We start from the raw sequence: 144179 nt of genomic DNA on the forward strand, positions 1-144179 counted from the left end.
GTCATCTTCTTCTTCCTGGTGCATGTGAGTGCTGATCTTGCGACAAAATTAGTTTTTTAAATTCTGCGGTTTTTCCGAATCCGTTGGGTTGTCTGACGGCCACACCCCCCGATTTCTGTTGCGTGCAAGCCGATGCGCCACAATCCGATCGCGTGCGCCAAAAACACGGTCCAATTCGGTGCAAAACGGAAATATTCGCGAAACCCGTAGAAAGTGATGCGTTCAGACCCATAGTAAATGAGCCCCATTGTTTGGAATTAAAACAAAGAAAAACCTAATTAAAATATAAAAGGGAATATGTATCACATTTTAAATACTCTTTCAGCTACACTCTGGCTGTTTCTGTGATTGCTGCTGGATTGGGCACAGCAGTGGGCAATATGTCAGCTGCTCGGAGTGTTGTGGTGACCATTTACTCCCATATTTGGCACTTACTTTTCAAAAATTCACCATTCATAGTAATGTAACAATCAACAAAACACAACTGTGTTTGACAAGTCTAAAAATAGCTACAAAGATAAGTAAATAATGCATTTCCACAAACGTACACAGTGTGACATCATAATTTACCAAGCATGAAGAATGGTAAACAACTACATACACTTTCTTTCTGCAAATACTTATACTTTGTTTATTATGTCGTAAATATTATATGTGGTGTGCAATGTTTATTTAATTTGTATATGTTGTAAAAATTAAGAAATTATCATTTAGGTATTTCAGAAAAAGATCAAAGAAATCTCCCTTAAGTTTATATTTGAATTTGACTAAACTATTGGTTTCGACTTGATTCTAAAGAAGAGATATGTATCTGCAGCAAACAAAGGGGATTGCTCTCTTTCTTTCTAAAATATACAATAGTATAAAACTTCATTAATTGTAGGGTACAAAAGTGCAGTAGGTGTAGAAATTGTGTATTTTTGTCAAAATCTTATGTTATTGGGTTTGAGGAAAATTAAGTATGTGCATCAAAAGAGCAGAGATACTGGTTCACATTTGCTAACAATAGTGCACACTGCACTACATGCAGTTTGCCTGTGTTTATCGCAGGATGCGCCAGATTCAGGATTACTGGCGCACATTCTTTATGAATCTGGTGCCCCCTGCTCTGCTCCGACAGAGTGCACCACAATTCTGTTGGACTTTGCATGTTAAAGGGCACCTACCACCCGATTCTACCTATAAAGGTAGATCGGGTGGTAGGTGGAGGAATGGGATGCGGGGATAGCCCTTGTTTGGGCTAATCCTCCCGTCCCGGCTATCTTTTAGAAAACTTTAATGCTCGCATATGTAAATTTTTTTATGCAGCCATTGGGGCGTGGAGTAGCCAGACATGAGGCTACCGTCGCGGCTACTCCACGCCCCAGTAGTCTCGTTCCTCCGCCTACCATTTAATCTTCAGTGCGCAGCTACGAGGAGCCCTCGTCCTAGTCCCCGGCGTTCTGCGCATGCAGTAGCCGCATAAAAAAATTTACATATGCGAGCATTAAAGTTTTCTAAAAGATAGCCGGGACGTGAGGATTAGCCCAAAAAAGGGCTATCCTCAAGTCCCATTCATCCACCTACCACCCGATCTACCTTTATAGGTAGAATCGGAGTGGTAGGTTCCCTTTAAATCTGGTGCACATTCCAACTGAGCACCGGAATAACTGCTTATTTGTGTTACATGATGTCTAGTGCAGCCGCGCCACAAAAGGGTCACATGCAACATAGATGTGGTGCTGTTACTTCTTAAATACCTGTGCAAGCAGTTTGCACTAAAAGAATGTGCAAAGTCCTACAGAAAACCAGGGCAACGGCCTTAGTAAATGTGCCGCACTATTTAGCATCCATTTATAGGAATTGGATGAGGTCTTGTAGTAGGGCATAATGGAGCGTTCTGGTGCAAAGTTGGACCATGCACCAGTTGGTGCACACTTCCTGAGCAGTGCAGGTGCTCCATATGAATGAAGACCGTGCACCACTGTTGATTATGCACTCTCCACACTCCACAGGCAAACTGCACCTAGTGCAGTTTGCCCAACTTTTGATAAATGTAGCCCAAAGTCACACATTTTTGTCCAAATCTGCAGTTGGAGAATGCTTTTTGTATGCCAAATGGACTTCTGTGTGTTGGGATGCCTGCAGTACCTCCTTCCAACCAAAGTAATGACTGAAACAACTGATCATCATAGCCTCCCGACATGTTTTGCTTACACAGCTTTTTGAGAGGAAAGAGGCCAAACAATATCATGCTACATGTTGCGCATATTACTCTAAGAAGCCTTCATGGCCTTAATGTTCTACTGTGGCCAGCAGCATCTTCATATTTATCTCCCATTAAGCACAGTTGGGACCTCATTTTTCGCAATTGCAAAGGGAGTTGCTAGTTGGAGATCTTAAAGTTTAGTGTGCTCATTAATAACCTCATGATGCATTACCATTATTACCAAGGAATAGATCTCAACGTTTATAATAATTTGTTTGTATTTTTTCATTTTCATATCTATAAACATTTCTATTAAGCCAATTAGTCAACAAATTTTCCTTCTTGGTGTTGCAATCTCAATGTTGAGGACTGTATAATTACTTTAATTGTGCCATATAACTCTGGTCCCCTATGAACTGTATCTTTCCTACTTTTTCAGTACCTTGATCTTTGAAAAAGGGGAAAAAGTTAAATGTTTATGGTACAGAAAAGAGATACTAAGTTTCAGATCTGAATGACAATAGACCTAAATAAAAGACTTTAAAACAAACCCTAAGTTTACCCTAAGTATAACTTGAAAACACACCAGGTTGGGTCCTCAGCACCAAAAGCAAGTACTGGTTTTTTTGCTGACAGTAGTGGCGGATTAAGTACCCCATGGGCACCAGGGTGTTGACACCACTTGGGCCCCCCAGCGTCCAAACCAACATGTACCCTATGTTAGGACTATGTTAAGTAACTGGGATAATGTTCTCAAAGACAAAAGCCCCCCCCCCCCCCCCAAAAAAAAATGGGAATTTTTCTCATATATTCTGAAAAAGTCCTGTGAGAAACACATACCTTATGGGAAAAAGCATAAGAGGAACAAGAAACAGCCAATGTGGCTAACTAGTCTTCTAAGGAAAGCAATAAGCGAGAAAGATAAGGCGTTTAAGGTGCTAAAACGTGAAGGTAGCGATGAGGCATTACAGGATTATAGAGAGAAAAATAAATCCTGTAAAAAGCAGATAAAGGCTGCAAAAATAGAGACTGGGAGAAAAATTGTCAGAGAGAGCAAAAATAATCCCAAATTATTTTTCAAGTATATAAATGATAAGAAACTAAAAACAGAGAGTGTAGGCCCCCTTAGAAATAACATGGGGGTCATGGTGGAAGGGGATGAGGAAAGGGCCAGTCTATTGAATGTCGCCTTCTCAACTGTCTTTACCCAAGAAAATCCCCTGGTGGAAGACACAATGAGGAATAATGTAAATTCTTTTTGGAATGTCAACAGATTAACCCAGGAAGAGGTACGGCGCCGCCTCGCAACCACTAAGATAGATAAATCACCGGGGCCAGATGGCATACACCCCCGGGTTCTGCATGAACTATGTACCGTGATAGACAGACCGTTATTTTTAATATTTGAAGATTCACTGAGGACTGGTTATGTTCCACAGGACTGGCGCATAGCAAATGTGGTACCAATATCCAAAAAAGGATCAAATAACGATCCTGGAAACTACAGACTCGTGAGTCTAACTTCTGTGGTGAGGAAAATATTTGAGGGGTTTGTTAGAGATGCTATCCTGGAGTATCTCACTGTGCACAACCTTATAACCCAGCGTCAGCATGGGTTTATGAGAGATCGGTCCTGTCAGACTAATCTGATTGGTTTCTACGAGGAGGTAAGTTCAAGACTGGATCTGGGGGACGCTGTGGATGTTGTATATCTGGACTTTTCAAAGGCATTTGACACCGTGCCACATATAAGGTTGGTATATAAAATGAGACTGCTGGGAATAGGAGAAAATCTATGTATTTGGGTAAGTAATGGCTTAGTGATAGAAAACAGAGGGTCGTCATTAATGGCACATTCTCAGATTGGGTTGAGGTTAATAGTGGAGTGCCACAGGGGTCAGTATTGGGGCCACTTTTTTTTAATGTTTTTTATTAATGACCTTGTAGTGGGTTTACACAGTCAAGTTTCAATATTTGCAGATGATACTAAGCTGTGTAAAGTAATAAATACTGAGGTCGATAGTTTAGCACTACAGAGGGATTTGTGGAAGCTTGAGGAGTGGGCAGAGAAATGGTTGATGAGATTTAATGTAGATAAATGTAAAGTTATGCACTTGGGCCATGGAAACAAAAAGTATAATTATGTTCTAAACGGTCAATTACTTGGTAAAACTGGAGCTGAAAAGGACTTGGGGGTATTGGTGGATGGTAAACTTAATTTTAGTGGCGGCTGCTGCTAAAGCAAATAAAATTATGGGATGTATCAAGAGAGGAATAGATTCTCATGATAAAGACATAGTTTTGCCCTTATACAAATCGCTGGTCAGACCACACATGGAATATTGTGTACAGTTTTGGGCACCAGTGTATAAAAAGGATATAGTAGAGCTGGAACGGGTGCAGAGGAGAGCAACCAGGATTATTATGGGAATGGGGGGATTAGAATACACTGATTTGGAATAATTTGGAATTATTCAGTTTCGAAAAAAGACAACTGAGGGGAGAGACCTCATTACAATGTACAAATACCTGAACGGACAGTACAAGGATCTCTCCAAAGATCTTTTTATACCTAGGCCTGTGACCAGGACAAGGGGGCATCCTCTACGCCTAGAGGAGAGGCGATTTTACCATCAACATAGACAAAGGTTCTTTACTGTAAGAGCAGTGAGACTATGGAACTCTCTGCCGCAGGAGGTTGTTATGGCGGACTCTATGTACATGTTCAAGAGAGGCCTGGATGCCTTTCTGGAGAGCTAAAATCTCACGGGTTATGGGGATAAAACATTTATTTAATTCTTAAAGGTTGGACTTGATGGACTTGCGTCTTTTTCCAGCCTTATATACTATGATACTATGATACTAAGTACTACTCTATATCCTCCAGATACTCAATCTCCTCTATATAATCTATATCCTTAATCCTGTACTGTTCATAAAAGTAATTAAATGAACTTTAAACTTTAAACATGCTCTTATTACCCATCTATTTAGGAAAGCCAATCACCAATTGCATGAAATCCTCCACCCCGACTACCGTCCAGATCAGATCTCCCAGACAGTGTAAGAGATGTGGACTACTACCCCTGGCTGCTCCTGGCCTGTGTGTGCTCTGCTGCTGAACTCCCCCTCATACTGTAAATACTTGTTTATAAGCCAAGGCTCCTAATGTTACCACAAAAAAAACAGGAAAAGTTATTGACTTGAGTATAAGCCCTAGGGTAAGAAATGCAGCCGCTGCTCTAATAAAATATCTAGCAGCCACACCTCATTAATAAAATGTCCACAGCACCACAGCCGAGCCCCTTTTAATGAAATGTCTACAGCAGATGCCCTCTTTAATGAAATGTCAGCAGCAGAGCTCCCCTTTAATGAAATGTCAACAGTAGAGCTCCCCTTTAATAAAATCACCACAGCAGTGGCCCCCTTTAATGAAATGTCCACAGAAGAGTCCCCATTTAATGTAATGTCCACTGCTGTGCTCCCTTTAATTAAATGTCCACAACAGAGCCCTTTTTAATGTAATGTCCACAGCAGAGCCCCCTTTAATATTATGCCCTCAGCGGAGCCCCCTTTAATGAAATACCAACAGCAGAGCTCCCCTTTAATGTAATGTCCATAGCAGTGCCCTCTTTACAGAAATGTCCACAACAGAGCCCCCTTTAAAAAAATGTCTACCGCAGAGCTCCCCTTTAATGTAATGTCCACAGCAGAGCCCCTCTTTACAGAAATGTTCACAGCTGAAGGTGAGTATAGATCTTTTTAGATGCATGGCTCATCTTCATATAGGACCCCAGGTGCCCGTCCATACCGCCTATATGAGGATCCGCCATTAGCTGGCAGCCATGTTCACTAGCCTAAAAAGAGAGAATGTAAACTTTATTAATAGCTTTGAATAAGAATATTAGGTGATCTGAAAAACAAGAGCAAGGGTTTTTTATGAATATGCATGTTTCTGTCAGGTTAATATTTAGATTAAAACACAATATAAGGATTTGCAGGACACAGGTTATTAGAGGTCTCATTTTGGAACTATATACTAATCGTATACTATGGAAAATAACAGAAGCCTCACTACCAGTGATAGACAGGTGGAAGTCCTGTATACCCATTCTGGATGAGGAATCCATTCCCAGCTACTTTCCTCTCATCTGAAAGTGTTACGGTCTGTTAACAATAGACTGATAAAATTGTGTTACATCAGGCTTATCAGACGCATGTCCGTCTCTATAGAATGGGATAGCTCCTGTTGTGGTAAGCAAGGAGTAGACTTCCTATCCTCCTTATTGTCTCTTCCTGTACCTCTCACCCCTAAAATATGATTTGTGGGCCTTCTTTCTGAAGAATTTTTACATTTGCGCCAGGGTCTTTTGCAGTTTGTACTGTCAAGGTGAGAAGATGCTGAATTCCATCTTTGCTGGGCTGCTGGCTCTCTCTAATCCTTACTCTAAACCTTCATAGCTCTGCAACCCTCGCCTGGAACATAAGTCACACCATAAATACTCTGTGTGTGCCATCCTCCATTGCTGGTCAAAGTTTGTCTTGCTAGCTTTCTTGTCTGCACCTTGCTAGCTATTCATTCTTAGTTCTGTTTTTCTATATTTGACTTACACTCCTGATTACTCTTCTTTGTATATGATTCTGTACTCTATAAGCCTTTTCAGTTGTGACCCAGATTGTCGATCTCAACTGTTTGTTTTTTGTTTGTCTTGTTATGTGTCCACACTTTGGGAGGAACTGTTTTTGTGGTTGCGCTCTATTGCCAAGCATACAAAAAAGCAAGCAGGTAGGGCTGTTGGGGGGCTGGAGTTTTAGGGTTTACTGTTTTTCTGTTGTCCCCATTACAAAGGTGCTTTTATCCTTGTTTATGTTAAAATGAGTTTCTCTCTGAAACCTCAGATTACTTCCATCATTGAAAGCTTTTGTCCACATGACAGACAGCAGAAGCTCACTGAGGTTTCAGATCACATATCAGCTCAATGAAGAGGGGAGAGCAGAGCAGTGAGTCTCAATATCTACCAACTCTGAAAGGACTGCAAATTACAGATAGATACCACAGAGAGGAAAACAGCTGGAAAACATATACTAGAACATACATACATACATATATGCAAAAACTCATAGAATGTTCAGAAACAGTGTTTTCCTCACACATTTGACTAATGATTTATTCAAACTTTGTTTTAAGGTAAAAGATGATACTCTTCTGGAGACCATCATAGACTACCATGGTATCTTCTTTCATAATTAAAGGGAACCTGTCACCACATTTTCACACATACAGCTATTGATAGGTTTCCAAAGAGCCATGGCAACTGAATTCCACCATTGTTTTAGCTAAAATTTGTTTTCCTCACATTGTCTAATGTCGGTGACCCACTCGATACTGTCCCACTCCTGTCAAAGCACATATTATGGATTAGGGGGATCGTGTTGCGGCAATGCCTGCAGATTGTGAACACTGATAAGTAAAGGAGCATGCATGAAGGCTCAGAAAGGAATACAAGGAAGGAACAGAAACAACTGAATTGTGTAGGTGAAATATCCGAGGTCAGAGATATAGATGATAAGCATCAGGGTAAGAGAGATACTGTCCATGGGGGGGGGGGGGGATTTATTTCTCATTCATGTAGATTAATACATTAATACATTGACTGCAGAGGAGTATTAATTCCTATAGAAAACATGCATTACTAATTGGGTCATTCAGACCTTGCGGTTTTTCAGTCATTAGGATACATATCAATCTGGCCTCTCGTTGAAGTAAACAGCGATCCAGGTCACCTCCTCTTGCATGAGGAGTCACTATTTCTAACCCTGATGCTGGAGAGAGCTCCATCATGTTTCTTCCACCCATGTCGGGCAATGGTGGTGTCATTGCCATTTTTGATATCTCTGACATGTTCCCTGATACGTACATGGAATTCCCTAGATGTTTTCCCCACATATTGCACCCCACATTGACAAGTCAGCAGGTAGATGACCCCAGAGCTCCTGCAGTTAATAAACTGATGGTTTTTAAAGAGACTATGCGTCACAGAGCTGGTCACAGATCTGCCTGTTGTGATAAAGCTACATGCTTTGCAGGACCCGCATTTATGCGTCCCAAGTGGGGGCTTAGGGAACCATGTTTCATGTCTGATGGGCGTTAGATGACTATGCACCAATTTGTCCCGGATGTTCTGACCTCTTCTGTATGTGATCTGTGGAATGTCCCCAATCTGGTGACCCACATCTGGATCTAACTTCAAAATTTATTTACTACTGCTTTCTTTAATTTAGTTTGAATTGAAAAGGGGATGGCAGGCGTTCTTGCTGGCGATCTGAACACTGACGGGTGGCTGGTTGATGCGAAGGAAGTGTTTTCTGGGAAGGATTTAATAGCACAGCTTCTGAATCTTAGCATTACATCTACTTTCAAGAGTTTGACCAATACTTACAAAGATCACATTAGAGGATGGTGGGAGGTACAATCCCTTGAGACATACCTAAAAAATAAAATCATTTCTAGAGGCCTCAGGATCAACCTGCTTCCTTCAGCCAGGATCAACTGACCTAATCAAGAAGTGGGAAAAGGAGTCGATTGAGTCCTCCTTTAGATTTATGAATCTCCTACTAGAGGAGGAAAAGACAAGGTTGGAGGTGACCTCCAATAAACTGAAGGAAAGTATTGAGGCAGCAAGGAAATTTGCTAGTAATACTGACTTTGAAAAAAAGGAATTGACACTACAACGGACTATTGAAAGATTTACAGCTCGGCTCAAAGAGCATAAACACTTTCAATTTTGCCGAGACACTCAGGGTTTCAAGGAAGGGAATTTTTTTAACTTCAATCATCCCAATGGTGTGGAGGCTGAATCAGAAATAGAGACCTCCTCCTCTGAATGTGAGAACTCAGAGAAGAACCCTACTGCCCTCTGGTAAACAATATAGCCATCAGGCGAGGGGGGGTACTTAATATACCTCCTCAAGGGGGGGCCAGAGGGGAAGAGGCTACACCCCCAAAAGAACAGGGGCAAGGGGTTTATTTTTGGCCAGAGACCCCCGATCTCAGATTACATGGTCAGACGCAAACCTCCAAAACAATAACTAACACATCAATAAGGTCAAACCACCCACATCAAGTGAGTGACAAGTTACAGATTATCAATCTCTCTAAGAGGGAACTCACAGAGATGGAGAACAGGGTTCTAGGGTTAGGTTTGTCCTTTGTACCAACACCTACGTTTGATATGTTCAACTGGACCAAGGATGTACAGTTATTCATTAGAAAGCTTAAATGGAAGAAATTTTTTGCTCAGCACGATAGGGGGCAATGTCAGGAACTAGGGCTTGAAGAAAGTGATCTAGAATGTCTGCACACTATGAGGGCCTTAGTTGCTGAAAATGAACGAGGTGTGGGAGAAGGCCCTTTCACTAACCTTAAAAAATCCTCCAAAAAATTTCCCCCAGTTACCAATGATTCATCTCTGGCTTCCTTCTTAAAACTGGTAATCGATGAGCTTAGAATTCTGGATCAGGAGAATAGGGGAGCTCACAGGAACATCAGTTATGAAGAACATACTAGTATCCGGGGCTTGATGAACGATGAATCAATCGTCATCAAACCATCAGATAAAGGGGGGAATGTGGTCATTCTCGATCGCACGCAATACATCAACATGTGCAAAAGCATCCTAAAGGACAGGGAATGTTATAGAACACTGGACACTAATCCCATGAAGACCTTTAAGGATGCTCTGATTAATATCTTGGAGAAAGGTAGAACATTAAATTTGATCAGTGAGGCCGAGATGGACCTTGAACCTTGAAACCGAACCACCCTAAAATAGCCACATTTTATGGACTCCCAAATATTCACAAGGGGGTCAATCCCCTTAAGGGTCGCCCCATTGTATCAGGCATGGATAGCCTGACCCAAAATGTGAGCTTATATGTCGACCAAATGTTGAGGCCTTTCGTGTCAGCATTGCCCTTCTACATGGGAGAGACACGATGGATGTTCTCAAACGGATTGAAGGGATACATGTGGATAGCGATACATATCTAGCGAGTCTAGATGTTGAAGCTTTATACAACTCCATACCACATGAAGCTGGATACCATGCGGTGGGTACCTTTCTAAGATCAAGGGGAAACCAATATATGGACCATAACAAATTTACCCTAGAACTCCTCAAATTCGTACTTGAGCACAATTTCATTACTTTTGATGGCAGGTTCTACCACCAGCTCAGGGGGGTTGCTATGGGGAGCCCTTGTGCTCCCACATTCACTAAAGTCTTCCTAGGCTGGTGGGAGAAGGAACATGTCTTTAAGGAGGACTTGGAGGCCTTTACATCCCACATCCTACTATGGATAAGATTTCTAGATGATATCCTGATCTTGTGGAAAGGAACCCAGGAGTCATTTAGGGAATTTGTGACGACTCTCAACTCCAACCGGATAGGTCTCTTTTTAACATCTGAGATTCATCAAGAGACCATCTCGTTCTTGGACCTGTGGATCAGCAAGTCTACATCTGTGAGTCTGGTCACCAAGATATTCAAGAAAACCACAGCCACTAATTCCTTATTGTTATGGAACAGTTGGCATCCTAAGCCATTGAAGAAAGGTATACCTAAGGGACAATAGCTCCATGCCAGGAGGAATTGCTCTGATATGGCAGAATACCTTTCGGCTGCTTCAGACTTAAGATCTAGATTCCATGCAAGAGGATATCCAGATGCAGTACTTAAAGAGGTGCATCACCATGCAATAATGAGCAATAGGGATACCCTCTTGAGTCCAAAAAACAAACAGGAATCAGATTCCACTATACGGATCATAGGGACCTATGATTCGCACCATCAACAAATAAGGGACATCTTGGCAACCCACTGGAAAATTTTGAAGTTATATCCAGATGTGGGTCACCAGATTGGGGACGTTCCACAGATCACATACAGAAGAGGTCAGAACATCCGGGACAAATTGGTGCATAGTCATCTAACGCCCATCAGACATGAAACATGGCTCCCTAAGCCCCCACTTGGGACGCATAAATGCGGGTCCTGCAAAGCATGTAGCTTTATCACAACAGGCAGATCTGTGACCAGCTCCGTGACGCATATTCTCTTTAAAAACCGGCAGTTTATTAACTGCAGGAGCTCTGGGTTCATCTACCTGCTGACTTGTCAATGTGGGGTGCAATATGTGGGGAAAACATCTAGGGAATTCCATGTACGCATCAGGGAACATGTCAGAGATATCAAAAATGGCAATGACACCACCATTGCCCGACATGTGGGAGAACCATGATGGAGCTCTCTCCAGCATCAGATTCCAAGGGGAATTAGTGACTCCTCATGCAAGAAGAGGTGACCTGGATCGCCTTTTACTTCAGCGAGAGGCCAGATGTATATGTATCCTAATGACTGAAAAACTGCAAGGTCTGAATGACCCAATTAATTATGCATGTTTTCTATAGGAATTAATGCTCCTCTGCAGTCCATGTATTAATGTATTAATCTACATGAATGAGAAAAAAATTACCCCCCCCCCCCCAAACCCCGTGGACAGTATCTCTCTTACCCTGATGCTTACCATCTATATCTCTGATCTCGGATACACAATTCAGTTTTTTCTGTTCCTTCCTTGTATTCCTTTCTGAGCCTTCATGCATGCTCCTTTACTTATCAGTGTTCACAATCTGCAGGCATGGCTGGGAACATTAGAGATGCTGTGTCCAGCTCTCCTTCACTCTGATTGGTTCAGGGTGAAGCCTGATACAGCTTGATAGGCTGCTCAGGCACGAGCTCTCTTTATCTTAGGGAATGCCCTGGCCCTCCCATTGGTATCTGGCGCAGAATCTCCGCCCCTACCCGCCCTGGGGGGAGTGGCTTCTCTTATATAGAGCAGGTGTGCACGCCCGCGCACGGCCCAGTATTGCTGAGACTATGCCGGCGGCTGCACCAATATAAATTGTGTGGTGTGCAGTCGCAACACTATGTATACCTGGAATTAACCCTTTGCCTCTGATGACACAGCACCCACTGACTGGGGCTGCAGAAAGGCATGGGATACATAGAGAGACTAGGATAGCTGATCGCTACTATCTGCAGCATCCATGTAAAAATCAGTATTCGACAGAACTCTGTGATCCACAATTGGATAGGAGTACACAACAGCTATGCGAATATAGCTACAGCTTAGTTCAGCAGTGGAGGAGGAGATACTAAGAGACTGAGACTGTGGACACATCCATACCCTGTGTCACTATCCCCACACTGTTGAAAGCCTGAATAAAATTGATAGTTCAGTGGCTGAAGAGTGGCCCAATTTTAAAGGTTTTCATTAATTTGAAGTTTTAAGTGTTCTTCTTTTCAGGCAGAATTTCTATTCTTCCCCATACCTTATGGCTCCTTACTATTCAGCATTTCATGTCATATGACCAGGATGATGTAATCTAAGGTCCTTTTCCCCTAAAATCTGCCATATCTACCCCATGTATGTATCTAATCACACAAAATCACAGCATGCCTTCATGGACTTCTAGTTATGTCCATCCTCCATGGAGACATGCTGTGATTTCATGTGATCAGATACATGGGGTAAATATAGAAAATGTTAGGAGGAAAAGGACTTTAGATTACATAACCCTGATCACATGACATGAATTTAACACCAGACTTTGTGTAAAAAATGTGACACAATGGGGGTCATTTACTAAGGGCCCGATTCGCGTTTTCCCGACGTGTTACCCGAATATTTCCGATTTGCGCCGATTGTACCTGAATTGCCCCGGGATTTTGGTGCACGCGATCGGATTGTGGCGCATCGGCGCTGGCATGCACGCGACGGAAATTCGGGGGGTGTGGCCGAACGCAAACCCGACGTATTCGGAAAAACCGCCGCATTTAATAACCGAAAATGTGTCGCTTGGGAAGCGCTTACCTTCACCTGGTCCAGCTCGGTGTATTCCGGCGCGTTCAGATGATTTTCAGCGCAGCTGCACCACCTGGTGGACGGCGGAGGAACTACCTTCATAAATCCCGTCCGGACCCGAATCCTGTTCAGAGAACGCGCCGCTGGATCGCCAAAGGGCCGGGTAAGTAAATCTGCCCCAATATTTCATGTCCTAGCAGTGAGACCTGTCAATCAGAAACAAAGAGGCAGAGCAGTGCCTGAGATTTGAAGAGTCATAATAAGAGGGCATGGTTTACTGGCAGCCTGGGGAAAAAAAGAGTCATCTTGAATAAATAAGTCAAGTATAATAATTTGCATATCAGAAAAAGGGTTGGGATTAGGGTACAGTGCCTCACTGGCAGCTAATTTTCATTGACATGGGGAGTACTTTACCAGCAGGCATTGTTGGTTTGGGAGGTAAAATTCTGGTGACAGGTCCTTTTTTTAAAAAAAAAAAAACATTCTGGATATTTTTCTATTATCATTACTGTATGAAGTGCTCAGTTTGTTTGTGGAACAAGCTGCAGTTTTTCAAAGCATAATTTTATATGTATTAACATTTAACATTATACTACATTACCATTGTAAAAACACCTTTTGCTTTAATTGGGATACATATGACTTTTTGTGTATCTTTTATGTAATTTTGTAAGTAATTAATTTAAGTGTTCATTGTGCAGGGTAAATATGACAGTTGTATAACTCATGTCTTAAGATATGTAGTAACACCAACTATGTGCCAGGTTTTTATTTTTTTTTTATTGACAAAACCTTTTAGGGGAGGGAAATTGTGTTTATCTTTTTTACTTTTGTTTACATCTGGATATACTGATGGCAGACCGGGGGCATTCATCGAGCCTCCATCTACCATAAAATGACCGGAGGAACCCCTAATCGGGACTCTAGAAGTACAGATGCTTGACAGGACCTCTTAAACCACATACATGGCACAGTATCTATTGGGCTTAAAGGGAACTTGTCATCAAGAACAGGTTCTCTTACTCAATCTCCCACTGTGTCTTTGTTCAAAAGTGTAGCACAGGTGTCGCAGCTTAAATCTACCTCCAACCAGTAAAATCCTTCCCTAAACTTTTTCTGGCTTTGTGCTGGCTCGGACCACCGCTGCCTGGCTCTGCCCATCGTGGGGTGCATGAAATTGTGACAAGATCTGCAGGTTCCCACACAGTGCTCACTGCTAAATTCATCATGCAAGTGAGAGGGACATCATTCTGATAAGGACAGGAAGTGGACAGGGAGAGGGCCTCTTTTCTGCTCAGGCTGAGATTTGAAGAAACAATGAGCTGTCAATGAAAAGAAGGAGGTGGGATTCACTGGCAACCCGGAGAAAACATGACTCTTCTATTCAGAAATTGACTCTTCTATACTTATGTGCATATCAGAAAAACTGCTGAAATTAAGGTACAGTGCCTCAGTATCAGATTATTTTAGGTGATATAGGGAGGACTTTAGGAAGATCCCTTCACCAGCAAGTGTTTCTGGTGTGAGGGGTAAAATTCTGGTGACAGGTCTTCTTTAACTGCAAATGGGGTTTCAATTTTCATGTCATCTACAGTGTATATAGATGGCCTGAGATGGACACTGGTGCATATGTCATAAAAACAAGTATGTACAAATGTATCATTACAAATATTGAACTATGCGGTTTTATTTAGTTATATATGGAGAAAAAAAATCACACAAAATGTTAATGGTATATATTAATGTTATCAATTAATGTTAGGGTTTACCTTGTCAAAAAATATAAACAATCCACACAGCTAACAATTAAATATGTAATGCTTGCATGACAAATGTATGTATGCTTTTTTTTACATAAAAAGATTTTGATCCACTCTGATTGAGGATGTTTCTGATTGTATTGACGGATAGGGCTGTGTGAGAAGCAATGGCATCAAAGGTAGTGCACACGTATGCAACATCTAGTGCAATGTTGTAGCTTGTATGGTAATTTATCAAAAGCCAAAAAGTGGAGTCATGTGGAAGTACTTATATTGTCATTTTCTAGAAAGGATATGGGTTGATGGCTCTACCACTCTGCAAAGTACTGAATTTCATTGTAAAAAGTTCAGTATGAGAAAGAACACTTGGAAACTGTAGTATTAATCTTTTAGGAGTATTCATTTAGTTATTGTTCTTCTAATATACCATATCTATGCTTGGATCCCATTGATTTATAATGTTTCTCGGGCATCATTGTTTTGTTCATAGAGATCTCAGCTTTGATATGAGAGATAGATGTCAAACAGAAATGCCAAGAAGTGGGTTTAGATGTGCCGTAGGAGACTAAAAAACCTATAAGACAATACAGGCAGTCCCCGGGTTACATACAAGATAGGGTCTGTAGGTTTGTTCTTAAGTTGAATTTGTATGTAAGTCGGAACTGTATATTTTATCATTGTAATCCCAGAACTTTTTTGGTCTCTGTGACAATTGGATTTAAAAAAAAAAAGAGGTGGGTTGTCATAAGAATCAGGATTAACACTAAAGCTTCATTACAGACAACTATGATAACTGTTACAGCTGATTATTGTAGCCTAGGACTAAAGTACAATAAATTACCAATATCCAGTGGTCCGTTTGTAACTAGGGGTCGTATGTAAGTCGAGTGTTCTTAAGTAGGGGACCGCCTGTATAGAGATCTTTTGATCTCCTATATAATCCACAAGAGAGAACTGACAATAAGATGTTACCCAATAAGACTTTTGTTTTGTTGATCTGACTCCTAAAAGGTTTGGTAAAATATTACCAAAATAGGAAGTTGTAGAAAAATTCCTAGTGAGGTGAAATTGACAATAAATTTCTATTTCTTATATACCCTTATTATTGTTTTCATTATTCAATTTCTGAGAATTTCCCATTTTATTCTGTTTGTTAATGAGGAAGTTGGTGCACCTATGTTGTGACATTAAAGGGAACCTGCCATGCAAATTAGACCATCCAAAATAAATACTTCATTAAAACATTTTGTGTTTTGTTTTTTTGCAACTTTTTTTTATACTTTATTGTTTTTTTAAACAATATATTTATTTATTGTTTACATTTTTTAAATTACATTGTCCCACAAGGGGCAACTCACTTTAGATCTTTCGATCTCCTATATAATGCACATTACACATTTTACTGTCCCTGACAACTATCTAATAGAACAGGTTAATAACCCCTGGCTGTCATGCACCACCATTGGCACCTCACGATCCATGTTTCTGGGTGCTGATGCGTGACATTGACTCCCTTGCATTTTCTAAGACACTGTGGTCCATGTTTGACTGCCATTTCTAAGGAGTTAAACACCCGCGATTGGAGCTTTTCCGATCCCAGGTGTTAGTGCAGGGGCTGGGCTGTGACAACTAGTTGGACCCAATGTCCTGCAGTCTTCTTCTGATGCAGTGCTGTATGGTGGTCATAAGGGGGTAAAAGAAATATAAAAAAAGATGAAAGAAATAAAAAATGATACAAGATGATAAGCCAGGGACACTTATTAACCCATTGCCGCTCCGCGTTACCAGATGACAGACCCCCGAGCATGTCGGGATCGAGAGGGGACATCCCCCCTCTGACATCACAGGACCGATCTGATTGGTCTTGTGATGTGGATCGCTGTGATTGGCCCCTTCTGTACAGAGTGGTCAGTTACAGAAATCAGATTCCCTTTCCCCCCAAACGGTACATTTAGATGTGAATCGTGTGGAGTAGGCGTTCTGTGGAGGAGGAGGCATTCTGTGGAGGAGTAGTGGTTCTGTGTAGGAGGAATGGTTCTGTGGAGGAGGCGTTCTGTGGAGGAGTAGTGGTTCTGTGGAGGAGGAGGCATTCGGTGGAGGAGTAGTGGTTCTGTGGAGGCGTATTGGTTCTGTGGAAGAGGAGGCGTTCTGTGGAGGAGTATTGATTCTGTGGAGGAGAAGGTGTTTGGTGAAGAAGTAGTGGTTCTGTGGAGGAGGAGGCGTTTTGTGGAGGAGTAGGCGTTCTGTGGAAGAGTAGTTGTTCTGTTGTCGTTCTGTGTTGCTTTGCAGAGGAGTATGTGTTTGTTCTGTGTAGTTCTCTGTTGTTCTGCGGAGGAGTAAGTATTGTTCTGTGTAGGTTGTATACTATTCCCCCATCATGTCCCAGAAGACATATACTGATTTGGAGGTGTATAATTATATGGTCTCTGATACGGAGTCAGCTAGTGGGGACGAGTGTCCGTTTTATTTGTCTACCTCGTCCACCCAAAACGACTCTGGGGAACCCCCGAGAAGTCGCTTTTGTAGTAGTGCCGAAGTGCTTGGTACTTCTGCTAGAGTGCCCGGGACTTTTGCCGGAGTGCCTGGGGCATCTGCTGGAGTGCCCGGGACTTCTGACCCCACATGGGTGACCCCCTGATTTTATGGCCAGTCCTGGGATACAAAGAGACACGGCAGGACTCGGACCAGTGGATTTTTTAACCCCTTAACGCTGAAGCCACTTTCACCTTCCTGACATGGCCCATTTTTTCAAATCTGCCCTGTGTCCCTACAAGTGGTTATAACTTCGGAACGCTTTAACATATACAAGTGGTTTTAAAACTGTTTTCTCGTGACACTATGTACTTCATGTTAGTTGAAACATTTTGGTGGTATGTTTTGCATTTATTTATGAGAAAATCAGATATTTGGTGAAAATGTGGAAAAATTCTTGATTTTCGAACTTCAAAATGTTCTACTTTTTCCATACATAGTCATAACCACAAAAAAACATAATAACTAACATTCACTTAATGTCTAATTTATGTGGACATGGATTTTTATGCATACTCTTATTTTTGTAGGATGTTATGGGGCTTTGAACGTTAGGTGCGATTTTTCACATTTTCATAAAAAACGCAAAATCCTGCTATTGAGGGACCTGCTCAGGTTTCAAATCACTTTGAGAGGCCTAAATAAAAGTAAAACCCCATAAATTACCCCATTATAGAAACTACAGCCCTCAACGTACATGAAACAACTTTTATGAAGTTTGTTAACCCTTTAATTGTTTTACAGGGGTTAAAACAGGATGCAATTTTGAAAGTAAAATTATTTTGGCTAAATGAATGTGTTTTTCAAAAAATGTTCAAATTCTCAGTAGATAAAATACCAAAACGCTCCACAAGATTTGATATCCAATCCCTCCCGCATATAACAATACCCCAAATGTGGTGGTAACCTGCTGTATGGGCGCACGCCAGGGCATCGAAAGGGAGCTGCGCCATTCAGAGCAGATTATGCATTGTTACTTTTTATTGGCTATACAATCTTTATTTTTTTGGCAATTTGGACATATAAGGGCTTATTTTTTGTGACATGAGATGCAATTTACAAATACTTCATTTTAGTGAGTCATTAGCTTATTGATGAGATTTTATTAACTCTTGAATGTATGGGTGAAAAGAAAATTGTCAATTTTGGTTTACTTTCTTTTCGTATTTTTTGGGGGTTGTACATCGTTCACTAAAAATACTATATTATCTTTATTCTACAGATCACTACGATTACGGTGATACCTCATTTATATAGTTTTTCATTTATTTTTACAATTTTACTGGATAAAAACTAATATAGAGGAAATCTCATTTGTTTTTGCATCGCCATCTTTTCGGAGACGTAACTTTAATATTTTTTTGTTGACAGAGCTATTTTGGGGCTTATTTTTTACGTGTTGAGTTGTTCTTTTCAGTGGTACCATTTTGGCACACATAACTTTTTTTATCACTATTTAGAACATTTTTGTGTAGAGATTTTATGAAAAATGTACATTTTTGGCGTGTTTTTTGGGTTTTGTTTTTACGGCATTCACCGAGCGGGTCCAATAATGTTTCTGAGTTATTGTACGGATTGTTACGGATGCGGCGATATCAAATATGTGGGGTTTTTTGGCGATTTTGTGTTTTTTTCACTTTATTGCATGTGTATAGGGAATATTTGTGTTTAGGGGACTTTAACTTTATTTAATTCTTTTTATTAAAAAATGATTTTATGTAATGTTTTTAACATTTTTTATTAACTTTTACAGGTTAGCTTGAACAGGTGATCCACTGATCACTTGTTCAAGCTCTTCTTCACATTACACAGTGTAATACAGATGTATTACACTGTGTAATGTAGCACAGTGAGCTCAGTGTGTTACAGCCGGGTCCTGCCAGAAGGCAGGAACCTGGCACACAGGAGAGGATTGTGCAGCCCCGGGCACCGGCATTCCCGGGGCTGCGATCGAAGCAGCGGACCCCCCCGGTAAGCGCTGCGGGGGGGGGGGGGGGGGGGTTATGATTCTTCTCAAATGCCCCTTGCACGCCGCGGTCAGCTATAATGTATAGCTGACACTCGCAGCTTCTGGCGCCGGCTCCGTTTAGGAGCCGGTGCCAGAAGCATGACGTAATAGTACTGCATTTTGCGGGAACGCACCTCCCGCGATGCAGTACTATTACGTCAAATGTCGGGAAGGGGTTAAAGTTCTTTTTTAGTGAGGACCTAGTTGGTCTCATGGTATCCCAGACTAATCTCTACGCTGCACAATATATTTCCCGAAACCCCACTTCTTTTTATGCACAACCCCACAGGTGGACCCCTGTCAGTGCAGTAGTGATGGAGAAGTATTGGGTTATAGTACTTCTTATACGACTGGTCAAAAAGCCCGCTATTAGGGACAATTGGAGCACATACTCTACCACACCCCGATGCTCTGCATGGCGATGCGTTTTGAAGCCATCCATAGGTTTTTGCATTTTGCTGACAATGCACAGTGCCCACCCAGTGAAGACCCCAGTTATGAAAGTCTAATATGGACTTTATACAACCTATCTGAGTGCCCGATTTATGGAAGTGTATACTCCAAAGAGGCACATATCAGTGGATAAGTTCCTGGTACATTTCAAAGGGAGACTTCAGTTCCGCCAGTACCTGCCCTATAAGAGGGCAAGGTATGACGTGAAGATGTATAAGCTGTGTGAGAGTGAATCAGGGTACACTTTTAGGTTCAGGGTATATGAAAGGAAGGACTCTAGAATAGTGCCCCCTGAATGCCTCCCCCCCTTTCCTGGGAATTGCTAGAAAGATAGTTTGGGATTTGGTGCACCCACTATTGGACAAGGGCTACCACCTCTACCTGGATAATTTTTAAACGAGTATTACCCTGTTCAAGTGCCTCGCTTGCAGACAAACTGCGGCATGCATCCCTGTTAGAAGGAATCAGAGAGGCCTTCCTAAGCCTCTGCCAGGGGAAAAGCTCAGAAGGCACGAGAGCCAAGCAGTAAGCAGCGACACAGTATTGTGTGTTAGGTACAAGGACCAGAGGGATGTTCTTGTACTAACAACAATACATGGGCACGGCACCACACCTGCCCCTGTACGAGGTACCAGTGCAGAAACCCCTGTGGGAGATTTGGCCCAGTAGAGACCGTGGTAGCGGGGTGCTGTGATGCAGTTCAAGACAGTGACACCAAGGTTTAGTCCAAAACAGGTCTCGCCTGCGTTTATTGTAGCAGCAAAATAAAACAGCCTTTACACTCAGGCATTAAATAAACAAAAATCCTACCCGTCAGGGTGCTAACTATACAGGTGTTCACTAACTCACCACTATACAAAATCACTTGGCTGCTCCAGGCACAGAGGTCAGGGCTGTGTGCTCTCCAGCCTCCTTCTAGAGAGAGAAAAACACACTCAACTCTGCTGAGTGATTTTATGCAGGCTGTCCCTGTGGGGACAAACACTTTTGGCCATCAGACAGTGGGTACGAGACAGGGCATCGGCATTCCCATGCAGCTTTCCTGCTCGATGTTCCACCGTGAATTTAAAATTCTGGAGCATTAGGAACCACCTTGTGACCCTGGCGTTCCTCTCTTTGGCCTGACTCATCCAGGTGAGGGGAGAGTGATCAGTCACTAGTGTAAATGGCCGCCCTACCAAATAATACCTCAGGGATTCCAGAGCCCATTTTATCGTCAAGCACTCCCTCTCAACTATACTATAGTTCTTTTCAGGAGGTGTGAGCTTGCGGCTCAGGAATGTTACAGGATGTTCCTCACCCTCCACCACTTGGGACAGGACAGCCCCTAACCCCACGTCAGAAGCATCAGTCTGCACAATAAAGGTCTTGGTGAAGTTAGGGGTGATCAGTATCGGTCCCTCACACAAAACCGTCTTAAGTCGCTGAAACGCCCCCTCAGCCTCTTCACTCCACTTTACCATCACTGTCCTGCTACCTTTGGTCAGGTCAGTCAGGGGTGCCGCTATTGTCGCAAAATCGGGGATAAATCGGCGATAATAGCCCACTATGCCCAGAAAAACCCTCACTTGCTTCTTGCTCAAAGGTCGTGGCCACTGCTGGATCGCCTCTACTTTATTTACTTGGGGTTTGATGACCCCTCGCCCAATACGGTACCCCAGGTAACGGGCCTCTTCCAGACCCAGTGCACATTTTGGGGGTTCGCTGTCAGCCCTGCCGCCCTCAGGGAGTCTACCACTGCTTGTACTTTGGCTAGATGACTCTCCCAGTCGTTACTATAGACTATGATGTCATCCAAGTAGGCCGAGGCATAACTCCGGTGAGGTTTTAGCACGAGATCCATTAACCTCTGGAATGTGGCGGGAGCCCCATGTAGCCCAAAGGGGAGTACCACGTACTGAAAAAGCCCATCAGGGGTAACAAAAGCGGTCTTCTCTTTAGCCCTGTCAGTCAGGGGTACCTGCCAATACCCTTTCGTCAGGTCAAGGGTGGAGAAGAACCTAGCCTGTCCAAGTCGTTCTATCAACTCGTCAACCCTGGGCATGGGATAGGAATCAAATTTGGACACCTCGTTCAACTTCCTAAAGTCATTGCAGAACCGTAGGGAACCATCAGGTTTGGGAATCAACACAATAGGACTCGACCAGTCACTTTTAGACTCCTCGATAACCCCCAGGTCTAACATCTGCCTGACTTCTTTGGATATGGCAAGCCGGCGCGCTTCAGGGACCCGGTAGGGTTTTTGGTGTACCCGGATGTGGGGTTCGGTTATGATATCATGCTTGATGACTGAAGTACGTCCCGGTAACTTAGAGAACACATCCACATTTCGGAGCACAAACTCCTTCGCTTCCTGAATCTGGGCCCTGGAGAGGGACTCCGAGATCCGTACTTCAGGCACCTTGGCATCGGGTACACCTACCTCCGGTGTCCCCTTCTTGGGGACAGACGCTTTTTCTACTCCCACGGCCATCAGGGACTCTCTTTCCCTCCATGGCTTTAGGAGGTTCACGTGGTATATCTGTTCGGGTTTCCTCCTCCCCGGCTGAGATACCTTGTAGGTTACCTCCCCCACTTTCTCCATGACCTCATATGGTCCTTGCCATTTTGCCAAGAACTTGCTCTCAACGGTGGGCACCAGAACTAGCACTCTGTCGCCTGGGTTAAAGGTCCTGAGTCTGGCTGACCTATTGTAGACCCTAGACTGGGCCTCTTGTGCCCTTGTCATGTGCTCCTTTACAAGGGGCATTACCGCCGCTATGCGGTCCTGCATAAGGGAGACGTGTTCTATCACACTACGGTGGGGGGTCCTCTCCTGTTCCCAGGTCTCCTTGGCTATATCCAAAAGCCCACGTGGGGAACGGCCATATAACAGCTCAAAGGGTGAGAAACCCGTGGAGGACTGGGGAACTTCACGTATGGCAAACATCAAATAGGGCAACAAACAATCCCAGTCCTTCCCATCCTTGCTGACCACCCTCTTTAGCCCTCAAGGTCTTGTTAAACCTCTCGACTAGGCCATCTGTCTGAGGATGATACACAGAGGTGCGGAGCTGTTTAACCTGCAGTAACTTACACATCTCCTTCATTACCCTAGACATGAATGGGGTACCCTGGTCAGTCAAGATTTCCTTGGGGAGGCCTGTGCGTGAGAATACCTGGAACAGCTCCCTAGCAATATTTTTGGAGGAGGTGTTCCTTAATGGAATCGCCTCGGGATACCGCGTAGCGTAGTCCAGGATAACCAGGATGTATTGGTGCCCCCTTGAGGATTTGACTATGGGGCCAACCAGATCCATTGCAATCCGTTCAAATGGCACCTCTATGATTGGTAGCGGGACCAAAGGACTCCTGAAGTGGGACACCGGGGCAGTAAGTTGACATTCAGGGCAGGAGCTACAATACCGGTTTACCTCCTCCCACACCCCGGGCCAGAAAAATCTCTGCAGGATCCTCTCCCGGGTCTTCTCAGCACCTAAGTGCCCTCCCAGCACATGTTTGTGTGCCAACTCTAGCACCAGCCTACGGTGAGATTGGGGTACTACAAGTTGCTCAACCTCCTCACCCCGTATCTGGTCGACCCTGTACAACAGCTCCCCAACAATCACCATTCGGGGGTATATTTTGTCAGCCCCTGGTATTTGGAGTACCCCATTTATCACCTTAACATTCTCCCGTGCTTTAAACAAGGTAGGGTCCTGTAGCTGTGCAGCCCCAAAATTCTCACGGGAAAACTCAAGGTCCGGCATGTCGGCCACCTCCTCCTGGCCCTCGACCTCACCAGCTAGGACCTCTAGGGGAGAGAATTCATCACATGGGGTCACCCCTACTGCTGGTGTGGGTACATCGGCCTCAAAGGGTTCAGGGGCCAAGGCCGGACATACCTGACGTCCATTATCTGCAACAGCACCTGAGGTGGGTCTTCGTCTCCAGAGGTCGCAAAACACCGGTAAGTCTCTGCCGATAATAGCCTCATGAAACAGGGTCCCCACCACCCCCACTTCATGGGTCATAGTACCACAAGGGGTATGTAGGTTGATGACAGCAGTGGGATATTCGCGAGTGTCCCCATGTATACATAACACTCCCACTTTACGCCCACTGTACAGTCCAGGATCAACCAAAGTTCCCCGCACCAGGGTAACCAGACTCCCTGAGTCTAGAAAGGCTTCCACCGTGTGACCACCGATTGTGACCATACACACTTGGGGTTCTGCATCCGTGACTGACTCGGCTGCCAGAACCGGCTGGGCAAACAGTGACATTCGCCGGGTCTGGTTGCAGTCCATTGGCTCCACTGACAGGGGACAGTTGGCAGCAATATGGCCCATTTCATGGCATCGCCAGCACTGGATACGGCTATGACCTCTGTCATGAGCCTCACTGGGTTTCTGTGTATCCAAGCCCCTCAGTGTACCCCCTCCCAACCTGACCTGTTTCCCTTTTTCTGCAGTAGCAGTCTTACCAGATGGTTTAATGGCCTTGTCACTGGCACTGCTTCGTGTGGGAGGGATAAGTAGAAGATCCTCCGTAGCCCGATATCTCTCTACTAGGGACACGAGTTCCTCAGCATTTGTGGGACCGGCCTGTCCAACCCACCGCTGGAGCCGAGAGGGCAGAGAACGAGTGAACTTGTCAAGAACCACTCTCTCGACCATCTGTGCTGGGGTGCAGTCCTCGGGTTGTAGCCACTTCCGGACAAGATGGATCAGGTCATGCATTTGGGAGCGCGGGGGTAGTTTTTCAGAGTATGCCCACTGGTGGACCCGGCTGGAACGAACTTGAACGGTGACCCCAAGACGAGCCAGAATCTCCGCCTTTAGCTGGGGGTACTCACGGGCCTCCGTTTCACTCAGGTCGTAGTAGGCCTTCTGCGATTCGCCTGTCAGGAACGGCGCCAGGACATCTGCCCACTGCTCAGCCGGTAACTCCTCTCGCTCAGCTACTCGCTCGAACACAGTGAGATACGCCTCCACGTCGTCGGTCGCCGTCATCTTTTGTAAAGCCTTCTGCACTGCAGCCCGTGCGGAATGCTGGACAACCGGGTACCCTTGCAAACCAGTATGGGACCCTTGAGTAGTCGTCGCTTGCGGTGCTGCCATAACGCCAGAAAACTTTTCCATCATCAGCTGGAACATGGCTCGGGACTCTTCCTGCTGTTGCTGGAGCATGGCTTGCTGCTGGCGGGACCTCTCCTCCTGCTGCTGGAACATGGCTTGCTGCTGACGGGACCTCTCCTCCTGCTGCTGGCGGGACCTCTTCTCCTGCTGCTGGAGCATGGCTTGCTGCAGCTGTCGATTAGCCTGGGACTCTTCCTGCTGCTGGCGGAACCTCTCCTCCTGCTGCTGGAGCATGGCTTGCTGCAGCTGTCGATTAGCCTGGGATTCTTCCTGCTGCTGGCGGGACCTCTCCTCCTGCTGCTGGAGCATGGCCTGCTGCTGCTGCCGATTAGCTCTGGCCTCCTCTTGCAGGTATTTAATAAAGTCCTCCATCTTGGCTTTATCCTGCAATTTTCCTGCTGCTTTCACCCAGGCCATGCAATGTTGCAGGATGTAGCGAGCCTTTCAGGTGTGTGTCTTTTGAACTGCCCGCAATCCGAAGCACCATATGTGGGAGATTTGGCCCAGTAGAGACCGTGGTAGCGGGGTGCTGTGATGCAGTTCAAGACAGTGACACCAAGGTTTAGTCCAAAACAGGTCTCGCCTGCGTTTTTTGTAGCAGCAAAATAAAACAGCCTTTACACTCAGGCATTAAATAAACAAAAATCCTACCCGTCAGGGTGCTAACTATACAGGTGTTCACTAACTCACCACTATGCAAAATCACTTGGCTGCTCCAGGCACAGAGGTCAGGGCTGTGTGCTCTCCAGCCTCCTTCCAGAGAGAGAAAAACACACTCAACTCTGCTGAGTGATTTTATGCAGGCTCATTAGTCTGCACCCATCACCTGTGTCCAAGGTGCTGGACAAACCCACCTCAGCACTAAGGCCTTGCATAGAAGCAAAACCTAGGGGAAACATACCGCCCATCCACAGTTAACCCCTTCAGTGTCTCACACCCCCAAGCCGGACTGTATTTTGGATTATAACAAGAACATGGGAGGGGTGGATTTTTCAGACCAGGTACTTCAGCCATATAACGCCATGTGGAAGTCCAGGGTGTGGTACAAGAAGCTGGCCATGCACATCATGCAGATGACACTGTATAATGCTTACATGTTACATCGATGTGCAGGCCAGAGGGGAACTTTCCTGGAATTTCAAGAGGTGGTAGCCAAGCAGTTGATTTTTAGAGACCAGGAAGGGGGGTTGCTAGTACGTCTGGAAGCGAGGCCACGTCACACATTTTACCAGGGCAGCACTTTCCAGGAGAAATTCCCCAAACTGCCAGCAAGGGAAGGAATCAAAAAAGGTGCATGGTGTGCTCCAAAAGGGGCAAAAGGAGGGAATCTGTATACCAGTGTGATACATGCCCCGACAAACATGCATGAAGGAGTGTTTACGGATTTACCACATGTCCCTGGATATATAATTGTACCCTGATGTACTCTCACACAGCTTATACATCATGCCCCATGCCGCACCTTCCCTTCTGAGCTCTACCATGTGCCCAGCCTGTGGATTATTGCCGTACCCAGGAGAACCCGCATCATGATTTTTGGGCTGTTTATCTCCTGTGGCAGGAGCTGAGCACAAGATGACATAATGGATATTTTGTACTATGCACTATCCATTATGCATCATCCGTGGGGTCCACCTGTGGGGTTAAAATGCTCACTACACCCCTAGATTTATTCATGGAGGGGTGTAGTTTCTAAAAACTTTAAGTTTTTAGGGGTTTCTACTGTACTGATCCCTAAGGGCATCTACAAATGTTTTAAATGCCAAAAAAAAAGAGTCTGTGCTCCAAATGCCATTCCCTTCCGCGCCCTACTGTGTCTCCATCTAGCCTATTGCCACACATGGGGTATTACCATACCCGTAATAACCCACAGAATGATTTTTTGGGTTTTTATCCACAGTGGCATGAGTTGGTCTGATTTCATTTGTCACTACAACAATACCATTTTTACAGTGCTCCATTCACTTTGTATTACATTTGGGCCAGCATCTCAGAGGTTAAAATTCTCATACAACCCTAGATCAATTCTTTGAGGTGTTCCCTTTCCTGAAACGGGGTTACAACTCGGGGGTGGGGGGTTATTGCACTGGTACCTCAGGGGCACCCCAACATCAGTCTAGTGAAAAGGGTGCTCCAAAAGCTAAATTTTGCTTGTCCCTTCTCTGCTCTGCCGTGTCCCCAGCCTGTAGACTATTGCCATACATGGGGTATTTCCATACCTGTTATAACCCGCAGAATGATTTTTGGGTTGTTTATCCACAGTGGCATGAGTTGGGCTGATTTCATTTGTCACTAAAATAACACATTTGAGAAAACAATCAATACTTTGAGGGGTGCTCTTTCCTAAAAGGGGGTCACTGCTTGGGGGTTGCACTGGTACCTCAGGGGCACCCCAACGTAATTCTAGTGAAAAGGGTGCTCCAAAAGCAAAATTTCACCCCTTCTCTTCCCAGCCTGTCAATTATTGGCACATGTGTGGTATTGCTGTACTCGGGACAACCCGCAGAATGATTTTTGCGGTGTTTGTCTAAAGTGGCTTGGGTTGGGCACAGTATATTAGGCACTAAAATGACATTTGTGATATAAAAACACATTTTTCACTCTGCACCATTTACTTTACAAAAGATTTTGACCAGCAGGTTGGTGGTTAAAATGCTCACCACAACCCCAGATAAATTCTTTGAGGGGTCTAGTTTCCGAAATGGTATAATTTCTCGGGGGTTTCTATTGCACTGGTACCTCACGGGCCCTGCCAACATGACATGGCACTCCAAATCCAAACATGTGAAAAGGGTGCTCCAAAAGCAAAATTTCACTCCTTCTCTTCTCAGCCCTGCCGTGTGCCCAGCCTCTCAATTATTGGCACATGTGTGGTATTGCCGTGCTTGGGACAACCCGCAGAATGATTTTTGGGGTGTTTGTCTAAAGTGGCTTGGGCACAATATATTAGGCACTAAAATGACATTTTTGAGATAAAAATGCATTTTTTACTCAGCACCATTTACTTTGTATTAGATTTTGCCCAGCATGTTGGGGGGTTAAACTGACAGTCCTTGTCAGAGCCAGTCCTTTAGCCAGAGTATTACAGAAGCAGTATTACATGCCTGTGTTGCAGTATCAGTGTTCTAGATCAGGAAGCAGAGGTGTCTCACCTTAGCCAGTCCCAGATCCTCCATCAACACTGGGGCAGATTTACTTACCCGGCCCTTTCGCGATCTAGCGGCGCTTTCTCTGCGCTGGATTCGGTTCCGGCCGGGATTCATTAAGGCAGTTCCTCCGACGTCCACCAGGTGGCGCTGGTGCGCTGAAGTTCCCCAGAATGCACTGGAATACACCGAGCCGGGCTGAGTGAAGGTAAGTGCAAGCTCCGCGACAGATTTTGTTTTTAAAATGCGCCGGTTTTTCCGAATCCGTCGGGTTTTCTTTCGGCCACGCCCCCCGATTTCCGTTGCGTGCATGCCAGCGCCGATGCGCCACAATCCGATCGCGTGCACCAAAATCCCGGGGCAATTCAGGGGAAATCGACGCAAATCGGAAATATTCGGGTAACATGTCAGGAAACTGCGAATCGGGCCCTTAGTAAATGACCTCCACTGTCTCATCTTTACCAGCACAGCCTGAAGCCATTATCCAGGCTGTGAGCAAATCCCTTCCTGTGGACCTGCACTCCGACCAGCTCTCTGGTATTCCAGGCCCCGCCTCCATCCAGAGCACAAAAAAAGGTGGGGCATGTTGCATATTTATTTTACTCAAAATTACATTTTTCAAGCACAGCTCTTCCTCATATGATTTCTGGCATGTTAAAGAGGACATGTCACCAGTTTTGGCGACCCTAAACCAAATGTAGGCCCATATGGACCCATGGTTTAGGGTCCAAAACAGCCTTTATGAGCTCTCAGAGTGGGGCATTGTAAAATAATAAACATGTACAGTAAAGACGAAATGTTTGGACACATCTTCTCATTCTAAGAGTTTTCTGTATTTTCATGACTATAGTCATGACTAGATTCACACTGAAGGCATCAAAACTATGAGTTAATACATGTGGAATTATATACTTAACAAAAAAATGTGAAACAACTGAAAATATGTCTTATATTCTAGGTTCTTCAAAGTAGCACCTTTTGCTTTGATTACTTGGTATTCTCTTGATGAGCTTCAAGAGGTAGTTACCTAAAATGGTCTTCTAACAGTCTTGAAGGAGTTCCCAGAGATGCTTAGCACTTGTTGGCCCTTTTGCCTTCACTCTGCGGTCCAGCTCCCCCCAAACCATCAGGTCTCGTGCCTGTACAGGGCAGGACATCTGGCAAAGCACCCCATCACTCTCCTTATTGGTCAAATAGCCCTTACACAGTCTAGGAGTGTGTTTGGGATCTTTGTCCTGTTGAAAAATAAATGGTCCAAGATGACGCTGCAAGATGCGGTTGTAACCATGCTTGGTCAGTACACCAAGACAATTTTAAATAAATCAGCAGTGTCACCAGCAAAGCACCCAAACACCATCACACGTTTTTTCTCCATGCTTCATGGTGGGAACCAGGCATGTAGAGTAAATTTGTTAACCTTTTCTGTGTCGCACAAAGACACGGTGGTTGGAACCAAAGATCTCAAATTTGGACTCATCAGACCAAAGCACAGATTTCCACTGGTCTAATGTCCTTTCATTGTGTTCTTTAGCCCAAACAAGTCTCTTCTGATTGTTGCCTGTCCTTAGCAGTGGTTTCCTAGTAGCTATTTTACCATGAAGGCTGCTGCACACAGTCTCCTCTTAACAGTTGTTGTAGAGATGTGTCTGCTGCTAGAACTCTGTGTGGCATTGACCTGGTCTGTAATCTGAGCTGCTGTCTGAGGCTGGTGACCTTATGATTCTTGGTCTTCCTCAGATAATTCCTCAGATGATTCTTGGTCTTCCTTTCCTGGGGCGGTCCTCATTTAAGCCAGTTTCTTTGATGGTTTTTGCAACTGCACTTGGGGGACACTTTCAAAGTTTTCCCAATTTTTTGGACTGACAGACCTTCATTTCTTAAAGTAATGATGGCCACTCGTTTTTACAAAGCAGTAATCAAAGCAAAAGGTGGCTACTTTGAAGAAACTAAAATTTAAGACATATTTTCAGTTGTTTCACAATTTTTTGTTACGTATATAATTCCACATTTGTTAATTCATAGTGTTGGTGTGAATCTCTAATTTTATAGTCATTAAAATACAGAAAACTCTTTGAATAAGAAGGTTTTCCAAACTTTTGGTCTGTACTGTATACTAACCTAGATGCGAGTCCGATGAGGCACACATCTGCAGTTCTCACTGATGTGCTTCTCCTCTCACAATGCATGATGGCCAGGGAATGGCCCTGGTTTTCATTTGCATGCAATGTTCCCAAGTTGAAGCCAGGGTGTACATCTCTGTCTTCATTGCCACACCGCACTGGCCCCCGAGAGCAATGTTTTTTTTTGACTGCCCCCACCTTGGAACTCATACAGGGCGATTCAGTAAACTAAACCACAGTTCCATAAGGACCTGTGAGTGTTTTAGTATCCCAAATTGCCCAGACAGCTTCCCTTTAAGGCTATCTGCAGATATAGCATATTTATTGTGCAGTAAATTGACAGCACAATACATTCATGAAAATCCCATACACATATTAGACACCATATAATTAAATTATTGCGTATCACAGTATGTGAATCAACTTTTACAATGCAATGCAAAGCTCTACCACGCTTGCCGTGGCAACATTGCAGCAATTTTGGCTGGTTTCTACCTCGGGTACATTCTGCAGCCATTCCTCTGCGTGTGCAGATAGCCTCTTTTCTGTATTGCGTGTGATTCAGACGCAGCGCCAATTTACATGCTGTATTTTTTTAAGTTAAATAATTTAGAGAGTGAAACCTTTTGCTTTTTAGGTGTGGACACCAGACAAGTAGCTACAATTTATGGATGCACATATTTGTTATATGAAGATGAGCTTTTTATTTTTGCATCATTTAGCTGGATGTCCTGATCAAGTTTTACAAGTAAGTAAGGTGGTGTTCAGTAACTGTCTGTAACTGGAAAAATAGTAGTGGACCTATAATAGTAAATTGATTGGCAGATGGTTATAAGCGCTAGAAATGTTTACCTTCAGATGGAGATAAGAACCTTGAACATTCAGTTGAGACATAATTTGATGTTATACAGATCCGCATATCACATCAGATAAGCAGTCAAACTAAGAGGAAGAACTTTTAAATGGACAGACCATTTCAAGTATCTTGGATCATATGTCACTGATAAGAATAAGGCCGGAACCGAGATCAAACAACACCTTGTAGTAAAAAAAGTGCTACAATGCTTTTCTTAACATGGTAAAATCAAGCAGATTAGCTTGAAAGTCCAAACTGTAACGCTATAAAAATGGTAACGATAACATGATAACTCATATAAAGTAGAGTCATAGGCAAACAGGTCTTTCTATGCTTAAATATTATCATTATTTATAATTTACACATACAAATTGGTGGATTATAAATTATTCAGAACTTGTTTACAAATTATGAATATCAGTAAATTGTGTTTAGATTCCACCTATAAAAGGTGAAGGGTTTCAAGAGGTACATGTAGCATTGGGTGAGATGAAGCATCCATTCCTTGTCCTAGTCTATTTTAGAGCTGATATGGTAAAAGTTGATGATAGTGTTCAAATGACACCCTTTCTGATCTGATCTTTCTGATCTTAGCAGTTTGGTGTGAAAAGATGAGTATTGCTGAAAACCTGGATTACTGAATGTTAAAAATGTTTAAAACTGTTGCTGCTAGGTGTCCCTTTTAACTTGTTTTGCACCAACTGTTTAATCAAGGCATTAGGGTTAGGGTCATTAATTCATTTTTTTTCGAACACAACGATGAAATCTCTGGACAATATTGCACAGCACACTTTCGGCAACAATACTGACTTCTGCAAGAAAACAGTTGAAAAAACTGCTACAGATTCTATTGACTTGCAGCAGATTCTAAACTCGTGCAAGTTCTTTTCCATAGGACAATGATATAATTTGCTGAAATTCCATGCACCATGCTGCTAATGTTAACTGCCATGGGTTAGCAAAAGGCAATTTTGTTGTGACTAACCTACAGCAATTATGCCTTGAGTGTTTGTGGCCTTAAAGGGAGTCTACCAGCAATTTTGACCATACAAAGCTGCAGATAGAGTTCCATTGGAGTGTATGATATATGTGTCTTTATGTGTGTAGCAACAGACCCATTAAAAATATATTTATATTCCAGGATCATAGTTGGACTTTGAGCACTCTATTGCACTGGGCCTTCTCCATACCCTGTATGAGGGGAGGACTAGGGAGCTGTTTGATTGTAGAGATATAAGATGACAGCAGTTTGAGGAGACTCTCTTAGTGTCCCAAGTCCTACACTTCTGAAATATTAATTTAACTATCACAGTCTTTTACTGCTGCTAATAACAAACACAAATGTATAGTTACAGGACTTTCTAGCGCTGCTACCTAACACCGTCCAATACATAAAGATTAATGTAAAAAAAAAATCTAAAAGCTATAGTACTAAAATATAATTTATAGTAGGTTTTGTCTAATCTAAGTGAATAGCGAATACAAGCAAAAGACTGCATTATGAACTGTAAAACAAAAACTTTTTCAAGAAATATATTTATTGTAGTGGAATTTCTTTCAATACATACACACAACGCTGTTGAAGTTGTGTCCCTTCATCCTCCATGCTGATTGATAAGCAGATTATAAAATAACAATAAGCTTTTCCAGAAGATAACATAACTGGAATAATGTACAATGTTTCCATGACATATTGCTTTTTTCTGCATTTCTCAATGCCTCTGCCCCATACAACCAAACTCTGCACTGCTGAAAATGTCAGCAGTGTTTGGAGGACCCTCCCAGCAAATGAAGGATTAAAGGTCTTGGTCAGTAGATGTTTTTTTTTAACATGCAGACAGATGCATGATAGATATAGCAGTAAAATAAAAGCAAAGGATAGAATATGCTGCCCGGCAAATGAAGCAATTATGTCTGGGACATTGCGTCCATCTGGATACCATTCTGATGTTCAATACATTAAACAATGTATTTCTAGCAAAGCGCAATAATATTCCCTCCAAGAAATTCTTCCAACATTGCACAAAAACAACCACTACAGACTTTTATGCCAACAGCTCCCCTGAAATGTATGAGCATATCATATTTCTTTTGATTTGTTCACCATACAAGGATAGTAGGCAGGGCCAAGTGTTATTTTTGGACTTTTTTTCATATGTCCATAGAATAAAAAAATAAAGCCTGTTCTTGTTCATATATATCCATATAGTAAATCTAAATAACACACCTACACATATTGACCTTTGACTACTGGTATCTGATTATCTTTCAAACCACCAAAGATGCATCCTTGACTGAATTTACTATGCCATGTTTTATACTATTTATAAATTGTACTGGGTATCCAGTTATCATGGTTGCTCTTTTTCTGTCTAACATCAGATACAAGTTGACCAATGAGACCATTAAACTGCTTCATTGACTGAGGCCTAGCAAACAATCATTTACAAATAAGTACCCGGGATAGTATTAGGTCAGCGGTCAAATATGTGAATGCTAATAAATTAAAGAAAAATGTCTAACCATTTTACAAAAACAGCAGCTTTTCTTTGAGATTAGTGTTGCAGTTTGTTTCTATAGTTAGCCACATAAGTAACATTATCCTCCTGCACAATATCATTGGTTATTTAATGTAAGGCAATGTCTACAATAGACACTTATAAAGCTCGGTACATACTTTGTACCTAAACTAAATTGAGAAGTTTGAGACATTCCAATTATACAGGCAGTAAGGGGTGAGGTAACCATCATATTACTGGCTATGGAATGCCATGCGTACCACTGGTAATTGCATTATTTTATGATTTAACCACAGAAATGTGTTAGAGAAAACAATGCTGTACACATCAGTATATAATTAGCCTATAATTCTTAAAAAACTGTGAAAAATACTTTACAAAATAGGGGAAATGTTGCTATTAACAATTATATAGAATAAAGTCTTATTTTCTTTAACAGATGAGCTCGAGCATACAATTTCTATGTGTCCACAGAGCATTTCCAGCAATTCTGCTTTCTGTCTTTATATTCCATCGTTGCATTTCCATAGAAAAAAAGCACAAGGCTTGAAACGTTACATAGGCCTTGGCTGCATGAGAACTATCCAATCCATCTAGAGTCTTCGACACTTGGGGATGTGATCAATATAGCAGCACAAGAAATCCATCACATTAGCGCAAGGCCTTTCATGTCCTATAGGAGCTTGAGAAAACTTTGGCTGCATCTTCTGCAGGTTTTATCTCTTAGGCCCTAATATCTCTTCGCTTTCCTTCTCCACGCTGAGCCTTCTCCTGCTTTTTCTGCCTTTGTTTTCTTGGCACATCTCCTTCTTTTTTTCTCTGTTTATTCTTTTTTACTTCGTCTTTGCCTTTTACCCTGAAATTACAAATTAGAATTTAGTAAATTCACAAAAAAGGCAAAATATGGATGAATATAGTGAAATCAGTGATTATTACAAGAAAAGAAATATTCTGTTATAAACCCTAATGGAACCAAAAAAAGGAAGGATTAATATGCAAGGTTGCTGTACGGCCTCAGAAGAGAAGTGACTATAATACTTATTTTAGAGTCATCCCTTTCCGAATCTTTCAGCATTTCTAACACATAGATATCGTTACTTATTTAAAAAGGTAAGTGACTATGCTACTGCAGCTCAACACAACAAAAAAACTAACCTTACCCACAGGTTATTTTTCAAGAACATTCAATTCAATGGGACTACCAGGTTGCCCTTCAGCGAACCCATAAAGGTTGGGGAGGTGGTAGCACCAGATTTAGATACAATAGACCACTGTTGAGAGCCCCAAGGATGGGGCCCTCATAGATCAAATTATTGTAAACATGCTTAGCTTATTAGCTTAGCACAATATTGTCCAATTTGTTGGGTAAAATTCTAGAATACTTAAAGGAAACCTACCAGTTTAAATGGTCGGTGTAAGCTGTAAATACCGAGCACCAGCTCAGGGTGAGCTGGTGCCGGAGCTTACTTTCTTTAGTGTTATAAACCGCTGCATTCCGGTTCAAAGCTGTAGCTGCTTTGGCACTGAGCGCGACCGTGCGCGCTTGACGTCTCCAGCATTTCCTATTTCCATGGTCGTGCGCACCAAGCGCCGAAGCAGCTACAGCTATAAACATTAAAAAGTGTTTAAAACGGGATGCAGCGGTTTATAACACTAACGAAAGTAAGCTCCGGCACCAGCTCACCCTGAGCTGGTGCTCGGTATTTACAGCTCACACCTACCATTTGAACTGGAAGGTTTCCTTTAATAGGAAGTGTTTGACTTTTCTTCAAAGTTAGTTCATTGAAACAGTGTGACCAGAAACAGACCTGTGGAGTACATACGTTAAATGTATAAGGTCTTAGACTACATTGCTCGAGCAAGCATAACACATTTTAAAGCTTGCTGATATGTTATTATTTTTTATATGGAACTCGTCCAGATATTGAGTGTTTGACATTATCCCCCACAAATGCTAACCTAACGTCTTACAGCTGTTAGCAGCTCTTATCCAAGGCTTGTAATATTGCAACATTTGAAAAATGCATATATTTCCACTCAGTACAAAGTAGTTTAGTTGAATAATAAGGCATATTTCTTATATAAGTATGCGTGCATGAGGAACTGCTTAATCATTTCTATGCAAAGTAGAATATTCCATTCAGCTTATATGGAGATGACATAACTAAGCTATTACACAAACTATGCAAGCAGCATATATGTAAAAATGTAGCTTCACAGTTGAAAGTTATTCTCTTAAAGATGTCAGCTGCTTTTTCCCCAAAATTAGTACACCTGCCCGTGGTTTGAGTTGGTATTGCCACTCAACTGTATAGTAATGAAAGGAGTTTAGTAGAAAATGTGGAAGAAATTAACTTTGTGTTTCAAGCCCCAGACAACTGCTTTAAGCCTCAGGACACACTGGGGCACATTTACTAAGGGCTTTGTGCCGCAATTCTTTTAGGACTTTGCACGTTCTTGTACGCTAAAACGGCTTGCACAGGTATTAAGGAAGTGTCTGCACTGGCTTCCATGCAACACATATTAGGGGGCATGCCGGCGGTCTGTCCGCTTGATTCGGACCGAGCGACGTATTCAACCTGCAAATTGTGTTGCACGTCCTATGTTTAAGGTGCTTCACAAAAAAGTTGCTGAACTCTGCTGGGCCAGTGCAGGGAAGCGACAGATTCATAATTTCTTTCACACTTGTTAATTAATTGGTCACACCCAGCATTATAAATGAAAAAGAGCACTTTTAGTGAAGGTTCCGACTTTCTAAGTAAATGTGCCCCACTCAGTATTGATGCTAACCAGTGAATAGGATTTGATGACATCCCATCCACATGCTGCATAAAAGATCGTCAACTTGTCAAATATTTCAGAATTTACCCATGAATTTCTACCTTTGTAATGCAAAGACTGAAATCTGTAGGATGCCGTTTCTCCTATGATCTATGATACAGTGAACCCCTGCTTCCTCACAAACGGCAGCACTGATACTTTACTTGGGGAGGCAGGGATGCATTGTATCATAGATCGATATGATGAAAAGATTCCTCTTCCTGCAGTGTGGTCTTCCTGTGACAAAGGACTTGTTGATCACGTTTTGTGTGAAATGGTCCTACGCAACAGGAAAAACCACCTGAATTCAAAACTGAAAAATCAACTGAGCTTGTATCATAGGAAATATTCATGTTGAAGGAGATATATCATACATCTTATTAAGAATTAAATCCCCAGGGCAACCACATTGGTTCATTCATTTTTAATGAAGCATAATTGGATCTTATCAATGGCTGTAACCGATAGCTTCATAGTTTTTTAAGAAAGTGAATCCTAATAATTCTCACTTAGAAGCACCATGCCCCTCCCTCAATTCAAAATACATGCACTCTTGGCCAAGGATAGCTTGCAGGGGATTTGGAAACAATAATTTCCTCCTGTCAAGTCCTTAAGCACAAAAGATTTAAAATAAAAACAACAACCTTCAATATATGAGATCCAAAGGCAATGGTCGCATTGCACTTATCAGTCTGATGTTTAAAGACTAGCCGATAAACAACATGACTGTGTGCAGATTACCATATGGAGAAGACAATACAGTATGTCTTTCTTAAGTCACCTTTACATGAAGAGCTCATGTGTGCTTTAACATCATACTTTCTCTACTTGAAATATTACAATCTTGTTTCCACACTGTAAAATCTACAGCAAGTCCCCTCACCACAGTGTCAGATAGTCCCCTGATGAGCTAGTCTATGATTTATCTAATAACTACTAATACTGATTAATTCTGCAGCATACTTTTTCCTGTTAGGACTCTCCCAGGACTTAATTCTAACCCTACTTTTCTCTGTACACAGTTGCTATGAGAGAAACTGACTGGCTCAGCTTAATTTGGGCTACCTTGTTAATTTTTTTCTATAAATATTGGTCACCCCTAAATTCTCATAGGCTTTGTGTAACTAATTATATCTCTAAGCAGCGCCTATTATTTTTTGTTATCTTTATGGGGTCACCTGCCGAAGCCATAGGCATGACAGTTTTCATGCTCTTCCCTTTATTTCTTGGAAATAAGCTATTTTGTCTGAAGCACTAAATACTCAGAAAATCACTGATACAAGTTTCTCATAGTCTGCCAAGAAGCAGTAAGAGTCACGTCCTTGAATTAAAGTGGCCGAAAGCAAATAAAAATTCTGCCATTGCTAAATCTCGAAACATGGTTTTGACATTGACTGAAATTGTAATCAATCAACAGTCAGTTATCAATGTACTAAAAGTCATCACAAGAAATATCTTATCAGTTGATGTAGTGGTACATTTAAAAGGATTTTGCCTGACTATCACTCCATTTACTTCAATGATACTTGTTTCACAGTCCCAGAATTGAATGGAGCTCCATTGGAGCATGCACACCAGCCCTTTATTAATATGAAGCATTCAGTGGTACTACACCTCTATTTTTATGATTGGTATGGTTCCAGAGCATTGATACCCCAAGTGGACAAACATCCTTTATCCTATGGGTATTGGAATAATGAGAATAATGGGGATTCCCTTTAATAACAGTTTTTTTAAATAAAATATATGAATAAAGTAAGGGTGTCCTTTTATAAATTCCAATGATGGAACCTTATATGTGGAAAGAAAATGGATGTATGGCTACTATAATAGAGTTTTGTTTCCACACAAAGCTGGACTCTTGGGTCTAATATTGCTTAATCTTTAGTGGCAGAAAATCATCAGTGACTATGAGTTAAAATAAAGCACTATGCTTTTGTTTAGCTACGCCTGGCAAAGAATAGGTTATAAACATCTGTCATCTGCCATTCATTAATATTAATTGTAAATGACTACTGAGCAATGAATTCCAAGACTAGCAGCTGTGATCTTTCTAAATCTGACCTCTTCTGAAAATGTGCAAGAAATGTTATGGTCTATTCTCCGAATCTAAGGATTACATTAAGAAAATGTAACAGCCTAAGATTACTTAGATTAAATATGAAATGATACATGTCTTATGGAAATGTTTCTGTATTATGCTGCCAGTATGCCACAGATAATACAGGACAATACATTTATTTATATTCATGGGTAGAAATATAAAAAATCTTCTTTTTTCAGTTAAATGTATATTAAAATGTTAAATGCGTCATAGATTATCCATGCTATAAAGCAGGGGTCTCAAACTCAATTTACCTGGGGGCCGCTGGAGGTAGATTCTGGGTAAGGCTGGGCCGCATCAAGTTTTCCACACAAAATGCGCTTACAAAATATCATTATTCAGATTCAAATGTCATGGCGTCTCCCAGCGCAAGGAAAGCCCCGAGCGGGGAGACGTGTTTTCTCTATGAACGCGTCCTGTGCACCGAGGGGTCCCAAGCTCCTACCGCACTGAGCCCAGTCAGGGACACTCCATCCCCCCCCGGTACTTGCCTCCCCGTGTCCCTCCCATCGAAGAAGATGAAGTCGCCGCTCTGACTTGCACCAAGTGCGTTCAGAGCGGCGACTTCATCTTTTTCAAGTACCGGAGGGAAGGGGATTAACCGGTTACGGGCCCTTTCCTGTTTTTTCATGTCCATTTTTCACTCCCCACCTTCAAAAATCTATAACTTTTTTATTTTTACACGTAAAGAGCTGTGTGACGGCTTGTTTTCTGCGTAACAAATTGCACTTCATAGTGATGGTATTAAATATTCCATGCCATGTACTCGGAAGCAGGAAAAAAATTCCAAATGCAATGAAAATGCATTTGCGCCATTTTCTTGTGGGCTTGGATATTACGTCTTTCACTGAGCGCCCCAAATGACATGTCTACTTTATTCTTTGGGTCGGTACGATTAAGGGGATACCAAATTTGTATAGGTTTTATAATGTTTTCATACATTTACAAAAATTAAAACCTGTACAAAAATTATTTTTTTGATTTTGCCAACTTCTGGCGCTAATAACTTTTTTATACTTTGGTGTACGGAGCTGTGGGTGGTGTCATTTTTTGCGAAATATGACAATATTTTCAATTATATCATTTTTAGGACTGTACGACCTTTTGATCACTTTTTATAGATTTTTTTATATTTTTCAAAATGGCAAAAAAGTGCCATTTTCGACTTTGGGCGCTATTTTCCGTAACGGGGTTAAACGCATTGTAAAAAACGTTATCATATTTTGATAGATCGGGCATTTTCGGACGCGTCGATACCTGATGTGTTTATGATTTTTACTGTTTATTTATATTTATGTCAGTTCTAGGGAAAGGGGGGTGATTTGAAATTTAATGTTTTTTTATTATAATTTTTTTTTAAAAAACTTTTTTTTATTTTTATTTATACTATTTTTCAGACTCCCTAGGGTACTTTAACCCTAGGTTGTCTGATCGATCCTATCATATATTGCCATACTACAGTATGGCAGTATATGGGGATTTTCCTCCTCATTCATTACAATGTGCTATCAGCACATTGTAATGAAGGGGTTAAAACGAAATAGCCTCGGGTCTACGGAAGACCCGAGGCTACCATGGAGACGGATCGCTGCCCCCGGGGGAGCGGCGATCCCAGGTAAGATGGCGGCGCCCATGCGCCGCTATCTTTTTGAGGCTGCCGGCAGCTTTGCCGGCAGCCATCGCTGTGAAAGCACCCGCGATCGGTGCTAGCACCGATCGCGGGTGTTACCGGTAAGCCTTTGCTGCAATATGCAGCAAAGACTTACCGGCTATGGAGAGGGCTCAGCCCGTGAGGGGCCTTTTCCAGGTGGGGGCCGCAAAATGTTGTCCCGCGGGCCGCAGTTGGCCCGCGGGCCGCGAGTTTGAGACCCCTGCTATAAAGCTTTAGAAAGGACATCATTAGTTGGGGGCAATGTGAGTTAAATTGACACTGAAAAGCCTCTGAGCTTATTGCATGTAGAATTCAAAAGGGTGAAAAAAAACTATTGTTATAAAGTCATTAAAATTATAACTATCACTTTTGGTATTGATAACTCCTTATGACTAATGACCAGACACTTTACAGGTGTATTAACCCATGTTATTAGTACTGGCTTATCATTTTATTTTACAAGGGATTGTCTTCACTATTCCCCAATGATAAAAATATCAAGCAGATTTCTGCTGCTTATCCTTCTGTTGTTACAGAGATAAACTGCTGCCAAAAGCATCAAGTTTTATCAGGTGCTACTTCAATATTCTATAGCAGAATAAACATACCGTATTTTTCGGACTATAAGGCGCACCGGAGTATAAGGCGCACCATCAATAAATGCCTGCTAAAACGGTTGCCTGCTATCTAGGTTCATATATAAGGAGTATAAGGCGCACCTGATTATAAGGTTGAATGACCAGCAGGTGGCCGACCTGTGCACAGTTCAAGGCAGCTGTTGTCTGTAAGTACGGTTCATATATAAGGCGCACCGGACTATAAGGCGCACCTTTGATTTCTGAGAAAAATACGATAATTATGAAATTATGGAAGCACAAGATCTGGGATAAGTGGAGAAAGCCTCTACCAGACCAATGCAGTACTGGTTTTTCATGTAAAAAGATTGGGCCTGTTTATTCCAGACTGTTCTTTTCTTTCCCCCTAGAAAAATTGCCATCAAAGGAAGTATAAGTATTACTAGCTTCACTTCTGATTAAGTAATATAATTCTACCAATTTGAATTAGGGCTCAGATCAGTTTTGTCTCTGTTTTCACTTCCGTTTTGACTTTGTGTCTTGAAAAAACTGAAGGTTTAACATTGCTTTGGATAAGTGAAAATACAAGACAGTGTGAAAACACCCATATAAATCAATGGCTTTGTGAGGCATCCGTGGAAATCACCGAACCATGGATGTGAAAAACATATATGCAATTCTGGATACATAATTTGAAAACAATTTGCACAGAATTTAGTTTTCAGCTCACCTCCCTCCAAAGCTATAAAAGAATTGCCCATGCATGGATTACTGTGTGGGGCAGATATTGGGGGTCATTTACTAAGGGCCCGATTCGCGGTTTCCCGACGTGTTACCCGAATATTTCCGATTTGCGCCGATTTTCCCTGTATTGCCCCGGGATTTTGGCGCACGCGATCAGATTGTGGCGCATCGGCGCCGGCATGCACGCAACGGAAATCGGGGGGGGGGGTGAAAACCCGACGGATTCTGAAAAACTGCCGCATTTAAAACAATAAAAGTGTCGCTTGGGACACGCTTACCTTCACTTGGTCTGGCTCAGTGAATTTCAGGGCATTCGGATGCTTTGCAGCGCAGCACCGCCTCCTGGTGGACGGTGGAGGAACTACCTTGATGAATCCCGGCCAGACCTGAATCCAGCGCAGAGAACGCGCCGCTGGATCGCAAACGGACCGGGTAAGTAAATCTGCCCCATTGTGTCCAGCATCCAGGAATATAACTGGTAAAATACACTTTTATTTCATGTAAATAAAAAAACACTAAAAAATGGACACATTTCATACGAAGCATGGTCCTAAGTCGCTTCGAATAAGGACAATGTTACTAGTAAAGTGTCAGTTGAGAGTTGCATTATTATAATTAAGCAATTGTGTTGTGAGAACTTTTGGAAAGAGTCTAGTGTAACCAAGAGTCTAATGTAATCCATTGTTGGCGGCAAGAATTTTACTTTTTCAGAGATTCATTAAGTCTTTATATATAGTGTTATTTCTTGTGAAATGTCTCTCCATGGGATAGCTACACGGTTTAGTTACACCAGACAGGCATAACTTGCACTTTAGCAATCCTTCAAGTAAGATATGTAGCTCTGAAGCATCAAAGAGGAAATGAGTGTTTTTCATAGGTTACATGGATTAAAGGATGTGAAATCCATGTCTTCCAGGATCTGCAGTGGTCATGTAGATAAAACACAGCTACATTCCAAAGATATCAAGTCTAAAAAATTCTTGTTCCCTAAACAGAAAGTTGATGACTAATGGGTAAGGGGTATATCAGAGGGCATGCTTGGGGGACAGATATAATCTAAATAGCAGTTAACTGCTACTGTTCTTTGCTACTGCCTGATATTTTGTGAATTTGTGGAAATGGCAGATGGTAAAGAGCAGCCTTCCTTTGCTGTAAACATGTTTTCAATGTAGCCACAAAGATTTGTTACTTTACATTGTATTGGCAAACTCGATGCAGATGGAAATTCTTTTTTGCACTTATTTGCTCAAATGCACAACTTCAAATAGACAAAGGAAGAAGACGCCTATGCAAAATGAAAGAGGATTCCGTGGTTTTCAAATTGGGGTGTTTCTGAATATTAAAAAGTTACATCAAACGTTTTGGCCAATAATTTGCACATTACCTTGATGTGGGTTGGCAATAACACATGTACTGTGCCATTTAATTTTGTAATAATTAATTACTTACGTTTACAGCTATGCAGGACTGACATTATACTGTTCAAGAGAGTATAAGACAAAAGACAGATTTGGAAGTCATTAAAACTAGAATCCTAGAAATGCTAGAACATTGAAAAAAGACATAGACCTTATTGAGACAGCAAGCAATTATAGCTACTAGTAAAGACATTGGGGCATATTTATTAATATGTCTACAACACAAATTTTGTAATTTTCTCTAAAGACAGACTTTAATGATTTGTGCCACATATGTCAAGAAGTTTAGACTATTTTTAACTCATTTTTGACTATTTTTTTTTATATCTTTCACAATCGGGGGCATGGCCTAACTTTTGGTGCATTTTTTCTGGCACAAACTAAGCCAACAAATAGGAGAAGCAAAGTTAGATAATGAATTTTATACACGTCCGTTCCTAGATTTTGCCATACTTCAATACCCCAAGTCCTGCTACAATCCTGAAATTTAAATGCATCAACACACACAAAGCTATGATTATACAGATCTCCAGGGCTGCTATCTAATACTGTCTTCCATAAAAAATTCAAGAGGGAAAAGCTTGGTTGTTGCTTGCATTGAGTTTTGAAATACTTCCATATTTTTATAGAAAGAGTGCTCTTTGAATATTAGATCAATACATGAATGGATGGGTGATTAAAGGAAGCGGGAGGCTTAGAAGGGTAAGTATACTACACTTTATTTGTTTTCCTCACACCTGTTGCCCTTGGAGTTTTCTAGAATTCCTGGAAAAACCATTAAAGCTAAAATTTTCTACCATGCTTTCCTCATTTACAAATGACTTAGATACTTTCATTAAAATATTAATATTATTTGCATGAAATTCATTCTCAAACAGCACTGTTTCAAAATGTTATAACATTTTTATGTCTTCACATGGTAATACCATATTATATAGGAAATCTCACATTCCAGCTTGATAATTCCAGATATTTCTGTATGTTTGATACTTTTGTAAATATTATAAGATAACCCTCCCATGTCTGTAACTCATCTAGTGAGAAACAGCTTGTTGAACATCTTACATTGTAAAAGTTTTGATTGCAACACCACCTAGAAATTGAATGCCAAAAGTCACACATAATAGTAAATATACTTAAGGTATACCTAATTTTTTAAAGAATTGTAGTGATGATAATATTACCCTTTTTTAATGTAACGTTTTGTACAATCCCTTTATCCCCCGCCTCTCTTCTTGGTATTAGCTATGCTGCTAAATCAACTTTCTATTTCATATTCAAATAGACAGGTGATATTTAAGAAACTGACAACTTTTCTAATGACTCGGTGCCTTATCTCCTTACACAACTTAATAATCAAGTGAAATATTTTCAAAGTAGTTTCAATTTTAGTCCCTATCTATCTTCTGTGTAGGGACTTGAGAATACTTTTAGAAACATTGCTTGCTATAGGAGAAGGAATAGCACAAATAAAGAGGAGACACTTTAATAAAGTATGCTGCAAAGTTAATATGCACCTGCACTACTCATTTCTGAAATAAAAAATTGCTCACAAATTTAGTTATGCTTTAGTTTGCGGGAACCGAATCTTTATTTGCAGCTTATGTTAACAACTATGTCCTGTGTCTCTGGTTCTGTAACTAAAAGAACCACAATCGTGATGTGATCTGAAAGATTGAATTCTTATTTTTAATATCACTCCAATTTTCTAGGTACTATACTGTAAAACAGAAGATATGGGTGTCTGAAGTGACTTTCCCCCTGAAGCCTTTAAACTTTGCTTGTCTGAAGGCAAATACAACTGTTCTCTTCTAATTTCCACATGACTGTGAAGAAGGTTTCTTGACAGGTTAATGGGCAAGATTTCAAATAACAGAGTGAAATCTAGAAAGAACATTTCAGGGAGCACCTAAAGTATAGATAAATGAGTTCCAAGTTGAAATCCCAACTGCAGATGATTTTGTGAAATCTTATCCTCTATTCTAGTATTGTACATGAAGGATATCCTACTGGTCCTGTCGTGTGTGACTCATACTCTAAGCGGGATAATTAACCCAATGTGTGTCAGCTCTTGATCTTTCCCACATCATGCGCGTGATGGCGCATATACTAAGAGGCTCAGGCCTCTCAGTATGTCTGGTGCTTGAATTTCTACCTGCCTGTCGCAGAACTATGCAACAACCTACAATTGGCGCAGAGAATAATGTCACTCTTGGTAAGTATATACACAGAAACACTATAAACTATATAGACAATCCAAAGAAACAAGAAGTTGTGTCTATAATACAGCTTTATTTAATAAAAATATTATAGACACAACTTCTTGTTTCTTTGGATTGTCTATATAGAGCCCCATATAGTGCTCATTTTTTTCTGTGTATATACTGTATCTACTACCGGCATCCTATGTTGATGACTGGTCCCTCTAAGCCTTGGGTGCTGCTTAATACATCCAGGAAACTTGTGTCTTGAACCTTACCACCATATCGTATCGTCGGACTGGACCCTAGATTGGGCATGTTATGCATTGATACCAAGTGTTAACAAGGTGAACAAATTTACAGCTACTTCAAGATTTCCGACCGTTTAAGACGTTATCACCCGAGGCGCCGCCCCATGCGGCCTTTTTTCTTTTATTCCTTTGGTAACTCTTGGTAAGTGACATTAATAAAATGGTTGCCACCGATAAGTTTAAATGAAAGATGCAGTTATAGTAAGAGCTCGAGAGCAGACAAGGTTATGAGTAAAAATGTATGCATTCATAATAACTCTTTTTAAAAATAGACTGGTATGCTGTATGTATGTATTGCTTTATACAAAGCGATTTATACATAGAAACAATATCTCTTAATTCCCATATCATGATATTTAGGAATGTGCTAATTGCCGTTTATGCAGAATTAAAATAGACTGTCTCATAATGGGTTGTTAAATATCCAATGCTGACCTTGTAGTATATGTAACATATAAACAGCATCAGGAAACAGTAATTAGTATCTAGTTAATTCTGGAGACTAAGAGGCCTGGGGAACTATCACACAGTAAGGTCATTAACCAGCATAGTGTCTTTAACACATGAAACACACTCCTCTCAGCTGTGGTATGACACTCTTCTGTCTGCTGCTTTACAAACCCATGTGACCCTATTTATACTTTCATGCCCCCCATGGGGTTATACAAGTTTATTTTTTCCCCTTGTCTTCCCCCTCATGCACATAATGTGCCCGAAAGGTGACTATTCTAATTTGTTTGCATATCCTGCTCAAATGTCACTTAACAGTTCTGCCAACTGCACGTAGTAGTTACCTTTAAATCCTCCCACACATGAGTGTTTGACACAGTCAGACTTTGTTTACGCTGTCATATTTGATAAAGTAACCGGAAATATACCAGAACTCATTTATTTCCACAATGAATAAACTGTGAGATTAGGAGCTAATTTTCCTGTTGATTCTGTAAACTAAACATTTTTTTAAAGTAAAATGATGTTTGGACTTTCTATGTTTTAAATGTAGACATATTAAATTATTCTAATAAGAGCTTGATGACGCACATGGAATTTTTTCTTACCAAGAGATGACAGCTATAGCTCTAGATCAGCGATGGCTAACCTTTTAGAGCCGGAGTGCCCAGACTTCAACTAAAAGCCACTTATATATTGCAATGTGCCAGCACAGCAATTTAAGCAGTAATTTATTTCCAATTTTCAATTGTTCAGCCTCCTAAGGACACCAACACAGTTGAAAGGAGGAGGGCAAATTCGTCTAATATTGTAGGAAGATTCTCCAGGAAGATTCTTTGAGTCCTGTCTGTTGAACTTCATTCTGGGGTGATGGCCTAGGTGCCCACACAGAGGGCTCCGAGTGCCGCCTCTGGCACTAGTGCCATAGGTTCGCCACCACTGCTCTAGATCATACAGTGTAATTAAATTAATTTGTATTACCAACAGTAGTATAACTTCCCAGTAGAGTACTGTTGGTGATATCCATTCTGCCTCAAATATTATGCTAGTTGAGTGTTCTTGTTTTACTGTATAATGTAGCTATGTACCTTCAACATCCATTGACTGTACACTTTTTTACTGACAGCTATTCCTCCAACTCCCCTATACTTATGTTTGGTTTAGATCATATATTCCAAACAGGGAGTGGAGGCTTTGCAGAACAATATCCAGGCTACAATTGCCTTTCCACCAAATTTTACCATTTTTACTGTGTTTTTTTAGCACAATGCACTTTCCTGGCATCTGCCACACCTAGATATGTATCAGATTGTCAGCTTAGTCAAATTGATCATAAAAAATAAAGTATTTCCATTGCTGTACACTACACAAGTGGATACTTGGCTACATCCATGGTGATCTCAGACTTGGAGGGATCGAAGCTGCTCATCCATAGAAATGAAACCAGGGAAACTCCTGACAAACAGTTCTTAGGCTTATGTTACTTAAAGAGACATTTAGGACCTTAGTGTTGAGTGTTGTAAATAAACATAGATGCTTTTTATGTTTTTTTGTGCTCTTGTGCTTGCAAGTTCTATTCACTCTGCTTGTATGGCCAAATGGTACTGTAGATGGTGTAGGTTGTTGGTTCTGCTAGCTGTTTACATGCTACAATATCTGCATATGGAATAAACAGGATAAGAAGAATTTGATCATTCAACTTTTTAGGTTGGATACACTCCAGGTGGATTTGACACATGATTATAATGCTCACAATTCTTGTATGTTATAACTACCTGCAGGGCAGTTAGGTACCATAGTTTTTGGTTAACATGTTCTTGATACTATGTACTGTACCTGGCTTTGAAGCTCATGGGCTATATCTCACTATCTTCCTTTTCACCTCTCCTTTTCTTCTGCTAAGATACGACTCACCTACCCTAGTAGTTGGGGACAAAAGTGATCTCTACTTGCTCATCACCTTTGGAATTACGCAAATAGAAAGAGGGATATACCAATATATATTTTCTTCCAGCTACAGATATAATTAAAGGAGTAGAATGAGAGTACGATGGTGCTAGTCTGAATGGTGACATACTTTCAGCAGGAGAAACTGAAGATTGGTGCTGTTTATCGATGTTTTAAGATAGAATAAGGAGGGAGAAGAAGAATATTTGGAGCTCCGGTCATAGTGAAATTATTTTCTCTATTTCTGTGGACTTTTCAAAGACTGTGTGGACCGGTCTTATACCATGAGTAGCTCCTTAAGGGGCAAACTGTGCACCACGAACAACTGTGTTTCTATACCAATATATAGTTGGTACTATACAGAATATATTATTATAAAGATACTGATAAAGAGGCATATTATATTGAAAGTTGGCCATATATATTGAATCTGGTGGGAGTGGCTGACTGTTTTCTTTGTTTAATGGTCAGTAGAAAGAAGGTTCAACCATCTCTGAGTTTAGCTTTTCAGTCTCTGTATTCTCATACACCACCTCTAGATGGTTGTATCAATATCCAACCGGGTCCAATAGTACAGGACACTAACACCAAAGCCGCTCCTGCATCTACAGTAAAAAAAAGGGCAGTTGACAGTATCTGCGACCGGGCTCAATTGGGAAATGGGCCTGCGGCTGTCACCATTTAATATGTTTCCCTTTGTCCTGTAGACAGCCGTGTGCCCCATGACATAAACAGCAGGAGCTATAGAGGGTTCCCTGCCAGCTGACCTCCTGCTTTGCACTCCCTCTCTCCTCTCTTCACTCTAAGTCGGGACACAGTGAATAGAGGAGGAGCGGAGCACAATAGAGAGTTAACTCAAGAAGAGAAAGCTGGGCTCTGTAACCCTCTATAACAGTGGTGGCGAACCTCTGGCACGGGTGCCAGAGGCGGCACTCCGAGCCCTTGTTGTGGGCACCCGGGCTCAACGGACAGGACTCAAAGAATCTTCCTGCAGTGTACAGAGGGAAACTGGAAAGAAGCTAAAATGATGAAAATCTTCCATCTTTCTACTGTGTTGCTGTCCTCAGGAGGCCAATATGATTGAAAGTTGTTGAATAGGGAGCAATAAGTTACTGCTTTAATTTTTGGTTGGCAATAAATAAGCAGGGTTTTGGGATGCAGTTTGGGCACTCGGCCTCTAAAAGGTTCGCCATCACTGCTCTATAAGATTGACCATCGGCCTCCCGGAATGTGCTGGGGTGTGCTCAAAGCAACATCAAGGCCCTTACTTCACTGCTGGTAAGTATATATGACACATGTATGAATGGGTATATGAATTAATGAACATAAAGTACCTGCATGGGTCTAGCATGTATATGTGTGCATGCATATAGCTGCATGTATTTGTGCATGTTTATGTATACACAAATATTTGTGTCTGTTAGTATCTGTACATGAATATGTTTGTATGTGTCTGTACATACTTTTGCATGCATGAGAACAGCGGGTAATGTAAGTGGTTGTGACCATGACCGGAGATAGGAGGGAATCCATGACCAGAAGGTAATCAATTGTATGCGTGTAAGACACAAAAACAATTGATCATCAGAGCACACAGGGAGAGGCATGCCTGTTTGCTTTGCAAGTGCACACTGTGTGATATCAAATAGTGCGGACAGGGAGAGCGCACAGAAGTGTCTCCGCCCGCGCTGCTGCATTGGACGCAGCAGGGAGAAGACAAAGCCGAGCACGGGAGGTAAGTACTGAGTTTATTTTTTTCTACACGGTGGGGCCCTGGTCATTTTATTGAGTGGATGCTGCTGCTGCTCACTATGTATAAGGTAAATGAGTATGGTGCTGTGAGTATATGTTGGTGAAGCTTATATATGTATTTTCATATATAATGTGCGAGACGTGGGTTACAGCAAGATGTTAGGTATATGGGGGCTCTGATCCAAAGTTTGCATCGGGGGCCCATTGATGTCTTGTTACGTCTCTGCCTGTGGGCTGTTTGGAATCTGCACCCAGACAACTGCCACCTTCAAAAGTTCTAAGCTTTGTTCGTAATTGCAATGAAAACCACTAAGGCGAGATTGTCAACAACATTTTAAAATGGAGTAATAATAGTAGTAGTAGTAGTAGTAACAAACTGGTCTGAGAAGACAGGGTCCTTGACATGTGGAGGATAAAAAAGGTCACAGAACCGATCAATTTAAAAGGTTGGGCTATAGAACAGGTCAACATCTCCTATCCCTAGAGGTCTTCAAAGATGATAGATTGAAAGTTTTATTGTATTGTATTGTAGAAGTGTTTAGCATGAGTATATGTATGTTATATATAACTGTGAGACCAATATAATGCAATTGATCAGCGTTTGAAAATTGTGAAATACAAATGCTTTTTCTTGTTTGGGCACTGTTTGTATGAGGTGTAATCGAAAGTATGGAGAAAGAATTTTTTTATGTTGTCCCAGTTAAGGATGCATGTGAAAAGGAAAGAATCATTTCCCACCAGACCGTTATTCCAGTGATCTACTCTGGGCACTCCACCAGTACTCACTGTCCCCTGCTGCAGCCAATGAAAGGCTGCTATCATTCCAGTATAGGGTCATATGATTGCTTTGGCTGATGATTGGACGCAGTCACTTTTAATCTTCATACATACAGGATGTGATAACTCTGATGGATATTGGGGAAAATGGATAATCATTTTTTATTAATAATATTTTTTGTTTTATGCTGTTTTAATCAGGTTTTAATCTTATAATAATCTAGATACAGTACATCTAGGTAAAGTACAAAGCACTTTTTATTTATATGTTAATCATTTTAGCTAAGAAAGAGAATGTTAGAACATCATTAAAATATAAAACTATTGCAAGATATGTGTGTCTGCACTGAAAGGAGAATATATTGCTGAATAAAGTGGATTAGAGCAATATTATCATCAAGCACATCATTAAATCTGATAGCTAGTTGGTTGGCTATCTGCATTACATCAGATTGTGTCTGTGATGAGCATGAGTGGGTGGATGAGAAGGGAATTTAACACTTAATATTTTAAGCCTCTTGGTATTATGTTACATTATCTCCAGCTAAAGTAACATTTACTCTAATCTTGATGCATGGTTTTGTGCATTTTTCTTCAGCATATTTTTGAACTCCAATCAAAGTATGATAAAACACAGCGAAAGTAAGCCAACTGCATACTTATCAAATCCTCCTGCCTAGAAATTTTACAAACATTGCATGTAACTCCTGCTCTCCCACCCAGGCCAGCCACACATGTGCTCTAATATAACAATCTGTTTCCCTGACAGGGGAGTATATTAGGGATTAACTACTTGGTTCTGGGATGGGGGATTCCATGTCATTTCTAATTCAGGCATGTTGATCACCTTGACTCATGCCAGCGCTGATAAAAAGCATCAATAATTCCGGCATGGTCTATTTGCAAAAAATCACAGATTCACAATGCTCTCTCTCTTGTCTTATGTATAAAGTACAAGGAATAATCATTTATTCACGAAAATTCAAGTAGTTGGCTGCCAAAACCAATCAGATTCTTCCTCCCATTTTGTATGATTTTTTTTGCAACTATTTAATACCCTTCCTACTTTTCAATTCTCCTACAACGCGCCTTATTTATCACTGTGCAGTTGTTTAAGTCTGATTTATGATGTGCAACAATGCAAAAAGTCATACATCTGGCACAAAACCAGCCCAGCCCCCCCAGGCATAGGAAATACTAACAATTCAGTTGCACAAAAATTTGCAACTTTTTTGGATCACTGGATCATGAATCCTGCCTAATTATATATCCCCTCCAATATGATTAGTTGCTGTGTGTCTCTTCTTTACTTACATCAGCTTCAGTGGCGTAACTACAGTGGTAGCAGCCATAGCAGCTGCTTTGGGGTCTGCAGTGCCAGGGGGCCCCATCATCCAACCTGATACTAAAGAATGGAGGATGTGTACCATTATATACATATTGAGGCACATTTACTAAGTGCTTTGCACCTCTTTGGGAGGCACTGTTCACCTTCTTAGGTGTATATATGCTGCACGTCTGTGTATGGCACTGTATGTGTGTATATATGTGATGTATATATGCTCTATATGTATGCATATGTGAGTAAAAGTGTATAAATATGTGTGTATGTGTGAAGAACAGTATATTTATATATAGAAATATATGGTTATGTATAGAAATGTGTGTGTATATAGGAGTGTAAAATGTATATTTTTAAGCTGGGAGGGGCGCCTCATTCTGAAGGCTGCTATGGGGCCCTGCCTCTCCTAGTTACATCAACTACATAGGGCCAAGGTCTTTTTTCTTTACTGAATGCATATTTCAATTTATAAATTAAAATCTGAGAATTATGACAAATTCTTACCTTTCTGAGCATTTCTTTTTTTGTACTATGCATTTTCGTGCTTCAGATGTTTGTGGGCAAGGGGTACCAAGTGCAGATGGTTGTTGAAGTATCTCACGAGTTCTGGTTTCGTTGCCTCGTTTGAAGCCACAAAGCTTTCCTCTCTTTGTGCATGGACCCCAAGGACTCCATTCACTGACCTCACAATGAACTATAGAAACAAAACAAAGATAAGTTATATGATCAGGTATCAATGACTTACAAGATTCATGTAAATTTACAAATATTGAAATATTTTAAAGATCATTCTAATTGTTGTTATGTGGAGAATTAGTCAGTGGATTATTACTTTACACAACCCATTAACATCAATGTAAGGAGGTGACATTAATAATGTGATGTTTGGAGAAACATTGTTTCAAATCAGTGGGGTAAATTGGCATCAGTGTTATCAGTCATGATTTGAAAATTAAAAAGCTAGAAAAAATACATTAACAGCAGTAATGGATGTATTTGACATCTAAGGTTTAGAATACATGATTTTTTTCAGAGTGCTTCTTTAAAGAAAATCTACCATCCAAATCAAGCATGGGTAAACCAGGAAAACATACTCATAGAACCAGCCACTGTGAATTTGGCAATCTTCTTATATTCATTATCTGTGGCCTCCATCCTTCTAAAAACAACTCTTACAATTATGCTAATGAGTCTGAAGGGCTCTGGGAACCTCTCAGTGTTGCAGATTCACAGGCTGTTTCAATAATCAGAACATGTGTAACCCAAACCCCTGTTCTCTCCCCCTTCTTCTGCCTGTGTAATCTAGCAGAAGTGCAGGGGAGTCAAAAATTACTCTGCTCATTGTCACAGCCTGTGAAGCTTCAGCACTCAGGGGCTCTGGAAACACCACTCTTTAGCATACTTGTAAAAATTGAGTTTAGAAGGCAGGAGGCCATGGATAACAAACATAAGAAGATTGCCAGAGTCACAGTGGTTGGATCTATCAGTAAGTGTGGTTTATCATTCTTGATTTTGATGGTAGATTTCCTTTAAGCCTGGTAGATTATAACTGACAATAGCACTAAATTATCCGCAATGACTATGTTAAGGGAATGCACTGCATAATTTAATCAGTCATGAAGCTAAACTGAAAATGAGCCAAAACAAAGAAAATAGGCTTATACATAGAAACATCTTAAAACCTAGATTACAAGACTAATTTACTTTACATTTGTGTTTAGTCAAAAGAACATGCAGTGAACTATGTTCAAGCCAAGTATGCATACATTAATCATATCAAATGATTCAGCACAGATAACAAGCACTACCTGCAAACTAATGCTTTCCTGCTTCAGACAGAATCGAGTGCACGTGAAATATTTAGTGTCATTATAACCAGTAACAATAACACACCTCATCGCCAAGAGAATGTAAAACTTGCAGCTGAAAATACTTCTCCACATTCAGCAATGATTACACTGATCTTAGGCCACTGGTACTTAACTGTATTGTGGCTCCAATTTGAATGCAGCTGTATAAGGAGATGTCATAAAGGTTTATAATGGAGAATCATGGCGTGCCCCATTGGGTGCCATATATAGGTATTTTCCACTCTTACATGTGGCTTGTATTGCAGAACATGATGGCTATAAAGTGCTATAGCAAATACCTGTACAGCATCAAACGGGCTAGGGCATGAATGTTCTTGTGTCAATTTGGTACTCCTGATTTTTGGCACCATGCCCAACTGAAGTTCCGGGAGGTGATGCACCCATGTTACCTATTGTGTTGCTTCTACGGATTTGAGGACATTAAAGAAAGTTGCCTCTCAGGGTCACTTCAAAAATTAAGTACTAGGGCAATGTAGGAGTCTGAACAAGGTAAGAATGCTTTCTTTGTCCTTCTCACCCCTGTATCTAGGTTCCTGTAAGATCTCTTTAATGCACAGGGTCTGCTATGTACTTTGTAATAAGTATAAAACAGAATCCATCAGATAAATTGTGATAATCTAGAAGCTAATCAAAAGATTTTATATATATATATATATATATATATATATATATCTATAGGCGGTTCAATAAGTACCCATGTTTGACAACAGAGGGCGTTCCTGGGGGAAGTTGATGTTATCATTGTGGGCAGCCATCTATCAAACAACGGCAAAACAAATTGCAGACTGATTGATAGGTTAGTTTGGATTTGGCAGCCATTTGAGTAAGACACATTTTGTGATTTTTGCTAAAATGGAAAAAGAACAGTATCGTTTGGTAATTCGCGAGGAGATAAAAGCAAAGTTGGATGCTGTTTATGGGGACACTTCGCCATCTATAACCACAGTTACATATTGGTTCAACGAATTTAAACGTGGGCGAACATCCGTTTTTGATGAGGAGCGACCAGGACGCCCGGCAGACGTGGTTACTGAGGAAATCAATTTAAAAAATCCACAATATGATACTCGCTGATCAACGAACAAAAGTGCGCGAAGTAGCACAAAGGAAAGAAAAATTGAAGGAGACACGGCCGCATTTGGCGAAAAAGAAGGCTCTGTTTCAACACTATAAAGCACCAGCACATTCGTCCGGAGTTGTCGCCGCCAAACTGCATGAATTGCATTATGAATTGCTGCCGCACTCCATGTATTCACCCAATCTGGCTCCCTACGACCTTTTCTTGTTCCCTAATATAAAGAAATAGCTTGTGGGAAAAAAATTTAGCTCAAACAAGGAAGTCATCGCCAAGACAGAGGCGTATTTTGGAGAGGGTTAAAAAAATGACAGGAACATTGGGAGAAGTGTATCTTTCTAAAAGGGGACTACGTTGAAAAGTAAATATATGTATATATTCTAATAGAAATAGCAAAGGCTTAAGTAGTCTTATGTATAGATTTACATGTGTAACAATCCATCTTCCATTCACTCATGAGCTTCTACCTTGGCATCTTTTTCATATTTATCAAATCCTAGTTAATCTTAGAGGATTCCAAACTTTCCTTTGGGATTTCAGTGTTTTTTGTACTCCCTCCCCTATATTTTTCCAGTCTAACACCCCCTAAATATTTGGTAAACCAGAAAAGCTGACTGTACCTTATTAAAGGCAGATAGTTATAAATCACATGGTCGACTCTACTTACCAATAGTATTGCATTCCATACTGTGGTTATTGTTCTCAAACCCAGCTGGACATGTGTCAAAACACTTCCCAGTGTGCAAATAAAATCCACCTTTACATTTTGTGCAGAAGCTTCTGTGGAAGCATGTTTCACATTCAGCTTTACATCCTAAAAGCACAGGAAAGACCAATGTATAATATAGAGATCTCACGCTATGTTCAGTATAAAGACCAAATATACTAAATATTATTCACTTACTGATTGATAAAGATATATAAAATATATAGATTGACAGTCTGCAAAATTGTCTGCATGATTCCCAGGCTAACAATCTTGTACAAATTCTGTAGGAATCACAGCACTTAAAGAGGTTTTCCGTCAAATAATGCTGAAATTAGGCTGAAATTGACTCATGGTAAGTGCTTGTGGCTTCCAACCACTCTAGGTGCCCACGTACCAGTCAGCAAGACTATGGGGCAGATTTATCAAGCTGTCTGAAAGTCAGAATATTTCTATTTGCCCAGGGCAACCAATCACAGCTTCCCTTTAAAATATTCATGAGCACTGGTAAAATGAAAGCTGAGCTGTGATTGGTTGCCATGGGCAGAGGCCGGCATTGCTTTCCTGACCACAGCATTATACCAATGCTGTAACAGACGCACGGCTATGGTCACCAACTATCTCTGTAAACAAAGACCTGGAAATGACAGGGGGCACAATGGCTGAAACTGAGCAGGGAGAAAGGTCAGTATATGTTTGCTTTTTAAAGACCTACAGCCATATAATTACAATTATACTTAATTACACAAAAATACAAAATAAAGTTATACAACCCCTTTAATGCTTTTAAATGTGTTTGCTTCATGTAATAGAGATCAGATAATAATGCAAAGTCATGTGTTTTTTATTAATTTGCCAGCTGCTATCCAGCTAAATGCTTAATACAATTGAATAGCTGATTGCCGACTGCTACATAACTGAGATGACAGACAACAGCAAAACATACATATATAGATGAACTAAAACTTTAGGCTTCCTACTTACTTTTACACTCACTGGTTCCCGGAGAGCGTATCCCATAGTATCCGGTTGGACATGAGGGAAGACATACCCCAACTTGCTTCATGCCGTTCCTTACTAGAGCAAAAAACAGTCTTGGCTTACATGTCAAGCAGCCATTGTAATCAGAACATGTGGCACATCCACTTTGGCAATTCTGGCTGACACTGGGATGCACTAAAGAAAACAAAAGATATGAAAATAGTTAATCCTATTAATTATCATTTATATTTTTAGAACTTATTCTTCGTATTAACAAAAAAACATAATTCTACAATAATTTGACCACGATTCCTTTATGTAAAGTCATATCATGGTCTGTATGTTACATGTACAATTACATTGGTCTATGATATATTTTAGTGACTATGATCTAGTAGATGTGTTTTATTTTCCAAGTACAGTGGTTCATGTAGTGACTATGGCACTATTACCGTATATACTCGTGTATAAGCCGAGTTTTTCAGCACAAAAAATGTGCTGAAAAACCTAATCTCGGCTTATACACGAGTTAATAAAAAAAAAACATGAGTTAATAAAAAAAAAAAAAATTAATACTCACCATCCGGCTCCCGGTCCTCGGCGGCGGCTCCCGGTCCTCGGCGGCGGCTCCCGGTCCTCTGCGGCGGCTCCTGATCCTCTGCGGCGGCTTCTCTCTTCGATCTTGACGTGCCGGCAGTCGCGTCTATGCGACTTGCCGGCGGGCGCACAATATGATGTAGCGGTGTCGCCGCTGATGACGTCATCAGCGGCGACACCGCCGCATCGCACTGTGCGCCCGCTGGCAAGTCGCATGGACGCGACTGCCGGCACGTGAAGATCGAAGAGAGAAGCCGCCGCCGAGGACCGGGAGCCGCCGCCCAGGACCAGGAGCCGCCGCCGAGGACCGGGAGCCGCCACTTCAAATCAAAGGTGAGTATCGTCGGAGGGTGAGTATTAAGTTTATTTTTTTATTATACTGGGGGCAGGCTGTATACTTCGTGGGGGCAGGCTGTATACTTCGTGGGGGCAGGCTGTATACTTCGTGGGGGCAGGCTGTATACCCTGTGGGGGCAGGCTGTATACTTCATGGGGGCAGGCTGGCAGGCTGTATACTTCATGGGGGCAGGCTGTATACTTCATGGGGGCAGGCTGTATACTTCATGGGGGCAGGCTGTATACTTCATGGGAGCAGGCTGTATACTTCATGGGGGCAGGCTGTATACTTCATGGGGGCAGGCTGTATACTTCATGGGGGCAGGCTGTATACTTCATGGGGGCAGGCTGATTGTATACTACTTGGGACAGGCTGTATACTACAGGTGGCTAGCTGGCTGTATACTACACCCTCGGCTTATACTCGAGTCAATAGGTTTTCCCATTTTTTTGTGGTAAAATTAGGGGTCTCGGCTTATACTCGGGTCGGCTTATACTCGAGTATATACGGTAAATGAATTTGAAGTTTCATTGTTTGACAAAATTCAAGCCTATTCATAAGGACAACACATGACAGCAGTGCATGCTGTTCTTCATTTTATACTTGGACTAACCTGGGAGAAAATCAAGCCCTGTAATTCATTTTACTTTAACAAATAGAAGACTTTGTGAATTATAGTTAGTTAAGTGGGCCTGCTACAATAAGCATGTGTTATGTTCGATGCATAAAAGGAAGTAAAATCTACAGTTTATATAAGCTAATGATTCATAATGCAAATAAGATGCATACAGGCAGTCCCAGACTTAAGAAAACTCCACTTACTGGTGACTTCTGGTTACAGACTGTACATTAGCCCCAGGATGCAATGATATACTTTACTGTAAAAATTATCAAAGTCTATGCAATTAATTTTCCTGTGACAACACAAAATTGAGAAAATGCAACTGTCACGGGGGCAAAAAATTGTATGGAGTTACATTTACAAAGTATGCCTACTCCAACTTATATACAAATTCAACTTAAAGATGACCTTTCACCACCTCAAACTTATTAACATTAACATACCCGAATGTAGGGACTTTTAGATTTTAACACTTTATTTTATGGTTGAAGCATATCTATTTATATAAGCAGTCTCCATATTATGTAAAAGATAGATTCTGTTGGTTTGTTCTTAAAGAGGACCTTTCACCACCCCAAACTTATTAACTTTAACATACCCGAATTTAGGGACTTGCTCACTGATTCAAGGGCACTTTGAATTGTATTCCTAGCCCCCACCGTTGCCAAGATATGAGCCCGTTCTCTGACAATGTAGCGAATCGTCAGAGAACATTAGTGTATACACTCAGCGGCCACTTTATTAGGTACACCATGCTAGTAACGGGTTGGACACCCTTTTGCCTTCATAACTGCCTCAATTCTTTGTGGCATAGATTCAACAAGGTGCTGGAAGCATTCCTCCGAGATTTTGGTCCATATTGACATGATGGCATCACACAGTTGCCGCAGATTTGTCGGCTGCACATCCATGATGCGAATCTCCCGTTCCACCACATCCCAAAGATGCTCTATTGGATTGAGATCTGGTGACTGTGGAGGCCATTTGAGTACAGTGAACTCATTGTCATGTTCAAGAAACCAGTCTGAGATGATTCCAGCTTTATGACATGGCACATTATCCTGCTGAAAGTAGCCATTAGATGTTGGGTACATTGTGGTCATAAAAGGATGGACATGGTCAGCAACAATACTCAGGTAGACTGTGGTGTTGCAACGATGCTCAATTGGTACCAAGGGGCCCAAAGAGTGCCAAGAAAATATTCCCCACACCATGACACCACCATCACCAGCCTGAACCGTTGATACAAGGCAGGATGGATCCATGCTTTCATGTTGTTGACGCCAAATTCTGACCCTACCATCTGAATGTCGCAGCAGAAATCGAGACTCGAGAAATTGTAGCCTCAGTTTCCTGTTCTTAGCTGAAAGGAGTGGCACCCGGTGTGGTCTTCTGCTGCTGCAGCCCATCTGCCTCAAAGTTCTACGTACTGTGCGTTCAGTGATGCTCTTCTGCCTACCTTGGTTGTAACGGGTGGCGATTTGAGTCACGGTTGCATTTCTATCAGCTTGAACCAGTCTGCCCATTCTCATCTGACCTTTGGCATCAACAAGGCATTTCCGCCCACAGAACTGCCGCTCACTGGATGTTTTTTCTTTTTCGGACCATTCTCTGTAAACCCTAGAGATGGTTGTGCGTGAAAATCCCAGTAGATCAGCAGTTGCTGAAATACTCAGACCATCCCTTCTGGCACCAACAACCATGCCACGTTCAAAGGCACTCAAATCACCTTTCTTCCCCATATTGATGCTCGGTTTGAACTGCAGGAGATTGTCTTGACCATGTCTACATGCTTAAATGCACTGAGTTGCCGCGATGTGATTGGCTGATTAGAAATTAAGTGTTAACGAGCAGTTGGACAGGTGTACCTAATAAAGTGGCCGATGAGTGTACACACGCCCCCACCCCTGCTGCAGCACCTCCTCTCTGACGATCCGCTACATTGAATGGTCATAGAACGGTGCTTATATCTCAGTAACGGTGTGGGCTAGGAATACAATTCAAAGTGCTCTTGAATCCGTGAGCAAGTCCCTAAATTCGGGTATGTTAAAGTTAATAAGTTTGGGGTGGTGAAAGGTCCTCTTTAAGAACAAACCAACAGAATCTATCTTTTACATAATATGGAGACTGCTTATATAAATAGATATGCTTCAACCATAAAATAAAGTGTTAAAATCTAAAAATTACATATTCTTATCATCTATAGTAAATAAGCAATTCATAAAAAGTGACATCTGGTGGGTTTTCCGGTCAGTAAATAATACCCATTTAAGTTAAATGTTAAATTTTAATAGACGCTCTGATGTTAAAAAAGATTTAAGTTTTTCTTTGCCAGACACTCTTCCGTATATCATTGTACAGTAAATAACAAATATTATCTATCTATCAATCTATCTTTCAATCTATCTAAAGTTGGATTTTTGGAGTGTGCCTACACTTTTTTCAACTTTACTACTTAAGGACCATGCCAGGATCCATGGAGGCTCTGCACCCCCTCTATTGAGGTTTCTCTCCACTGTGCGGACTTGGTTTTATATCTATCCATCTATCTATCCATTTAATATATTATCTATCATCTAATTTATTATATATCTATTCTAAAATTCCAAATATATACAGGAATGTGATCTACCAAGGAATTTAAACCACTTACAACTTCACATTCAGCTGAGAAAGCTTGTGGTTGCAAGCAAATTGCAGAGGGGTATTTCCAAAAACTTTGTCTATGCCTCATTAGAGTGAAAATGAAAACTGTGATAAAATTGTCATTGTGCATGATTTACACTCTCAACATATTCCACACAGAAGTGATTGATGACACTGGAAAGATAACAGTTTGTAAAAGGATTGCTTGAGAATTAAACACAATCACATACTGAAATTGATGGAAAAAAGGCGACAGCTTGTAAAACTTAATGGGACAGTAGTAGATAAGTAATAGATAAACAGTAATATATATTTGTATAGAGCTTTGTCAAGATACGTAATACAAAATATATATGTACCTTTTATGGGAATCAGATAGGAGATTCATTGGGCCCAAACCACATGCAAAATTGCACTATTGTCACAAATGTATATTTTACTTTGAAGCATTTGCAGAGTTTCAAAGAGAAGATATGTCATTAATAGATATATATCTTTATATAGATATGTATTATGGTGTCATCTTCTACCTGCCTGGGTTGGCTTGGTATCCCTACTTGTGTATAAGAAGAAAATAGTAAAACTGTAAAAATAATTCAGGCATGAATGCCTTGCTCCATTATTAACTGGTGTTTGTACACTGTGGTCACTAGAAATTCAATCTTCAACTTTCAGTGAAGACATTGGGGCACATTTACTTACCTGTCCAAGTCCCAAATGTGCGACGATCATGGATTGTGCTGTGATTCACTACGAGCGTGTACTACCTTCTTCTTCCCGGTGTATGTAAGTGCTTGGCTTGCGTCACAATTTAAATGTTAAATCCTGCGCTTAGTCCGAATCAGTCGGATCGTCCGACGGCCCGCCCCCCAATTTGTGTCGCATGAATCCGATCATGTGCGGCAAAAACCCTTGCTAAATGCAGTGCAAAACGTAAATCATTGAAATATATAAGTGCGGTCCGCGGACCCTTAGTAAATAAGCCCCATTGTTTTTTCGGAATGTCTCAGATCTAGTCTGTATATAGGGTTCTTCTAGAACTGCAGGTCACTTATATGGCTACACTTTAAATATGCATCCTGCTCTAACAGTCGATTGCCCATAACAAAAAAGTTCTTAAATTTTAATCAACTAGCAATGTTTACAGAATAAAGATAATTTTTAACTCCCATACTTTACAATTTTACTCCGTTTTATTGCTGTTATAGCTTCTATGGTCATTGCAAAATGTGGACAGGGACTCTTTAAGCAAACACTGATTCCTCCATGCTATGAGATGCTGTGTGCTGACAATGGGGGTCATTTACTAAAGGCCCGATTCGCGTTTTCCCGACGTGTTACGCGAATATTTCCGATTTGCGCCGATTGTACCTGAATTGCCCCGGGATTGTGGCGCACGCGATCGGATTGTGGCGCATCGGCGCCAGCATGCGCGCGACGGAAATCGGGGGGCGTGGCCGAACGAAAACCCGACGTATTCGGAAAAACCGCCGCCTTTAAAACCCGAAAAAGTGTCGCTTGGGGAGCGCTTACCTTCACTTGGTCCGAGGTGGTGAATTCCGGCGCGAGGAGATGACTTTCAGCGCAGCAGCGCCACCTGGTGGACGGCGGAAGAACTACATTCATAAATCCCGGCCGGACCCGAATGCAGAGCAGAGAACGCGCCGCTGGATCGCGACTGGACCGGGTAAGTAAATGTGCCCCAATGTGTTTAGATTATCAGGTTACAGGTTATATCTACACTTTTATATACGCTCACCGGCCACTTTATTAGGTACACCCGTCCAACTACTCGTTAACACTTAATTTCTAATCAGCCAATCACATGGCGGCAACTCAGTGCATTTAGGCATGTAGACATGGTCAAGACAATCTCCAGCAGTTCAAACCGAGCATCAGTATGGGGAAGAAAGGTGATTTGAGTGCCTTTGGTTGTTGGTGCCAGAAGGGCTGGTCTGAGTATTTCAGAAACTGCTGATCTACTGGGATTTTCACGCACAACCATCTCTAGGGTTTACAGAGAATGGACCGAAAAAGAAAAAACATCCAGTGAGCGGCAGTTCTGTGGGCGGAAATGCCTTGTTGATGCCAGAGGTCAGAGGAGAATGGGCAGACTGATAGAAAGGCAACAGTGACTCAAAAAGCCACCCGTTACAACCAAGGTAGGCAGAGGAGCATCGAACTTTGAGGCAGATGGGCTACAGCAGCAGAAGACCACGCCGGGTGCCACTCCTTTCAGCTAAGAACAGGAAACTGAGGCTACAATTTGCACAAGCTCAGCGAAATTGGACAGTAGAAGATTGGAAAAATGTTGCCTGGTCTGATGAGTCTCGATTTCTGCTGTGACATTCGGATGGTAGGGTCAGAATTTGGCGTCAACAACATGAAAGCATGGATCCATCCTGCCTTGTATCAACGGTTCAGGCTGGTGGTGGTGGTGTCATGGCGTGGGGAATATTTTCTTGGTACCAATTGAGCATCGTTGCAATGCCACAGCCTACCTGAGTATTGTTGCTGACCATGTCCATCCCTTTATGACCACAATGTACCCAACATCTGATGGCTACTTTCAGCAGGATAATGCGCCATGACTTAAAGCTGGAATCATCTCAGACTGGTTTCTTGAACATGACAATGAGTTCTCTGTACTCAAATGGCCTCCACAGTCACCAGATCTCAATCCAATAGAGCATCTTTGGGATGTGGTGGAACGGGAGATTCACATCATGGATGTGCAGCCGACAAATCTGCGGCAACTGTGTGATGCCATCATGTCAATATGGACCAAAATCTCTGAGGAATGCTTCCAGCACCTTGTTGAATCTATGCCACGAAGAATTGAGGCAGTTCTGGAGGCAAAAGGGGGTCCAACCCTAGCATGGTGTACCTGATAAAGTGGCCGGTGAGTGTATATTCTGCACTTTCTACTAGCATCTGACATTGAAAAAGAGACATGAGAGCTCAGAGTCATGAGATGGATATAAAACACAATGACACACTAACATCTGCTTCCTCACCTAATCAAGAAAACACACAGTCATCTCTACTATAAAGACCTTATCTGTTTGTATCTAGTTAAGTCTCTTCATGATACTGCTTGCTTGCAGAAATGCCTGTGTCTGTACAGTCTCTGAGCTTGTCTTGTAATTCAGAGGGAGGTCAGGAGGTAGAGAGCATGGCATTGTGCAGACAAGACAAGCTATTCATGAGAAGAATCTGACCATAGTCAGAGAATTTACAGGTGGAATCCATGGACAACCAGAATTGTAAACACTAGGACTGATAGAGACAGGTTGTAATCATATCTGTGAAATGCTGTATATTTGTAATAACAGTGAATTAACTGGTTCACGGCCACCCGCCGTGTATTCACGGGCTGAGCCCTCTCCATAGCCGGTAAGGCTTTGCTGCATATTGCAGCAAAGACTTACTTGTAACACCCGCGATCGGTGCTAGCACCAATCACGGGTGTTATCACAGCGATGGCTGCCGGCAAAGCTGCTGGCAGCCTCAAAAAGATAGCAGCGCATAGGCGCCGCCATCTTGCCTGGGATCGTCGCTCCCCGTGACGTCTTCCAAAGACCCGAGGCTATTTCGTTTTAACCCCTTCATTACAATGTGCTGTAGTATGGCAGTATATGATAGGATCGATCAGACAACCTAGGGTTAAAGTACCCTAGGGAGTCTGAAAAATAGTAAAAATAAAAATAAAAAAAAGTTAAAAAAAAAATTATAATAAAAAAACCTAAAAATTCAAATCACCCCCCTTTCCCTAGAACTGACATAAATAAAATATAACAAATATTTAAAAAGGACAAACACATTAGGTTTTGCCACGTCTCAAAATGCGCAATGTATAAAAATATAAAAAATGGTTACTGGCGGTGGTTAACCACATAACGGAAAATAGCATTTAATTGTCAAATGCTACTTTTATACCATTTTACATCACATTCAAAATGTAATAAAAGGTCAGCTCATTTCACAAAAAAATGACACCTTAGACAGCTCTATACACTTAAGTATGAAAACGTTATTATTATCAAAAGATGGAGAAACTATTTTTTATGTACACATTTGTTTAATTTTTGGAAGTGTATTGAATCACAATAAAACCTATATAAATTTGATATCACAGTGATTGTACCGAACCAAAGAATAAAGTAGAGGTGTTATTTTCACCACATTTAGAATTTTTTTACAGCTTCCCAGTACATGGCATGGAATAATAGAATAATAAATAACGTCACTGAGAAGTAATATTTGTTACACAGAAAATAAGCCCTCCCACAACTCTGTACGTGGAAAAATGAAAAAGTTATGGATTTGTGTAGGTATAGAGGGAAAAAAACGTGCATCCTTATGGGATTAACTTTCCTGTTAAGAATGAGCCTTATGGCTAGATTCACACCTGCGTTGCGTAGGTTCTGTTAAACATTCAAGTATGGTAGAACATTTATGCCCATCAGCTTTTTTCTGGCTATGAATAACAAATGTTTAACATACGCTTACATAAGGAGCATTATAGTAAATGGGATATGATGGTCTACTAATAACCTTCAATTTCTCTAGTAAAGTATGTTACAGGCGGTCCCCTACTTAAGGACACGCGATTTACAGACAACCCATAGTTACAGACAGACCCCTCTGACCGATGGTGAAGCTTTCTGAATGCTTTACTATAGTCCCAGATTACAATAATTGGCTGTAAGGTGTCTATAATGAAGCTTTATAGATAATCCTTGGTCCCATTACAGCAAAAAATGTTTAAACTCCAATTGTCACTTGGGCAAACATTTTTTTTGTCTGGATCTACAATTATAAAATATACAGTTTCGACTTATATACAAATTCAACTTATGAACAAACCTCCGGACCCTATCTTATATGTAACCCAGGGACTGCCTGTATTTGTATATGTCCCTTGTGATTTGTAAAGCGCTACAAAATATGATGGCGCTATGTAAATAAAGATTATTCTGCCTCTTCTCCTTGTATAATGTACGTACTGAAATGAAGAAAGAATGTCAAACAGAACTATACATGTCTTATAGAATTGGATGGCAGACATCCTCGTGACACCCATGTTTATCGTATAGCAACTCACCATGTTATTTTCATATTGCCTATTCATTTTAGACCTGCTGAATGTTAGTATATGTCTATGTCAATGTCTATTTATGAATAGTATATTCCTGACATTGTCATCTAGAGGCCTGGATGACAGTGGGAATATCTTCTATAGAGGCAACAAATGAAGATGTTTCCCTGTTTGATGGTGAGAACCTATTCAGAACTCACCCCTCCTAATTAGCATTAAATTGTGGTCTTGTCCCAAGAATCATAAAAAGTGTAAAGACAATAAAAAAAACAATAAAACATTCCTGTTAAGACTTACAAAACATGGCACTATCTTTACCATGGCTCTGCCACAAACATTGGCCCAGATTTATTAACCCCTTAGCGCTCTGCGCCGTAGCTGTACTGCGCTGAGTCCCGCGAATAGCGCTCAGCGCAGTACAGCTACTGCGCAGAGACGATGCCGGTTCAGCGCTGTATAGCAGCCGAACCGGCATCGTTAGCCGCGGGATTTCAACGGTAATCTACCGTTGACATCCCCGGCTAACACCCGCGGTCGGAGTGGGCTCCGATCGCGGGTGTTTAACCCGTTAAATGCCGCGGTCAACGCGACCGCGGCATTTAACATGCCTTCTGGGGGTCTTTACATCACAATCGGCCCCCCCGCACCGTTTTCGGGGGGGCCGATTGCTGTTTTGGCACCTCTGGGGTCCGATCGGGACCCCAGAGAAGCCTGGAGGGTTTACCTTTAAGATGGCGTCTGTGACGTCATCTTAAAGGCAAAGTGTCAGCCTATGCATCTGCATAGGCTGGCACTGATAATACCCTGCAATACATTAGTATTGCAGAGTATTATCAAGAACAAGCAATCAGATGATTGCTTGTTCATATCCCATGGTGGATCATGTAAAAAAATGTAAAAAAAATGTTTTTCAATAAAAAATTACTTTATAAATCACTAAAAATGCCCATAAGCCCCAAAACATATAAAGAGACATATAACACTCAAAAAAGTCTAAATCATAACACAAACCCCACATATATAGTATCACCGCGTCCGTAACAATCCATAGAATAAAACTAAATAACTATTGAACCCATATGATGAACGCCGTAAAAAAAAAACGTTAAAACCCGCCAAAAATTATGATTTTTACCTATTATATCCCACTAAAAATGCAATAAAAAGTGATCAATAAAACATATGTACTCCAGAATGATATTGTTGCAAAGAACAACATGTCCCGCAAAAAACAAGCCATCAACCAGCTCTGTAGCCAAAAACGTAACAATGTTATGCCACTTGGAAGACGGCGATGCAAAAATGATAGATTTTTCCCCACATTAGGGTTTTATTTGGCAAATTTAGTAAAACATAAGAAAAAATATTCATGTCTGGTATCCCTGTAATCGTATCGACCCATAGAATAAAGATAACAGGATTATTAGGCTATACGGTGAACACAAAAAAAAAAAAAAGTAAAAAATCCAGTACAGAATTGATGCTTTTCTACTCATGACCTCAAAAAAAGTTCCAAAATTTTCAACAATAGGTGATACCAACCCCAAAATGGTAACACTGGAAAAAGCATCTCGTCCCGCAAAAAAAATGCCGTCACATGGCCCAAATAACGGAAAAGCGAAAATGTTATAGCCTTCAAAAGGGGGCAACGAGGAAACTAAAATCCTGGCAGCTGCAGGGTGCTCCTTCCCTTCTGCGCCTCGCTGTGCCCCCATAACACAAGTAATGTCCACATGTGGGGGGTCTCTGCACTCAGGAGAAATTGTAGAACAAATTTTATGGTGAGTTTTCTCTTTTTATCTTTTGGAAATGTGTAAATTTTAGGGCTAGATGAACGTATAACCGACAAAATTTGACCATTCTAAATTTCACCGCCATTTTGATTCAATTACTATGAAGATCTCAAGGGGTTAACAATCTTTGTAAATGCTGTTTCTGATAGTTTGAGGGGTGCAGATTTGAAAATGGGTTGGTTATATAGGTGGTTTTGTTGCTAAATATGTAAAATTTGATTTCAAACAGTATTTATCCCCAAAATAGTCAATTCCGAAAATACGGAAAATCGCTATTCGATTTGTAGGCCGCGTGACGTCAAAATAAATTATCCAAACATTTCAAAAATTATGAAAATGTTAAGCAGACAAATGGGAAATGTTATTCAGCAACTTATTTAGGTGGTAAATCTATCTGTCTGAAAACGCGGTGATTTTGAATTTCGAAAATGGCAAATTTTTCTAAAAATTCATCACTTTTTTCTTTTTTTTGTAAATAAACACAAAACGTATCAGCCAAAATTTACCACTAAAATGAAGTACAACATGTGGGGAAAAAACAATATCAGAATCGCTTTGATAAGTAACAGTGTTCAAAAGTTATAACCATATAAAGAGACGCAGGTCAAATTTCAAAAAAAAGTTGCGAGCCTTAACCTGCAAACAGGCTGCGTCCTTAAGGGGTTAAAGCCCCTGCACAAGTTTTCCGTCGGATTTTGCACATTCTTTTCAATGCAATCTGCTTGCATGTGTTTTTAAGAAGTGTCAGTGACACATTTGTGGCGCAGCTGCACTCTAATTGATTCAACAAAAAAAATTCTGCACTGGTGAGCAGTTGGACCATTCAACACATTTATCATGCAGTGTCCAACAGAATTGTGTTGCACACCCTAAGGTGCACCAAAAAAAGTTGATAAATGTGAACCATATTGTTCAAAGTCGCTCAGCAGCCGTATATAAAGTGTACTATGCAGACCAATAGGTAAGGGAAATGACACCCAACATGTATTACACTTTCTCTGGAGGGATTTGAATATGGAGGTTTAATGAGATAAATTTCTATGAATCTTTATGTTTTAAGATGCTGAAACCTAATGGCAGGTAGAATGATTCTTTACATACATACAGGGGGTCATTTACTAAGGGCCCGATTCGCGTTTTCCCGACGTGTTACCCGAATATTTCCGATTTGCGCCGCTTGTACATGAATTGCCCCGGGTTTTTGGCGCACGCGATCGGATTGTGGCGCATCGGGGCCGGCATGCGCGCGACAGAAATCGGGGGGGCGTGGCCGAACGAAAACCCGACGTATTCGGAAAAACCGCCGCATTTAAAAACCGAAAATGTGTCGCTTGGGGAGCGCTCACCTTCACCTTCTATGGGATGGTGCATTCCGGGGCGTTAAGATTATTTTCGGCACTGCAGCGCCACCTGGTGGACGGCGGAGGAACTACCATCTTAAATCCCAGCCGGACCCGAATCCTGTGCAGAGAACGCGCCGCTGGATCGCGAATGGGCCGGGTAAGTAAATGTGCCCCACAGTGTCTATTAGATTAGCAAAGATGCAGCATTGTTGTTTTATTACTTATATTTGTTGTTTTAAAGGTCAAGGACAGGAAATTCTGATGGTTGGGTCACTTTTAAATTTCATCTGTTTCCGGCTCCTTTAGATCATGCAGCATTCATTCTTGATGCATCTTACACAATCATTAGACATTATCAGGAAAATACAAACATGCATATGTCAGACAGCTGTGACCACTTTCACACATCTGTAAAATATTGGCAATGTAAAATGGAATGTCATGAGTTTGATGATGATGATAGTGACCAATGAGATGGAAATCCGTTTGTAAAATACATATTTCACTACTGACTTTAATTTTCTTTGCATGTTTTCTTATAGGCCTTGTGCTTCCCGGCCCCATATATCATCTATGATGTTTAGCACTTATAGTGAGCTAAGGTGCAAGGTATGTACTGTCAAGAACACCGGCACTAAACACACATGTCATTTCCGACCAAAATCTTTATAAGATTTCTATGGCGGTATGCTCTTTGGCAATATAAGTTCATGTACAAACAGAACACATTTCAGGTAAGAAAAGAATGAAGCACACAAGAAGCAATGATCTTTATGCCCCGATCAATTCACTCTGTCTATACACAGAGAGAAGCAACTTTTGCAATATTAGAACAATTCAACAGACCACCTTGCTGGGACAAGTCCATTCTTACTGCCAGTATAATTGCATCCTATGTTACACTCAACCAGTGCCAGCCTTCAATTTCTTGTTTAATTTATACATATATATATATATATATATATATATATATATATATATATATATATATATACCAAGGACAACCGGCTTCTAGGGTCAACAGAATGTAATGTAATTAGAAGAAGGGATTCTTACAGGTAAATGTGCTCAAATAGTTTGGAAGTCCATTAATCTTTACTTAAATGTTTTATTAATTAAAAGTTTAATATCACAATGGGGGTCATTTACTAAGGGCCCAAATCGCGTTTTTCCGTCGGGTTTCCCGAATATTACCATTTTGCACCGAATTGCCCTGGGTTTTTGGCTCATGCGATCGGATTGTGGCGCATCGGCGCCGGTATGCACGCAACGGAAAACCCTGACGGATTCGAAAAACCGCCGTGTTTTTAAAAAAAAATGTGTCGCTTGACACGCACTTACCTGCACCCAGGAATAGCTTGGTGAACTCCAGTGAACTCCAACGGACTTCAGCGCAGCAGCGACACCTGGTGGACATCGGGCGCACTACCTTAGTGAATTGCCGGAAGACCCGAATAAGCGTAGGAGAACCCGCCGCTGGATCGCAAATGGACCGGGTTAGTAAATCTGACCCAATGGGGCAGATTTATCAAGCTGTCTGAAAGTCAGAATATTTCTAGTTGCCCATGGAAGCCAGTCACAACTCAGCTTTCATTTTACCAGTGCTCATGAATATTTTAAAGGAGAGCTGTGGTTGGTAGCCATGGGCAACTAGGAATATACTGACTTTCAGACAGCCTGATAAATCTGCCCCAATGTCTTTAATTGTACTGGATATACACAGAAAGACTACCCAATTTATTGTGTAGACTTGGAGATTTAAAGGCAGCTCCTCATCTGCCCGTTGCTATATAAATTAAACATATGGCTTTGTAGGTGAAGTGTGTTTGTTGTAAAAATACTTTATTTGAGAAAACCTCTATTCGTGCATCTGCATACCATCAATGTACTGCTTTCTGGCAAAGTCCACATGTACACACTACACGACAAAAGGGTCCTCAGCTGTGTCCAAGGATAAAACAAGTCAGCAGATGCAACTGTTGTATTAAGTTGGTGCTCTTTCTCTCAGGGTAAAACAATGATATTTATTGACTATTAGCCATACGTAAATATAAGTAGCTCACTAGTGCTATGTATGTGGATTTCTATGTCATAGCTAAGAACTTTACAGATACAGTTTGCAAATTAAGGTCTAGAATAACTCTATTTTTCCCATTAACATAGGATGTTGTGATGTATGATACTTATATTCCCTGAAAATCAATATTTGCTAAAACTTTTTTAAAGTGTAGAACTAATCTAATCCAGCCATTTCACAAATGCAGTATTAAAGTGTAGTTATCCTTTATTGAATCACCATGGATTATATGTAGGAGCTTAAAATTCAAATACCTTATGAATTTCAGGTCTCTCCCGACCCTTAATCATAGAATCTGAACATAGATATACATAAAAATGCATATATCTAGTGGAAGGGGAGAGAGAAAGAGACACTCCCCTTCTGGAAAAAACACATCCTGTATTTCATATACACAAATCCAAAATAAAATATATAGAGCAGACATTACAATGGTGCACATCCTCCATTCTTTAGTGTCAGGTTGGATGATGCTGACACTGCTGGCCCCACAGCAGCCGCTATGGTTGCTGCCACTGTAGTTGTAGTTGTAGTTTTGGCTCACATCAGACAGAATTGTCTGCATAAGCACAATGCCCCTTTTGGTGCACTTTTTTTAGTCTTTTTGGACACAATGCAGCAAAACACAAAACTTGCACTGACACTTTGTAAATACACGTGCAAGCAGTTTGCACGTTTTTTCTAGTCCAAGAAAGAAAACTGACGCACTTTAATAAATGTGGGCCATTATACTAAGACATTATATTGTGTTTAAAGAATTATCTAAAAACTATCTCAACGCATGATAGGCAGGTACAATAGACTACTTAAGAGAGAGTGTATTTGGATAAAGCTTCTCAATGGTGTTGTAAAAAGCATAAGGTCTCTGACATAAGTAGACCAAAGGTTTAAGAAATATGCCTTTTTTGGAAACCCCATAAATGTACAATATTCCGCTTCTGCCAGATGTGCGATGGCAAACATCTGGATGTGACTGACAAATGTTAGTAACGTTTCTTAGGTTCTTCATATGGAAAATATTATTTAACTTCTCAGGTCAGATTTGAGTTCCTTTGAAAAAGGCCAACTCCCATAGTAATTTAGAATGGGCATCCTCAGTTTTTGATCTCAATGAATGTACTAGTCTTATTACTGCTTATCTTCCCAGAATAACACACATACATATACTGTCAGACAAAAAGAGATACATCAAGAAAAACTTAGTATCATTCAAGTGCCTTCCTAAACTACCCTCAGTGAAGTGAATGACTAGCTCATAGAAATTAGATCAATATTCATTATTATTTATAATGTTAAGAGTCATACAAGTTATTATAAGTATTAGTAATTGTTGCCATCCAACTGTTTGTTATTATGGTCCTCCCACATAAGACCAAAGTTGGCAGAAGATATAATAAATAGTAAACATTAATAATCCAATGATTATTAATAACTGCCCTTTTATGTAGGAACTGCAGTGTGACCCCTGGCCCCAATAGCAATCAGCAAATATTTGTGGAAAGTCACAGTTGATGCTCCAGCATCCCGGTGCGTGCTTCCCCGCCTCCTAGGGCGCACATGCGTTGGCGCCCGAAGATTTAAGGGCCAGGGCACTGCTGATTGGTGCAGGCCGTCCCCTGGAAATTGCATAAAAGCCGGCCTCTTCCAGCAATCCCCGCCGGATCTTCATGCATATGCCGTTGAGAAAGTTTGTGTCCCTGCCTTGTGCCTGTGTTTGGATTTCCCGTTGTGACCCGGTTCTGTACTTGACTTTGATCCTGTTCCGTCTGCCTTGACCTCTTGCTCTGTTCCTGACGTTGATCCTGTGCTGCCTGTCTCGACCTCCTGCCTGTCCCCAACCACAATTCTGCCTGTCGTCTTTGTACCTTGGCTGCCACCGCGGACAAAGTTGCACCTGTGGAACGACCTGGTGGTACCACGCCGCAGCAAGTCCAACCTGCTTTGCAGCAGGCTTTGGTAATTTCATACCAGAAATTATCTGGTCTGCTATAATTTGAAGGTGATTTGAACTTAGCCTTGAAAACTATATTTATTGTATAATAAAATATTATTAAAACTTTACACAGTAGACATTGACACGGATGTGTGGATCAATTCAAATCAGTTGAATTGTGAGCTTGTCTGATCATCCTCTACAAGGTACTAAAGGAATTCTCCAGTCATAATATCTTATTTTTTGAACATGTTATATTCTTCTTCTAACCTTCTTCTTTCTCATCTTTTTTGTCTCTACTGTGACTCCTACTGCTTTGTACTATTTTGAAATTCATATTGTACTTATTTACTCTGAATCACTGTTATCAAAGATGGCTGACCTGTTCTATGAACTACAATGCTACATCTCCCATAATTCATCTCCTCCTCATTGCTGGTAGTGTGCATTCATGTTAGCCAAGAGAGACTTCTTCCATGTTTGCTGTCCGAAGGAAGTGGAGTAGGGGTGAGTGTGCACAATCCCTCATATGAGCCCAGAGCGGCCCCATTCACTAGTCTAAGCTGTGAATGAGCACCCGTGCTGAGCACTGTGTGCAGCGCGCAGGCTCGTTCCCTGCTATCAGAGAGGAATAAGCATTATTCATGCATGACTGCTGACTAAAGTGAGCAAACTGGTTGTTACTGTAGAAATTATTATGTACACAAAGCCAGGTCTATGCCAAAAGATTACTTTGATATCTTGAAAATGGTGGAGTGAATTTATAGCATTTAATTACATAATTGTAATGTATACAATGATAAGGTATGGCAAAGTCAATCTTTTAAGGGATCTTGTGGAACTTGAAGGGATTCAATCTGGGATCTGAAAAACTTGGCTTAATTGTTCTAATATCAACATATCCACTACTGTTTGATCTGTGGGGTCTTCTCATGCAATAAATACATGTTCTCCAGGGGAATGGAGTGAATCTGATGTGTTCCAGAGCTTATCTTTACTGCCTTCTCCTCTGGTGCAACATTCCAATAGCTTTTGGTAAATTGTGCATGAGTAGTGAGTGTACTTTTTCTTTTTACTGATGCACGTTAATCATAATAGTGGCCGTTAATGCCTTTTTGGAGATTTCAATCAAAGCCTCTTATTAAAAAAACAAAACCGATTCAAAGGGTAATGTCCACATTCTTTCTGTGTGATTTACCAACACGTTTTTCATGCAGACCGTGAAGCATCACAAGTTAGAATAACAGTCTGTGGCATCTGCAATTATTGTTCCTAATGATAACACAGTGCAGCTCACATTACTGCACACTACACTGTCTTTCTTTACTACCGATTTTACACTAAGCTTTTTTTTTCTAACTCTATGGAGCATTAAGCTATTTTCTCCGAGTATAGCCATTGCACTTGACTAAAACAAAGCAACGTTATCACTTTAGAGTTGCTACTTACCCTCTGTTTAACTTGAACGAAAAGGATTAAGTACAAATATTTATAACACATCATTTGAACAAATGAGTGCTGCAAAGCGTTCCAAGGAAAGTGCTATGTAAGCTCCCTCCTAGTATGAGCAGATCACTCCAAATGATTAAAGATGGTGGCATATTTGTTTACAGATGTAGCAGAGCTCAGACTGTCAAATGTAACAGATGTGTAGAGAATGCTTTGTGCGCTCCTACACAATACAAGCAGAAATCACTCTAAATGACTTTCTCCTAAAGTTGTAAAGGTTTATGGCATGTTTAAGTAGAGATGGGACTAAGCTCAGATGGCATAAAGAGGACATTTCTCTTTAAAAGGGAACCTGTCACCACATTTGCACAAATACAGCTAGTGACAGGCTCCCATAGATCCCTATTAACTGACACCCTTCTTTTAGCTAAAAACTTTTCCCTCACATCCTCATAAAATAGCTTTACCCAGGTAGTGTCCGGAGATACCCTACCTTCCTGGGACTCTTTGAGAGCCTCTAACCCAGACACTCCACTGTCCTGGCTGGAGTACCAACAGCTAGCTTCATATGTAAGCTCAGACATCAACTCTAGTTTTGGAGCATCCCTAACCGGGTTTGAGGCACTCCTTAGACCTGCATCACCCCCAGCCCACGTCTTGTCTCAGCTATACGCTATACTGCTCGCTGAGTTCTCTCGGGGGAACCCAGGGTTTGCGTCAGCATGGGAGCCGGACTTATCAACCACACTCACGGAAGCAGAGTGGGACAAAGCCTACTCTCCCATAAACTCCCTCTGCCCTGCAGCGCTCAGGAGAAGAACTATAAGATCTTATCACGATGGTACAGGTGCCCTCTCACACTCCAAAGGATCTACCCTGGAGTCTCGGAGCTCTGCTGGAGGTGCGGTGCGCAGGTGGGATCCATTCTTCACATTTGGTGGAGCTGCTCGGTAATACAGGTCTTCTGGCGGATGGTGTTTGACACCTATAGCAGAGTGTCTGGTAAGACTATACAATTCAGCCCACAGGTTGCCCTCCTTTCAGTGTTACCGGGCACCATCTCCTCCATCAAAAAAGGACTCCTTCGCCACTTTCTCACAGCGGCAAGGACAGTGATCCCTCGACACTGGAATAGCCCTCATCCACCCACGGCTGTGGAGTGGATACAGGAGCTCCGCTACATACGGAGGATGGAGGAGCTGGTGGCCAAAGACATGCCAGACCCGAGTAAGACAGCCACTGTGTGGACCCCATGGGAGGAATACCAGCTAACCCCGGCCTTTCAGGATTTTTTTGCTTAAAATAATAAGTTCTTTAATTGAAATTGTAACCTTTCAGGACCCTTGCATTGAAAATAGGCGATACGCTTATTGTGTATGGCCAAAGAATGACACAGAAGCCATCCCTAACCCCAGATCCCCCCCTCCCCACCCAGCCATGCCCTTCTCGCCTGCTGCGACGTCACTGTATGACATGATGTTGTATGTATCTTAATGCTGGGGTCCTGCGAGACCACCCTTCATGTCTTGAAAATTCTGTTTGCAATTGTTACTCTTTTTCACCAATAAATGTTGATTGAACATAAAACAACTTTACGTTACATTAACTGGCATCAGAGTGGGCGTGTTTTGCTCAGCCTCCCCTCCTATCTACTCCTACAAATGTCCCATGCCTCTTCTCAGCATACAGAACTTAATGTCATGTGACTAGGGTGATGCCATCTAAGTTTCTTTACGAAGTTACATTTAAATTGTCTACCCAATGTTTGTATCTGATCACATGAAATCACAGCATGACTCCATGGCCTTCTAATCCTCCACTGTAAAGGGATATATTGTTGTTCACCTCTCTGTAGTATGCAAATATTCACTGAAAGGGAGTATGGACATGCCCCACCAAGTCATAGATGTTCCAAGTGTGTGGTTATGTGTTGAAAAAACATGAATCTTAAATATCTGAATTGAGTGTGTCGACCAGATATTAGTAACAAACATTAGATCCCTCATGAATGTGTTCAGGAAACGTGTCGGATCAATACATTTAAAGGAGAACTAGCTGAGGATAGTCAGTATCTCGGTGCTGTAAGAGGACAGTCTACATGAGAACATAAGAGTGGACTGTCAGTGAGGTAGCACTCTCTATTTATACATCCTATCAGGAACCAGCTTCCTAAAAATATCCACTGATCCCGGCTTACCTGAGTGAAGTTGGCCCCCCCCCCACCTTGTTCAAATCAAACAAAATTGGTGTCCAACGTTTGTGCTACGTTTGTGCTGGTTTGTGCAGCAGAAATTTTCGTTTGTGCCACTATCGTTTTTAAGATTTTAATGAAAGTTTCCACAGGGCATCAGAGGTCAATCAGCCCCCCCCCCCACATTGCCCAAATGAAACAAAACTGGGACCGAACAATTCTGCTATGTTTGTGCTGGTTTGTGCTGCTCAAATTTTTGTTTGTGCTGCTTTTGTTTTGAATATATGAACAAAAAATTAAAGTTCAAAAGTTCAACCAGCCCCCCCACATTAACCGAATCAAACAAAACTGGTGTCAAACGTTAGTGCTACGTTTGTGCTGGTTTGTGCAGCAAAATTTTTTGTTTGTGCCGCTATCATTTTTAAGGTATGTTCAGGTATTTAAGATGTTTAGGATGAACTAGTAAAAAACAAACCTAGTGACATTTCCCTGGTTTGATCACCAGGGGGAGCTAGCAAACACATTGCACTTTGGAAGAAATGAACTCTAATGACCTCTGCCAAAAAGTATGAATATATTAAAAATGATAGCGGCACAAACGAAAATTTTAGCTGCACAAACCAGCACAAACGTAGGACTAATGTTTCACACCAGTTTTGTTTGATTCGGTTAATGTGGGGGGGCTGGTTGAACTTTAATTTTTTGTTCATATATTCAAAACAAAAGCAGCACAAACAAAAATTTGAGCAGCACAAACTAGCACAAACGTAGCAGAATTGTTCGGCCACAGTTTGGTTTCATTTGGGCAATGTGGGGGGGCTGGTTGACCTCTGATAACTTTCATTAAAATCTTAAAAAACGATAACGGCACAAACCAGCACAAATGTAGCACAAACGTTTGACACCAATTTTGCTTGATTTGAACAAGATGGGGGGGCCAACTTCACTCAGGTTCCCGCTTATGTCAGCAAGCATCATGCTGTAGTTGGGGTCGGAGAAGTTATCCTTTTACACAACTTATATTGGTGTAGGGTTGTAACTGTGGATTGCACAGTTATTGTTATCTTTATTTTAGTTTGAACATATTTATTACAGGTTAAGTTTTACCATAAGATATACTCTCTATACTCCCTTTCAGTGAATATTTACCTTCTATTCTTCCCCATACCTCCGTGGAGGCATTCTGTGTTTCATGTGATCAGATACATACATGGAGAAGACATTGCAAAACTAACTGGCAAAGGATCTTAGATTACATCTCCCTGGTCACATGACATGAAGTTGTCAATGATGTAACAGAACTCTTTCTCAATATTCCACACAATAGCATGTCCTAGCATTGATACTTGTCAATCAGGAACAAGGAGGCATTGCAATGCAAGTAAAATTTACTATGTAGGACGCACTCAATGTGTTTGGACTCACATGAGTTTATAAACTGATTTAACATTGCAGCCATGGAAAGGAACCATGTAGGGATAAGGGCAATGCTTTTTAATCATGGTTTTTAATATAGTATTTATTTTGGGTTAATTTAAATGGCAGGTTCTTTTTAAATAGTCTATCACATCAGTCAGCTTCTTTCTTGCAGCTAGCAAGATGGAATTCAGCAGATAAAGAGGAAAGGATGAAGGATGATAAAAGCCAGTGGAGAAAGTGGAGAAAGAAGCACTTTACTTTGATAAGATATATCACCAAATGTCTTGTGCACTATATATTACAAATCAATTTTCTTAATGAATTCTAAATATAAAATTCATAGATCATAATAGTTAAGGTGGATTAAGACAGCTTTACAAGATGAGGGCTAGGATTGAGACCCATATTTATTGATCATCTATTGCATCAATAATTTAGATGTGAGTACTATTTTAAAGGGTTTTCTGCATTCCTTCTAGCTCAGACACCAACATCTAGTACTGCAGATCAGCCCCATTCACTTGAATGAAATAGAGTTGCCACAGGGCCATTTGACCTAATGGATATGACATCACTGGTCTCTGTTACAGAAGCAGCGCTTATAGGGGCACCGTTCTCACTTCATAGAGCTTTTGGGGGTTGCCAGGTGTTAAGACTTGGGGTCCTGAGAACTCTTCAAGTATCTGGACCAGAATTTAACTCAGCAAGTAATTCTCCTGCTAAATAAAAGAATATAAGGGAAAAGGGCACCTTGTCTAATATACTTTTTGAAGAAGATGTGCATTTATGCCAGATTTATGCATTTATTGTATTGAAGTCTTACGTTCTTAATAAATAAGGCTAAAATTAATGTATTGAAGTTTGTAATACTTCATACTGACTTTAACTTACTCTATAGATGCACAATGCACTTACTCTATAGATGCACAATGCAATATACATGTCTTTTGTGACAGATTTTGCAATTATGGTGATGATGAATATGATAGCAGACATCTATATATGCAGAATGAATATTGAAATATACTAGAATTTTCCCATTTTTGGATTATATGAAGTGGCATGGTGCATATTGTCTACCCCATGATACTGGAATCAGCTTATGTGTCTGATATGGAAGAAAGGAGGAAGCTACTGACAAACTTATCTGGAGGAGCTTGTCCCCAAGAGCAAAAAATTAAGTGAGAATTACATTACACTGTTGACCACACCATCAAGAGTGGAGGCTTCACAATTACCAGTTTAAGCTTTTGAAGTTAAAGGTCTCTCTTACTGATGATCAAAGATCTCTGTGGCCCTAAAGTATACAGGATTCTACTCAAGAAAGACTTTCCTGTTTTAGTATGGTCATCTTGAGTATGGTCATCTTGAGTATGGTCATCTTGGTGATGAAACACCAGTATTTTAACCTGACTTGCATTGACTAGATTGGCTAGGTCATGCTGTAGATGGGCCTAATGTACAGTAATTAGCAAGGACAAGTAAAAGCAGCTTGATCCTATTATTTTCAGAGGTTTTTTAAAACAACTTAATAGATGCCACGCCCAGAATGTTCTTTAGCTGCCAGCACATTGGGGTACATTTACTTAAGTACTTACGCCAGTTCTTTTGCATGTTCTTTTAGGTGCAAATTGCTTGCACAGGTATTTAAGAAGTGCCTGCACCACAATTGAGTTGCATGCAACCCTTTTGTGCCGCAGCTGCACTTGACAATGCAACACAAATTATGAGGAGTTCTGGTGCTCAGTCGGACGGTTTGCCAGATTTATCTGACAGAATTGTATTGTATGCCCCACTTTAAGGTGCACCAAAAACAGTTGGTGCACTCTGCCCGGACAGTGCAGGGAGAGCACCTGGTTCATGAAGAACGGGTGCCAGAAATCCTGAATCTGGCGCACCCTGCTCACTACACAGGCACACTGCATTTAGTGCAGTTTGCACTGTTCTTAATAAATGTGCCCTATTGTGTATGAATATAGGGTGAATGGCCAGAGTGATATTTTGGTGATAAACAGGGTGATATTGCCCAAATGAGATATACACATTTCCTATAATGAAGTGGTAGATGGATCCAGCACTCGTGAAAAATTGTTTTAAAATTGCATTTTCTTTATTCAATCCATATTATGCAAATTCCAATAATAACACAAAAGCCATGGCAATTTTTCAGACAATCTACCGCTGCCCCCACAAGGAACCGTAATCTGCCGCCTGAGGCAGGATCTTCATCCTTCCTCATCACAGATGTGGCCCTGCCTAAATCCCTTATTTATAAAATGACTCACTTTTTAGTTCAAAATTTGAAGCATAGACATGTTAATGACTATACATAACTAGTATTTTCCATATATTATTATTTCAAACTTGCTCTGGACTTTTATAATGTTTGTAATTCTCTTAGATGAACTGCAAATCTTTTCCAAGTTTCTATTTCATCTTTGAAAATCCAGTTGCATTAAAAGATCTGCAGGCATGGCTTATCTGAATTAACATTACAAAATGTAACTCTACAGAGAGATGTTTTTGAGCACTTGCTTATGTAAAGTAATTAGAACTGCTGTAATATTGATATGTATTATACTGTGACTGTTTAGTTAAACATTTGGTCTAGTGCTTAGCTTCAGACAGGTTTAAAATAGACAAATAAATGTAATATATTTTCAGTATGTCCAGTTCCCGCAATGTTTGATGGCATACTAGGCACTGTAGCGCCGGCTGGGTCTTGAAGATGCCACATCATTACAAGTCATAAGGATATTCTGGAAACCAAAATTCTGACTCTAGACATGGAATTATATATTTTAAAGCACATTCTAGCCGCAGTATTTCTGAAAGATGCCTTCCGGGCCACCAACTTCGGTGCTTTGGAATGTACAGGAAAGGTATGGTGCATTTTCACCATTTTGTGAAAAAATGGATCAATCTTATTTTATGAACATATCCTTTCATACAAGTTATAGCCATATGTATAAAAATCAACATTATACAAATAAAACTCTGATCCAGCACAACATGGTATGCTTACAAAAATATTTGCTGTACTTATATTATTGACTACTACAAGCTTACACAAAAGTTAATGCGACATCATTTTTACATTACATTTAAAAAATGTAAATGCCAATAATAATTCCTTTATTTATATAGCGCAAAGATTATGCAGCAGAGCAGAGCTTGCCAAATCGGTCCCTGTTCCCATAGGGCTAAGAAATGTAATGGAATATACACTGCCTAACATTGCTGCACAAGATGGTCATAAAGATGGTTGTTCATTGTGCAAAAATACCCCATGTTTTTTGTGTTTATCTTAAATTTTCTCATTTAGCTAAATATTTAAAAATGAGCAAATTGACCAGAAAACCATATATAAACTTTCCGGTAAAACTTGCAGTAGCAACAAAGAGAAAAGTAAGGGAACAGGTAAAAAGGTGTATTACAGTTTCATACAAGGAATATTAAATAGTTGAAATCCCTTGAAATTTACCAACAGGGAAAACTTATGACATCCGCATTGCGCTTCAGTTGGTTCCGCCATTGTTTGTTTTTTGTGTATAACCTGGATTCTGCAGTTTAATCTAATAATTACAATTATCCTTAAAATATTTTGCGTTTAGGAAGACTACCACCAATGTCATTTTTAAATTACATAACGATCCAAAATATGGATTTGAAAAACTGCAACATGAATCTTTTAATGTATTGACGGCTTTAAGGGATAATAATCATCACATCCAATATTTTACATTTGTGAACTTTATTATCCGATATAACAGCTGTGCTGAACTAAATTCACTTTTTGTAATGTAATGTTTATTAAGACAACATTTTCTCCAATAATTTAAGGAAAGCTATGAACTACATCTATATTCAGATCTGTGTTTTATGCATGTTTATAACCACCTAATGGTGCCATAAGGAATTGGTACCTCAGCAGTTCTATTCTCCGTGCAGGTGGTATTAGATTCAGATGTTGCTTGACAGAGGTCAGGATGACCGAAACGTCACGTTTTCTGTGATCTGTCATTTACACTTACCAATCAAAACTCTATATTTTGATGAAAGCTTTAATTGGAACTATATTTGCACTCATAAAATAAATCTAAAAAAAAACTTTGGTGTGTGTCTTCTTTCATATTAACAATTTACTGGACTGAGAATTCAACAATGATCACTACCTACCGTTACAGTGTGTGGTACCACCGGCCAGTTGTATTTCAACTGTCCATTTCCTTCTCAAGGAAGTTCTCATGGAGATAGGCCACTGTCTACCTATCCAGAACATATGCACAATGTTGGCCAATTGTTTGTTTAAAAGGCAGTGTTGGCTGTTATTTCTCCCAACTATACCGGTGTTCAACGAACAGCTATATCATGCAGTTGCTATTTATACAATTTTCCTTTGTGTCCCTCTTAAATACATTTACAAAGCTGCCAAAAACTAAAAATCTAAGAATCTACTATAAGTTATCTGACTCATGGAGTCTGTACCGTGGTAGTGTTTATGCCCTTTTATTTGTCCACTTTTGGCATTGGTACCTGGTTTTCTATACTCTATTATACAGTTTAATGTGAACATTTCTTGTATAGCATGTGCTAGATTCTTCCATCATCTACTACTAGTCAACATTGCAAAAAGTGAATACTAATACTTACAATAGTTTCTACACTCCTAGAATCTAATTAGAAATAATTTGTTATGTGTAATATCATTTACTAAAATGCATATGTAACTACAAGAATCCAGGTAATTGGCCTGAGATAAACATGGAACCTTCAAATGTTGTGTAGACTCTTATCTTCACTTTGTTGTTTTGCGTATGTTAACTAGCTAGTGGTGATAAGTTCAAGGTATGTACTAATTTATGTAAATGGGGGTCAAATGGTCATCCTGTTCTGTCTAAGCAGCACAATCATCAGTCTTGATACCACAAAATTGGCTGTAAATGTTGACAGGGGCACCAGGTCTATCAGTTTGACTCCATACATTGTAGACTTTAAAATGGGCTCTTGAGTAGTTACAATGCATGTGAGACACTGAGAGAACACCACTTACAGCCATACTGTTGGAAGACCATGGTGCCACTTGATAACACAGATGTAGGCTGTTCTAAATAAGCGGTATAGGTTTTATAGATATGTCTATAAAACATGGTGCTGTATATAACATAATTTTGTGGCACTTTGCAGATCTGTAAGAAATTAATAAATGCAATAAGCATGAAAGATAGAAAATACACTTAATAACATTATGAACTTTTATAAAAATGTAATGTGGATTGAAACCTACTCCTGCAATGCAGTGAAACTGAGCGTTTTTACATCCTACAGGAACCTTGACACAGGAGCCACTAGAGGGCAGTGAAAGACTCACAATTGAATGTATTGCATTATTTTTCCATTCTAGTTGGTCACACAGTTTGAGGACAGTAGCACTTCACATTTCAACAAACTGTGTTTTTACACTCATACTCTCAATATGGAAATAGTTGAAAATCATAGAAAAATGTTTAGCAAAAAGGTAATGGCTTGAACAAAATATACAGATGGAAAAGATATTTTTTCATAAGAAAAGATTTATAAAATATGAACCATTTGTACAAGACGTCATCATCTATCACAGATACATGGGTAAGTAGCAGACATATATAGCTATAATAGAATGGCAGGTAGACCAGCATCTTACTGGGTCAGAGGTACATGTGACTTCAGAGCTGCAGAGTTTATACTATGCAGCCCAAAGTCTACACAAGGTGGAAAATTGTTTAAGTTTTGCCATTACATCCAAGTACATTACTCTGCGCATATTCTACCATTATATTTAACCAGAGGGTAGTGTAACCTCCCTTGTGTAAGTCTTAGATAATAAGATAAAATATAGCCATTTTCTGTACATTAATTGACTTTTTCTAATAATCTCAAGCTTATTTTGTATCAACCTATAAAGTAAAAAACGTAACTGTATGTGGATAAAACTGTATACATATAGTTATATTAATTGATAAAGTTTCTCCCATATTATTGTAACATACATTGACATGTTATACATTTTCTTATATATATAATATATATATGTGTGTATATGTATATATAGAGTACAACTATCCTTTCTCATTGCTGTGGGGAATGGTGGCTTATCTGCTGGATGCAAGCAATTCTATATCGTATTCAACACATTGCAGCTACAAATCCTTCGTAGGGAAAAGTCTGGAGAGATCTGATCACATTGCTGGTGCCTGCTGGAGGACAGACACTTCCCAACATTCATGTACCATCTGTAAGCACTTTCACAGTAACGTACTGAGCTCTCTTGCTGAGGTAGTTTAGTAAGAGTCAGGAGAACACATGGAGCCACATAGACACATATAAGTCACCTCACTTAGTTGAGGGGAGATCAGATATGTATTCTTTCTAGGAATATTATTTTTATTATATGCTGAGAACATTTTGGTGCCTTCCCTGCTATCAGGATCAGACAACAGGAATGTATGTCCCTGCTGATGTCCACTGTGGTCAGCTCATCTGCATTTTACAACCACAGCCAAGCTTATCTGTCAGTGCACCAGGTACTTCAAGATTAAAACTTTATGAGAGACCAGTTAGTCATTGGCAGACTCTGAAAATAATATGAAATGTAACACAGCAGAATGTGCCATTTAACTTTTTGGGGTTACATTCTTTATCCATTATCAAAGGGATTACCTGCAGGCTGCTACAGATAACACATGCTCATATCACATTTGAAGAGTGCCAAATCTCCAGCTCAGCTACGCTTTACATGACAAACTTGGCAAAGTTTCATTTGTGAAGTAGGTTCTAGAGTCAGTATTAAAGCAAATATACAAATACTAATCTCAAGGGTAAGCAGCGGCTGTCTACAAGTAAATCAGATTTACTGTAACAAAAACGCGCTGGGATAAATTACAATATGTAGGGGATCCTGGTTACAGGCTGGGATCTTCTATAATAGGATTTGCTTGACATTCCAATTACAAACTAATTACCAATGATGTGCTGAGCAAATAAACGTAACTAGTAGAATGCCGGTTTGTTGTTTGCATCCTGCTTGGGGCTGTGTATGCAGACAGATTCATTACAAGACACAGATAGTGTTGCTTCAGGATTAGATATTAGCATATTTAATCAGAGCCTGGGGACATATGACAATGTTTGTCATAGAAGGAAACCTATCCAAACAATGGTTAATGCAGTATGTAGATTTAATGTTCAAAACACACAAGCCAAGAACTTGGAGTAATGTCTACAGGACTTTATAGAAGGCAGAGCAGAGCTGACTTCGTCCCCTGATGCAGCCTGCCACTGGTGTGGTCTGGGCTTAATCTCAGTTTAAATTGCATAGATCCACTGGTCATAAGGTGAAACTGTATATGTTTCCCGAATTAACCAGCTCAGTCAAAACAAGACAAAGAGAAGCTCCATCTGTAACTGATAAGATGAATAAAGATCTTTGCACAAAATGAAGTTCTTTCATGATCCAGAACTCAGTCTTGGAATCCCCAATGAAACACACAGTAGCAACTTAGTTAGTATTCTACGTAAAGCCCATATACAAAATGTGGTCAACCTTTATCATACAGTCTTATGTGTAGTACAATATTTAAGCCATTTACTTAGGGAATAATTCATAGTTTCTTCATAAAACTATTTGTGTGTTGTACCGTAGCTTTTTTAATATTATACACTTAAATCAGACATTCTCATAAACAGTGGTAGGTAATGGAATAAGCAGTTACACAAGACAATAGAGTGATTCTCTTTGTGATCTGATTGCCTTTACTGAAGATACGAGAGCAGGTACTTATTAATGGGGCAGGTGCATCTCTTCCCTAGGATTTAGCTCAACTAATAATAGAGGAAGGACCCAGCACTCAAGAACAGGTGAATATTTGCACGCACCAGCAGTGACACTTACTTCTTCGATGTCGCCTCCCTCTGGGGATGTGTTGACTTTCAATATATTCCAAGAAGTTCACAATGATCAAACACAATGAAAGCAGTCGCAATTGCATAGTAACCTTGTAATGATTTCTCCCCTAGCTTCTTCAGTGTGGAGTAGAGTGTCCTTTAGGTCTCTTCTTCCCGGTGATGCAAACACAATCCACAAGGACTTCCAGAAGATAAGTGGACAGGACAATTAGTGAAACAGGATGATAAGAGGACTATTTGTGCATTGTAAGATAGGCAGAGTACCTTACAAGGGATGTGGCCAAGTCAGCAGATAGAATCCCTGGGTGGGATGCAGGTAGCATGTTGCTTACAACCAAAGTCTATGCTGGTAGCAGAGGTCCAAGAAAGAAGTATTCTTGACTAGATAACTCCGGTTCACAGGTGGGATCATCAGTCACTTTCCAAAATCCACTCACCTCTGTGAAGTGCTTCCTATATCCATCTAACATCCAAGGTGTCTTATTGCCGAATATAAGGGATACCTCACCAGAAGCCCTACCAGGTAAAGTCATGCAGGAGAATCTTTCCTGCTGAAATATGACAAATCCAAGTCTCTCCTATGTTCCCGTGATCCAGACAGAAGTTATTAAACATAAGAAGGCAGCCTGCCTCTTTACTACACATATATTTGCCTAAATACTATTTTTGTAGCTATCACAATACATAGACCCTGTAGACTTCTTACTGAGGCTACAGTGCTTGGTGTAGGTTACTGTAAATCAACTGCCTCCCCCTTAGCTGACTGCCTACTCTCACTGGGCTGCACTCTATAAGACTGGCTGCTTCTGTCAGACTCCCCTCACTACACCGATGTCAGTGACTTAACCTCCCCCTATCCCTCTCCACACACCCCCTCCTCTCTTTAAAAGAAAGCTGAAGATTAAGTGTGCAAGTCAATTACAATGGGACGTGGGCAGTGCTTGGGGGAAAGAAAAGTGTAAAGGGAAGCCAGTCGTAGTCTGTGCTCTGGGACGAATTATCCCATAGAGCGAGAGGGTGAGATTTCTAACTGCAGCACAGAGGCTTTATAGAGCTAACAGTACTACAGTATGCAGAATAACTTGTACATGTAGCTGTAATATGAATTGATTCTATCATCCTGAGCTCCGCCAAATAATGACCTGACGCATCTGTGTGGGCATACCAATATATACATAGATATACACATGCTCACACACACTGGATGCTTTCACTGGGTGGGAAAGTAAATAAAACACATCTGGTTTGTTACTTCATCATTCTAGGTGTGTAGAGCTACCCGAGATCCTGTGTGCTCTGTGGTGGTATCAGTCACTGTCCTTCTCAGCTTTCTTGTGGTCTCTCAACACATTTCACACATTATATGGCTATGCTGACACTCTACTTAACTGCTTTTATTTATGGGTGATTGCACCACCAACATTTATATGCATTACTAGAAACCCTATATGAGCTGAATGTAGTAAAGTGACCATTACCAAAGATAATAAATAGTTACAAATGAGGTCAAAGGAAAGCTAAAGTAAATTTCTGAGTGAAGAAAAAGAACATCCTAGAAACTAAAGTAGATTAAATAAATGTAAAGAGACATGGTCTGATTTCTACAATTAAAGAAGCGAAATAATGACATTTCTTAATGTGATTGATGTTAGTACTTCTAACAGTATTAATAAAAATGATATATTAGTAGTAGTTTCCATAATTTCCAAGTAGTAATATCGATAGCTATGAAAGCAATAGTAAAAAAATAAAACATTGATCTATTTTAATTATTATAGTTATATATAACTGATACTATCATTTTAATACTACTGTTTTTTAAGAATACAATGTGAACATCACTAATTATACTTCATTATTACTAAATATCGTATGTTTTACTGTACTATTAGTCAATTGGTAATAATATTAGTGATAACTGTAAGTAATAAGTACTTAAACTGGTCATATACAAAAGATGAAAGTCATCTTAAAATGTGCACTGAGAGTTAGCTAAAGGCTACTACAGAAAGGGATCTATGATGTTGGATTCTTTCGTCCCTCATCAGGTAAATCTAGGTGTGCATGGCATCACTGGCCCATCATTCACCACTATGAACAAGCTCCCTCTGTTGTTTCATTTTTTTTGTTCCTACGTCTTAGATCGGCTAATTTAGTGCAGTGTGTTGATGGTTGGAACATTCGATCCATCGTATGACTGATTGCTGTAGTCTATTCTAGTGTGAAGTATATTGCTGGTTTCCATATTAAATGTGAAAGTTATTATGCAGTGTCATACAAATTCAAGCATATTACAAAACAAGGGAAACATATAAATAAATACAGTTTTTTGTCCATTTGTGAATTCTCTCCCATGCAGTCATTTGTTCATTGGCTTTTGTTGTCCTTTTGAGTATGTGTGAAATAATCTCATCACAGGCTCTTGGAAATCTAAATTATAGTTATTTTGTTCTGTGTATATCCAAATTCCAACCATAGTAATGACACTCCATTTAAGAAAAGAACTGTCATGTCCAACCATAATGGAGTAGGATTGTTCTCCTACAAAGTAAACATAGGAAGATAGATGGGAAGGTAAGAAATTACAGGGATTAACCTCACCTTCCATATGCTAATCCGTACCTTCTTTTTCCACAATGACACTGCCTTAGGTAATAAAGTCATCAGGTGAAATACTAAGTTTATATATTGTTATTCAGGGTATCTGAGATACTTGGTTAGAAGGATTTACATCTCAAATTCTGTTATTTTGACTATAAGAATTATTAAAGGTATGCAAATGCTTTTCCGATTTTTTTTTCAGACAAACATGTATCTAAATGCAAGAAAAGCATCTAGACCATTACATTTCCAGAAGCACCACCATTTTCTTCAGTTTTGAAGAGGTTTCTATAACTTTATAGTAGAACGTAGAAGTAAAGGTTCTATAAAAAGTAAGTATACAGCAATGTACATTGCATATGTTTTAATAAAAATGGTATGAGAGAATACAGACAAATAAAGTGTATGGTTCTTCATTTGTTGGCAGCAATTGTAGATTCAGTCATGGACCATTGATGCATTAAAAAGCTTTAGCACCAGGGTCAATACCATGCTGGTCATTCACAACATTGGCTTTTGGGTCAGTATCATTGTTAGTATTTCCGGTACCACCTAGTACTCTGTACCACTTTATAATATGATGGTATCTTACAGCACGACTTACTAAAAGTTGTTACTTCAGTAATTATATACACATAGAAAAACAACCTATGTTGATAGGAAGCCACATTTTTAGACTTATATAATATAAATATTAAAAAATCGGAATAATTGATAATGGAATAGATAAAGGTTAAGGGCTTATGTCCTCTGTAATATCAAGAAACTGCTACACATTTAACCCACACCAATAGTTGTGCTACTGATGGGGCACATTTACCTACAGGGTCCACGGAGTTCACAGAAAGTGCATTGTCTGACTATAATGCACATATAACGCATTTGAAAGTTAAATCCTGCGCTCAGTCCGAATCAGTTGGACCGTCTGATGGCACACCCCCTTATTTGTGTTGCATGGAAGTCAGTGCAGCTGCGCCATTAAAAGGGTCGCGTGTGCCACAATCCCAGCGCACACCACGCTTATTAAATACCTGTGCGAGCCATTTTAGGCCTGAAAATGGTGAACAGTCCGACTAAAGTTTGCTTGCAACCCTTTGTAAATGAGCCCCATTATGTCAACAAAAAGAAATTGTTATCAAAGTCACTGTCAAGTACTGCTAAACCATAGTAGAATGTGTTTAACTTAAGTACAGGCGGTCCCCTACTTAAGAACACCTGACTTACATGGGACCCCTAGTTACAAACGGAGCCCCGGATGTTGGTAATTTACTGTACTTTAGTCCTATACTACAATAAACCGCTATAACAGTTATCACCGGTGTCTTCAATGAAGCTTTATTGTTAATCCTGGTTCTTATGACAATCCAACATTTTTAAAATCCAATTGTCACAGAGACCAAAAAAAATTTGGCTGGGGGGTTACAATGATAAAGTATACAGTTCTGACTTACATACAAAATCAACTTAAGAACACACCTACAGACCCAATATTGTATGTAACCCGGGTGTAAATGCCTGTATAGTAATGCAATACCTAAAATTACTATGGCTTTCCCACTAAAAATTAATTGGCCCTATTCCTTATGTCTGATACTGGGGTTTCCAGCTGCAGTAAACCCAACTTTCAGAGTAATGGAGGTTTCTAAGTCCCCTGTTTAATTACAGCAATGGTGTATATGTATAGACATCTCTCTAGAACTTCTATGGAATTGAGGGATGGCTATTTTGTTCTGCAACTAAATTAGTCCCCCATCCTGTAGGGGTCACAGCAGTCAGAAACAAATACCAATAAGACTAAGTTCTTTACAGTTTGTTTCAACTAATTTAAAACTATGATTTGTCCTAGTCTTACAGGTAATAATGGCTGATACAGTGTTGGCATTTAAAATTCTTATCTAGTTACAATTTGAATTGGGGGTTATACTCAATAAATCTAATCTATGGGATATAACACATCTTCCGTTTCCTTTTTGTACATGTATTTAAAAAACAATTTGAGTCCTTATATGCTCTAGTCAGGAAATGTGTTTTCTTTATATGGGTCCCAGGCGGTATAAAATAGCACAATCTATACTTTCTTCTCTCTGGCACTCTGGTCCAGTGTGATGTCTCCCATCCCGGTCTGCCTCTGATGGTATATGGAGGCTTATGTCACATATTTTAATATTTCAATTTATTTCAATATTTATTTATTTCAATATTTCAATTTATTAATTAAAATTTAATTTAAACTGCACTCTTAACATTACAACATACTTTGTGAGAATTATTTTCCATGTGCCCTTTTATTGTATGTAATATGAAAATCATAAGTGAAACCCATTAGTTGTAACCCTTCTCCTCTACTGCAAAGTGAGGAGGGTCACAAACAAACAGAATGCACACCCACGTCAGTGTGTGTGCACAGGCAGTAACATGTGCGTTCTGTCATTGCAATGCCACCACTGAGCTTCTGTATACCAACATAGGCCATTGATGATAGGTGGCTACTCTCTAGACTGGTTTGCCGGGGAGAGGTAAGTATATTTAAAACAGTCCAATCTTGGTCTCTTATCCGTCCAGGGGACTAAAAAAAACCCAAACATCTCATGTTTACTTTCTACTTGTCTCACTGCGTCGCCCGTCAGAGCCGTGTTTGTAAACAGAGGCTGGACATGCCCACCCGTCCACTGCTACGCGCCAGACGCGTAGCAGTGGAATGCCATATCTGATAATTGGAAGTAGTTGGATCGAAGCGCTTCCCTCCGTAAACATACAGAGGCATGGCACTGACAGAGGATGGAAGCACCAGAGAAGGTACGCATAAGTTCTTTTTTGTTTTCTTTGCCACCCCCCCCCTCGGTCAGATATATATATATATATATATATATATATATATATATATATATATAAATCTGGAAAACCCTGTTAAGGATTGTCGGTAGCACTATATAAATTACACTTAAAAAATTTTCTGGTTTAACAAATTTATAGGTACCTTGTTGGAGGTAGCAGAGGGCTGTGGGTGTTTATGTTTCTAGCATGGCTAGAAGTTTCATTCTTACTGCAGCCCTCACCGTACAAAACAAGTAAATGACTTGTATGGGTATTTAGTTGTCTCATTGAGTACTTCCTTTCTACCTATATTTAGTGAAAAGACTGTTTGCTTTTGATGATCTCTTGGACTACTGCTTTGCTCCCTCAGGCAATGGTAGAAACTATACACCCTACTGGGTACTGATCCCATGCAGAGTCTCAATAAGACTTAGGTTTGGTCATTCTGTTTTAAAACCAACTCTGTTTAATTAAAACAAAGTAATTGAGTAAATTATACACCTTTTTCTGAGAATTAAATTTGGAGCAAGCAATGTTGTCTGCTGGGGTGTCTCTATTACATCAATATATGACTGATTTTCCCAAATGTACACATCAAAATGTATTGATACTAAAATAAACATTTTAAGCATTAATATGTTTTAACCCAATATTTGTGTTTGCACAGTATATGGGACTTTCATATGTTACCAAAAAGGATAAATATCCTTTAATTTGAAGTTTTATAAAGAGAAAAATACGATGATAAAGAGGTTTAATTTTCTCAATTATTTTCATTTTTAATTCAAAATAATAAATTTTAACAAATTATTTTATACTAAAAAAAGGTACAACAAAGCTAATCATTAAAGCTAATTTTGTAAAGAGCTATCACTTTTCTAATTTCACTATATTAATATAAAATTGCACTGTATCATACTATTTTAAGAACTCTTTTTCATATGACCTTTTACCTTAGGTAATATGAAAATCATACAGTGTAACCCCTTACTTGTACCCCTTCTCCTCTATGGGAAAGAGAGGAGGGTCACAAAAAAACAGAGGCTCTTGCTCATTTTTGTAGTTGACATATAACACAACATTTTCTATGCAGAGGACATTTTGTGAGAGATATATGGTCACACAGAGTTTCCCCCTGTAATATCAGTCGTTCAGTAATAAAGGCATTGTTATACTGAGGTTTTCAGGCTTTTGAAGCCTTTGGTGGAACTAAGCCCTTGCACACTCAGGGTTTGGCTTGATGAAATCTTGACAAATGGAGTCCTTTCCCATTACTAGTACTGTGGCTAGTTGACTTAAATAGTTAAACTTCTTGTATTAGAAAATAATTACAGTACTTATGAACTATGGCCTGGTGGGACAACCATCGTCCTACTGGGGATTGAGCAGAATTATCATAAAAAATATTTACCTTACAGTACCTTTAGTAGCGTGCCTGTCCATCTAAGACCACCTCTGCTTACACTGAAGCCTCCTTAATTATCTGCTTATTGTGGCAGAAATGGCTTCTATAATTCTCATGCCATCATTTAAATAGATATATATTTTTGAAATTAGATATAAATTCAGCCCATGCTTGTTCTGCAGAGAAGAAGATCCATAATGAAAGTTAATAACACCATTCTGGTTTTGCTTTCTAAATAGTTTATGGGGAATCTATCAACAGCTTTTGCCACACCAAACTAACAGAACTGTCAGTGTCAGAACCCTTTCTAGCACTCTTTTAGGTTAAGTCTCACCTTCAAAGAGCTGACTCAAAAAGGTATATGAAAATGAACCTAAGATCAGTCCGAGACTGAAGGGGAATTTTGCTAGAGTTTTATAAATCATAAATCCAATAAATTCCGATTAACTATTAAAAATGAGAATTTTCTCTTTCAAATTGCATCAGGCATTTGATTCTTGCTACAGAATCAGAAGTACAGACAGGATACAGGAATTTGATTTTTATCTGTAGCTTGCATTCCCAACTATGTATCTTGACCTGCCTATATCTTTATCTGGCCAACTATGTATCTTTAACTGCCTACATCTCTGGTTCCATATCTCACAGAAAGATAAGATTCTCAACTTGGGTTGTCCGAAAGCATAAAAAAAAATATATTGGTGGCCAGGAGGGGGCTGGTTAAAAAAATAAACATTTAATTACTTCCGCTGTCCCTCCTGATGTTCCGCACTGCCATCTCTCTGGTCCATGCCCGATGGAAACATACGGAAGCGTTTAGCTTCCGGCTGGCCGAGGTGGCTGCCACGGCCGCCCGCCCCCCATTATATAACTCCAGCACAAAATGGTTTGTTTTGCGCTCTCGGACAACCCCTCTAAGGTGACTCCAAAATGATTGTTCTATGCTCTATAAAACCCCATCCCAGCCATCATAGATGGTATAGTCTCTAGTTGTCTACGAGCTGATATGCTGTGACATCATGGGATTAATCGAAGACAGAACAGAGATAAATCTGGAATTTAACAGTCAAGATAGATGAGTATCATTCACTCTCTTTTTTTAATCTTCTAAAATATTAAAGTAAGAACTAGCTGCTGTTTGTTTACTTTTCAATACATTTAGGGTTGCAGGAATACCATGTTTACTGACCATAAAAAAAAACTTTTCAATGTATGTTTGATAAGAAAAGTCTATAAGGATTTTGTTTTATCAAGCAAAGATTTTGTACATCTTCAACATGAAGCTAAAAGATAGTTATACAGATTAGATGTATTTTGGTGAAAGTAGCTGACATATTCATTCAGATAGTGGATATGGTGGGGTTGCAAAGTGTCAGTCATGTAAAATTATTAATATGCTCCCTTATTTGATTCCAGGGAAGACAAGCTGTTGGGAAAGGTGTTAAAGGTGTATATAAATAGTGTATGGCCAGTTCAGATAATACCACAGCTTGTGTGAATACTACAATAGTAACTGACAGGACATCAATGTGTTAAAGCAACATACCATGGAAAGGCAAAGATTCTAGCATTATCAGACATCATACATTGGGTTACATATGTAATGCAGTTTAAATGTAATGAGTCGTATCCCTAATTATTTAAGAATTCATAACTTTGGATTTCTCTAATTGTCAAAAGATTTTGGAACTTTGCTGTATAAAAAAATTAAATATAACACATTAACAATGCAAACATTAAACATATATTTTGTACATTTACATACATAAAAATGTCTAGCACCAATTTTCCTTAAAATAGTTGCAAGTTTTTTAGTATCTTTTACTTACAAAATATAACGGTCTTAAAAAGAAAGATTTTTTTTCCTAAAAAAAGAGAAAAGAAAGAAAGCTTATAAGTACATGGCTCATATTTCTATCTTTTCCACAGGACAGTCTAGTTATCTCCTCAAGGCACTCTCACTCTCACTCTCAAGGCATGTCATATATGTAGTACCTCATTGTTAGAAAGGATATTAAAATATATTTTTTGTCTGCTATTTGCTTAATTATATTTGTGTGTAATTATGGACAGTTACCAAGTAGCACTTAGCAAAATGTAATAGAATTGGACATTGGATTCTATGTGGGGAGATGTAATTGTGAAGACTATCATTAGGGAGGGAATGAAGTAAATTACACATGGTCAACCAGGCAGTGAAAATGAATTGCTGCTGGCTGATCATTACTAAAATAGTTGTTTTTTTCTAGTACAACCTTGCAAACCTTTGGTGAGTTAATTCCAGACATCCCCGTCATCCTGATTTATTAGATCCCACCACAGCTTTTAGAGAGGTCTACATCCCCATGAGAATTTGGTAAGCTTTGCAAATATATGTACAGTGCAGAAAAAAGAAGGTACACTATCATTGAATTTTATGGATTTATACATCGGTACATAATAAAAAAAAAATTTTCTAGGAGGTTTTAGATTACCATAGGCTAATAAAGCTGAATTGTACAATTACTGTAGCCTCTATGGCATGAAATCTCAGCACTTATATAAAAACAAATGGATTGACTCTCCAAGTGATGACATCAATATTTATATTTTCATGCAGAGGGTTAAAGAGGTACTGAACATGTCAACAATTTTAGAAGTAAATATATGTCTATAGGCGCTATTGACTCATCCAACCCCCACTGTTAACGAAATCAAACTGTAGCCGTCCAGTTCTCTTCCACTCTAAGGGTACATTCAGACAATGGTATGCCTGCCGGGCAGGTATACCGTTGTGCGCTGGAGAGGAGGAGGAGGTGAAAACAGCAGAGCACGGCCGCAGACACGGGGAAAAATAGAGCATGCTCTATCTTTTCCCTGTGTACGCCACGGATTGGTGCCACACATGGTGCCATTGCCGTCTATGTGGACGTATATGCGGCCGCAATTTTGTGGCCACATATACATCCCCCAGATGGCCATGTGAATGTGGCCTAAGGTAAATCTCATAATCCACATTGAGATTTAGAATAGTTTGAAATGAGCATACAGTATGTTTCTCAGCAAAATCATTTACGTTGGGAAAGCTTCCAATGTATACACTGAGTGTATACATTGATATATAATGGCTGATGGAGGCATAGTTGTTGCCTCCGTCTGATCACTAAACATCTTCACAACCTAGAGACGAAAACTATACAGGATATGTGAAACTTTCCCAATAATCATGCCAAAAAATTTTTAAGGAGGGGAAAAAACGACACAATCTTTATTATAAATTCATGAGAAGATTAAAACACAGTAATGACAAAAATCAGACACCAATGTGGAGAATTAAAATACCCTACATAGGATACCACCTGCGGCAAGTGAAGGACCACCCCTTTGTATACAAGTCAATAAAAATTTACACTATTGCATCCCTCCTATACAGATGCCAATCAATAGATAAACGAATAGGGGGAAAGACTGGGATGTAGGTGAAAAAATATCAAGTAGCCACAAACTGTGGTATACCACACTTACATCACAGATGAGGTACAGGAAAAATAATGAATGGCTGGGGTTCCGACACGAGACGTGATACACGATGTGTATGTCAGAGGAAACTCCTTCATCAGGGGTATACATCTTATCTGACGTAAAAGGCAGGATGGAAAGACATAGCAAGCTACATCTTTCCATCCTGTACCCTCCTGCTGAGCAACATATGTGCTTAGTGGAGGCAATAGAAGCCTATGGAGCGTAGATGCAGTGTGTTGATAAGTGCACATGTTGCTCAGCAGGAGGGGAGACCTGGTGATGTCACTGGTGATGTCACTGACACCTCTGGTGATACCCCCAATCCCCCTCCCCCGTATATCGGTAGCAGCCAATCTCCATTTTTTCATAAATGAATTAAAAAAAACTGACAAATTTGTTTTACTATCATAAAGTACAGTAGGGGGATTTATTAATCTAATTGTGTTTCCTCATTCACTTCATCATGTCCTACTTTTATCGAGGCCATTTATTGACACTTTACAATCAAGTACAACTTAAGGGGTGGAAAAAGGGATGTGCCAAACGAGGCCTTTTGATCACTATCTTTATTGTGCCTTAATCTTCCTTTTTAATTTTGGGTCGGGGGCTCGGGTTCGGGTGCGACCCTTGAGACTGGGACAAATTGCTGGATTGGTGGCCATGTAGCCAACCCGCCAAGTGAAACCCCTACCTACTAGCCATGGTTGTGATTGGCCAGGGGTGTAGGGGGGGTAATATGTCTGGGTCATGTGGGACGCACCCATACCCCAGGCCTGAACTTAAAGTTCTGGTCCGCTCATCTTAAGTGTTAACTAAATATCATACTGCAGACATACAGTATGTTAGGTTAAAATATACATACCAATATGTTAGTTAATTTATTTTTACATTAATTTTACATATTGTAATACATTTTTTCTTACTTTTAGCCTTCTTTAAAACATGTATTTAGTATATATTTCTTCTTTTGTTATCTTTATTAAAGTATTTATAAGAAAACATCATGATACAAAGCCTAATGTAATTTTAGTACATAAACACAACATATAGACAGTTTTTTACAGTTTTTATTAGTCTCATATAGAGAAATGGGGAAAATGTAAATATGTGTTAGCATGTATTTCATATATTGCTGAAAGACAGCCTATTAGATCCTGCTTCTAGGAGCTTAGCTAAGGTGGTACAACATTATTGAGACATGAAAAGGCAATGCAGTGGAGCACTGTGACACATGTCACATTCAAATTACAGTGCTCTGTCAGAACAGTGGAAACTGCCAGTGGTGGCAAGGGGTTAAATAAGAGAAATGTTCACAAAACCTACTGGCCTGGTAATGAAGAGAAGACCGAGAAAAGGTAAAAACAAATAGATGCTATTCATGAAAAGAACTAGGTTCTCTCTGACCACCTTCAGCAACAAAAACAAGCATAACAAACACAGCAGTAAAAACAAACAAAAAACTGTTAAAATCACAAAACATTGTAGATGTTGTAGATATTGAAACTGAATGTAGGGCATTGAGATGTTGGGATATCACTTAAGAAACGTTCAGTAAAAGATTGGTCAAAATGTATTCTGTTACAAATTACTTCCGTTTCCTTTTTATGTTTTGACATGTTGACCCCTTGCTGCTTTTCTGCTCCTTGTTACTTTTTCATAGTATGAGGTTCCATAGGTTGTAGAAATATAAACCCATATAATATGAGTGTTAGCATGACTTGGTAGTTCACAACAAAAGGAGATATTGAAGTTTGAATATGAAAAAATAAATTACATTGTTACTGTTGGCTTTGTATGTTATTTTTGCTTTTCCTCTATCTGTCTACTTCAAATAGAAGAGTACTCCCTCCTGAATCACACATGCCATTAGTCCATGGTGAAGCTTCCATTTCAGATAGTGTCCGATATGCTTATACCATTGTTTATGCAACCATATTGTATAAGGCTAAAATAAATGACAGCACTAATGACAACAATATGTCTTCAGCCCTTAAATAAATCTAGACCATTTTACATTATGTAAGTGGTACATTTGCATGATAGTCCAAAGTGCATCTATAAACACATGCACATAGTATACCCTAACTAGTCATATTGTGCACATTTGTACAATAGCCTGAAGAGAGAAAAGATCCCTTTCATGTGCAACATGATTGCAACAAGCTTTGGCTGCTAGTGTGGGAAAATGGGGGTTGTTTACATGAGAAATTAATTGTTTAAATGGATGTGATATAAAATAACGAAAATAGCAAAATAATTACATTTTAGCAAATTGTTAATGTGCAACAAAAAGTCAAAAGTGTGTTTTTTGTACTATATCGTTTTACAATGTTAGCATTAGACCAGGTCATCCTGAAGTTTGCTCAGTAAGGTCAGATCATTATAATCAATAGAAGATTTTGTCTGGTTATTGTTTTGTTTAAGAGATTAAATTGCAAGAAATATCATTTGGAAAATGTATAGATGGTTGAAAGCTATGTTTGATGCTTATGATTTATTCTAAGTAGCTAAATAACGCCAACCTCTATATCAGTGCTGTGCATGAAAAGTATCCACTTTATACATTGAGGCTCTAAATATCATTTGCTTCACAAACATACAATTTTGTGGAGTGAGTTTAATGGAGCAGATGATGCTTGAATATAAAGAGCCCTTATATCAGTGCTAGAAAGCAGTGCTAACCACTGATCCCTTTTTGCTGGAAATACTTATTAACGATGCATAAAACATGTATTTTTCGGTTTGGTAGATTGCATTTACATAATTCTATATTTAAAAAGAATAAAAATGGGTACTGCCTCTGAAATGTAAAGAATTTGTAGAAGGATCATAGATCTTCCCAACATAAATGATCTATTTACTGTAAATATGTCTGCATTAGAGAGGCATATTGTTATACATCTCTAATTGTTCTAAACCTGAAGGGGGAAATTAACATGTCATGTCTGTCAGCTTTTTTCTCTAGAGCATTTCCAAAATTGTGTTCAATTTTCTGTCCTTCGAGCCACTTTTTTTGTAGAGTGGATCTGATAACGCAGTGTGCGGGGAGGGTTTGCATTCCTCACCTTCCATATTTACTAAAGCGTCACCAGATACTTAAAGGGCACCTACCACCACGATTCTACCTATAAAGGTAGATCGGGTGGTAGGTGGATGTAAGGGACGTGAGGATAGCTTTTTTTAGAGCTAATCCTCACGTCCACGCTAACTTTTAATAAACTTTATTCCCTTAATATGTAAATTTACTTATGCGGCTACTGGGACATGGAGTAGCCGGGCACGAGGCTACACAGCGTGGCTACTCCACGCCCCAGTAGCCACATTACTCCTCCTACCCTGTCGTGTGCTGGCGTTCTGCGCAGAACGCAGGTCCGCGGCTGAGCAGCCACAGCTCCGAGGCCGGAGCTACTGTGCATACGCAGAACTCCAGCTTGTCGGACGCTGCGCGCCGCACACAACAGGGTAGGAGGAGTATGGTGGCTACTAGGGCGTGGAGTAGCCGCGCCGTGTTTCCTCGTGCCTGGCTACTCCACGCCCCAGTAGCCGCATAAGTAAATTTACATATTAAGGGAATAAAGTTTATTAAAAGTTAGCGGGGACGTGAGGATTAGCTCTAAAAAAAAAGCTATCCTCATGTACCTTACATCCACCTACCACCTGATCTACCTGTATAGGTAGAATCGTGGTGGTAGGTGCCCTTTAAAGTAATACCTTTTTTGTCCATAGCAACCATGTTTTTCAGATCTGCATGAATCTACAATCAGCAAGATGGAGGGGCGGAATCTGCCTCCTGTGACATTATTGCAAGCACATGCTGCTGACCAATGAGACCATAGCTTGTATATGGATAGCATAGCTTAGCCACACCCATTCATGCAGTGTGGAGCTTACATCTAAGAGGCTTAATTTATGTACAAAAAATAAGTAAAAATGTGAAGGTTTATTCAATGACAAGCAAAATTTTAGTATAATAACTTTTACAGCTAGAGTAGAGTGTAATACTGAAATGTCCCACCCACCCGTTCCCTTCCATCCATCCATCAATCTATCATACTTTCTATCTTCTCTATTTATCCTGTATCTGTAATGTTTTATTATTACAGTAGGCAAAACTCCTGGCTGCACATGACTGATTGTTGGAAGCAGCATGAGGAGAATCATCTGAGCTGAGTAGTGGAGTGGAGAGAGAGGGCAAGGCTAACATGTAAATATACAATCCATCTTTGCACAGAGGGGACGGAATGTGCATAATCACTGACAGAGGCTGACAGCAGGGGGAAGGCTGCTGTATAGAAGAGCAAGGAGCAAGATTCAGCTAACTAATCCATTTGCAGAAGGGCTTTAAATTGCATACACTACAACATATCAAATGTTTTTAATAACGGTTACTCTTTATGCTTTAAATCTCCACCAGGTATGACATAGCAGAGATTGCTCTCCGGGACATGTACTCACTGACGTAATTACTAAGTGACTGAAGCACGTCGGTCTTAATACATTTCTCCCATACTATTACCAAAGGTGGCTAGTTTTCTTAGCCATTGAATGCATATAAGACTGCTTTGATTCATTAAGGCAATTTTCACCTGGTAAGTATATGCATCATTATTTGAAATTAAAAAAAAAAATTATTCTTTTCACCATATAATCTTTGTGTAGGACCCACTTCTAGCTTTCAGCTGTCAAACAATGATGCTAAATATTGAAAGTGTGAAAAACTTCAGCCATTTTATTACAGACTTAATATTATTCAATATAACCTCAAAAAGTGATATCTGGTCCATAAATAATTCATCGAACCATTTATTAAAAAATATATCTCATTTTATTAACAATTACAATATAAAAACAACAATATGACTTTGAAGTACAATGCATAGTAAATTGTTCCCGGAAGTTCAACTAATGCATCCCCATATCCCAGATCTAGCCCAACATGATTCTGTATCATCCTATAAAAGTGCTATGTGCCACTCTCCTACAATAAATGCAGTTGTAAGGTCAGCTTACCCATGCTATGTGGTGTGTGGATGAATGGGTAAGCTGACCTTACAACTGCATTTATTGCAGGAGAGTGGCACATAGCACTTTTATAGGATGATACAGAATCATGTTGGGCTAGATCCAATTGACTGTGGCACTGGCACTTTACACTCACCGGCCACTTTATTAGGTACACCATGCTAGTAACGGGTTGGACCCCCTTTTGCCTTCAGAACTGCCTCAATTCTTTGTGGCATAGATTCAACAAGGTGCTGGAAGCATTCCTAAGAGATTTTGGTCCATATTGACATGATGGCATCACACAGTTGCCGCAGATTTGTCGGCTGCACATCCATGATGCGAATCTCCCCTTCCACCACATCCCAAAGATGCTCTATTGGATTGAGATCTGGTGACTGTGGAGGCCATTTGAGTACAGTGAACTCATTGTCATGTTCAAGAAAGCAGTCTGAGATGATTCCAGCTTTATGACATGGCTCATTATCCTGCTGAAAGTAGCCATCAGATGTTGGGTACATTGTGGCCATAAAGGGATGGACATGGTCAGCAACAATAATCAGGTAGGCTGTGGCGTTGCAACGATGCTCAATTGGTACCAAGGGGCCCAAAGAGTGCCAAGAAAATATTCCCCACACCATGGCACCACCACCACCAGCCTGAACCGTTGATACAAGGCAGGATGGATCCATGCTTTCATGTTGTTGACGCCAAATTCTGACCCTACCATCTGAATGTCGCAGCAGAAATTGAGACTCATCAGACCAGGCAACGTTTTTCCAATCTTCTACTGTCCAATTTCGATGAGCTTGTGCAAATTGTAGCCTCATTTTCCTGTTCTTAGCTGAAAGGAGTGGCACCCGGTGTGGTCTTCTGCTGCTGTTGCCCATTCTCCTCTGACCTCTGGCATCAACAAGGCATTTCCGCCCACAGAACTGCCGCTCACCCGGATGCTTTTTCTTTTTCGGACCATTCTCTGTAAACCCTAGAGATGGTTGTGCGTGAAAATCCCAGTAGATCAGCAGTTTCTGAAATACTCAGACCAGCCCTTCTGGCACCAACAACTATGCCACGTTCAAAGGCACTCAAATCACCTCTCTTCCCCATACTGATGCTCGGTTTGAACTGCAGGAGATTGTCTTGACCATGTCTACATGCCTAAATGCACTGAGTTTCCGCCATGTGATTGGCTGATTAGAAATTAAGTGTTAACGAGCAGTTGGACAGGTGTACCTAATAAAGTGGCCAGTGAGTGTATGTGTATGTATGTATGTGGACATGTAACAGAGCTGAGGTGGATACTTCAACTCTGCGGAATGCTGTATGCATTTTATACTACATGGTGGCACGCTGTATGCATTTTATACTACATGGCGGCACGCTGTATGCATTTTATACTATATGGCGGTACACTGTAGGCATTTTATACTACATGGCAGTATTCTGTATGCATTGTATACTACATGGCTGCACGCTGAATGCTTTTTGCTTTGATTTATTTTCAGACCAAACCAATATGATGGATCTGGTCCAGACACACCCGGTGTGGTCTTCTGCTGCTGTAGCCCATCTGCCTCAAAGTTCGACGTACTGTGCGTTCAGAGATGCTCTTCTGCCTACCTTGGTTGTAACGGGTGGCGATTTGAGTCACTGTTGCCTTTCTATCAGCTCGAACCAGTCTGCCCATTCTCCTCTGACCTCTGGCATGAACAAGGCATTTCCGCCCACAGAACTGCCGCTCACTGGATGTTTTTTCTTTTTCGGACCATTCTCTGTAAACCCTAGAGATGGTTGTGTGTGAAAATCCCAGTAGATCAGCAGTTTCTGAAATACTCAGACCAGCCCTTCTGGCACCAACAACCATGCCACGTTCAAAGGCATCATACTGATGCTCGGTTGGAACTGCAGGAGATTGTCTTGACCATGTCTACATGCCTAAATGCACTGAGTTGCCGCCATGTGATTGGCTGATTAAAAATTAAGTGTTAACGAGCAGTTGGACAGGTGTACCTAATAAAGTGGCCGGTGAGTGTATAGTGGATCTTTAATAGCGTTGGGGATATGGGGATGTATTAGTTGAACTTCCGGGAACAATTTACTATGCATTATACTTCAAAGTCATATTGTTGTTTTTAGATTGTAATTGTTAATAAAATGAGATATATTTTTTAATAAATGGTGTGATGAATTGTTTATGGACCAGAAATCACTCATATGGTTTTTTGAGGTTATATTGAATCATAAATAGAGTGGGTTCGCATAAGGAAGGTTTACAAACAAATGTTATTCTTTCATCTTGTGCTTATTATTTGGTTGGGAGACTTAATATTATGTGGTAAATATAGCATTTAACTCTATTCTGTGGGTTGGGCCGATAATATTTTTATGGTTATTTTTATAAATAATCTTTGCTTTCTTAACAAATATTTCAATACATTTTATCACATATATAATATATGACACTCTCTTAATACTCATTTTTATAGTTTATGTTATGTTTAAAAGGGGTTGTCTCAGACTTATTAAAAAGCAAAAGGTGGCAGAGAGGGTGCTGCTTAAAAAAATAAAGATGTATGTACCTTCCGGCGCCCTCCGGGTGTCCCTCGCTGCTGTCGCTCTTGTCTGCCGCCATGTAAACAAACATGGCCACGGGATTCAGCTTCTGACCCTCCGTGGCCAGCCACGCCCACCCATCCCTACGCAGACTGGGGAGACAACAGCGCAGGACACCCGGGGGGGGGGGGGGCGCTGGAAGGTAAGTACATGTTTATTTTTTTAAGCAACCCCCTCCCGGCCATCTTTTGTTTTTTAATAAGTCTTGGACAACCCCTTTAATACCTTTAACTAAATGTAAAACTTTGTGAAAAACAGAGCAAGTTTTATTACTAATTTATTAGGCACCGTAAATTCCATGCTATTGGGTTCATAAACTTGGCTTGAAAAGAATAAACATATCTTTCTATTATACTTTCTCATTTCACATTTTGGATTTTGGAAACTACATCCCTCATGTAATTTATGAATGGGTATAGTGAATATTTTGACCTAGTAAGGTTGTATGGTTAACAAGGGGCCTTTATACTGTTTCAGCACAGGTGCCCCCTATTGTCTTGGTCTGCCACTGTATGTTTGGTCATTTATCCTTACTCTTAGACCATTGGATTTAACATCAGGATCTGACAAGCTTAAATACATACGGTGGGAAAATACAACTAATATGTATAATATAAAAAAGGATATTACCCATGTACTAGTACTAAGTTATACATAAGCAATTTGTTTAGTAGAGGTTTCTTATAGTATAAATCTGTCATGTCTCAAACCACTGAACTTTACAGTAATTCTATAGTATAGTATAGCGTATGGAGCCAAAGGTTGTATGCCTTAGGCGAAGGGGTAGATCACTTTAAGAGTGTTACAAGTTTAGAAAACTTGATTCACAATGCCCAGGGAGGTCCAGAAAATGAAGAAAAGGGATCAGAAGGAAAGAAATCCCTCAGAATTCTCATGTTGCACTTTTAAATGACCGCAATATTACTCAAGACACCCTTTTGTTACTTGTATTTTTGTTTGCTTTCTTAATTGAGTGACCTTATAAAGACCAAGGTTCATTCTTCATGTTTTCATTTCTTTGGTCATTAAGTTTCATTCAGAACTATCTACAGTGTCTATAGAAAGTGTAAAGTCTAAACATTTTTCATTACTTTTGTTTTCTACATCTCTTTACAGTTTTACCTTAAGAGTAGACTGTCATAGTTTTTAGAGAAATATTTAATCTGTCAAGGTAGATAAGTATGCAGACATATTAGTAGCAGGGAACATGCACAAAGTACAAGCTCAGTATCAGCGTGTAGGCTCCGAAACAGATTTCTGGATCAGGATGGGATACAGGGTTCCAGATCGAGGGTTTAAGATCTAGGGTTTAATATACAGGCTTCTGGATACAAGGTGCCTAAAACAAGGTTCAGAATCCAGGGTTCCAGACTCCAGTGCTGTTGGCAGGCTGAATTACATAACGTTGGATATGGGTAGCAGGCAGGAGAACCACAGGTCACAGAATTAACAGTCGGGTATGGGTGACAGGCAGGAGAACCACAGGCCACAGATATACCAGATCAGACTGAGGTTCACAGAGTCAGGTTCAGGTAACAGACAGGAGAACCACAGGTCACAGAAGTACCAGATCTGACTAAGGTTCACTGAGTCAGGTATGAGTAACAGGCAGGAAAACCACAGGTCCCAGAGGTACCAGAACAGACTGAATGTCATAGTCCGGTCTCAGAAGAAACTGACAGGAGTAACTTGAGCAGCAGTCATATATCCCTTGAATTACTCGATCCACAGCTCGATCCGAGCACGGAGCTCCACCGTAAACCACCCATCTTTTCATGGGCTCTGAAATGCAGCTGACAATCCCAGCTTCCAGCAGGGCAACCCTGGGTGTGACTCAGAACTCAGCAGCTAGACTCAAACTGAGGATTCAGACATAGTCTAAAGAGAAAGAGTGACCATTTGTGACCATAGACCATTACTACAATCAGCCCAGAGTTATGTACAACTAAACAATGGGTTTGTTATGTACTATATTCTCATTAGGCATAGATGACCAGAGCATGATTTCCAAACCTTTACATTTTCAGTTCCCAGTATACCCCGTGAATCTTTGTCTGTGCCTACCATTATATGTATAAAATGAACTAGCAGGAATACTCCCTTCTATTTGGGTATAAAAATTTTTATTGCCCCATCTCCTAATCCCTTATTATGTCCCCATGGTAAATGTAATATCCCTTTGTGATGGTTTCACAACCCTTTTAAAGTGATTTTGCCGATTTACATTTGTGTATACATTCAATAAAGATGAATATATTTTAGTAATACTAGAACTGAATAATCATTTAAATATATCATTCATCTTGAAACTTCACTTCAAGTAACATTTTTTGTGCCTGTTCTTTCCAGCATTGTCAGCAAATAAGAAACTCTGTAAATGTCTATGTATCCCAAGGGAAATGGGCTTTGGAAATGTGCTGCTTTGTTGATTGACAGAATAAAGCACCATAAACTGTAGTCTGCTTATGGTGTCAAGGAGAATAGCCTCTTTTCTGTAGTTGCCCTCTCCTATTACTTGTCTATTCATAGGTTGAGTGCTTCTGTGCATAGAACAACGTAACAGACAATAGCCCAAATATGTATAAACCCATGTCAACTGCATTAGAGCGTCTTGCCTCATTAATGTGCAGTTTGTGCCAGATAACCCAATAGTGGTGTATACTGCGCAGGCGGCGCTGCTTTGGTGAAGTATGTACAAAGAAGCACCTTTTATTTGTTGGTGCACTTTCAATCTACTTTTTCTGTTGGAGTCTACACGTAAACTAAATTAAGCACTACCACACCCCTTTAGGTGCACAAAAGTGGCAGTTTTTGATGCTCCAACAAACAAATTGCTACATATATTTCAGAAATAAAAAAACACAAAAAAACACTTTCCAAGTAATTTTGGCTATGTAGCTACTGACCATCCAGCTTCTTTAGATACACAAGGAGCAACCGTAAAGGACATCAGGATAAAGGATCACACTTACATATGGTGTGTACCCCCTCTAGGAGCGTCCACTCTTATTTAAGCCTCCTATGGTCCTCATTTGCATAATTGTAAAAGCCTTTTTTTTTTATACTAGGGCATAAGGTGCTAAAAGAAGAGCAGATCCTGACAGAGGGGGCAGACACCAGTATGTCAGTCTGTTTGGTTGTCAATCTTCAGCCTAGTGGTAAATGCCCTTTAAGTCATCTCCACTTGAAAAATTTTTTTGAACCTTAAAGCGAGTTGTGTTTCCTAACTTAGGAAAATAAAAAATCAGCTGTTTCTCAAGTTATTATCTCCATACATGATGGGTGTCTACTGTACTGGCTTTATAATGGTAGAAAGGAAAAATAGCTCAATACAACAACAGAAACTCAACATTCATTTTTTGTTTCAGGAACTAGCTACGGTTTTATTTTCTGCCACGGAAAATTCAGTAAAAGAATGAATTTTTTTTTTAGGAAATATACCACTTTTAAAAATCACTTTTGAGCTGAGCTCAGTTACAGACAGTCATTTTCATGCTGATAAAGGCATGTCTTTTATTTTTCTTGGAACCTGCAGGAGCTTTAGATATTTATGCACATCCCTTACAATTATTTCTTCCTCCCTAATCATGGCCAAGAGCCGGTGATGTCAGCCAGCTCTGGACATAAAGACGGCTGTAAGCGCAGTTGTGTTTCTCATTGCACAGTGCGGTTGCGCGTGATATCACAGTCTCTCGTTATAGAAAGAGGTCTGCATATTTATCTAAAGCTGGAACGCAGAGGGGGATAGCAAACCAAGCAAAAGAATAGCTGACCAATTGTTGCGGCAGAGTATCTCAAATTGCAAATTCATTGGCGAAAGGCCACTTTTAAAAGCCCATGTCCGAACATAAATTTTAAACTTAGCAGGATAGTCGTTATGCACCAGACCCTCATTTGAACATGTTTATAAAGCATTTTCAATTTTTTTTAACAGGTTTAAGGAAAGATAAAATACACGATTTGCATGAGAACGTCCACCTGCACGGCGGCACTGTTCAGTGGGGAGATTATCATTCCCCATCTGGGTCCATCTCGACAATGCATTATGATCCTGCACTACACTCTTCTGACCGACATCCCGCACCCGCACAACCCCCCCCCCCCTCTCTGAACCAGTAAGAACTTTCCATGTTGTATGGTTATTTGAGTTCAGCCTGTTGCCAGGTTCAAGTAGGTACTGGTTTGTTGGAAATCCTACATGTGTGGGGAAGTGTGCTCCATTGGTTTAAGGTCCATAAATCTATTTTTGTTTGTGTTTGAGTAAGTGTAATTTTATCAGCCATTATATTAAAAGTTAGGTTTTAACTTTTATGTATTTTCACCCTGTGTTGAACTATTTGCATGAGAACAACGATCTGTAAGTGGGCTAAGCTCAAAAGTGTTTTTTCAAAGTGATTTTCTTTAAAGTGAACCTGTCACCAGAAATGTCATTTTTGACTGTTGACAGGTTCCATTAACCTATGATATGTTGATTTTAAAAATACCTATCTCAGTATTCTGAATCATTTCAGTACTTTATAAAAGTTTAATTCATATTACCTAGGTCCCTGCCAGCAGCATGTGGTGAGTCCTAGGGAGAGGCAGCATCAGCCTGTGTGTGCCTGTGTCTCCTCAAGCATTCTCTGTCGGTTCCACACCATCCTCCTCCCTCTCCTGCCTGCTCAATGCTCATGATATGAAGTGGGGAGGGGTGAGAGAGCTGCATTAGTGTGGAGGAGAGAAGACTGACACAGACAAAAAGGTAGGCAGGTAATGTAAAATAAACTTATATAATATACTGAAAGGATTCAAGATGTTGACAAATGCATTTTTTAAATTAGCATAACATAGGCTATTGTAAGCTGACACAAGCTAGAAATGACATTCCTGGTGACAGGTTCGCTTTAACTAAAGCAAACATAGTAAGGGTCAGTTTACATCACTGCCTTTATTTCCAGTATGTTTTTTGAATACAAAAAACTGTGAAATACTGTATGATGGATCCATTGAAGTTTCCATTGACAAAACAGGATTATTTAATATATTCTGATGTTGTCAAGTTGTCAGCCTTCCAGTATATTTATATTATTTTGACAGAAATAATAACACAGGCCGTCTTATCAGTAAGACGTAGGTGACTTTTTTGGAACATTGAAGTCTATGTTTTAATAAAATCTGGCGCATTCTGCGAGCAAACTGCAGAAAAAGCTTAAAGCATTAAAAAAAAAAAGAAATGGATATAAACTACCATAACAGGACCTCTTAGCAGAACATTTCAGTAATCCTTCAGATTTCCTCAGTTAGAGCAGAAGGTAACTGTGCACCCACATTCTACCGTGCAACGTGTTCATATCCTTTATCAGTTTTACCTACCTAGCAAATTTCATTGGGGGCATCAATTATGCTCTCTATGCCAATTTATTGACATACAAGGGATGAAAAAGTCGCAATTTCTTGAGCAACTTGGAAAAGATTTTAGTAATTGTGACATGTCTTCCACCATTAAGACTAACACAGGATGAGCTATTCTCAGTACATCAGCCCCACTGAAACTGTTATCTGTAAATCTTCCTTACTAAATGAGGGCTGAGATTTCTGCAGCTTACACTCTTTCTGGTGAACATTTATAATGAAATCTCTATATTTATCCTGTAATAACTAAAATTAGGAGACTGCTCTGTTTCAAATGGAAATTCTCTTCCATGCTATGTTCCATAGTTTGTTCTATGATAGGAAAAGACAAATATTTAGTTCATGATAGATAAAAGAATCACCATGGACCATTCTTGCTGTGCCATTCAGCGTGTTTAAAGTGTGATAGGAAGGCTCTGCACATGGAGTAGTGCTTCATGTGTTATTATTACCATACAATGGTTTTGAACATCAATCTCTTGAGAGTAAATGCTGCTCAGAAATGTTTTCTTTGAAAGAACAGCTCTGGTTTACAAGGTTAAGTAGGTGCTCATCTGCTCCAGTTTACTTTAACATTACAACACTGAAAAGCTGAAGATTTTTGTAGCATTCCTGTCCCAAGTTTCTTTGACAAGCAAATATTTTATTGTTCTCAATAAGTGACTAAATAGTTATTATTCAGCTATTCTGTAAGCTACAATAAATTGTGCAGTAAATATCCCTCAAAGGAAATCTACCATTTGTTTTTATGCATTGTGAATTAAATATACCTTGAAAATGCTGTAGCTACACTGATGCAGAAACATATATAGAATTATGATAATGAGGCTCAGTTGCTCCTGTGGCTTTCTTGGCGCTCTCCTCACCCTAATTATGGACTGCCCCAGCCCAGCCTAAACTGAGAATATGTCATCACTGTGTTGTCCCTGACAGGCAGAAGTACTCAATCGCTGCACCATCCCCTAACTGATGTGTATGGGTCATCCAGCTCAGGTTGATTATTCCTGTCTGGACAGTACAGGGAGCTCTTTTATCCACCGAAGACAGTCTTCACCCCCAAGGTCCTGAATGTTATAATTGTTTTTGAGCAAAACCACTCGATTCAGGGATTAAACAAGATATGCTTTTGCATCAATGTAGCTACAACACTCTCAAGGTATGTTTGGTTCACAATGCATCAATACAAATGGTAGATTTCCTTTAAATTGTCTTTGTTATCAACAAATAGAGCAGAGCAGTTCCAGCATATTTTGCATATTTTCATGTATTTTTTTTACATGTACACGCTGCAGATTATTTATTATTAGGCAGACTCTGGGACAGTTCTATTGCTGACTTTGGAGTTCTGCTGCCCATCAGATTCATTAAATTGGCGTTGGCCCTTTAAAATAGTTGTCACAGCATGTACACCAGAAAAAGGGGACTGGGGTGACCATGCGACTTTCTTTTCAACTTTTTAAAAAAAGTTGTAAGTCCTGAATCTGACAAGAGTGCATGTGATAAACATAGTAATATATTTTATCGTAGCATTTATGTAGCAACAGATACAAAGAGAAGGTTAAAGCTTCCAGGATTTGATAATATTTCACGTAATAATCCAGCTCTGTTTAATACATTTTTAGTAATTATGAGTAATTTAGGATCTCTGTATGTTCTCTGTGTCGTGGGGAGTTAATTATGAGACAGTTATGAGTACAGGAAAGGAAAGAATAAAAAAAAATAGGAGAAAGAAGTAACGTTCACCATGATCACAGGAACTATTTATTTATTTAAAATGTTTACTATTATAATTTATAGTATTTATTTATACAAAATTTGGGATACACTTTAAACTCTCCCTTCTTAGCTTGATATCATTATGACACACTGAGTGGGTAGGTAACATTTAGTACTGTGATGTATCAGGCACAGAAAACATGTCTACCACATTGCTGCCAGGTGTTGGTTATATTATTCAGCTGACATGTGCCCATCATTTCTGAAGTCACTGATAATATAGATTCTGGAAGTTCTATCCATTAGATGTCATGATAAATGCTGATAATATAAATGAAAGAGCTTAAAGAAGGAGGATACCTTTCTAATACCTCCATGATGAGATTACTGAGTTTCTGTGGCAACCGGCAATGTCATCTGCGTTGTCCATGTGGCACCCTAAACTATAATAATATTAATACCAGTCGGGTATAGCATATTATTAAAATGACCCAAATATGTGTTAGATAAATTAGCTCCATTCATCTTAATATGGTCTTTTTTGCCCTATAGACATTTTGTTTTAAAAATCTTATTTAGATAAATAAAACTATTGCTATATCTGCCATATGTAAAGATTCAAGCATGTATAACCCTAAAGGAAGCCTACTTCACAGATTACCAAGAGTAACTCATTACTTGTCTCCAGGGGCCTCTGTGCCTTTCCATATACCTGTTATCATTGATGTGGTAAGGGACTAGCTATTACTAACCAGCTCTTCCCCATGTACTTAATTAAAACACAACACATCTTAGGAGTTGTCTTTAGCTGTATACGGCTTTCTAAATACACTAGGTGGGACTCTAGGAAACATTCCTAATGAGATTGCTTTTTAAGTGATTCCCTACTTCTTTGGCACCAGAGGGGGCTGGGAAGATCTACAGGGAGTATGCCAGGGGATATGTTTAATAAATCCTTCTTTTCCTGGTGCATTCAGGTTTTGTCACATAGAAATTTGCATGCCATAGGGTTTGTTGGTAATTTACCCCCATTAGGTATAAGAGGACAAGAAGAAAACAGTGTCATGAAGATCTCACACAATGTATAAAAGTGTCTCTTTTATTTACATTGAGTAGAAGTGGTCATATATAAGAAGTTGTAGTGCTATTCAAACACATGGCCATGTGTGTGCAAGCTTTATTGAAAGATATATAGAAATGAATATAAATTATAGCACTCATAGATTTGGTTTTCTGAATGCCAAGACCTCTTAATACAATTTGTTTAGTTTACTGTATAATTTAGCTTTAGTGAATAATATGTATTTACGAGCTTACATTTCTATTTATTTTTCAAATGATAATCAGGCCATGGTATTGCATTGTATTTTGCACAATTATAACAAAAAATGTTAAAAGCACAATATACCGATCAGGGGTGAACAGAGCCTTTGTGCTGCCTAAGGCAAGCCATAAAGAGGCCCCCCACCTATAAATGTAATATATCAGGGAGTGTCAGGACCAGATCCATCTTATTGGTTTGGTCTGAAAATAAATCAAAGCAAAAAGCATTCAGCGTGCAGCCATGTAGTATACAATGCATACAGAATACTGCCATGTAGTATAAAATGCATACAGTGTACCGCCATATAGTATAAAATGCATACAGCGTGCCGCCATGTAGTATAAAAAGCATACAGCGTGCCACCATGTAGTATAAAATGCATACAGCGTTCCGCAGAGTTGAAGTATCCACCTCAGCTCTGTTACATGTCCACATACATACATACACATACACTCACCGGCCACTTTATTAGGTACACCTGTCCAACTGCTCGTTAACACTTAATTTCTAATCAGCCAATAACATGGCAGCAACTCAGTGCATTTAGGCATGTAGACATGGTCAAGACAATCTCCTGCAGTTCAAACCGAGCATCAGTATGGGGAAGAGAGGTGATTTGAGTGCCTTTGAACGTGGCATGGTTGTTGGTGCCAGAAGGGCTGGTCTGAGTATTTCAGAAACTGCTGATCTACTGGGATTTTCACGCACAACCATCTCTAGGGTTTACAGAGAATGGTCCGAAAAATAAAAAAGACAAAAGAGTTTTTGGAAAAATAGTGGCTCACCTGGCTCAGCGTCGTGCTCGTGGAGTACGTCCGGACCTTGACGTGGTATCACATAGGAAAAAGAAACAAATTCACTCCGGCACCGGCGTGGCTCATTTAAAATCTTGTTCAAATCTTTATTTTCTTTGTATTAAAAAATGACAACCCATTGGCAACACCGGTTATGGCATAGTACAGGATTTGAGCCTACGCGTTTCAGGTGCTGGGCGCACCCTTAATCATGGCATGCCATGATTAAGGGTGCGCCCAGCACCTGAAACGCGTAGGCTCAAATCCTGTACTATGCCATAACCGGTGTTGCCAATGGGTTGTCATTTTTTAATACAAAGAAAATAAAGATTTGAACAAGATTTTAAATGAGCCACGCCGGTGCCGGAGTGAATTTGTTTCTTTTTCCTATGAAAAATAAAAAACATCCGGGTGAGCGGCAGTTCTGTGGGCAGAAATGCCTTGTTGATGCCAGAGGTCAGAGGAGAATGGGCAGACTGGTTCGAGCTGATAGAAAGGCAACAGTGACTCAAATCGCCACCTGTTACAACCAAGGTAGGCAGAAGAGCATCTCTGAACGCACAATACGTCGAACTTTGAGGCAGATGGGCTACAGCAGCAGAAGACCACACCGGGTGCCACTCCTTTCAGCTAAGAACAGGAAACTGAGGCTACAATTTGCACAAGTTCATCGAAATTGGACAGTAGAAGATTAGAAAAACGTAGCCTGGTCTGATGAGTCTCGATTTCTGCTGCGACATTCGGATGGTAGGGTCAGAATTTGGCGTCAACAACATGAAAGCATGGATCCATCCTGCCTTGTATCAACGGTTCAGGCTGGTGGTGGTGGTGTCATGGTGTGGGGAATATTTTCTTGGCACTCTTTGGGCCCCTTGGTACCAATTGAGCATCGTTGCAACGTTGCAGCCTACCTGAGTATGGCCACTTTCAGCAGGATAATGCGCCATGTCATAAAGCTGGAATCATCTCAGACTGGTTTCTTGAACATGACAATGAGTTCACTGTACTCAAATGGCCTCCACAGTCACCAGATCTCAATCCAATAGAGCTTCTTTGGGATGTGGTGGAACGGGAGATTCGCATCATGGATGTGCAGCCGACAAATCTGCGGCAACTGTGTGATGCCATCATGTCAATATGGACCAAAATCTCTGAGGAATGCTTCCAGCACCTTGTTGAATCTATGCCACGAAGAATTGAGGCAGTTCTGAAGGCAAAAGGGGGTCCAACCCGTCACTAGCATGGTGTACCTAATAAAGTGGCCGGTGAGTGTATATACATATAAAAATATACATACATATATATACACAGATAAACTTGCACAATGCCTCTCCCTCTTCCAGCAGGTGGCACGCCACCTGAGGCGAGACTCTCAACTCGCCTCATGGCAGGTGCGACCCTGATAGCGACACACAGTACACATATTATATCTATGGAGCCATAGTATAGAACATGGGATCATTATGCATCTGTTTAGCCTCCATGCACATGGTTCATCTATTGCATGGGGCTTTAAGGTATCTGTGAACACAAGATATGTTACAAGAGAAGACAATGTGCAGTTTGCCTGTGGTGTGCAGAGTGCTCCAGATTCATGAATTGTGTTGTAAGTTCTTCATGAGTCTGGCGCCCCCTGCACTGTCCTGACAGTGTGCCCCAATTTTCTTTTGGTGCACCTTTAACATAGTGGGGGGGATTGAACAATGGGGCACATTTACTTACCCGTAAGTACTGGGGGGGGCAGTGGCTACTGGGGGGGGGGGCAGTGTGGCTACTAGGAAGAAGGGACAGCATGGCTGTGGGGGGGGTTCAATGTGGCTTATTGGGGGGGGGTGAGAACAGTGTGACTACTAGGGAGGAGACAGTGTGGCTACAGGGGTGGCAGTGAGGTTATTGGGGGGGTACAGTGTGGCTTATGGGAGATGAGGGAAGTGTGGCTACTGGGAAGGGAGGACAGTGTGGCTTATGGGGGGCAATTTGGCTGCTGGGGGGACAGTGTGGCTTATGGGGGGTGAGTACAGTATGGCTACTGGGGAGGGGACAATGTGGCTACTGTGGAGGGGGGACAGTGTGGCAATTGGGGTACAGTATGGCTACAGGGGTATGGGGACAGTTTGCCTACTGGGCGGGCAGAGTGGCTACTGCAGGGGGAACGGTGTGGCTACTGAGGGGAGAGACAGCATGGCTACTGGGGGTACAGAAAAATTTGCCTACTGGGGTAGGAGGAACAGTGGGGCTACTGAGGGGGGGCATTGTGGCTACTGCGGGGTAGGGGACAGTGTGGCTACTCGGGGGGGGGCAGTGTGGCTCCTGGGGGAGAGGCAGTGTAGTGTGGGGACATGAATTTACAGAAAAGGGGCCACCTAGGCTGTGTCACCAAGGGTCCTAATTCAAATTGGACACAGCCCTCGGTATTGCTAATACTTGCAATACCATCATAAACCCATTTTGTAACAGTATCAAGGAAGATTAAAATAGATATATTAGACAATGTGAAACTTCAATCACATCCAGTACATGGAGGGTGGTCTGTTAAGATGGTGCAGTCAAGGATATCATTGTGTAACTTAAAACTGGTTTTGGAGGCAAACAACTTGTATTAACCTTAAACGTGATGTAAAATCTATTGAATATCTAGCAAGAAATGACCAGGGACAGTTCCCTAATTAACTTTCAGTGACCTGAAGTGCAGCAATGCACATGGTGACTAACAGGGTGTAGCTTTTGACATTCTAGCACAGGATTGTGATTTTCTAACAACTATACTGGGGGTTGTAAACCAGCAGGACTCTGTCAGAGTTAGTAATTAATGAGGTGCTAAAGCTGCCAAACCAGAGGATCCCAGACACAAAAAGCTCAGCTCCAATGGATAAGAAAGCACCACCTTCTCAAACAGCAGTCTTATTAAATAAACAAACAGGGCAGAAAAGGTCTACGCCTGGTCTATGATATCCCGAGTGGTTCCACCAGACCTCACTTGAGTGGTTTATAACATGTGACCAAGAAGCAGCTTTGGTTTTTCTGTGGCATAGTACAATTACATTAGAATGCAAGAGCAATGAATGCTGGAGTCTTTAGGAGGCCCTCTACAAATATTACCATGTTAAAACACAGGAAATGGACCACTTGTAAAAATATCCCATCACCTTATGCAGTTTTTCTTCTCTTTACACATCGAGCAATCAACATTTAATTATTCTCAATACACAACCATGACTTGTGTGCAAGTACACAGCAGCTAACTTAATGAATGTAAGTAGTCGTATCCCACTGTGGAAAACAGTCACATTAGAAAGAAAAATATTTCTGATACTAATTGTTCATGAATTGTTATTAATAGTCCTGTCAAGTGTCTAGTTAAAAATCTAAAATACTTTGGTTTAAAGCAAAGCCATATGTTTCAGTTTGAATGTAGCATCTTGGTTAAGCATTGCCTTCATAAAATGGGAGGTATTTGCACTTCATCAGCACCACTATCAATCTTAGCAATAAGGAGTTTCTTCATTCTTCATTTTAGGATTGTGTACATCAGACATCATAAACACTGGGGCACATTTATCAACAACAATGCAAACTGTATTAGATGCAGCATGTCTGTGTAATGTGCAGAGGTTGCCAGATTCATGATTTCTGGCAGCCTTTCTTCATGTTGGACTCATGGTTGCATGGGACACATATGTGGTATGGACACTTCTTAAAGGAAACCTACCATTTAATTTGATGCATTAGAAAGCAAACATACCTCAAGAATGCTGTAGCTACACTGATGCAGGATCATATATTGGTTAATCCCTGAGCTGAGTGGTTTTGCTGAAAAAACAATTATAAATTTCAGGACCTTGGGAAAGCTGGGTGCCTAGGCTGCCTAGATAAACACATTACACAAGGAGCTTGTAATTAGAAATGAAGGTTAGTCAAGACATGACTCATCAACCTGAGCTGAATCACTCATACACAGCAGCTTGGGGATGGTGCAGCAATTGATTATTCTGCCTTAAGGCACAACCTAGAGATTACATCATCCTCTCCTGCAGAGAATAACTCACAAGCTAGGAGAAGCGCTGAACCAGCCACAGAAGTGACAGAGCTTCATTATCCAAATGTTATATCTGTTTTATCAGCAAAACCACTCAGCAAAGAGATGAACCAAGATATGACCCTGTACCAGTGTAGCTACAACATTCTCAAGGTATGTTTCCTTCATAATGCATTAAATCAAATGGTTAGTTTTCTTTAAATATAAGGCAGCACGGTGGCTCTGTGGTTCGCATTACAGCCTTACAGCGCTGGTGACCTGGGTGCAAGTTCCAGGTTCAACATGTGCAAAGAGTTTGCATGTTCTCTTTGTGTTTGTGTGGTTTTCATCTTGGGTGCAAAAAGTTTGGTGGGGGTTGAATAAATAAACCAGCTATGTCGGAATCAGTGGAATGAAATGTAAAAGAAGAGTGAAGAAATCAGGCAATACCTTTTTGAGGCTAACCGAGTATATCTGATGGTGAGCTTTCTGGAATAATAGTTCTCTTCGTCAGACATGATGTTAACGAAATGTAATACATTTTACAAAGAGTTGGAGTTGCTGAGTTAGTCTAAGATCCCTATTAAATGGGGGTTCAAAGCTTTATCAACATTAAATTTGTCCATTCGCTGTTGATTAAGAGAGCTTCAGACTCTCAGTGAACTGATATTGATCTATCCCATGTCCTATTGTTCCAAAAATATTCTGAGAGCATTTTTTGAAAGAAAGATAATGGTGTGTGGTAGGTCACCTAAAATAATAGTTTGCTTGTTAAATTTCACTTGACAGGTGTTTGTTTTGCTTGAATTTCCCCATTTTTATCAACTTCACAGCATACTTAATTATCTTGTCTTCCATGGAGAATTTGTTTATTTCCCTGTCATAGTCTTGCTAGTTATCTAGAAATGTGAAGCATATAATATATAAAAAGGTCGCATGTGAGTCTCGCTGGAGGGACTATACAATAACACAAAAAAGGCTATAAAATTCTGTCAAAATTCTAAAACTAAATACTGTACATATAGAAATCAGACAAAGCAGTGAAGGTAATATTCATTTTTATAAACACTATTTAAAATATCTGCATTTATGTTATTTGTGAATATAGTTCATGAAGTGGGTTAAAGAGGACCTGTCACCTGTCAAAATGGCATTAGGAGCTGCAGTGGCGTAACAAGACCCCAATGGGCCCTGGTGCGAACTTAGAAATGGCCCCCCCCATATACCTAAACCCTCGCTGGCATCCCCATACCGCATGTTATTGTACAGAACACACATATGCCTTATATACTTTGCACAGACCTAGACACACATACACTACATATGCATATCCCACATATATAAACACTGCCCCATAAACTCTATATACACGCTACACATACTAATACACACACACCCAGGGGCGGACTGGGAATTTAAAGTGGCCCTGTAAAAAAACTACTACAATACCTTCTCCGATAAACAAGACTGTAACTACTAAGTAAATATATTATAATACTGATTTTATGTACAAGAATATAATACTATAATACTGCCCCCTATGTACAAGAATATAACTACTATAATACTGCCCCCTATGTGCAAGAATATAACTACTATAATACTCCCTTCTATGTACAAGGATATAACTACTAGAATACTGCCCCCTATGTACAAGAATATAACTACTATAATACTGCCCCCTATGTACAAGAATATAACTACTATAATACTGCCCCTAAGTATAATATATTGTAATACTGCATTTTATGTACAAGAATATAATGCTATAATACTGTCCCCTGTGTATAAGAATATAACTACTGGTACTATAATACTGCCCCCTATGTACAAGAATATAACTACTATAATACTGCCCCTATGTACGAGAATATAACTACTATAATACTACTATCTGTGTATAAGAATATAACTACTATAATACTGCTCCCTATGTACAAGAATATAACTATTATAATACTGTCCCCTATGTAAAAGAATATAACTACTATAATACTGCCCCCTATGTACAAGAATATAACTACTATAACACTGCCCCCTATGTAAAGAATATCACTACTATAATACTGCCCCATATGTACAAGAATATAACTACTATAATACTTCCCCCTATGTACAGGAATATAACTACTATAATCCATAGACAATGAAACAGCCGACAAACACCATTCCCTTGTAGTACCTCTTGTCAGTTGTAGACCAGGTGAAAATCACACATTCAGAATGTGCATGGGATTAGTCCCGCTGGCTGCAGGTTTTCCACTTGAACATACGTTCTTATGGAGCAAATGTAAAAACATTTTTCACTAATTAATATCAATATTATATGACCATGTGTGTTACAATGATATATATGTCTGTTTTTCATAAACATAGCAGGATCGTCACTGTTTTTATGTAATTTTTTACCTCTAATATGGAGGTAAGCCACGACTAAGGGTGCATTGCATACCAGAAACGTGTAGGCTTTATTTCTCGTCTGTACATTGCAAGAAAATTCCTGCTTATTGAATTGGACTTTGAAATGAAATAAAGCTTCACAGCAAAGACAAAGATTTTAAATCCACACAGGTTCGGACATTCGTTCTTTTTCCTTCTAATTGCATTACAACACAAACGCCTGTTTGAACCTCCAGCACGAGAAACACAAGGATTTGGTAAGCTGTACATATATTTTGTCTTCATGTTATTCTAGAATTATATGCCCTACCTGATGGTGCTAGAAATTTAATGGGGTAAAATCTTGTGACAGAGTCCCTTTAAAGGGAACTTGTCAGCAGAAATTGACCTAATAAACCCATACCAGAATGTTATGAAGCTGCGTCACACCTTCCAGATCATGTTTTTTTCATGGCTCATTCTGGTGAGCAGTGTGGTGAACTTTAAAGTGAGATGTAAATTGGTATATATTCACAGGGGCAGAGAGTTTAGCACTGAAGTCAGGCTCTCCAATTAAATTATTTGCCCTGTGTTTGATCCTGTTATAGCCTAGATCAGTGATGGCGAACCTTTTAGCGGCCGAGTGCCCAAACGGCAACCCAAAACCCCCCTTTTTTAATTGCAAGGTGCCAACCAAAAATTAAAGCAGTAACGTATTGCTCCCTGTTCCTCAACAACGTTCGATCATATTAGGCTCCTTAGGACAAGATGGAAAATTTGCATCATAGCTTCTTTCCAGTGTCCCTCTGTACTCAGAGAATAGGTGGGCCAGCAGAAAGTCCTGCTAGGGTGGTGGCCCGAGTGCCCACAGAAAGGGCTCGGAGTGCCGCCTCTGGCACCCGTGCCATAGGTTCGCCACCACTGGCCTAGATCTAATAGCATGGTAGCTTTTATATTGTATATATATGTTATGATGCAGTATTGGATTGTATGTATTTTTTTCCATTTATAAATCTTGAAATACATAATTCGTTTTACTGCATCACTTATGTCCTTTAATAATTCATTAATAGTTTATTTTGTAAAATGCTGTAATTCTTTTTTTAAAGGGCACCTTATGGACCGGTGGTTTAGTGTGCCACAGACACCAGAGATCCCAGTGTCTGTGGTATGCGGCTGGTAAAGCCATGTAGTACCCCCGGACTCCTGCTGCTGTCATCAATGCGGAAATACGCTGTAAAGGTGTCAAAATAGACTGACCTAATATGAATCTTTTAGTTTAGTCTACTAATAGCTTTGTGCATCATGATCCCTGATGAATGTGTTCAGGAAAAGCGTTGGATCAATAAAATAATCCTATAGTAGAGCTAGTGGGGGATAGTTAGTATCTTAGAGCAGCACAGAACAGTCTCTATGTGAACTCAGCAATGGACTGATAGTGTGGCAGCTCACGCTATCCTTACATCCCAGAAGCATACAGCCTCCTCTGCACATCTACTGATCCCAGCCGTTGACAGTGATCATCTATCTGTAGTCTAGGGACATAGTTGTACTTGTATTGTAGACACATTGGTGTAGGGTTTACACTGTGGTTAACACAATTTAGGCATCTTCAATATTATTTTGGAAATTTTAACAATTTATTAAAGGTTAAGCTTTAACCAATCTATACTCCCTTTACCTCTCCTCAGTGAACAGTACCCCCGGACTTCACTATCCATGCACTGTAGGTACAGCACATGCGCAATGAAGCTGGAATATTATTCTCACAATGCGAGTGGATGTGCCGATGCAGAATCTGCTGATGTGAATTCGATGTGCCTCATCAGACTCACTGGTCTCACATCCAGGTAAATATATATATATATATATATATATATATATATATATATATATATATATTTTTTTTTTTTAATTGAAGCCATGCAAAATGATATACAGGTTGATTAGGGACCCTAAACCTAAACCACAGGTCTAGACCACAGCTGGTGCTTTGTTCAGCTCTGAATACATGGCATTGGGCCACACTGGGGTATGGGATGTACGGTATATCCTCAAATACCCAGAATATATCTCACCTTCCACCATATTTTGTCTACTGCCCTCAGTGTCAGACTTTCCAAACATTCCTGCGTCAAGGCCCCCTAATAGATAGGATGTCCCTACCAATACTTTCAAGATGGGGAGGAAGATGATGGGCTAGAGGGATTCCCCCCAACCCCTCATGTGTTAGATCTGAGCTGACAAAATAAATAGCCAAGGGTTGGGCAGTGCTAGGCCGCCATCTTCCTTAGAGTGTTGAAGTGTTTCTAATTTTCCATATAAGATCTCTTAATAAATTCCCAGCAGCAGATCCCCCTAAATGTCTAGCAGCAGAGCTCCCTTAATTTCCGGCAGCAGAGCCACCTGTCCATCAGCAGAGCCCCTCTTAAAAAAATCTTCTTCTCTTAATGGCTCATAATCTCTCTGAATCTCCGGCATGGCATGATGAAGCATGTTGTTTGTGCATGCAGGCAGAGCGCATACACATTGCCGGAAGGCTGGAGATGCAGGGAGAATACAAGCCACAAGGAGAAGAAGACCGTTGGAGGTAAGCACTAATTTAACTATTATATAAATGTGTGTGGGGGGGGGGGTTCTCTCCTGCTGGGCTTTAAAGGGGGCTCTGCTGCTGGGAATTTATAAAAGGGGGCTCTGCTGCTAGATATTTAATTAAAGACTAGTTGCTGCATTTCCATCCTAGGCTTATATTCAAGTCAATAAGTTTTCCTGGTTTTTTATGGTAAAATTAGGTTCAATATTAGGTATTGTGATCAAGGTAAATTTGTTCATAGCAACGGATGGAGCTGTGCACGGGCCATAACACTTGGATGTTCAGTATCTATCCCTACGTATCCCAGATAAAGACTCCTGCCCTTACAAGAGTGATCCACAGAGGTTTCCCTTTTGACATTTGCCCCTGCACCATATAGACAAGCATATTCTAGCTTATTTTCAGTTGCTAAAAAGTAAGGTCAGGCCTTTTAGCACTAATTTAGGGAACAGTTTGGTTATATTTCACAGCAATTCAGCAGATTCAAAAAGGCACATGGCTCTTCCCCATACAGGAGCACTGGGCTGTAGCAGTTCAGTTTAAAAAAACTAAAGCCCATTATTTCATACAACCATGAAAATATAATAATGGCCTGTTCCAATTATCTATCTTATTTTCTAGATTTTAACCTGGACTCAATTAAGATGTTTTCTACAATGTCTGGGAAATATTTTTTCATTTGTTCAAATTCCTGATGAAATTGACAATTTTAAATGGAAGAAAATGGAAGGACTGATGCAGAGAAACAGAAACAGATTGACACAAACAAAGACTTTTTGCTGAATGTCCAAATTCATCACTAGATGTTTTTGGCAATCACTTTTAAGTTATTAAAATAGAAAAAACAGGCTCTTCTTTGTTGTTTCAGAAAAAATATACAATAATGTTATTCAACTTAAAAGACATTTATGTTCCTGGGTTTGTTTTATGTGAATTTATTTGCTCTAATAAAAAAATAAAAGATAAAAATGGCAGTAGGCACCTTACTGGAACTTGTTTTAAGAAAATTGTTGTACATTTATTAAGTCACATTTATTAGTGTAAATGATCATGATGTGGAAGAAACTTGGCCTTTATAGCATATTGGGGCAGATTTATAAATTATCTTATTTTAATTGTTAGAGCAAAAAAGTAGCACATTTTTGCGCGTTGATGTTTTTGCGCATTGTTTAGCGATTTTCTCTCATTCGCACTACAACTCGTGGTGCTCTTTTTTAATGACTTTGCTATATTTGTCTAATGAATCCAGCTGTTCAGAATAAAGTTAGTTGAATTGGCCAAATGCAACTTTTTAAAATGTCACGGAAAATTGGTCTAATTTGGCAGGAAAAAGCGGGGCAACCAACTTTGTTACTTTTTTGTGCAAAAATTATCGACTTTTTAAAAAATGTTGCATCCTGCACATGAGGCAGCAATGTTTGGCAAATAGGCACAGTTTCAATTTAACACAAGGAAAATCCACCTGAAATCGTACAAGTTTGCTCAGTTAAACCGTACAAGTTTCTCATCTACTTCTTTGAAACATGCGCAGGAAAAACTACAATGATCACAGTCCGGTCACTTTTTTTTCACACACCCATAGACCCATAGGCGTTTTTTTCCCCCTAGCTCGCATCATCAAAGTAGGACATGCTCTACCTCTGATGCAACACAGACGGACAGCGAGAAAAAAAACTGATGTGTGCAAAAATTCTATTCTATTCAACAGCTATGATGGATCGCATCGGACACGCGCGAGAAAACGCTTGTGGGCAAGGGGCCGAAGACAAATTAGACTAAGAAACAAGACACAAAAGGAACTAGACTCCAGGAAAGCTAGAAACAGAAAAGATAAATCACCCCCATTGTGTGTTACTGTGAGGCATAGGCTTTTCAATGCATAACCAGGCTTTGCGTGATGAAAATAATCCAAAGGAGTTTATTTTGAAAAGTCCATATATAACATAATAGGTTCAATAAACACCAGGCTCTTGTAGTTCCACAGACCAGCAGAAGGCAAAACACAAATCCCCACAATCATAATCCCCCAGATTGCTGGTTAGTGACACCTTTTATACAATTGAAATACCCACAATTCTCTGCAGCTTCCCCTATAAAACACCAGAGCTGCTGCTGGCCTGCCTCTTATAAGGTCAGGGCAGACCCACCATGCTGCAGGTAAGTAGAACATAACATATATTACATAGTATATTACATAATTTTACATTGTAACAGCACATTCCCTGGTTTTGGTACACAGCTCCCAGGTGGTGATACTAGACAGAAGAGAATAGAGCATTAGGTGGCCGCCTAATGAGAGAAGTAGAATAAGAAGTCATTCACACAGAAGTTACCAACCAGGAAACTAATGTACCACAAACCGAGTTACAGAAAACCAGTTTTCAATACTATAAAAAAAAACATGCGTCTTCTTCACAGTTACCAATTTATTTTTTTTCCAAAAAAGCACAATTTAAAAATTTACAACAAGGCATTCTTCAGACATGGATTGCAGGAAGAAGAGGAGAGCATATAGTAAAAACATAGAACTGTAAAGGGACATTTATTTGGCAAGTATTTGATTGTATGTTTGTGCCTTTTTAGGAGCATTAGGATTTTGGTGCAATAATTTTGAGACTTTCATGCACACCAAAAAGTTCATCATGTACCAGTAAACTTGGTTCATGCCTTATTTGTCTGCTTCCTAATGTTTGCGCTTCTATTGGTTTATGCTTAAAAAGTCACAAAACTACGTTCCCCTCCAGGAGTAGAAAAGACATTAGTGTGAGAAAAATCACACAAAATAGTTCAAGCATTAACACCTAATAAACCAGATGTAACAAATAATCTAAGCCACTATGATTCAACTGATGGGCAGCAGAGCTCCTAAAACTGTTGCAGGGAGATTGTCTGATGATTAATCTTCCCTTAATATTTTACTAAATGATAGGTAAAAATTGGAGCCAAAATTGGGAAATAATGTTTGATTTACTTACAAAAATATTCCTTTTTTATATTTTACTTTAGTAGACACTTTAACCTGCCAACAACTGCCCACAGTCAGGTGGTGTGTGTCAACTACAACAATATGAAGATGATTTGGTATAAATCCCAATTTGAAATATAATGTCTGACGGATAAAGGATATGTATTTAACACAACTTTATTACTAAAATAATTAGAATAGCTGTTAAGATAGTTGAACCATAAAAGAGCTAAAGTAGAACATTGCGGAGCATGCTGTAGCGTCACCAAGTCCTATTTTGATCACTCAGAGTTGCATTTCAACTGTAATCCCTGGGGTTAATGTCTCTGCTGATAAGTATACACCCACTACACAATCACATCAGTTTAGGGGAGCAGTAAAACACCAGTGGATACTGAGGATGCCCAATATAGTACCTGACACACCTCTTCATTATTCCTGAAGGGGTAGCGATTCATCAGAGGTGAGAGTCTGCCCTTATGCTGGAACATGAAGAGATCAGCAGAGAGCTTTTCATGAGTGAGCACCAGAGGAGGTCAACTATCCTAGCTAACGCTTCTAACTTTCTCCACAGCCTCCAATTTTTCAGTAATTTTGTATTCTTACATATATATTAATAAATAATTTAAAAAAAGAAAAAAAAATTCTCCACAGCCTCTGGCACTATTTCATGGGTGGTGATGATATATGCTGGCTACCTATGAAATAAACCGACCCTTTTTGGTGGAGTGTCCAAGAGCCTCTGCCCATTTGCTACGTGATCATAGTGGGTGCAACACAAATGGGGCCATAAAGCGAGGACACGACTCCCATGCAGCATTGCAACTTCGATGATTGGTATTTTTCCAAGGGAAAGGGTAGGTGCATTTAAATAGTGAGGTAAGTATTTTATGCCACGAGAGAGGCGAGAAATGACCAAATGATGGATATCCTAACATTGCAGAAATGCATCAGTGTAGTTTCTCCTGCTCTTGCACAGATTACAGGAGCAAGATGGGTCTCAGAATGTCAGAGAAGACAGAAGTGGTTTATTACAGCTTCTGCCTTCCCATTTACACATTACATAGTATTAGGGGAGCAGAATGCAATGAAAAGAGGTACAGCAATGCCTTGCATCTCCCGGACAAAGTGATCACAGAGGTGCTGGGTTTTATCAGAAACAGTAACAACTGCCCAAATACGCGTTTTATTTCATCCTGTAACTGGATCTTATATGGCTTCATGGGTGACATATTTGGGCACTTTTACCTAATGGCTTTGCACCGCTTTGCAATGCAGTTTAGTCGGACTGTTCACGTTCTTCATGGCTAAAATTGTTTGCACAGGTATTTAAATAGTGGGTGCACTGGGATTGTTGCACATGCGACGCTGCGCTGGCTTCCATGCGACACAATTTAGGGGGCGTGCTGTCAGACAGTCTGTCTGATTCGGACTGAGCACCGTATTTAACTTTGAAATTGTGACGCTCGCCCTATGTTAAAGGTCCACCACAAAAAAGATGGTGAACTCTATCGCACCTGAGCACCTTCATGATTTCAGGCGCAAGATCTTAGTGAATCGCTGCACGCAGCATTATAGACGGATAAAGCACTCACAATCAGTGAACTCCAGCAGCAATGTACATAAATGTGCCCCATTATATGATTAATAAAAACACTTACAAAGCTACAAAAAAATAAATAAAAATATCAACATAAGAAAATCTTCTTGCACATACCTTGCCATACTCACCATGTGTACCTTAGTCACAATGACTGTAAAACGACAGGGAACATAATTTTAACGCTACTTTTGCAAATGAAAAATACATTTAAGCACTATACATTGAATATAAACTTTCTGTAACCTTCCCCAAAATAAAATGAAAAAGAAAACAGTAAAAATCTTGTATTTACAATATAGCTGCTGCTCCAAAACACAAAAATGCCAATGTAAGTGCAACCTCAATTTTTTGTGTTAAAAAATATCGGTTAGATTTGCCTCAAGTGTCCACAGAAAAGAATTAGATAACTGCAAAACATTAACAATGTTTTTTTCTGTATCTTTTATTTACACATTTTTTTATTTATGAAACTTTAACTCATTTGACTTTCCCTTGTTAGTCATTAGTGGTGGATGTATGGCTTTTATCATACCCCCAGATTGACCATTGAGCCCAAATAGAGAACCTACAGGACATCTACCACCAGGATTGTAAACCAAGCACACTGCCATACTGGTCTGTGCCCCCTTTGGTAGGATCTGCTCTTCTATTATCTGTTTATGCCATGGTGTTTACAAAACAAGGGTTTTAAAATTACACAAATAAGTCTGAGGTGTTAATGCAGCCTCAAGCCCTGCAGTCTAATTTGCATAATTTAAAGCCTTTTTTTTCTTAAAAACAAGGGTACAAAAAGTTAAAATAAGAGCATATTGTGCGAGAGGGGGCACACATCAGTATGTCAGTGTGCTTGTTTTACAATCATTCATCCTGGTGGTAGATTTCCTTTAAATATGTGTGTCATGGATCATATATTGATAAATTCACCAGTCTAGAATGGCTGGTCACTGGAAAAAGTAAAATTCAGTTTAGGCAATTACATACAATTTCATATACAGAAGGAAGCCGAATTAGGGGGACTGTGGATCCCTTACATACTGGACCCCTGTGCAGTTGCCATAATAGTATGTCTTTCTCCATATTGACAAGCTTAAAATTATTTTCATAATTACAACATTTGACTGTGAGCTTCTGTAAACTGCATTTGATAAATAATACATTGTGTGAAATAGTCCATATATACTTTGCAGACATTCCTTAAAGGAATACTAAATCTGTAAATGAAAGGTAAAAGTAAACAGTAGTTAAATTTACACACAGCATTTGACAGCCTACATAATTTCCTTCAAGTTCTTAAAATGTACATTCTTGTAGATATTGTACAGAAAACACAGGTGTTAATTTAATCCTAAACTATTCTATTTTTGTCTGGCAGATGGGCCGACCTTAGCAATGACGGCTGAACAGGGTTTTCATGGTCTTCTGTAGCCAAAGCAGTAAGGAAAGGCTTTTTCTGAAGTCAGTTCCTTAGAACAATGGGCTAATGAGGAGGATGAGGGATATCTCTGTTTTTCTGTGACCAACATAGAATCATTTTTTAATTTAACTTTTTACATTTTTATTGCAATATGAAACATAAAAAGTAATAGAGTAGATTTTTGTTTTCACTGTAAGATATAATAAATAAGAACAAATCTTTACATACCACCATCATATTCTGCAGATCATGGGGTACATATACAAATAAAATAAGACACTACAGAGTAATAACATTGTCAGATGATAAATTATGAGTGAGGGAGGACCCTGTCCCCAAGAGATTACAGTCTATGAAGGTTCAAAATACCTTTCTCTTATTCAGTTTTATACACAAATCGTAATAGATGAAATTACACAGATTAAGTGACACTTGCATAAAAGACTGAAGTTCCATTTACATTGTTAATAGTATTCTTATTAATTTTCAGTTTTTATAAAAAAAAAATGATTTATATACCGCAGTGGTGTATTTTTATATTAGTTTTTACATTCTTATGTTGTATATGTATATGTATAATCCATACTGAGCTACCCAGTTTGTGTCTTTTATGTCTTTTTAGTAGAGATGTAAAATCTAACTCTTTGCTGATCCGTAACCTGTAACTTTTTTTAAGACAGACACTCTCATTACCAACAGACAACTCTAGAGGGAGTCAAAGAGTGAAAAAGAAAGAATGCATGTCACCAAAGATCTAAGGCTGACACTGTGAATTGTTCTAAGATTTCTACAAAATAAATAAATACATTATCTTGAAATTTGGCCAGTATTTTGCATTTATGTTGTTAAAACCACAACAAATAAATGTAGATAAAAGAGGTGATAAAGCTTTCATTGCACTTTTTTGTGTTTAGCATCCACAGCTAGTTTTGGCTTTAAACCATGCATTAGGATTTAGGCCCATAAACCACCAAAACCTAGTGCAGGACGGTGACAGGATCACAGTGATGTACTTTTATATTCAGGGGGATCTTGCATTTTCTGTATTCATATGAAAGTTTGAATAATGAGCTAGTAATAGTGAAATACTGAATCGCCCAGAATATATTGGCACATTATTGTAAACGTTTCACCGTCCTGGATAATAGGTTTGTGGCAATTTGTAGGCCTAAATCCTTATGACAGGCTCCCTTTAAGATCCAAAAGCAAAACACTGCTTAATACGAACTTTGTGTAAGCACCTATTGGTATAGAGAATATACTCAAAGTGAGAGATTTATGTTATTAACATTGACAAAACTGAAGAATAAGGTGATTATTTTCTGACTGGTGGGGTTTGATCATCAGAACACCCACCAATCACTAGCACAGGGGGATACAGAATCCCATTGTGGTTATTCATATGCATATTTAATTCATTCCTCTCTAAGGGATTCTCAGAGATACCAGTTCTAATGGAGCAGCTTTAATTTGTTTTAAAAATATATACCGTATATACTCGAGTATAAGCCGACCCGAGTATAAGCCGAGGCCCCTAATTTTACCACAAAAACAGTGAAAACCTATTGACTCAAGTATAAGCCGAGGGTGGGAAATGCATTGGTCACAGCCTCTCCAGTATGTAGCCAGCTAGCCCCTGCCCCAGTGTATATAGCTTTCCAGCCCCTGCCCCAGTGTATATAGCTTTCCAGCCCCTGCCCCAGCGTATATAGCTTTCCAGCCCCTGCCCCAGCCTATATAGCTTGCCAGCCCCTGCCCCAGTGTATATAGCCTGCCAGCCCCTGCCCCAATGTATATAGCCTGCCAGCCCCTGCCCCAGTGTATATAGCCTGCCAGCCCCTGCCCCAGTGTATATAGCCCCCCCCCCTTCCCCATTGTGCAGCACAACAATACCGGATGGATCGCACAGAAGATCAACGGGTGCCGCCAGAAAGGCGAGGTTTGATTTATTTATTGACTCGAGTATAAGCCGAGTTTGGGTTTTTCAGCACATTTTTTGTGCTGAAAAACTAGGCTTATACTCGAGTATATAAGGTAATAGTTTTAATACATTGATCAAACATTCATAGATGACTCATTGCTCAGTACATGGGAACAACACAGATTATAGTGGACCTGATCACTATCTGTCACACATGTAATAGTAAATTGCACACATGCTGAACAAGACAAAAAAAGTAAATACATACATAGTATATGGATATCAATCGCTATCATATCTACACAAAGTATGTGTCATGGGTTCTCCTGCGATCCATGTCGCAGATTGTAGTTGCACCCGTGCTCCGCTGTGTGGCCGGTCCCCCAGCCCGAACTTACCACTCCTGGCGCCTGATGCTGCCTCAGTCCCGTCCAGGCCGCACGCCGGCTTCTCTCGCTAGGCCACGCACTCCCGCTGCTAGGGCGTGCACGCGCCACCTCGTCCAGATTTAAAGGGCCAGCTTCCTCCGGATTGGTTCTGCTAAACCGGCCTCTGCCGGATCTTCAGTATTCTAATGGAACTTGCAAGGTTTCCACGCCTCGCTTTCCACAGATGTTCCTGTTGAAGGGATTGCCCATCAGCGTTTCCAGACTCTCCTGTCTTTCAGCATTTCCAGACGCCTCTGTGTCTCCTGTCTCCAGCGTTCCCATGCGCTCCTGCGTTTCCAGACGCCTCCGTTTCTCCTGTCTCCAGCGTCCCCAGGCACCTCCGTGTCTCCTGTCTCCAGCATTCTCGGACGCCTCCAGTCTGTGCCAGTGTTACCAGTGTTCCTCCATATTCCTGCTGTCATTCTAAGCTCGGACTGTTTCCTGCATATCCTTGACCTTGGCTGCCTCCGTGGGCCTCATACCATCTCCCGCGGTGGCCCAGAGGGTCCACTGGTCCACAGACTCCTACCTCCGGACCCTTCCCATAGAGACTTTTAGTTCTGTTGTCTGTGTCACCGTTACAGCATGTCACCACATGAAAGTCAGTTACTATGTGTTTCTATAGAAAAATATTCTCTCTACAAGACATGTCCAAACCAATACACAACTACTGTAACATGCCCTTAAATGTAGACTGAGTTTAGACTGTCAGCAAAAGCAGAGTTCTGTATGGCTCTCCCACAATGCAATCTTTAATCATTTTATATCCAAAACTTCATTGTAAACCTTGTATTTCCATAGTTACAGACTACAAATAATTCCAATGTAGTCTGATTCAACTATCACTGCTCCATCTGTCCTTTACTAAACACAATCTAGTAATAAGTAGGCCTCCATGTCTTGGTTACCTACCAGTTCTATGTTAGAAAGATGTATTGTATGATTCAGGGAGTATGGAGGTTTGACTACATAGGGTTTGCTTGTAGTCTTTTCACTTGAAGGGTACCAATAAAAACATTCTGGTAATTGGGAAAATGCTTTCTTTTCTAGGGGCAGATAAAAGGTTTGCATACCGATTAATGTGATCACAACAGTAGATTTCCATATCCATATGGGATGTGTTATTTAATAACTTGTACTATATAATATTAAATGAGGCCACATGCACACTGTGACAACAGCTCTGTGCTGCTCTTCTCCTAGATAGATAATGAAAAGCAGCAATACCGCAGGAAGGGGGTGTCTCTGTTTTCAATGGATGGCAGACATATACATGTTCAGGAACTGGGATCATATGGTTTCAAATCCACAAATCTCAAACAAGTTTATAAAATCAAAATATTTTGCTTAACAAAAATAAATCACATCTTTTAGCTGAACATCACTCAGCGCAAATAATTATGTCCCATGTTACTAAACCAGGGTTTGGTTAAAAAGATATCATATTTTTATCTATTCTGCTTTTATATCTACATATTAATAGTTTTATGCAACATGTGGAAACAGGAATAACTATTCATGTAAATTGCCTTATACATCATTAAAAACTTACTATAGAGTCACCTAGAAGAAAAACTTAAGTCACCAGGAAGCCTTGTGCCCATTTGCCTTTTGTTTGTCCCTATTCCCACTAACTTCCACATGTACAAGCCCAGGACTGTTCCTTACTAAGTATGTGTTCTAAACACTAGATCCCTAATGTGTTTCACGCAATGAATGAAATTACAATCATCAGCTGAAAGAGGCACTTCTTAGGCCCCTTCCACACTTGCGTTGCAGATCACGTCAGAGTCTGATCAGGGTGCGATCAGGGTTTGGTCAGTGAAAAACTGACATTTTGCATCAGAGTTCAATCAGTTTTCAGAGTTTGTTCAGTGTCTGCTTTTCACGTGCATTTTAAATGCATTTTCATTCATTTGAATGCATTTTTCATGCGCAGATAATGCGTGTGAAAAGGACTCATGACTGAGCTCTATCTTTTCTATGGCAATTGATCAGTGAAAAGCGCATTGCACTTGCATTGGACTTACAAGTGTCTTACATGTTCTGCGCGTCAAAAGTCAAGTGTAGAAAGGGCCCCAGAGGGGCCACTTCTGCTGCTGAACCCTGCAGTAATATTACATAAAGCTTCTGGTTGCAGCTGTATATTAAAGCTGACACCCTCCTCTAACACCCATGATCAGAGATAACATATAAAATATAAAAAGAAAAATCCAATACAGCTCTCCCCTGGAAATCCATCTTTAATCCATTGAATGGAGCCAATCATATCTTCTATCTGTGCAGATGGATACGGCTTTCGGATGGCAGTTGTGCAAAAACTTCTAAGAAAATATGGATACTGTAATATTGGTATTCTGTAATTTACAGTACTCAATGACTTGTGCTGTTGTTAGCTCTCCGTGTCCGAAATAAACACATGAAGTATCATCATGTTCGTTACAACCTGTAGAATAAAAATAAATAATTTTGGAACATGCACAATGAACTCCATAAAAAACTGTTAAAAAACCTGCCAAAATGTATTATTTTTACCTATTTCATCCCGCAAAAAATGTAATAAAAAGTGATCAAAAGAACATATCTACTCCAGAATGATACTGGAGCAAAGTACTGCATGTCCCACAAAAACAAACCATGAATACGTTTTGTAGGCAAAAATAAAATGTTATGCCACTTGGAAGACATTGGGGGTCATTTACTAAGGGCCCGATTCGCGTTTTCCCGACGTGTTACCCGAATATTTCCGATTTGCGCCGCTTGTACATGAATTGCCCCGGGTTTTTGGCGCACGCGATCGGATTGTGGCGCATCGGGGCCGGCATGCGCGCGACAGAAATCGGGGGGGCGTGGCCGAACGAAAACCCGACGTATTCGGAAAAACCGCCGCATTTAAAAACCGGAAATGTGTCGCTTGGGGAGCGCTCACCTTCACCTTCTATGGGATGGTGCATTCCGGGGCGTTAAGATTATTTTCGGCGCTGCAGCGCCACCTGGTGGACGGCGGAGGAACTACCATCTTAAATCCCAGCCGGACCCGAATCCTGTGCAGAGAACGCGCCGCTGGATCGCGAATGGGCCGGGTAAGTAAATGTGCCCCATTGAAGCAAAAACAATTTGGAAAACCTCTAGCATCCCCATAATCATATTGACCCATAGAATAATAATAATAATTCTTTATTTATATAGATTGCGCAATGCTGCACAAAGCATGGCAAATTGGTCCCTGTCCCTATGGGGCTCACAACCAAAACAACCTACCAGTATGTTTTGGAGTGTGGGAGGAAACCGGAGGACCCAGAGGAAACCCACGCGAAAAGGGAGAGAACATACAAACTAGAATAAAATGAAGATGTTTATTAGGCTATACAGCGAACACCAAAAAAAAGTAAAAAATCAATTACATAATTGATGGTTTTCTACTCCTCCAAGCCCCCAAAAAGTTAATATGTTAAAAGTTAATATGTGGTTAATATAGGGGATACCAAACCTCAAAATGGTATCACTCGAAAATACATCGCATCCCGCAAATAAAATTGCCCACACATCGCCCCACTAACAGAAAAACTAAAATTGTATAGTCTACAGAAGAGCGGCAATGTCTATAGGACAAAACTAGCAGCTTCAGGCCACTCCTTCCCTTATGCGCCTCACTGTGTGCCCATACAACTGCAGTAACTTCCATATGTGGGGGATCTCTGTACTCAGGAGAAATTGCATTACAAATTTTAAGATGGGTTTTCTGTTTTTAAAATGTGAAAATTTTAGAGTTAAGTGAACGTATTACCAACAAGATTAGACCATTCTAAATTTCATATTCATTTTGATGCTATTACTATGAAGATTTTAAGGGGTTAACAATCTTCCTAAAAGCTGTTTCTGATACTTTGTGGGGTACAGCTTAAAAACAATAAAAAAGTAAATTCTGAAATATCCTTGAAAATACAACTGATGTTTCAGACATTTCAAAATTCATGGAAATGTAAAGCACACATATGTTATCCAGCTACTTATTTAGGTGATAAAACTATCTGGCTGAAAACAAGATAATTTAGAATTTTTAATATGGCAAATTAATATGGCAATATTAATATGGCAATTCTGCTGCGCTGCACAGAGTTTACCAAATCAAATAACCACAAAACGTATTAGCCAAAATTTACCACTAAAATAAAGTACAACATGTGATGAAAAAACAATCTAAAAATCGCTTTGATAAGCAAAAGTGTTGAAAAGTTATAACCATATAAAGCGATACAAGTCAGAATGCAAAAAAAGGGGCTGAGCCTTAAGCTACAAACAGGCTACATCCTTAAAGGAAACCTACCATTTAGAATGGCAGGGGTAAGCTGTAAGTACCGAGCACCAGCTCAGGGTGAGCTGGTGCCGGTACTTACTTTCGTTAGTGTTATAAACCACAGTATCGCGGTTTTAACACTTTTTAAACTTTAGAGCAGTAGGGGCTTTGGCAATGCGCGCGACCGTGCGCGCGCAACATCTCCACTATTTCCTATGTAGGCGCGCGCACGATCGTGCGCACGCAGCGCCGAAGCGTCTTCTGCTCTAAAGTTTAAAAAGTGTTAAAACCGCGATACCGCGGTTTATAACACTAACGGAAGTAAGTACCGGCACCAGCTCACCCTGAGCTGGTGCTCGGTACTTACAGCTTACCCCTGCCATTCTAAATGGTAGGTTTCCTTTAAGGGGTTAATAAATCTGTCAGGACATCAATAGAGAAATATCACTATCTGTCCATATATGGTGTTTATACACTTCTCAGGGCTTGCCCTAATACAAGGCTCTAAATTATTAGATTAAATTATTTTTTGTCCCAACCGGGATTTGAATTCACAACCTCCATGGTCCACCATAGAGATACAGCACCTGTGTCCACTAGACTATGTGCTTACTGGTCTACACTACAACCTCCACAGAGTTGCACTGTGACACAAGCTTAATATGCTGATATATAAAAATGGATCTTCTCAGAGATCTCTCTTTATATCACTACATTCTTATTATTAATTTAATAATAATTCTTTATTTATATAGCGCACACAGATTACGCAGCGCTGCACAAGCATGTCAAATTGGTCCCTGTCCAGATGGGGCTCACAATCTAAACAACATTATGTTTTTGAGTGTGGGAGGAATCGGAGTACCAGGAGGAAACGCACGCAAACACGGAGAGAACATACAAACTTTATACAGATGTTGACCTGGGTGGGATTCGAACCCAGGACCCCAGTGCTGCAAGGCAGAAGTGCTACTCACTAATTTAATCATATAATACAGTTAAATGAAATCAATAAAAATGTATAAAACAAAAATAAGGTCTCATTCAGAAGCAGCGTGTCTGCTGAAAAATGCAGATATGATATCTGTGTTCAGTCCGTATTGTATCAGTTTTTTTCACCTCAGTATGCCATCCATTTTTTTTACATATGCAAAAAAAACTAATGGTTTCTTTTTGATCAGAACATTTTTATTGTGTTTTTTTTACAATTTTTTGTAACATACAGTGTATGACACAAAAGACCAAAGTAATACAACATTATAACATTCCATCCCCCCCACCCCCACCCCTTTACTGTACAGCAGACGGTTTAAGGCTCGATTTGTAATTGTACCAAAGGACCGCTCATCCAGTTCTTGCAAGTCTTACTAAAGAGTGTAAAGGACAGAAAAGTATCTATTATGTGCATAACAACATCATTTGGTATCGAGTACTGTTCTGCAAATCTATCAGTGCTTTGTTTGGTAGTCCCGCCGTATTCAGCCACCTGCCCCATATCTTATCAAATTTTTTAGGACATTTCCTTTTTAAATACACTCCCCATTTCAGCCTAATTATATTATAGACCTTGTTTATGAACTCCTGCACCGTAGGTGCCGAAGTTTGAATCCACCGAGCCGCTATGGCCTTGCGTGCCAAGTATAACAATTTCTGTGTACATAGCAGGGTAGTTCCTTCCATGGTATCACTTTCAATCAGACCCAATAAGCAAGCCCTCGGGTCTGGTTCTAAGTCCACCGACAATACTCTCCGAATTAAATGAAGAACTTGCTTCCAGAATTCCCCCAGCTCCCTACACTCCCACATCATGTGAAGCAATTTAGCATTTGGAGTTGAACATCTAGGGCAGCAAAAATCAGATCGAATTCCTATTTTATGTAACATGCTTGGCGTCTTATACACCCTATGCAGAATATAGATTTGTGATAATCTTTGCGCCTCTGACGGAGACAATGATGGTATACTCTCCAAGACTACATCCCATTGAGTGTCAGAAATTTCCCCCACATCTGCTTCACATTTATCCTTTATATTAAGAGGGTGTTCTTTCAGGTATTCTTCCAATAATCTAGAATAAATACAGGATTCTAATCTACTTCTTGCCCTGCCCAACTGGTTGCCTAGCAACATTTGAGAAAAATCAGTCTGCATACGGATGTCATGCATGTGCTGTCCATTTTTTTTTTTTGCGGATCCATCGACTTCTATTGATTTATGTGGTCTGCATGTGAGACAAAATAATGCATGCTTCCATTTTTTTTTCCCACTGTCTGCACATGAGTGAAAAAAAACGGACATGTGAAGAGACCCATAGGAAACAATGGGGCACATTTACTTACCAGGTCCAGTCGCAATCCAGCGGTGCGTTCTCCAACGAGGATTCGGGTCTGCTGGGATTCATTAAGGTCCGTGCGCCCGATATATACCAGGTGTTGCTGCTGCGCCGAGGTCCGCCGGAGTTCACTTTCTTCGTCCCGGTGCATGTAAGTGCTGATCTTGTGACACAATTTTTTTTTAAAATTCCACGGTTTTTCCGAATCCATCGGGTTTTATGACGGCCACGCCCCCGATTTCTGACGCGTGAAAGCCGGCGCCGATGCGCCACAATCCAATCGCGTGTGCCAAAATCACGGGGCAATTCAGAGCAAATCGGAAATATTCGGGTAAATGTGCCATCCGCAATAAAAGGATTTCACACGTACATCAAAAACACCCATCTAAATGAGCCCTAAATTATACTATTTAGTATACTATTTTATATAAACATTACCAGGATGACCTTTACAATATATAATAAACTGTCATAAAACACTGGTTGATCTTTACTGATCGTATGTGTTTAAATGGAAATGCTGATCATTGCCTTTGTGGAATTACTTTGTATAGAATTGTTATCTTGAAAAATATGCTGCATAAAGATGTACAAAACAGTAATTTTAGACATGTGCCTCTTATAAATTGATGTCTATAAATTATATCTATTGATCACTAGTAAGTATCTCAGCCTTATATTAGTTTATACTAGCCTTGAAAAATGCACAGTGACTATGTTATCAAGATTGATCTACTGCAATACCAGTACAGCTCCAGCATAGGAGCCATATTGGATGGGATATGGCTATAATATGTAAAAGATAAAAAATATTTTTTTTTCTCTAAACAAGTTCCACTAAAAAAATCAACAATGTTCTTTATACTGTAAAACTTTTGCAATACTGATTTAAAGAGAATGATATTTGGGAAGGTTTTAAAATCATTTGTGGATTAAAGACTACAAATGGACTACAGACGTTGGTGGGCTTACTGTTCCCACAGCTATCAGATTTTCCATAAGTAAGATAAATTTGTTATTCCAGCTATAAATGACCGAGCATTTCCATGAATCGCTGAAGATAAAGGTGGAGGATCAAAGAGCTTTTTTTTAAAAATGCTAAGCACTGTTTTTTTTACATGGGTTATGTTATCGGGAGTGACAGTTTTATTGACGGCAAGTATGTCAGTTTATCAGGTAGACAGTGCATTGATTATAGAACGGAATATCATTCTATTTTTGAATTCAATGTAAATGCTTAGGGAGGCCGCACTGATTTGTTCATGATCTAAAGATACCATCTAGCTATTGTCCAATATAAAGAAATATCATAAGGTAAGCTGATGACAAATGCAAGTAAGCAATTATAAATGCTGTAATCTATACACACTTAAAAGGTCTTCATAAACACAATACATCTATCTAAACAGATAGAAAACCAGGAAAAGTAACATCGGATTAATAAAACTAAAGAGCCATCTAAAACTGCCATGCTCGATCAATATAACAAACCATAGGGATGGATTATACTTTCTACAGCTTCTGGAATAAATATACTGGTTTGGCTTAAAAAGAACCTGTCATCAGCAATTGACCTAATACACCACTACCAGAATGTTGTCAGGCAGTGTAAGACCTTCTAGTTATTGTTCCTTTCATGGCCCAGTGTGGTGGTATAATGCAGAAAATCAACTTTGAAGTGAGCTGTAAATTGGTTGTGTAAAGTCAAGGAGGGGGAGAGTTTAACACTGAAATGAGTGTGGGAAGCTCTGAAAGCCGCCTCCTCTGTGATTAAAAAACATGCATTGGACTTGGAGATCTGGTTAGTGATGTATCTTGGTGCAGGGCCATCATTTACAGTGATGTTGGCTTTCTGAGGGAGGGAGAGCTTGACTTCAGTGTTAAACTCTCTGCTTCCTTGACTAAACAATAAATTTACATCTCACTTCAAAGTAGATTTTCTAGGTGATGATACCACACTCGGTCATGAAAGAAACATGATCTGGAAGGTGTCTGGCTGCTTAACAACATACTGATAGTGGTTTATTATGTTTTTTTCTGCTGACAGGTTCCCTTGAATCCCACATCATGTTATTAGACTTCTTGTAGGTCATACTTGGTGTTAAGGGAGCTGCCTTTCAAGGTAGCAAAACGAGGCATTGTTTTCCATTTAACCCCTTGAAAAACATATTCTCTGAATTCCCTAGAGCATCTATGGCTTTAAGTGTCCACACACCTATAAGGTGGCCTTAACCCCTTAACGCTCTGCGCCGTAGCTCTACGGCGCAGAGGTATAAGGGATGTATGAAGAGGGCTCACGGGCTGAGTCCTCTTCATACAGAGGTGGGGGTTTTTGCATTTTGCACAAAACCCCCACCGCTAATAACCGCGATCGGTGCTATTAACCCTCTAAACGCCGCCCGCAAAGTCGCGGGCGGCGTTTAAAAGACGGCGGCGCGTGGGCGCCGCCATCTTTTTTTCGATCGCCACGCCCCCGAACGTCATCGGGGGGCGGCGATCGGTTACCATGGTAGCCTCGGGTCTTCTCTTGACACGAGGCTACATGGTTTATGCAGGTTCGTTACAATGAGCCAGTGGCTCATTGTAATGTAAGACCTGCAAAAACGCCATATATTGCAATACTGTAGTATTGCAGTATATGGTAGGAGCGATCTGATCATCTAGGGTTAATGTACCCTAGATGGTCTAAAAAATAGTGAAAAAAAAAAGAAAAAAAAAAGTTTAAAAAATAAAAAAAAATTAATAAAATATTAAAAGTTCAAATCACCCCCCTTTCCCTAGAACGGATATAAAACATAACAAACAGTAAAAATCACAGACATATTAGGTATCGCCGCGTCCCAAAATGCCCGATCTATCAAAATATAAAAACGGTTACGGCCGGCGGTGACCTCCGAGGCGGGAAATGGCGCCCAAATGTCCGAAATGCGACTTTTACACCTTTTTACATAACATAAAAAATGAAATAAAAAATGATCAAAATGTCGCACAGACCTCAAAATGGTAGCAATGAAAACGTCGCCTCATTTCGCAAAAAATGACCCCTCACACATTTCCGTGCGCCAAAGTATGAAAAAGTTATTAGCGTCAGAAGATGGCAAAAAATTTTTTTTCTTTTTTGTACACATTCGTTTAATTTTTGAAAATGTATTAAAACACAATAAAACCTATATAAATTTGGTATCACCGCGATCGCACCGAACCAAAGAATAAAGTAGGCGTGTTATTTGGAGCGAAGAGTGAAAGTCGTAAAAACTGAGCCCACAAGAACGTGACGCATGTGCCGTTTTTTTTCAATTTTTCCACATTTGGAATTTTTTTTCAGCTTCGCAGTACACGGCATGTTAAAATAAATAACATTACGGGAAAGTAAAATTTGTTACGCACAAAATAAGCCCTCACACAGGTCTGTACACGGAAAAATGAAAAAGTTATGGATTTTTGAAGTTGGAGAGCGAGAAATTAGCCGAAAAACCCTCCGTCCTTAAGGGGTTAATTGACAAACTCTCCATAAGGAGAACTCTTACCTTCTGACCCTAGTCAATAGCATCTCACTCAGCCAAACCAGTTACCTACACTGTACTGAGGAGACTGTTGAGAGGTGGGGTCTTCTGGCCGTTAAAAAAAAAGAAATCTTTACTCAGGCTTCAGGTCCAAAGAAAAGGCTTGCATTTATTTGCACAAAAATAAAATGTACAGAACAAAAATGCAGATAATTCAGGGGTCAGGTTGCAGCTACCTTGGAACAAGCAGCTCCTCTGTGGTCAGATCAGACACTCTGACCTAGAGACAATCCATGTACACAAAGGTGTCATTAAATACCCAAATATTTCCCTTGAGTCTTAAAGGGATACACCCCTGGGTTGCACCTTTAACAACAAACATCAAACATTCTTACTTAATATATATATAACACCACAATACAGTATAATACACAATATAAAAATAAAGATGAGTTTACAATATACACAAAGTAACCAAAGTAAGAAATACAAACAAAAACCACATGGCTTCAGCTCTGCATCACCTGGCAGTAATCAGGTACAGCTATATAACCCCAGCTCACCCTCTGCTCAGGTTTTGCACACACACAGGTAAGATCAGGTAATGCTGAGTGGTGGCTGCTGAACTGGTTTGTCTGTTGAAACAATAGTGGACAGAGACAAAGGTTTGCTGGCCAGCAGGAGGAGAAAAAGAAGAAAAGGTACAAACACACAGACAGACAAACAGTTCACCATTCACCCCTCAACAGAGACCCAACCAGGTCGAAACAGTGCTGTCTACAGTTGGGAGTCTGTTCCTTCTGGAATAGATATACTGGTTTGGCTTAATCCCACATCATGTTATTAGACTTCTTGTAGGTCATACTTGGTGTTAAGGGGGCTGCCTTTCAAGGTAGCAAAAGGAGGCATTGTTTTCCATTTAACCCCTTGGAAAACATATTTGCATACTTCCCTGAATTCCCTAGAGCATCTATGGCTTTAAGTGTCCACACGCCTATAAGGTGGCCTTAATTGACAAACTAGAAATAGTTGGGGCTACTCAGCAAACACTTCCCACCTGCAGATGATTTCTAAAAGCTGTGCTGTTGGGTAGTTTAGAGTATCACTAAACAAGAAAAAAATATAGAATTCCAAAAAGTATCCAAAGCACCAGCATTCAGCACATCCTATTGGAGCTATGTAACATATGAGGAAAGACATGTCTAAAATACTTTATCTTTAATACAAATCATAAAAAACATAAAAAACTAAAACAAGACCAGTATATGTAGCTACATACAGATGATAAATTAATTACCCAATCCACAATAAAAAGGAATATGCGGTATAAGATATTGCTTATGAGATCTTATTCCATTGTAGGTAACTGTTCACATTCCAACCATCAAAAATTCATAGCGTTTTTAAAAGTCGCATAAAATAAACAACATTCTCCACTTATTGCACTGATAATGTTTTCAAGTAATTTGCACTCTGGATAATATATTTACACTTGTAGTGTAACGTTCTTGTAAGCAGTGTCGTAACACTTTTGACTTTTTGAAAAAATGTTGTAGTGTGCAATCTGCACTTTCAACAGATAAACTGCAACCTTGTGTTGTAAAGAATGTCCTGTGTAGTTTCCCAGTAGAGTTTAGCGCTGTGGTAGGAACAGAATGATATTCACACAATACTTTGTTGTTGAGATATGGTGCAATATGTTGTTGTACGTAGTTAGTGTATCAAACACCACAAGATAAGTGATACATTCTCTTATCTTATGTCAGCAACATGTTTCTTTTAGTTGCAACAATGAAAAATGAAGATGAGATGTGGTAACGTTACTCATGGGCCCTGCTAAGCACTTTGTGTAAACGTGTATCTCCTTCGGGGTTGTATCCACTTGACTGCGCATGCGTGGAAGCCAATTAAATGGTTAAGGAGCTCCGTTTCTTACAACATGCGGTTTCTGTTGAGAGTAATTCCAACTCATCAGCTCTCCCGGTTTACTTTGGCGATCACGCTGTGTTTCCTCTTTTCAAAGAGATTTCCTTTTCTATGAAACACAGGTGCTGTGCATGGGGAATAAAATGAATAAAAGTGGATTCAATGGAGACGTGCACTTGCTGCCAAACGCGTTTCAGAGGTTCTCCCTCCTTACTCAATGGCTAACCTGCCTTGTGTGTGTCCGTCTCTTTTATACTTATTTCCTATAGAAAACAGGAACTAGGTTTGGTAAGATCAAAAAATGTAAAACAGGAACTGGATTCGGTAGGATCAAAAAGTGTACTGGATTTCTCCATTTAGAATGGTCTCCATTGACACATTTCTCATATGCTTATATTGCACATAGTTCTGAGATGGTTATAAGCTCTACTGCTCTACTGTGTGTCGGATATTATACACCAAGAACTAAATATTCTTTTATATATATATATATGCATATATATATATAAAAGAATATTTAGTTCTTGGTGTATAATATCCGACACACAGTAGAGCACCTTATAACCATCTCAGAACTATGTGCAATATCTACTTTATTCTTTGGGTTGGTAAAATTACGGGGATACCAAATTTGTATAGGTTTTATAATGTATAAAGCTTTGGGTGGTGTTATTTTTTGCAACATTTGATAATATTTTCAATTATATCATTTTTAGGAGTGAACGACCTTTTGATCACTTTTTATAGATTTTTTTAATATTTTTCAAAATGGCAAAAAAGTGCCATTTTCGACTTTGGGCGCTATTTACCGTTAAACGGGGTTAAACGCATTGAAAAACCGTTAATATATTTTGATAGATCGGGCATTTTCGGACGTGTTGATACCTAATGTGTTTATGATTTTTACTGTTTATTTATATTTATGTCAGTTCTAGGGAAAGGGGGTGATTTGAATTTTTAGGTTTTTTTATTATAATTTTTTTTATACTTTTTTTAATTTATATTTTTACTATTTTTCAGACTCCCTAGGGCAGTGATGGCTAACCTATGGCACTGGTGCCAGAGGTGGCACTCGGAGCCCTTTCTGTGGGCACCCAGGCCATCACCAGAGAGGACTCCAGGTATCTTCCTGCAGTCCCAGACATCCCAGGACTTGCTGTGCACAGAGCTATTTTAAAGTGACAGCTCTACCTGGGACTATTTTCTGCTTTATTGGTGTCATCAGGGGCTGGTATCAATGAAAACTGTGACAGAGAAGGGAGTATAAATCACAAATTAAATTTCTGTATTGGCACTTTGCGATAAATAAGCGGGTCTTTGTTGTAGTTTGGGCACTCGGCCTCTAAGAGGTTTGCCATCACTGCCCTAGGGTACTTGAACCCTAGGTTGTCTCATCAATCCTATCATATACTGCCATACTACAGTATGGCAGTATATGGGGATTTTCCTCCTCATTCATTACAATGTGCTATCAGCACATTGTAATTAAGGGGTTAAAACAAAATAGCCTCAGGTCTTCGGAAGACCTGAGGCTACCATGGAGATGGATCGCCGCTCCCCGATGATGGGGAGCGACGATCCTAGGCAAGCTTTGAGGCTGCCAGCTGCTTTGCCGGCAGTGATCGCTGTGATAACACCCGCGATCGGTGCTAGCACTGATCGCGGGTGTTACCGGTAAGTCTTTGCTGCAATATGCAGGGCTGTCATCAGGTATTGCACCTTACCTCCAAATTTTGTTACAGATAGTGTTGAGTGGATCCAAACCACAAAGTTTTGGTTCATACTTCATTGAAAATTTGGGTCCAGGTTAGGCTTTACCACCCCATTTCCTGCTGTTA

At 40.1% G+C, this 144179-nt stretch overlaps 1 protein-coding gene across 1 annotated transcript; it reads right to left on the reverse strand.

The window, feature by feature from the left end:
* Positions 1 to 32665: 32665 nt before the first annotated feature.
* Positions 32666 to 86618, reverse strand: RSPO3 (R-spondin 3). The gene is made up of 5 exons (XM_072141599.1): positions 85792 to 86618; positions 56357 to 56548; positions 55334 to 55480; positions 52225 to 52414; positions 32666 to 34484 (listed from the first exon to the last, which is right to left on the reverse strand). The coding sequence occupies exons 1-5, from the start codon at positions 85886 to 85888 to the stop codon at positions 34352 to 34354; spliced, it is 759 nt and encodes a 252-aa protein (XP_071997700.1). The 5' UTR covers positions 85889 to 86618; the 3' UTR covers positions 32666 to 34351.
* Positions 86619 to 144179: the final 57561 nt, after the last annotated feature.

Source organism: Engystomops pustulosus, chromosome 3 (assembly GCF_040894005.1).
Source record: "Engystomops pustulosus chromosome 3, aEngPut4.maternal, whole genome shotgun sequence".
Taxonomy (NCBI): Eukaryota; Metazoa; Chordata; class Amphibia; order Anura; family Leptodactylidae; genus Engystomops; species Engystomops pustulosus.

What these genes read in the sequence shown, in the direction of transcription:
- RSPO3 (XM_072141599.1), bottom strand. Translation starts at nt 85,888, where the DNA reads ATGCAATTGCGACTGCTTTCATTGTGTTTGATCATTGTGAACTTCTTG. An exon ending in GGGAACCAGTGAGTGTAAAA is followed by an intron (nt 55,481 to 56,356) that starts GTAAGTAGGAAG and finishes CTGTGCTTTTAG; the next exon opens with GATGTAAAGCTGAATGTGAA. An exon ending in TATGGAATGCAATACTATTG is followed by an intron (nt 52,415 to 55,333) that starts GTAAGTAGAGTC and finishes TTGTTTCTATAG; the next exon opens with TTCATTGTGAGGTCAGTGAA.